The sequence below is a fragment of the Bufo gargarizans genome, chromosome 9 (genome assembly GCF_014858855.1).
Source record: "Bufo gargarizans isolate SCDJY-AF-19 chromosome 9, ASM1485885v1, whole genome shotgun sequence".
Classification (NCBI taxonomy): Eukaryota; Metazoa; Chordata; class Amphibia; order Anura; family Bufonidae; genus Bufo; species Bufo gargarizans.
In genome coordinates this window covers 104,602,364-104,742,410 of record NC_058088.1, presented here as the reverse complement: position 1 = coordinate 104,742,410, position 140,047 = coordinate 104,602,364, and the positions used below count along the sequence as shown (strand labels likewise).

Below are 140,047 nucleotides of genomic sequence, written 5' to 3'. Positions count from 1 at the left end.
AGCAGACCTGAGATTGTTGCAGAAGTGTTTGCCTGCCAAAATAAAGCTAATACCTGCTGATGACCAAGAAACCATTTGGAAACTGTTTGGATTACCGTTTAAAAGCAATTGTTCAACGTTACTACAATGTCTGGACTCCATTTATCCCACCTTCTATACCATCCAAGTTCAACTACCCTTTTTGCACTGCTTCGGACTAAACCACGTCTGGGATCCACCGATATCCAGGTAGGAGCACCGTGACACATGCATACAACACCTACAGAGACATTACACCACTCTTGCAATCCTACCTTGGGTACCATCAATACCATCTACAAAGGGGACTCTATGTTCCCGTTGCTTAACTGCAACTGGCGTCACGTTTACTTGCTCTATAAGAGGGACATATTTCGTAGAAACCTCCTAAGGGGCAAGGGATACCCCAGACGCTGGCACGAGGCCATTGCACTGTCCCCGACTCTTGTGCTAGCATACATCTCATGCTCTGGCTCTGTGCTGTGACTTGCAGATTACTACATAGCCCATGCTCTCTGAATTCAGCAGCTTATACTTGGTGGCTAGGTTCTTCAACCGGAGTTGACACCTCTAAATGATGTGGCACCCAGAGCTTCCATTTTCTGTACTGTGGTCATCAATTCCTGCAGACTGTTTGCAAACTAGGACAGTAATTAATTTTCTCTCTGTTACCAGCCAAACAACATCTTTCTATCCATAGCTACAGATGTTGTATAGCCATACACATCTTTCAGGACACAGAAAAACTGTTTGAATGTTTTTCTATGTCCTGAAGGATGCAGTAACACTGTGTTTCTTACTTTCCCTTCTAATGTGCTTAGGACCAGTTCAGCCTTCAAAAGTATAGTCACATTGCACAACTGGGCTGCCCCTTCTACTCTCTTTCTCTCTCTCAAATCTTCCAATAGCAGGTTAGATCCATTACATTTTGGCAAGTTGCTCCTTTTCTCATCATATTTGAATTCATCCTTTTGACTACACCAAATGTAAAGTTCAGGGCACGTGCTTAAAGGGGTTGGCCACTTTGTTAGCCCTTATTAAAACTGTAAAGAAAGTAGGAAGATGTTACACTTACTAATATATCTTCTTAAGCAGATGTGCCTGGTTTCCTTGCTATTGGAAGCTCCCTCCTGTCCTGCTCTCACAGAAGCCTTTCCAGTTGTTTTGTTTGCTTTGCAGTGTTCTGTTTCCCTCCCTTATCTTACCTACCGTGACATTATAACCCTCGATACCGTCATTTTTTTTCTCTTGCTATTTGCAAAATGGAAACTATTGATGCTTTGGTTGATCGCATGCAGGGATTGTCTTTGGAGGTAGCGGACCTCCGCAATTCGGTTGCACGGTGTCAGAGTACTTTGGCGTCTAGTGCGCCGGGGAAAACCAGGTCTGCCTGGAACCTAAGGTCGCTCTCCCTGATAGGTTTTCCGGGGGAAGTGTTCGGTTCAGGGAGTCCTGTAAATAGTTTTTTCGTCTGCGTCTGTTTTCCTCTAGAGACGAAAACCAAAGAGTAGGGATTATTATTTCTCTGCTAAAAGGTGACACTCAGTCTTGGGCTTTTTCTATGCCGACTGGTTCACAGTCCCTCCGGTCGGTGGATGAATTTTTCGGAGCCCTGGGCCTGATTTATGATGACCCAGACCGGGTCTCTATGGCTGAATCTAAGTTGCGCAGCTTGTGCCAGGGAGAACGTACTGCTGAGTCATATTGTTCTGAATTTAGAAGATGGGCAACTGACTCGGAGTGGAATGATCGTGCACTCCGTAGTCAGTTCTGTCAGGGGCTATCTGACAGATTGAAAGATGCCCTTGCATTTCATGAAAAACCTGATTCTTTGGAGGCGGCCATGTCTTTGGCTGTACGGATTGATAGACATCTTAGGGAGAGGTGCAAGGTTCCTCTCGGGCAGGGGGTTCTGTCTGGTGGGGAATCGGTCCCTCCTGTCCCTCGGGGTACTATGACACTTGAATTAGCTGCTGGAGAGGAGCCTATGCAATTGGTTCAGGTTACTTCTTGCTCTGGTAATAGGAATTTTAGGAAGCTGAATAGACTGTTACTTCTGTGGTAAAGAAGGTAAAGAAGTAGATTCACTTTAGATCTTATTTCCCAGAGATTCTGGTGTTCAAAGTGTTGAGGGTTATGTAGCAGCTTGCGAGACCTGTGCACGCGCGAAGGTGGCTCACACTCGGCCATCAGGATCTCTTCTTCCTTTGTCCATCCCATCTCATCCTTGGACGCATTTGTCCATGGACTTCATTACTGATTTGCCAAGTTCCTCTGGGAAAACTGTGATTTTGGTGGTAGTGGACCGCTTCAGCAAGATGGGTAACTTTGTACCATTATCAGGTTTGCCCAATGCGAAAACTCTCGCTCTGGTTTTTATTGATAACATTGTGAAATTACATGGCATTCCCTCTGATGTGGTGTCTGATAGAGGGACTCAATTTGTTTCCAGGTTTTGGAGGGCATTTTGTTCTCATCTGGGTATTCAGTTGTCTTTCTCTTTGGCTTTTCATCCTCAGTCGAATGGTCAAACTGAGCGCACTAACCAAAACCTGGAGACCTATTTGAGGTGTTTTGTTCCTGAGAATCAGGATGAGTGATCCTCGTTCTTGTCTTTAACTGAGTTTGCCTTGAATAACCATAGACAGAAGTCAACTGATAAGTCACCATTTTTTGGCGCATATGTTTTTCACCCTCAGTTTGGTACTTTTTCTGGGACCGAATCTTTTGGGATACCGGAAGAGGAGAGATTCTCATCCTCTTTGAAAAAAAAAATGGGTGAAATATATAAACGGATGGCTGACAAGAGACCTAGGACTGGTCCGGACTTGTGTGTGGGTGATTTGGTGTGGTTGTCCACTAAAAACATTAAGCTGAAGGTACCCTCTTGGAAATTGGGTCCAAGATTTTTTTGGCCCTTACAAAATCTCGGCCATTGTCAATCCGGTGGTGTTTCATCTGGAACTTCCGCAGGCCTGGAAGATCCATAATGTGTATTACAGGTTTTTGTTGAAGAAATATGTGGAACCTGCAGAACCATCTCCTTTGCCTCCTCCTCCTGTTTTGGTTGATGGTAATCTGGAGTTTCAGATCTCTAGAATTCTCAACTCACGTGTTCTTCGGGGTTCCCTTCAGTACCTGGTGCATTGGAGAGGATACAGTCCCAAGGAAAGAATGTGGGTTCCGGCTACCGATGTTAATGCTAGCCGCCTTGTGAATGCCTTTAACAGGGCACACCCGGATAAAGTTGGGCCTGGGTGTCCGGAGGTCAACCTTAGAAGGGAGGGGGGTACAGTCGCGCCCTGCCCTGTGGGTGTTCTGAGGAGATCTGTCAGAGTTGCTGCACATGACTCGATCTGACAGTTTGTTTTGTTGTGGGTTTGAACAGAATCCCACCTCCTCCCAGGTGTTGTTCTTTAGGTAATTGGTGAGGCTATTTATTCCTCCCTCTCCCTATAGCCTTTGCAGGTTATAGTTCTGCCTTGTGTGAGCTCTGGAAGTTTGGTGGATCATCTTCTCCAACACATCTCTAGATAAGTCCTTTTCCCTTTTTCTTTCTGTGTCTGTTTTTACTAGGCCTCTAGGGTGACGCTAGCTCCTTTGGTTGTTGAAGGAGCTGGGTGTCTCTTTCCCTCTTCTCTACAGCTGAGGGTTTGGTTCAGTGTGTTATAGTCTTAGGTATGTGGGCATGTGCATATCTACCATTGAGATATGCACATGGGCATAGCAGCTTAGGGAAAGTGTTTTAGGGATTGCTATGAGGTGACCCCAATGTTCCCTAGCATTTGGGGCCTAGTCAGTTGTTTTGTTTGCCTTGTCATGTTCTGTTTCCTTCCCTTATCTTACCTACCGTGACAGGTGATGACAAAAATGTGGGAGATACTGGGGGTAAAAAGGAAGCTACATATAGCTTATCGGACAGACTCTAGTGGTGGAGTAGAACACTACAACCAAACAATTGTCAACATTCTAAAGAAATTTGTCAATGAATCCGGTAGGGACTGGGACATGAAGTTGCCTTTGGTTCTCATGGCCATCAGGGCTACCCCAAGCACAGCAACCAAACTTTCTCCCTTTGAAATGATCACAGGCATGAAGATGGTGACCCCAGAATTTACTCTACTGCACAACAGACAAAAATTTGATAAATGCTTCCACAGCTCACCAATACATGGAGAATCTGCGCAAGCACCTTAGCATGCTTTAGCCTTTTCCCAGAAGAATCTGGAGAAAGCAGCCGTGAGTGCTAAAACCTACTATGATCTGAAGACTACTCAAAAGGAGTACTAGATTTGCGATCAGGTTTATCTCTATAACTTTGCCTGAGACCAGGTGAAAGAAAGGAAGTTCCTGCCTTCCTGGAAGGGACCCTATGTCGTCATTGACAAATTGTCACCTGTGGTCTACAAGATCAAAATTCCTAAGATGAATTTATAGAGAAATGGGTGCATATTAATCAATTGCGTGTTTGTCACAACTTCGCTAAATGGAAGGATTACTGGATGATGAGTAAAGAGATATCAAGGTTCCAGCTAAAGACGGAAACCCAGGATTGGTATATGTCACGGAAGGTGTACAGAAAACTAGGAGACACAAATTAAGATCCGACTGATTTGATCCAAAACTAAAAAACAGGAGCGTAAGCCCTGTAAGAGCCCTAGCTCTCTCCCTTACTGCTCAGCCTATGCAAAAATCTCAATGGTAGAAAATTGCATATCCTCGTTCCTCGACTGTTTGCACCTGAACACCCTATAATAGTGAGGGGACACGACCACCGGCTCCCTACACTTAATACGGAGGGAGTCAGGGTCACCTAGGATCAAGCCCACAGGCAAACAGAAATAAAGAAAACAGACTTATCTTGTGGATGCAGTAGTAACAGCTTCTAGCATTAGCACACTCCAGGAAGTTGTATAAACCGCAAAGTGATGCAGTATGGGAAGGGATTTAAAGGGATGCAATCAGTGCATGACATACATGACAGCTGAGAGAGGCTAACGAGATGAGAAAACGAAAGCAAAACAAAAGGAACCTCAAGCAGGAAGTTCTGAAGAACATCTGTCAGAGCTTCTCAGATGTCTGGTGGTGACAGTATAGTATGAATATACAGTACAAATGTACTAACCTATCTTCATGTATTTTCCTCTGTAACTAATTATCTCTTTTACTCACTTTTGAATCGAGGACTTGCTCTGTTAAAGAAAATAAACTATGCCAAATCAAAGATGTATGGTAGTATGAACTCTTTTCTTGCAGGAGTGATAAAAAAAGTGAATAATGTATGTACTTATATTTGTCATACAATATATTACAGGCGCAAGATGGCATCAAGGGTTGTTGCGGTTATCTACATCGTCCTGATCTTGGGGAAGGAGTTCCATGCCGAGCCGATCGCTGTACCAGGCGTTTCATCTGGGATCATGCTGCAGGATACCACAGGATTCATCTTGACGAATAAGAGGGTTCTATCCCAAAAGATCTATGTCAGTTTGGATTCACGCATCTTCGTCGAAAGACAGTTCAACATTAAAGATGTGGTATCAAATGCACATTGGCTATTCCCAAGAAAGGATTACACAGATCCTGGAACAGACAAGAAAAACCATGAACAGAGAAAAGTTTTCAACAATTCGACGACTGTTCATTTCTGCGATTACAGCCGCCTTAATCTTTAGTGTAGTGGGCACTGTCATTGCCACCTGTGTATCAGCTGTTAATTCCATCTCTATTAAGACATTGGAACTTGAGATCGGTTCACTGAAAACTAACCTGATGAGTATTCATGCAGAGATGGAAAATCAGAAGCAACATTTATCAAACCTATATTCCGTTGTGGAGGACACTATCGTCACCACCAACTTATACTCAAAGTTATTGACTCACTAAATTGACTCAATAAATCTTCATGAGAGTAACAAACAGTTTAAACAAGAACTAATGTCTCTGAAGGATTCGTATGAAAAGCCTTTTTGGACATTCCAACATAACCCAACTTATTGCAATAGATTATATTGTAATAAAGGGGTATTTGTTGTGCCTTTTCATGAATGTAAACATTTATATCTAGTTATTTTAATTATAATGGGTATTCATTGCCTTTAAGAGCAATCTTGATTTATATTCACTATTTTGTATGGATTTTCATGTATGCCGAAAAGCCGAATTAAGTCCATGGGAAGGTTACTGCGCTGTTCAAAGAGCTAGTGTTATTGTAACAATCTATTATACATTTAGACAGTTAGAAGATACAAGGCACCTGCAGATTTAGAGGCTTCATTGTATTTCTTATCTGAACATGAATTCCACCGTGTGAGAATTGTCTAGATGTTCCTCAAAGTATACATTCATGTATCAAAGATTGTCCCTCGGCTCTGAGACAACGCCTCCAGATGTCAGAGGTGTGTAGTATTGAAAATATCAGGCATGTATGAGTTAACCCTTAATGGTATGATGCTTATAGCTTATACAACAGTGCCACCTAGGTTAATACTACACCAGTAGCAAAAGTGCATTTTGGGTAGTGTTATTACGTCACATTCCTTATCAATGCACACGCCTCTCCAACAATGATTGGAAAGTTCCAAACTAGGAAGGTGTGATCATCTGATTAGTTTTGGGTTAAGAAACCAGATACCAAAAAGAGAAAAAACTAAGAAAGAGAAAAAAAAACTAAGAAAGAAAGGGAGATCTCGGGAGAAAGATTTGGATTATCGTAAAAACTCTTGATTGCTGACTGCCCCAAGACTCTGCACATCACTTGACCCTTGGGTAATGTATATTTTTGTTTTATGTGGTATTGATCTAAATTAATTGGCTTGATACTTAGCCAGATACTCGCTCATTTGCGGACGTGTAACGTTAGTTGCTACATCAATATCTTCGCTGATTACAGTTATGATGCATATAACTGAATAAAAGGGAAAATATTGGAGAAACTCTCTGTTGGGAATCTTTATATTCCCTAGTTTGATATCAAGCCAATCATTTATAAGTTTTGTTGCAATACTACCCCATATCTAAGATTGATAAATCAAAAAACTCCAGCAAGATAGCTTTGGTATTCTTGGTATTTATTGTAGTGCGGCAAAGTTACACTTTGTGTGACGTTTCGGCTGAAATAGCCTTTTTCAAACTGTGTAAGTACAGAAAAATACAATCAATAGATGTATAGTCAAATCAACAAAATGACATGGTAATAGACATCAAATATAAATATAAACATAAATACAGATAAGGTGGACATCAATCAGCATAGAGACAAAAGGTCTCTCAAGGTATTGATGAAGAGTCTGGAAGCATGTTGAGGAATCACATCTCATGGAACGTGGTTAAGGAAATGCATCTTATCTCACAAGTACATCACTAATTATAACAAAATAAAGCCAGGTAAGGAATACTGAAATAAAAAGTCCAAATGATAGAGAAAAGTCCAAGAGGAACACCCATACATATATCCCCCAATCTGGGAATCAGGGGTATCATCATGTAAGTGGTCAATCAGCAGGAAATGCAAATGGGGGCAAAAAGGGAAGAAGTCATGGGAAAGTATAATGAGACCTAGGAGCGGGACTTACCATCAGCCGCTCTTACCACTACGCCATTTCTGAGATTGGTCATCATTTTCAGCAGACCAAGGTCTCGTATCTGTCGATTTCTTGATTTTTTGCGCATAATCCATTGATTTTATATCTCTCACAATTTTAAAGCAGTATTGCATAATATTCTTGTGTTGGTTGAGAGGTTTTTTGTTGGCACCATATAGTGGTGAATTCTGGGTACTGCATATCTCTGTATATTATTGAAATTTACGAAACTTTACAAAACTATTGTATAATAAACCATTTTTATTTTTGCATAGACGTTTGTACCCTGTTTTACTGATTGCACAAAATAATTAGGTTCTCGATCAAACTCTTGGAGGTGTATATACAGTGGGATGCGAAAGTTTGGGCAACCTTGTTAATCGTCATGATTTTCCTGTGTAAATCGTTGGTTGTTACGATAAAAAATGTCAGTTAAATATATCATATATCAGACACACACAGTGATATTTGAGAAGTGAAATGAAGTTTATTGGATTTACAGAAAGTGTGCTATAAATGTTTAAACAAAATTAGGCAGGTGCATAAATTTGGGCACCACAAAAAATAAATGAGATTAATATTTCGTAGATCCTCCTTTTGCAGAAATTACAGCCTCTAAACGCTTCCTGTAGGTTCCAATGAAAATCTGGATTCTGGTTGAGGGTATTTTGGACCATTCCTCTTTACAAAGAATCTTTAGTTCATTCAGGTTTGATGGCTTCTGAGCATGGACAGCTCTCTTTAAGTCACACCACAGATTTTCAATTATATTCAGGTCTGGGGACTGAGATGGCCATTGCAGAACGTTGTACTTGTTCCTCTGCACAAATGCCTTAGTGGATTTTGAGCAGTGTTTAGGGTCATTGTCTTGTTGTCACTGATTCCTGGACATTGGTCTCCAGAATCTGCTGATACTGAGTGGAATCCATGCGTCCCTCAACTTTGACAAGATTCCCAGTCCCTGCACTGGCCCCACAGCCCCACAGCATGATGGAACCACCACCATATTTTACTGTAGGTAGCAGGTGTTTTTCTTGGAATGCTGCGTTCTTTTTCCTCCATGCATAACACCCCTTGTTATGGCCAAATAACTCAATTTTAGTTTCATCAGTCCCACAGCACCTTATTCCAAAATGAAGCTGGCCTGTCCAAATGTGCTTTAGTCCACCTCAAGCGGGACTTTTTGTGCTGTGGGCGGCTTCCTTTGCATCCCTCTTGCATACAGCATCTCCTTGTGTAAAGTGCGCCGAATGGTTGAACGATGCACAGTGACTCCATCTGCAGCAAGATGATGTTGTAGGTCTTTGGTGCTGGTCTGTGGGTTGACTCTGACTGTTCTCACCATTCGTCGCTTCTGTCTATCCGAGGTTTTTCTTGGTCTGCCACTTCGAGCCTTAACTTGAACTGAGCCTGTGGTCTTCCATTTCCTCAATATGTTCCTAACTGTGGAAACAGACAGCGGAAATCTCTGAAACAGCTTTCTGTATCCTTCCCCTAAACCATGATGGTGAACAATCTTTGTCTTCAGGTCATTTGAGAGTTGTTTTGAGACCCCCATGTTGCTACTCTTCAGAGAAAATTAAAAGAGGAGGGAAACTTACAATTGACCCCCTTAAATACTCTTTCTCATAATTGGATTCACCTGTGTATGTAGGTCAGGGGTCACTGATCTTACCAAGCCAATTTGAGTTCCAATAATTCGTTCTAAAGGTTTTGGAATCAATAAAATTATGCACCTGCCTAATTTTGTTTAAACAATTATAGCACACGTTCTGTAAATCCAATAAACTTCATTTCACGTCTCAAATATCACTGTGTGTGCCTCCTATATGATATATTTAACTGACATATTTTTTATCGTAACAACCAACGATTTATACAGGAAAATCATGACGATTAACAAGGTTGCCCAAATTTTCGCATCCCGCTGTATGTCCACCTTGCGAATCAATATCATTTGTACAATTTTTATTTTTCTAATAATAAAATATATATATGTTGGTAAGGCTGATTAGTCAGCCTGCATTTGTGGGAGGGGCGGAGGCTCTTCATATACGAGCCACACCCTCACTCACAGGTGTGTGTTTTCAGGTGCACAGCTGCTGCTGGGTGTCATTAGCAGACTAGCTTCTCTGGTGGTAGGAGTCTTTCTTTGCAGCATGGAGCCAGAAGAGAGCTTGTTATTTTGCTCTCTGCTACCGTAGCATGCACGCGTCATACTACGTAAGTAGGTTGGGCCGGGGCTGTCTCTCCAGGCCGGCGGATCCGACTTTGCTAGCGAACGGGAGGCTTCGCCTCAGAATCTGCTACCTCAGGTTTGCTCGTTTGGGCCTAAATACTTCCATTTGCTTTTCATTTTTGGTTGTTGGTAATAAGAGTTGGTTCCTATAAATCTTACAAGTTTCACTTTGCTTTGTTCGTCTCGTATGAAAAGTTTCTTTACAGCAATCCGGCTGAAGTAAGAGTTACCCGGGCTGCACCTGACGTCATGTTTGGAGATCGGACGCAGTGTTTATTGTTTAGGCCTTTTTCTGTAGCTGTTCCTTGCCATGTGTCTCCCCCCCCCCCCCTCTTTCCCCCCGCTACCACCATCTTTAAACTTCATGTATTTCACTTTCGTAAGCCGTGTACCGGGGTGGGCTCCCCAGGATACAGCAAAGTCACAGACATGGAAGCAACACTGACACCAGTTTTATATGCAAGAATATAAACTTTACTTTGGAAACAGTATTAACACAAGTACAAACAGTATAAGTAATACCCCAGGCCCACAGTCACTGTCCCTGTCCGAGGGACAGGCCTAGCCTGCTGGCGTACACAGCTGAGCCTACAAGTCGCACTGTGCCGCTATAGAAGACACACCTAACCGGTGGCAGACGCAGCAGAGCCTGCAAGTCAATTACTGCACTGCAGTCCAGTACAGTAAGGCCTAACAAAGCTATAACCCTATCTAACTAGCTAATACAAGGCCTAGGCTAGTCTCTCGTTACTTTAGGCGCCAAACAGTGAAGTACAATTGGTAATCAGGTGTACTGACCTGCATCCGTTCTGGGCCCTAGGATGCCGCTTACCCAGGATGGCCACCAAGCTCTCAGCAACCGTGCGGCCTTGCTTGATGCTAAGGTTTTCTGTCCATACACTGGAACTGGTCTTCCTGGGACAACCTCTCTTTCAAAGCGCTGGATCCTGACAGGGGACAGCAGATACTCTCCTTCCTTTGAGTGTCCATTCACTGCCGGACATCTGCAAGCCAGGATGGAATCGGATTCAGCCCCTCACAGCACAATCCTTCCACCATGTCAGATCAACACTTACTGGTTCACCCAGAAGCATGCTGACTGTGCTGCAAAACAGCGGCCTCTAGTGCCCGAAATGCCAAATGACAGCTCCAGTACAATTTAAACATACATATACAGGCAGAGCTTATCCACAATCTCATACTTTCATGCTCCGCTGTTATCCTGAGCGGCATTTACACTTTCGGCTTTTATTTAATGTCTTATGCTGCATCCGCACGTCTTCACTGTACTGCACTTTTCTACTCTTGGTTCGTATTCACTCAGATTGGTCTCACATTCAAGCTGCACTCAACTGTTGGCTGTTACATCTCATTCCGTCCCCAGCCGACAGCCGGATCCGTATTACATGCCTGTTATTACATGTTGTATACTCTGCTTACAGCCATAGCTGCTACTGTTACTCCGTTTTCATGCTCTGAACGCACCACCCTGGTGTTCCCACCTTGCTCCACTCACAACCAGAGCTGCGGTTATACCAATTTTCATGCTCTGCTTATACCCAAAGTTGTGTTCACACTTCTACTGCTACACCAGGTCGTATACCCCACTCACCAAAGCCGCTTTCCATGTCTGCGGTCACATCAAGTTAATATTTCGTTCACATCCAAAGCTGCGTCCGCATGTCTGCTTTTCACATCTTGTCCTATACTCCTTTCACTACTAGAGCTGCGTCCACATGTCTGCTTTCGCATTACGTCAATACTCTGCTCGCTTTCAGGTTGTATTTACACGTCTGCTTTATACCATGCTTTTCATGTGCTACCCATACTCAGAGCTGCGCCTATACCATGTTTTTAGGTACCACTCACATCCAAAGCTGCATTCACCCATTTGTTGTTACATCATGTGTTGTACTCTGCTCCCACTCAAAGCTGCATTCTCCTGTTTATTGCTACATCATGGTTTTGCTCAATCTCACCGGGGCAGTCTGCACCCACCGCTCTGGTACCTCTCTCCTGACAAACATAACTGCGTTCTTTTCAGGCTTACGTTCCCTTCCTCAGTGGTCTGTTACATTCCATAGGCCTAGTTTCTGTTTAATCCTGGTTCGTATTCACTCAGACTGGTCTCCTTTTACTTCTGGTTCGTATTCACTCAGATTGGTCTTCTGCCCCAGTTCACCAAACAGCTCCTCAGCGGAGGTCAGTGGGCCGATAGGAGTACGTTTCCTGCTATGTTTTCACAAGCTGTTCATTTGTTTGTCACGATATGAGACTTCTCTTAGCGAACTTGCAATGCCTCAGGCATTTCATGTTTACGTTTATGGTTCGCGGTGGTTAGTGTTTTATGTACGCACATGCTTCGGATTACTAATGTCTATATTTTTAACACCTGTCGGCAGTGATGTTCCTTAGGCCACCTTCTAGCCAATCCAATCATTCAAGTCGCTTCATATGCCATCAGGTCCGGCTTACGTTTTAATTACTTAATTTAATTGCTTCAGCCCCATGGCTTCAGGGGTCTGACCAATGGTTGTCTGTCCACCTGTGCAGCTATGCTTTTGAATGACTCATATCTTTACCTGCTTGCCAGCTTATGTTATTAATTTTAGTTAATGTCCGTTATTATCTCCATTTTCTGTCACGTTTCCCTTCGTCTTTTCAGGTCATGCAGTTGAACTATTGGGGTCACCTTCCACGTCGGTCAGGTCTCGTTCCTAACGATATTTCGCCTTGCATGTTATTCAGGCCACGTAGTTTATCTTGGGTATCGTCTGCCACATCGGTCAGGCTCATGGTTTAATTCACGTGGACCTTATTCATGTCACTTTTCATAGTTATAATTCTTAAAAAAAAAAAAAAAAAAATCGGCCCCGGGGGGCCGACGACTGCTTCAGCCCCATGGCTTCGGGGGCCCGACGACTGCTTCAGCCCCATGGCTTCGGGGGGGCCGACGTCTGCTTCGGCCCCTTGGCTTCGGGGGCCCGACGACTGTTTTCAATCCTGCTGGGCTGATTGCCTGGTTGGTTGTCCATCTGTGCATCTAGGCTGGCCCCTATGTATCGCATACATACCTGCTTCCCTAATTTCCTAATAATCCATGTTGATCACTCCATGTTGATCCATGGCTTCGGGAGCCCGACGACTGCTTCGACCCCATGGCTTCGGGGGCCCGACGACCTGCTTCGGCCCCATGGCTTCGGGGGCCCGACGACCTGCTTCGGCCCCATGGCTTCGGGGGCCCGACGACCTGCTTCGGCCCCATGGCTTCGGGGGCCCGACGACCTGCTTCGGCCCCATGGCTTCGGGGGCCCGACGACCTGCTTCGGCCCCATGGCTCCGGGGGACCGATGACCTGCTTCGGCCCCATGGCTCCGGGGGACCGACGACCTGCTTCGGCCCCATGGCTCCGGGGGACCGACGACCTGCTTCTGCCCCATGGCTCCGGGGGACCGACGACCTGCTTCTGCCCCATGGCTTCGGCGGCCCCACGACTGCTTCGGCCCCATGGCTTCGGGGCCCGACGACTGCTTCGGCCCCATGGCTTCGGGGGCCCCACGACTGCTTCGGCCCCATGGCTTCTAGGCTGATTTGGCCCCTATGTATCGCATACATACCTGCTTCCCTAATTTCCTAATAATCCATGTTGATCGCTCATTTTATGTTTTTACCGCAAACTGGTCCGGTTCGCCCTACAGCATTATTGTCATGTCTTACGCAGATATTTCGTCTTTCTTTAATTGTTCATGCTTTCGTTCAGGTCCTGCCAGAGGAAGAACAAGTAGGGCAATTCGCTCTAGCATTTTAGTCTCTGATTGTAGTCGATCATATCTTGTCAACCAGGTCCCCACGCAAAGTCTTTGCCTTTTTACCACGACCAGGAATTCATTTTCGCCAGTAGCTTCATTGCATTGCATTCCCTTACTCATGGGAGGGCATAGACAGAATCTTGTATATTATGGCTTCATAGCTTCTTGCCGCACTAACCTCCGACTCCCTACAACCACGTTGAATCGGATTTTGGACAAGGTCCAGCATTTTCTCATGGTAGAAGATTCAGATAGTAGGTCGGTCTTCACGTCTCAAGCGTAAAAACAATTCTCAGGGGCGTACAGTAGAACAAAGCGCGGATAGCTGTTGTCTGGGTAACTATTCAAGGATTCTCTTCCTATCTACATGGTTCTTTTTGGCCCTCATTCCTGCATAGTCTAGGCAGTTAGGTTTTGGTCCCACGATCTCCTGACGCTAGGGCATTGCCAGTACTCGCACTAGAACTAAACTTTACAAGTTTCAGTTGGTTTTTATGATCCATTTCACAACGTATTCTCGGTCCTCCATTCCGCTTTGGTGCAGTATCCGCAATATTGAGCATCATGTCTCTGGCCTTGTCATCCACAAGATGGGTTGTAGGTTTCTTACTGGTCTTGCCTCACATACCCCGAATTTTCGCTCTAGATCCCGGATGCCTTGCAGTTGGCTTGGGGATTAGTTTGTACATGCCATTCAAATTCCATTCCTACCCTACTTGGCTTGGTTTTTGCCCACTTATAGGCCTACCCACGATCATGGCTTAGGGCACACAACAAGCCATTTAGTCAGGTCAGCTAAGACACGCCTAGCTGGGTTAGGTTGTTCCTGTTGTTTTCTCCCTAGGGTTCTTCGGATACCTCTTGGCCGTAGCCATGACCACAAATATATATATAAATATATAAAGCATTTGCTTTATATACCTGACAAAATAAATAAAAATGGAACATTCATAAATACGAATATTTCGATATTCTAAATATTCGCGAAAATGTTGCTATACATGCTAAGCTCTTTGCCTCATTCTTCCGGTAGAAGTGGCGATATTTGCATCGCAAATATATTCACGTTACGAAGATTAGCGCTTCAATCACTTACTTATCAATGAAAGTAAGATTGGAGCCTTAGGACTTTTGGGACACTATCCAGAAACAGGGAGGGATGATGACATTATTTTACACAATACCGATCTTTGTAATGTGTACTGTGGAAAAAAAAACAAAAAAATGAATATTCGTAAATTCGAATATTTCGATATTCTAAATATTCGAGAAAATGTTGCTATACATGCTAAGCTCTTTGCCTCATTCTTCCGGTACAAGTGGCGATATTCGCATCATAAATATTTTCGCGTTACGATTCGCGCGTCAATCACTTACTCGTCAATGAAAGTAAGATTGAAGCCTTCGAACTTTTGGAACACAATCAAGAATATTTAATTAATGTGAACTGTGAATTTGTGTAATAAAAAAGGGGATACCACATCCAAGGGAGGTCAATGGCTGAAATGTGAATGAGCGGAAATGTGGGACAAGTTGTTAAAACGGAAGGATTATATGAAAGAAGGTGGTGCGCGTCAATTAAAGACGAATTTTAGAAATTGAAGTCCTTGTCACCTATCCAGAGCAGGGATTTTTCATTGGCAAAAATGGAACAGACGATTTTAAAAAATGTCGGGCCCTGTCAACTACGTAGAGCAGGGATTTATTCACAGCAAAACTGTGTTCATGTCACCCACCAATTGAACAGACGATTTTACAAAAATTAGGTCCCTGTCACCTATGCAGAGCAGGGGTTTGTATACGTCAAAATTGGCAAAATGTCACCTGACAATGTAACAGACGATTTATATCCCTGTCACCTATGCATAGCAGGGGTTTATTCACTGCAAAAATTGTAAAATGTAACAGACGGTTTTGCACCCTGCTCCCTCTTTTGCTGTGCTGGTGCCTCTTTGCGACCACGGCCTCTTCCTCCAAACTAGACAGCTCACTCGCATGACCTTGATTCCATGTGGGGTCTAGTATCTCCTCATCCTCTACATCATCTTCCACCCACTTTTTACCCCTCCCCTCCTTGTCGGTCTGCATACTGCAGAAAGCCGCAGCAGTTGGCACCTGTGTTTTGTCATCATCAGAGACATGCTGCAGTGGTCTTTCAATGTCCTCATCCTAAAACATAAGTGGTTGGTCATCAGTGCACTCAATCTCTTCCACTTCTGGTGCAGGGCTATGTGGATGGCCGATGGAAACCCTGCCAGCAGAGTCATCAAAAAGCATAACAGGCTGCTGCATGACTTGGGGCTCAGACTGCTTGCCTGATTTGCAAGGGGGTGAGGTGAAAGACTGATGGACATCGGCTGCAGGTGCCAACTCGGATATTTCAGCAGGGGACTGGGTGGGAGACAATGCGAAGGAACTGTACGCACTGTCAGCCCCCCAATCTACTATAGTCTGTACTTGTTCTGGCCTCACCTGATTCATACTGTCATAAATGCAGTGTAGGCCGCAAATGTACTTTCTAGCGCAAAAGATGAGATTTTGTCACCCAACAATGTAACAGACAAATTAGTGCAATGTATTTCCCTGTCCACTAGGTAGAGCAAGGGTATATCACAGCCCAAAATTGGTGAATTTCACCCAAGAATGTAACAGACAAATTATTGAAATGTATTTCCCTGTCTACTAGGTAGAGCAGGGGTATATCACAGCCAAAAATGTGTGATATGTAACCCAACAATGTAACAGACAAATTAGTGCAATGTATTTACCTGTCTACTAGGCAGAGCAGGGGTATATCACAGCCAAAAATTGGTGAATCTCACCCGACAATGTAACAGACAAATTAGTGAAATGTATTTCCCTGTCTACTAGGTAGAGCAGGGGAATATCACAGCCAAAAATTTGGGATATGTAATCTAACAATGTATCAGACAAATTAGTGAAATTTCTTAAAATAAAATAAAATACGTAAAAATTAAAAAAGATCATCTTGATCTATGAGGTAGAGGTAGCGGTGTAGGTGGAAGCGGCACTGGAGGAGGATGAGATGGCAAACACAGTTTTTTTAGTTTTTTTTTTATTTATTTACATTTTTTGTTTAAATTGGGGTACACCCCAAAAGAGTGGGAAATATCAAAAATACAACAATGAGCTATTGCACTGTAGTATAACAATGTCTGGGTAAGGCCGGTATACATGTCTATTCTGCACAAGGTATGGACAGGTCCTGTGGGATCCATGCCATTTTAATGAACGTGAGCTTGTCCACATTGGCTCTGGACAGGCAGCTGCGCTTGTCTGTGATAAAGCCCCCTGCCGTGCTAAACAGTAGTGTTGAGCGCGAATATTCGAATATTGATTTATTTATTTTTGCAAATATCGGCACTTCGCTTATTCGCAAATATTTCGAATATAGTGCTATAAAAAATTTTTTTTTATTGTTAGATTTTTTTCTTTCCCACTTCCCTAAAGTTGTTCTTAACTGTCCTTTGGATTCCTGGCTGCTCCAGTCAGTGCCCATTGCCTCTTCTGCCGACTTCCGTGCTCATGGAGCGTCCCCATCACCATGGGAACGTCTCCATATACTAGAATGTACTGTCGGATTTGAGAATTACGTTGAAATCGCAATTCGATTATTTCAAGTAATAATAATCTAATTGCGATTTCAACGTAATACTGCTATATTCCATATTAGTTAATTCTAACCTAATATGGAATATAGCAGTGCTAAGCTGAAATCGCAATTTGATTAATTCAAGTTATAATAATCGAATTGCGATTTCAACTTGGACCTGGTTTACTATGGTTGGCTTGGTAGAATTAGCGAATATGACGAATGTATTCATCATATTCCACAAAACGAAGATAACGAATGTATTCGTCATATTCCACAAAACGAATATAACAAATGTATTCGTCATATTCCACAAAACGAAGATAACGAAGTATTCTACATCTTCGTTTTAGCTACCTATTCATCAACTTCGCTAATTCTAGCAATCATATAGGAAAGTTTACTATAGGGACAACTAAGTTTAATTCGCTATGCGATTATATTACTTAGCTTTTTTTTTATAAATAGAATAATTATAATAATTATCAGGTATTATAATTATTCTATTTATTTTTAAAAAAAAGTATAGTAATATAATCGCATAGCGAATTAAACTTAGCTGTCTCTATAGTAAACTTTCCTATATGATTGCTAGAATTAGCGAAGTTGACGAATAGGTAGCTAAAACGAAGATGCAGAATACTTTGTTATCTTCGTTTTGTGGAATATATTCGTCATATTCGCTAATTCTACCAAGCCAACCATAGTAAACCAGGTCCAAGTTAAAATCGCAATTCGATTATTATAACTTGAATTAATCGAATTTCAATTTCAGCTTAGCACTGCTATATTCCATATTAGGCTAGAATTAACGAATATGGAATATAGCAGTGCTAAGTTGAAATCAAAATTCGATTATTATAACTTGAATTAATCGCATTGCTATTTCAATAGGAGAGTAGCCTTTAAGTTAAAATCGCAATGCGCGATTATTTAAATTGCATATTAATCGCGATAACTAGAATAATGACGAAATATTCGATTTCGACTACAGGGAGTGCAGAATTATTAGGCAAATGAGTATTTTGACCACATCATCCTCTTTATGCATGTTGTCTTACTCCAAGCTGTATAGGCTCGAAAGCCTACTACCAATTAAACATATTAGGTGATGTGCATCTCTGTAATGAGAAGGGGTGTGGTCTAATGACATCAACACCCTATATCAGGTGTGCATAATTATTAGGCAACTTCCTTTCCTTTGGCAAAATGGGTCAAAAGAAGGACTTGACAGGCTCAGAAAAGTCAAAAATAGTGAGATATCTTGCAGAGGGATGCAGCACTCTTAAAATTGCAAAGCTTCTGAAGCGTGATCATCGAACAATCAAGCGTTTCATTCAAAATAGTCAACAGGGTCGCAAGAAGCGTGTGGAAAAACCAAGGCGCAAAATAACTGCCCATGAACTGAGAAAAGTCAAGCGTGCAGCTGCCAAGATGCCACTTGCCACCAGTTTGGCCATATTTCAGAGCTGCAACATCACTGGAGTGCCCAAAAGCACAAGGTGTGCAATACTCAGAGACATGGCCAAGGTAAGAAAGGCTGAAAGACGACCACCACTGAACAAGACACACAAGCTGAAACGTCAAGACTGGGCCAAGAAATATCTCAAGACTGATTTTTCTAAGGTTTTATGGACTGATGAAATGAGAGTGAGTCTTGATGGGCCAGATGGATGGGCCCGTGGCTGGATTGGTAAAGGGCAGAGAGCTCCAGTCCGACTCAGACGCCAGCAAGGTGGAGGTGGAGTACTGGTTTGGGCTGGTATCATCAAAGATGAGCTTGTGGGGCCTTTTCGGGTTGAGGATGGAGTCAAGCTCAACTCCCAGTCCTACTGCCAGTTTCTGGAAGACACCTTCTTCAAGCAGTGGTACAGGAAGAAGTCTGCATCCTTCAAGAAAAACATGATTTTCATGCAGGACAATGCTCCATCACACGCGTCCAAGTACTCCACAGCGTGGCTGGCAAGAAAGGGTATAAAAGAAGAAAAACTAATGACATGGCCTCCTTGTTCACCTGATCTGAACCCCATTGAGAACCTGTGGTCCATCATCAAATGTGAGATTTACAAGGAGGGAAAACAGTACACCTCTCTGAACAGTGTCTGGGAGGCTGTGGTTGATGCTGCACGCAATGTTGATGGTGAACAGATCAAAACACTGACAGAATCCATGGATGGCAGGCTTTTGAGTGTCCTTGCAAAGAAAGGTGGCTATATTGGTCACTGATTTGTTTTTGTTTTGTTTTTGAATGTCAGAAATTTATATTTGTGAATGTTGAGATGTTATATTGGTTTCACTGGTAAAAATAAATAATTGAAATGGGTATATATTTGTTTTTTGTTAAGTTGCCTAATAATTATGCACAGTAATAGTCACCTGCACACACAGATATCCCCCTAAAATAGCTAAAACTAAAAACAAACTAAAAACTACTTCCAAAAATATTCAGCTTTGATATTAATGAGTTTTTTGGGTTCATTGAGAACATGGTTGTTGTTCAATAATAAAATTAATCCTCAAAAATACAACTTGCCTAATAATTCTGCACTCCCTGTATATCTGTTTCAGATTCAGTCACAAAGGGGATTTGCCGCCAAATCTGCGACTTTTCCCCATTCGTGCCAGGTCTAAAGAAGGGAGTGTGGCATAGGCGGGGAAGGGAATGGGCTGGCCGGCCCATAACATTTATAATTTTCTACTCTTGTTTTAAGCGTAGAAAATGATCGAAATCTCCGCCAGCAAGGTTGCTGGTGTACATTTAGACAGGTGATGGATGCGCCTGCGCCTTTACATGACTTCAGCATATCGACTGCCAGGTGTATTAACACTGGCATATAAAATGTTAATAAATGACCGCACAAATGTTTGAAATATTTGAATGTGTGGGTTTTAAGGCATACTGCAGGTTGTCAGATATACAGCATGGTCATAATGCCACTTTGTCTCTGCATTTGCCCTACAGCTTGTTATTTTCAAAGGGCTTAATGTATTTGATGCTATATACAGGCAACATCATATGGACAGAGATCCACTGTACTGTTTCTGCAAACAGCAAAAAGAATTCAGGAAGTTTGCTCTAACACCCCCACCTCTTCCTTCCTCCTCCCACCCCCTAACCAGTGACTGACAAGTATCTGCACGTACAGTTGCAAGAAAATGTTAACCCTTTGGAATGATATGGATTTCTGCACAAATTGGTCATAAAATGTGATCTGATCTTCATCTAAGTCACAACAATAGACAATCACAGTCTGCTTAAACTAATAACACACAAATCAGAATCAGAATTAGCTTTATTCGCCAAACACGACACAGTCGATCGTGCTCGGAATTGGGTTAGGCACAGGTACAGGCATAGTAACAAGGGGGTGGAAGGGGGGGTAGCAATGGGCACATTAGGGGCGAGGGAGGGATTATGGGCGGGAGATGGGGCGTGATGAGTTCAGCAGTCTGACGGCCGTTAGGAAGAAAGTGTTCGGCCTCCTCGATTTCCTTGCAGGGATGGCCTGATACCTGCGGCCGGACTTTAGACGTCTGAAGAGATGATGACCCGGATGGGAGTGGTCATTGAATATTTTCAGAGCCCTAGAGCGCAGTCTGTTGGAGAAGATAGAGTCAAGGGGTGATAGTGGCAGTCGAGTAGTTCTCTCCGCCGAGCTGATGACCCTTTGTAGTTTGCGCTTGTCACTGGCTGATGAGCCGGCATACCACACCAGAAGGGACGAGCACAATACCGACTCGATGGTACAGGAGTAGAAGGACTTCAGTAGGTCCTGAGCCATGCCGAACTTCCTCAGTTGTCGAAGGAAATAGAGCCGCTGGTGAGCCTTCTTAATGATGGACGAGATGTTGGGACGCCAGGATAGGTCTTCGGAGATTGTCGTGCCTAGGAGGCGGGCACTGGGTACCCTAGCGACTTCATATCCGTCTATATGGGTCGGGGGAGGGACTACCCTTCCCTTCCTGAAGTCGACGACCAGCTCGACCGTCTTTGTGGCGTTTAGGACCAGGTTGTGCGCGCCGCACCAGTTGCTGATCCTGTCAATTTCCTTACGGTAGGCCTGCTCATCGCTGTCGCTAATCAGGCCCACAAGTGATTAAATAATTAATTTAATTTAAATAATTAAATGTTACCATGTTTTTATTGAACACACTGTGTAAACATTCACAGTGTAGGTGGAAAAAGTATGTGAACCCTTGTATTTAATAACTGGTTGAACCTCCTCTGGCTGCAATAACTTCAACCAAACTTTTCCTGTAGTTGCAGATCAGATGTGAACAACGGTCAGGAGTGGTTCTTGACCATTACTCTAACAGAACTGTTTCAGTTCAGCAATATTCTTGGGATGTCTGGTGGGAATCGCTTTCTTGAGGTCATGCCACAGCATCTCAATCGGGTTGAGGTCAGGACTCTGATTGGGCCACTCCAGAAGGCGTATTTTCTTCTGTTTAAGTCATTCTGTTGTTGATTTAATTCTATGCTTTGGTTCGTTGTCCTGTTGCAACACCCATCTTCTGTTGAGCTTCAGCTGGTGGACAGATGGCCTTAAGTTCTCCTGCAAAATGTCTTGCTAAACTTGGGAATTCATTTTTCCTTCGATGATAGTAATCCGTCCAGGCCCTGACACGGCAAAGCAGCCCCAAACCATGATGCCCCCACCACCATACTTCACAGTTGGGATGAAGTTTTGATGTTGGTATGCTGTGCCTCTTTTTCTCCACACATAGTGTTGTGTGTTTCTTCCAAACAACTCAACTTTGGTTTCATCTGTCAACAGAATATTTTGCCAGTACTGCTGTGGAACATCCAGGTGCTCTTGTGCAAACTGCAAATGTGCAGCAATGGTTTTTTTGGACAGCAGTGACTTCCTCTGTGGTATCTTCCCATAAAATCCATTCTTGTTTAGTGTTTTACGTATCGTAGATTCGCTAACAGGGATTTTAGCATATGCCAGAGACTTATGTAAGTCTTTAGCTGACACTCTAGGATTCTTCTTCACCTCGTTGTGCAGTCTGCGCTGTGCTCTTGCAGTCATCTTTACAGGACGGCCACTCCTAGGGAAAGTAGCAGCAGTGCTGAACTTTCTCCATTTATAGACAATTTGTCTTACCGTGGACTGATGAACAGCAAGGCTTTTGGAGATACTTTCATAATCCTTTCCAGCATTATGCAAGTCAACAATTCTTAATCATAGGTCTTCTGAGAGTTCTTTTACACGAGGCATCATTCACATCAGGCAATGCTTCTTGTGAAAAGCAAACCCAAAACTAGTGTTTGTTTTTTATAGGGCAGGGCAGCTGTAACCAACACCTCCAATCTCATCTCATTGATTGGACTCCAGTTAGCTGACACCTCACTCGAATTAGCTCTTGGAGATGTCATTAGTCTAGGGGTTCACATACTTTTTCCACCTGCACTGTGAATGTTTACATGGTGTGCGCAATAAAAACATGGTAACATTTAATTATTTGTGTGTTATTAGTTTAAGCAGACTGTGATTGTCTATTGTTGTGACTTAGATGAAGATCAGATCACATTTTGTGACCAATTTGTGCAGAAATCCATATCATTCCAAAGGGTTCACATACTTTTTCTTGCAACTGTATACCGGTAGTGGATCGCTCTCCTCATAAAAAAAACCAAATGGTTTTCATCAAAATGCATAGGCCCACCACCGCAAAACAGAGCCTACAGGTGGTGAGACCCAACAGCCCAACAACGGACCGTACCGTCAGGCGAAGCCCCTCTCCAATGCATTGCAATACTTCTGTATTGTAATACATTGGCTGTAAGTGTATTACCAGTGTAATACACTTACAGCCTGCTTCCTGTGAGATCCAGGGGGCTGGATCTCACAGGCTTACAGGAAGGCAGCCACAATGCCTAAGGAAGGTATCAGGCTGCCTTCCCAGCCATCGGGTACCTGTCACAGCAGCGCTGGGAACCTGATGGCAGCTACCTCCCTCTACAGACATTGCGCGTGCCGCGGTCAGCACTGACCGCGGCACATCAATGGTTAATGCGCTGGCATCAGTGTTTTCACCAATGTCGGCGCATATAGCAGGGGTCTGGCTATTAGTGACTGCCAGACCCCTGCAGCTGATCGGGCTGGCACTGCTCGCCCGATCAGTGTATATTAAGGTTACTGAACCCTCTATGAGGTAATCCTGTAGGTTTTGTGTCTAGGGACTCTTAACAAAGAACCTAATGATATTTGTTGGAAGACCTATGATACGACTAGGGTGCTAATGACTCCAAAATCAATAAAGTTTTTGATGTTCCTTAGCTAGGTGGCTTCCTTCACACTCATATTTAGTAGGTAGCGGCCCTTCTCAAGAGAGGTTCACCAACAGGCATTGTTCCTTTGTGAGATATCAAATTCATCTCCATCCATATTAAATGCAGTTCGCGGAAAGTTATATTAGACAGTAAAAGCAGTATTATAGGATGATCACAGCAGGTAAGAGGTTCATTGGTAACTAAATCATCCCCTCTTCCAGAAAGGCCATCATGGCTGGTCGTGGATTTTCACTCGTCCCATTGGCTTTCTGATGGTCCACAGGATGCATTATTAACACATGATATACTGTAAAAGAACAAAAGATACATTTACATAGTGATGTTAACTGGAGGGGAACGAAAAGTAAAATAAGGGAGGAAGACATATTGACCTAGGTAGGAGTATGTGGAGTGGGAAGTAGCATCTTGTTCTATTACAGATAATCTATGCCTTTATTGCGTCTTAGACTAAATTTCCTCCATGTTTGGCTCATGTGCTCAGAAATCTACACATATACCTCTAACATGCCCATTAGGCAAACGTGACATAAGGGTGTCCTATTAGCATACACTTGGATAGTAAACATTGATGCACCTATGTCTTAACATAATTGAAAATACATATGTGAAAAAAGAAGAAAAATGTATATACTGTATGGTTTACATGTGATGTGAACGAAGCCTACTGGGAGTCAATGACATATATGTAACTGCATAGGAGTACCACCATGACTTCTGTTGATAAAACACAATACTTAAAAGCCATAGATACCTTTGGGTCAATTATTGTATTGTACTCATTTAGAGCTAAAAATCATTTTTATCAATTGGTCTTTATTAAATATGTTAAGACTCTTTTTCTGTATAGTCTTGAGATTCTCCAGTAGCATGCTCTCTGTTTTTACTGCGTTCTGTCAGGCAGCTCAGCTGATGGCTCCTTATCTCTGATCTCTGACCTTATAAACACATATTAAAGCTCAAGTCTTATTTTATTGATAATAATGTAGAGAAAGTTAATACAAGCCAGTTACTAAAATATTGTTATTATCCATATTGCTTCATTTGCTGACTGGATTCATTTTTCCATCACATTATACACTGCTCGTATCCATGATTACCACCACCCTGCAATCCATCAGTGGTGGTCATGCTTGCACACTATATGAAAAAGCACTAGCCTATGTGAGCTCCAACGGTCCCGGCCAGCAGAGAGGCAGGTGCTTTTTTCTATAGTGTGCAAGCACAGCCACCGCTTGTCAGCTTTCTTAGCTGAGCAGTGCAGGCAAAAGCAGGAGCCCACTCCGCTCAGCTAATCTTGGCATAGTAGATGGGTACAGGGTACTCATGTGCTATGCCAGCAGTTAGTAATACTCCAGGGAGCACGGGCAGGAGCAGCAATGAGCAATAACTATTATGCAGTTACGGATTATGCATATAGACAATTTTTGTGGGTCCACTATGGCAAGTAACCAGTTTGACTTTTTGGCCAAACCGTAAGGGCATTATTCTGGCGCCTCCCCAGTAGTCACCCTTTAACACCTATACAGGGATGTGACATCCCTGCAGGTTAGCAACCAGTCCACTACCTCCTAGAATGGTCCTGTAACGTGACAGCTGACCCTCAGACTCAGGAACTCTGATGACTTGGGCAATGACTAAAACAAGGACAGATTACAAACAGATCAAGGCAAAACATGGTACAACAGAAAAGAATGACATGAATGCAAAAGCTAGGCAGGTCATAACATTCAAGAGACAAATCCATCACTGACACAGAACTCGTGAATATAGCAGACTGAAACAAGCACATTAGTCAGACAGGTGCACATGAACATATTGTGCCTTGGAGCAGGGATATATTGAAAGATGTGCTGTCCTTTCCACAGCCCTGCAAAACGATAGAACATATCCTATTCTTGTCCATTTTATGGACAAGGATAGGACAGTTCAATAGGGGCCAGGACATTCCATTCCGCGAATTGCGGAACACTCACAGACAATATCCGTGTTTTGTGGATCCACAATTTATGGACTGAAATTGTCACAGGAAGTACGGGGAAGGAAAGAAAACCAAAGGTAACCACAACTAAACAACAACAGACTAGGCCCCAAACCTATGGAATAAAGAGGTCACCTCCTAGCATTCCCTGATACTCTCCCTAAGCTGCTAACAACATATGCAAATCTCAAAGGTAGAAATACACATGCACAGGAACCTGAGACTGCTGAAACACTGCACCAAATCCTCAGCTTAGGGAACAGAGAAAGAGGCAACCGGCTTCTTCTAAACTGAAGGAGCTAGTGTCTCCCTGAGGCCTAGTCAGACACAACAAGAAAAGAGAAAGGACTTAGCTTGAGATGTAACTGGAACAGGAGAAGCACCACACAAGCAGAGCACTCCACAGAAGAGCTATCAGCCGCAGGGAAACAAGTGAGAGGCGGAACATATAAAGAGCCAGTTGGCTGATGATAAGTAGCATCTGCGAAGGGGTGGAAACCTGTCAGCAACAATGAAAACAAGAGAGATCTGTCAGATAGACTCCTGAGTCTTCCGTCTATTTGAACTTCTAAGATCTCTCTCAGGGCCAACAGTGACAGAAATACATCCAACAGTCGTGTGCATGAGCCCTAAGTGTGAACATGAGTGTGGTTAATATGGTGCCCTTGACTAAGCTTTGATGAGACCTAGGTTGGGCAGAATATAGACTATTATGGATTTTATTGCCTTCCCGTTTCATCTTTGAGTCTGTGAATGTAATAAAACCTCAAGAAGAAGCATTGTGTAAATTGTGCTTGACTATCAACTTTTTTTTCTTTTTTCCACCGCTTGTCACTTTGTCAGCTCTCTTAGCTGGGCAGAATTTAACCCTTTATGACAACGCTGCTGAATATATTTAATAAAGACCAATTGATCTGGTGGCCTGGACCACGTGAGTGTGCATAGACCAGAACTTCTTTCTATAGTGTGCAAGCACGGCCACTGCTAAAGGATTGTAGGGTGGCCGTAACACCTGGATACAGGCAGTATATAATGTGATGGAAAAATGAATCAAGCCATCAAAGGAAGCAATATGGACATGGAAAAATGAATCAAGCCATCAAAGGAAGCAATATGGACAATCACAATACATTAAGAAGTGCCTTGTATTAACTTTGCCATTTGCACAAGTGACACGCCCATTTAAGGTTCATGCTTTCAATAGAAAATATTTTAAAAGACACCAAAGACATTTATATGATAGTTGAAGTATATGCATAAATGTCTGTAGATGGAGCTCCCACTTCTGAGGATAGGGGTCCTCTAATGTTTAATCCTTCTAGGAAAACAATCCCTCCCACGCATTTAGGCACAGATTGAGTTGGAGAAAGTTGCGTACATTCTGTGGATATGACATAAATGTCATTGGCGTCTTCTTCTCTAAATCTCCTTCCCTCCTCGACATCATCATGCCTTACATAGGCGAACATCTCCTTTATGTCTGTGACTGTGCCATCTGCACCCTTCTATGACCCGCAGTTTCATCCACTGAACTCCATATCCTTCCAGCACATGTGCAGTTCAGTGGATGAAGCCGCTGGCCACAGAAGGGTTCAGATGGCACAGGTGCAGATATAAAGGAGATGTTCAGCTGTGCAAGGCATGATGACATTGAAAAGGGTAGGAGATGTAGAGAAGAAGAGGAACGGAAGAGCGGGGCTCCGTTCCAATGGGTGCTGCTGGACTTCTTTGGTGATGTGTACAGCCACTTGGGCACATGTATCTTCATTTACATATAAAAAAAACATGTTTTTTCTGGCCCAAAAGAAGCGGTATCAGAACATAAAGGTACATTTGAAAATATTACGAGAGCTACAGTACGAGTACGATTAAGGCCTCATGCACAAGACCGTTCCTTTTTTTGCAGTCGGAACGGGCGGCCCATTGTAGAAATGCCTATTCTTGCCCGCAAAACGGACAAGAATAGGACATGTTATATTTTTTTTGCGGGGCCACGGAACGGAGCAACGGATGCGGACAGCACATGGAAGTGAGGACCAAAACAACGGTCGTGTGCATGAGCCCTAAAAATGAGCTTTGGATGTGACAGACTCCCTTTAATCTAGTAATATTGGGATCTCACAGGCACTGAACTGAGAGAACTTTGTTGAATATCAAGAGCCTTAAAGGCTGGATCTCAATACTTTTTAAGTGCATGTAATAAAAAATGTACAGTCGTGGCCAAAAGTTTTGAGAATTACATAAATATTGGAAATTGGAAAAGTTGCTGCCCAAGTTTTTATAATAGCAATTTGCATATACTCCAGAATGTTATGAAGAGTGATCAGATGAATTGCATAGTCCTTCTTTGCCATGAAAATTTACTTAATCCCAAAAAAACCTTTCCACTGCATTTCATTGCTGTCATTAAAGGACCTGCTGAGATCATTTCAGTAATCGTCTTGTTAACTCAGGTTTAAATGTTGACGAGCACAAGGCTGGAGATCATTATGTCAGGCTGATTGGGTAAAATGGCAGACTTGACCTGTTAAAAGGAGGGTGATGCTTGAAATCATTGTTCTTCCATTGTTAACCATGGTGACCTGCAAAGAAACGCGTGCAGCCATCATTGCGTTGCATAAAAATGGCTTCACAGGCAAGGACATTGTGGCTACTAAGATTGCACCTCAATCAACAATTTATAGGATCATCAAGAAATTCAAGGAAAGAGGTTCAATTCTTGTTAAGAAGGCTTCAGGGCATCCAAGAAAGTCCAGCAAGCGCCAGGATCGTCTCCTAAAGAGGATTCAGCTGCGGGATCGGAGTGCCACCAGTGCAGAGCTTGCTCAGGAATGGCAGCAGGCAGGTGTGAGCGCATCTGCACGCACAGTGAGGCAAAGACTTTTGGAAGATGGCCTGGTGTCAAGAAGGGCAGCAAAAAAGCCACTTCTCTAAAAAAAAAACCATCAGGGAGAGATTGATCTTCTGCAGAAAATATGGGGAATGGACTGCTGAGGACTGGGGCAAAGTCATATTCTCCGATGAAGCCTCTTTCCGATTGTTTGGGGCATCAGGAAAAAGGCTTGTCCGGAGAAGAAAAGGTGAGCGCTACCATCAGTCCTGTGTCATGCCAGCAGTAAAGCATCCTGACACCATTCATGTGTGGGATTGCTTCTCATCCAAGGGAGTGGGCTCACTCACAATTTTGCCCAAAAACACAGCCATGAATAAAGAATGGTACCAAAACACCCTCCAACAGCAACTTCTTCCAACAATCCAACAACAGTTTGGTGAAGAACAATGCATTTTCCAGCACGATGGAGCCATAAGGCAAAAGTGATAACTAAGTTGCTCGGGGACCAAAATGTTGACATTTTGGGTCCATGGCCTGGAAACTCCCCAGATCTTAATCCCATTGAGAACTTGTGGTCAATCCTCAAGAGGCGGGTGGACAAACAAAAACCCACTAATTCTGACAAACTCCAAGAAGTGATTATGAAAGAATGGGTTGCTATCAGTCAGGAATTGGCCCAGAAGTTGATTGAGAGCATGCCCAGTCGAATTGCAGAGATCCTGAAAAAGAAGGGCCAACACTGCAAATACTGACTCTTTGCATATATGTCATGTAATTTTCGATAAAAGCCTTTGAAACGGATGAAGTGCGTGTAATTATATTTCACTACATCACAGACACAACTGAAACAAAGATCTAAAAGCAGTTTAGCAGCAAACTTTGTGAAAACTAATATTTGTGTCATTCTCAAAACTTTTGGCCACGACTGTAGAATAGCCAGAGTTATACAATAAAATGTATCTGTAAAGTACCACCAGAGGTTTGTTTATTCTCTGTCCACCATGCTAAGGCAGACTGGGCGAACTGGGAACTTAAAGTGGCCCATGGACATTTTTATATCCAAAAGAAAAAATCTAAAAACAAGCAAAGGCAAAAAAAATAAAAAATACTACACCTATTACATAATCCCCTAAACCCCCACCCAATCCACAATGCGTTTGTATTTCTCTTCTTGCATTTCCCATGTTTCAATCGAAGAAGAAGATGTTGTCTCACTGGCCATCTACCAGAACACCTGCAAGGTCTGGGTATGTCTAGTGGATACATGAGCCCCATTTCCATACAACCCCAGAGTTTTTCTAACTTCTTTTTCTAAGTTATACCGGGGTGCTGGGGTAAAATTATTTTTAATGCATACACATAGGGGGGAATTTATCATGAGAGTAAAATGTGAAGTCAGTTTTGCTTGATGTGTTGGTGTACTTTATGCTACATTTATCAAATCTCTCATGTTACTTGATAAATGTGTCTTATCCTTAGGCCCCTTTCACACGGGCGAGTTTTCCATGCGGGTGCGATGCGTGCGGTGAACGCATTGCACCCGCACTGAATCCTGACCTATTCATTTCTATGGGGCTGTGCACATGAGCGTTGATTTTCACGCATCACTTGTGCGTTGAGTGAAAATCGCAGCATGCTCTATATTGTGCGATTTTCACGCGACGCAGGCCCCATAGAAGTGAATGGGGTGCGTGAAAATCGCATAGCATCCGCAAGCAAGTGCGGATGCGGTGCGATTTTCATGCATGGTTGCTAGGTGACAGTCTATTCACTGTATTATTTTCCCTTATAACATGGTTATAAGGGAAAATAATAGCATTCTGAATACAGAATGCAAAGTATAATAGTGCTGGAGGGGTTAAAAAAATAAAATAAAAATTTAACTCACCTTAGTCCACTTGATCGCGAAGCCCGGCATCTCCTTCTGTATCCTTTGTTGAGCAGGACCTGTGGTGAGCATTAATTACAGGTAAAGGACCTTTGATGACGTCAGATCACATGCTCCATCACCACGGTGATGGACCATGTGATTGGAGCATGTGATCTGACGTCACCACAGGTCATTTAGCCCACAGCTAGTAAAGAAGAGACCGGGAACTACGCGATCAAGAGGATAAGGTGAGTTAACTTTTTTTATATATTTTTTTAACCCCTCCAGCACTATTGTACTATGCATTATGTATTCAGAATGCTATTATCTTCCCTTATAACCATGTTATAAGGGAAAATAATACAATCTTCAGAACATCAATCCCAAGCCCAAACTTCTGTGAAGAAGTTCGGGTTTGGGTACCAAACATGCGCGATTTTTCTCACGCGAGTGCAAAACGCATGACAATGTTTTGCACTCACGCAGAAAAATCGCGCATTTTCCCGCAACGCACCCGCCTATTATCCGGGCCAAAAATATGACGCCCATGTGAAAGAGGCCTTAGACCTAACACTTTTGTCTAGAGAAGCTACTCAAGTTTTCCTACTCCACCCTTCTTCTGGAGTGAGATTGTGACTTAAAAAAAAAAAGTCTTAATGATAAAACTGGAGTGAAACTCATTAACATAGCTAACCACGCCCACTTTCCCACCCACATTACAAAAGTGAGTGATGTAAAATTGCAAAAAGTCGCAAAAGAAGTCTCAATTTTGTGCAATCGCGAAACTTTTTGTGCGAGTGCAAAAAGTCACAAAAGCCCTATTTTTGCGACGTTTTGATGCCAGATTTTTGGAGTGAAGGTATGATAAATCAAGGCCATAGCGTGAGCTATTTAAAAGGGTAAAATGTCCCTTTAAAAGTGACAGTATTAAGTGCATCATTTCTTCCAAGAAGCACTGGTAAAAAAAGCTGGCCTGGTCCACCACTTCTGGTCTGGATATTAAATGGGCATTCACACCCTTATCTGACTGAAACAAACAATAAAAGTAAAGAAGAGCCTTCATAAATGTTACTCCATTAAGCACCATTTTTAATGCAATTAATAAATCTGATAAGATTGCACTTTCAAAATTTTTATGTGTTGGGCCATAGCTGAAGAGCCTCCACTCTTCATATACATGGAAGTGCTCAGCTTGGCATTCATGCCATTTCAATAATGGGAGGAGATAAGCAGCTGCCCTTTATTTGAGGGCAACAAACCAAAGTCCAACCAGTTAGATCCTTGTTTACTTTGATTTTAGGAGAACCCTTTGGAGGGTCACCCCCTTCGGGCTGTATTACACCAACAGATTATCTGACCAATTTCTGTCCAATCAGACCAATAGTTGGTGTGTATAACAAAAGATCTGTGTGTGTAAACGGCCATCTGGCCAATGATTGGTCAGAAAATCTGTCCAATAATCTGTTGGTGTAATATAACCCTAAGGCCATGTTCACATGAACATATGTCACGTCTGTGTGCTGTCCATTTTAACGACCAGCACAGAACCATGTGTCCATTGTGAGAAACTCATTGAATGCCTTTTCTGGTCCATTTTAGTGAACTGAACTTGCACAGCACATGGATGTCACGCGTGTGCTACCCTTAAAGGGAACCTGTCACCTGGATTTTGTGTATAGAGCTGAGGACATGGGTTGCTAGATGGCCGCTAGCACATCCGCAATACCCAGTCCCCATAGCTCTGTGTGCTTTTATTGTGTAAAAAAAAACTATTTGATACATATGCGAATTAACCTGAGATGAGTCCGAGCTTGAAAATATAACTCTTCTCTGGTCACACAAGTAAGATATGACTCTTTTATGTTAATTTGCATATGTATCAAATCTTTTTTTTTACACAATAAAAGCACACGGAGCTATGGGGACTGGGTATTGCGGATGTGCTAGCGGCCATCTAGCAGCCCATGTTCCCAGCTCTATATCCAAAATCCCAGTGACAGGTTCCCTTTAAGTCATGCGTTCATTGCTAAGCGATGGTAAAAAATAGAAAAAAAATAACACCTGGAAATTTTAATATGAATGAGAAAACCAGATGACAAATGAATGTAGAAAATGGACCTATGAAACCCACACGGACACAACATGAACATTCATGTGTGCAAAACAATCAGATTATACATCTATGTGAATAAGGCGTTATGCATTAGCTTTTCGCCTGTATGGTGAAGGATACCTCACACACTGCACCTGTATGGTGAAGGATACCTCACATCCTGCACCTGTATGGTGAAGGATACCTCACACACTGCACCTGTATGGTGAAGGATACCTCACACACTGCACCTGTATGGTGAAGGATACCTCACACACTGCACCTGTATGGTGAAGGATACCTCACACACTGCACCTGTATGGTGAAGGATACCTCACATCCTGCACCTGTATGGTGAAGGATACCTCACACACTGCACCTGTATGGTGAAGGATACCTCACACCCTGCACCTGTATGGTGAAGGATACCTCACACAATACACCTGTATGGTGAAGGATACCTCACACACTGCACCTGTATGGTGAAGGATACCTCACATCCTGCACCTGTATGGTGAAGGATACCTCACACACTGCACCTGTATGGTGAAGGATACCTCACACCCTGCACCTGTATGGTGAAGGATACCTCACACAATACACCTGTATGGTGAAGGATACCTCACACAATGCATCTGTATGGTGAAGGATACCTCACACAATGCATCTGTATGGTGAAGTATACCTCACACAATGCATCTGTATGGTGAAGGATACCTCACACACTGCACCTGTATGGTGAAGGATACCTCACATCCTGCACCTGTATGGTGAAGGATACCTCACACACTGCACCTGTATGGTGAAGGATACCTCACACCCTGCACCTGTATGGTGAAGGATACCTCACACAATACACCTGTATGGTGAAGGATACCTCACACAATGCATCTGTATGGTGAAGGATACCTCACACAATGCATCTGTATGGTGAAGTATACCTCATACAATGCATCTGTATGGTGAAGGATACCTCACACACTGCACCTGTATGGTGAAGGATACCTAACACCCTGTGCCTGTATGGTGAAGGATACCTCACACACTGCACCTGTATGGTGAAGGATACCTCACACAATGCACCTGTATGGTGAAGGATACCTCACACACTGCACCTGTATGGTGAAGGATACCTCACACACTGCACCTGTATGGTGAAGGATACCTCACACAATACACCTGTATGGTGAAGGATACCTCACACACTGCACCTGTATGGTGAAGGATACCTCACACCCTGCACCTGTATGGTGAAGGATACCTCACACAATACACCTGTATGGTGAAGGATACCTCACACAATGCATCTGTATGGTGAAGGATACCTCACACAATGCATCTGTATGGTGAAGTATACCTCACACAATGCACCTGTATGGTGAAGGATACCTCACATCCTGCACCTGTATGGTGAAGGATACCTCACACACTGCACCTGTATGGTGAAGGATACCTCACACCCTGCACCTGTATGGTGAAGGATACCTCACACAATACACCTGTATGGTGAAGGATACCTCACACAATGCATCTGTATGGTGAAGGATACCTCACACAATGCATCTGTATGGTGAAGTATACCTCACACAATGCATCTGTATGGTGAAGGATACCTCACACACTGCACCTGTATGGTGAAGGATACCTAACACCCTGTGCCTGTATGGTGAAGGATACCTCACACACTGCACCTGTATGGTGAAGGATACCTCACACAATGCACCTGTATGGTGAAGGATACCTCACACACTGCACCTGTATGGTGAAGGATACCTCACACACTGCACCTGTATGGTGAAGGATACCGCACACAATACACCTGTATGGTGAAGGATACCTCACACACTGCACCTGTATGGTGAAGGATACCTCACACCCTGCACCTGTATGGTGAAGGATACCTCACACAATACACCTGAATGGTGAAGGATACCTCACACAATGCATCTGTATGGTGAAGGATACCTCACACAATGCATCTGTATGGTGAAGTATACCTCACACAATGCACCTGTATGGTGAAGGATACCTCACATCCTGCACCTGTATGGTGAAGGATACCTCACACACTGCACCTGTATGGTGAAGGATACCTCACACCCTGCACCTGTATGGTGAAGGATACCTCACACAATACACCTGTATGGTGAAGGATACCTCACACAATGCATCTGTATGGTGAAGGATACCTCACACAATGCATCTGTATGGTGAAGTATACCTCACACAATGCATCTGTATGGTGAAGGATACCTCACACACTGCACCTGTATGGTGAAGGATACCTAACACCCTGTGCCTGTATGGTGAAGGATACCTCACACACTGCACCTGTATGGTGAAGGATACCTCACACAATGCACCTGTATGGTGAAGGATACCTCACACACTGCACCTGTATGGTGAAGGATACCTCACACACTGCACCTGTATGGTGAAGGATACCGCACACAATACACCTGTATGGTGAAGGATACCTCACACACTGCACCTGTATGGTGAAGGATACCTCACACCCTGCACCTGTATGGTGAAGGATACCTCACACAATACACCTGAATGGTGAAGGATACCTCACACAATGCATCTGTATGGTGAAGGATACCTCACACAATGCATCTGTATGGTGAAGTATACCTCACACAATGCATCTGTATGGTGAAGGATACCTCACACACTGCACCTGTATGGTGAAGGATACCTAACACCCTGTGCCTGTATGGTGAAGGATACCTCACACACTGCACCTGTATGGTGAAGGATACCTCACACAATGCACCTGTATGGTGAAGGATACCTCACACACTGCACCTGTATGGTGAAGGATACCTCACACACTGCACCTGTATGTTGAAGGATACCTCACACACTGCACCTGTATGGTGAAGGATACCTCACACACTGCACCTGTATGGTGAAGGATACCTCACACACTGCACCTGTATGGTGAAGGATACCTCACACACTGCACCTGTATGGTGAAGGATACCTCACACACTGCACCTGTATGGTGAAGGATACCTCACACACTGCACCTGTATGGTGAAGGATACCTCACACTCTGCACCTGTTTGGTGAAGGATACCTCACACTCTGCACCTGTATGGTGAAGGATACCTCACACTCTGCACCTGTATGGTGAAGGATACCTCACACACTGCACCTGTATGGTGAAGGATACCTCACACACTGCACCTGTATGGTGAAGGATACCTCACACACTGCACCTGTATGGTGAAGGATACCTCACACACTGCACCTGTATGGTGAAGGATACCTCACACACTGCACCTGTATGGTGAAGGATACCTCACACACTGCACCTGTATGGTGAAGGATACCTCACACACTGCACCTGTATGGTGAAGGATACCTCACACACTGCACCTGTATGGTGTGGCCAGAGTGCGAGGGACTTGGAGGAAAGAAAAAGTTCCTGCACTGTGCTATAATTGTTTCTGCTCCCTCATCTGCTTCTCATTGTCACCCAATGCCACCCTACCCGGGAAGGGATACCGTGCGGCCTGGTGAGTCACAATACACATATGCCAACTCACTTGGCCCTGGTCTGTGTCACTGAGCAATCGGAGAAATGAATGGGGAGATCATTGAATTCATGTGAGGTACAGGGCTGGTTCTAGCTTTGTTAGAAAGAGATTATGTATTATATGATGTCTGATTTTAATTTTTTATATTATTCATGGGCCATCCTCTTTATTGTGCCTAAAAGCAGAGATCCACTTTAATAACTACCTTAGTATATTCTTCTTTATGTCGTGGCAGCTTCTCTTGGTAATCCAGCTCATCATGGTACTGTAAGTATCTCAGAAGTACATCAGGGACTTCTAGCCGACCAATGAGACCAAGTTTCCCCACTTGTTTCATCAACCTTCTTATAGTGATACGACACTGAGACATCAGGGATCTTGGATGAACTGTAGAAGATAAAACCATAGTACAGATAAGGATGAGATTGTAGGGTGAAACTACTGTTCAGTAATACAATCTATAAAAATAGAAACTAGCCCAAAGAAGAAAATATAACTAAAAGTTACTTAAAGGGGCCATCACATTTTCACCCAGGCAGCCCCCCTAATATGAGCATCGGAGCATTTCATGCTCCGATGCTCTCCTTTGCCTTGCACTGAATCGCGCAGGCATTTTATGGTAATCTGGTGATCTCAAGATCTCGCGCCTGCGCCGTAACGGTATTCAGTCGGCACAGGCGCACTGAGAGGAGGACGCTCGCTCGGCCGCTCCTTCCTCAGTGCGCCTGCGCTGGGTGTAAATGTGACGTCATCGGCGCAGGCGCATTGAGGATGGAGCGACCGAGCGAGCGTCCTCCTCTCAGTGCGCCTGCGCCGACTGAATACCGTTACGGCGCAGGCACGAGATCTTGATAGCAGAATGGGCCAGCCAGAAGACGATCGCATTCGCTAGCCTTGTCAATCAACATGCAGAGGGGGCGTCTTTATGATAGGAGGATGCGGCTGCTACCAGCAAGTAGCCGCCCTACTTGCTGGTAGACAGGTTATTTGCATATTATAAAAGTACGTTTTATTAATTATCTACTGAACCAAAATGACTAATAACATTATGTATTCATATATCGCAGTATAAGGATTATAAGAAGCCCAAAAAAAAAAAAATGTTTAGTGGGGTGACAGAAGCCCTTTAATATTTCATATGATGTAGTGGGGAGCTGGAAAAAATCCAAATGGGGTAGAATTGGAAAAAAAATCTTTAAATAAAAGTTTTATGTTTTTTTTTTTGTTTATTTTTTACAGCGTTCCCTATGCAGTAAAATTGACCTTACTTTTATTCTCCAGGTCAGTACAATTGCTACGATACCACACTAGTATAGTTTTGCTTTTAAATGCTGAAAAAAAAGATAAAAACTTTGAAAAAAAATACTTTTTTCTTTTCATCGCCACATTCTGATCCCTATAACTTTTTTGTAGTTATGTGTACAGAGCTTTATGACGGGTAATTTTTTGGTGGGGCGATCTGTACTTTTCAATGATACTATTTTGAAGTGTGTGTGATTTTTTGATCTTTTTAACATTTTTCTGGGAGGGCGTGACAAAAAAATGCAAATTGTCCATTTAAATTTTTTTCGGTTATGCCATTCACTGTATAGAATAAATATTGTTATATATTAATAGTTCGGGCATTTTTGGATGTGGTGATCCCTATAATTTTTTTTTATTGTGTTTTTTTATTTTGGAATGTAGGGTAATTAAAACTTTCATATTTTTTCTTATATATTTAAAAACTTGTTTTTACTTTTTTTGTCACTTTTTTAAGTCACCCATGGTGACTATAACTAGCAATCATTAGATTGCCAATTGTGTTCTGTGATGGGTATATATATCCATCACAGAACGCCATTCACTGTATTCCAATACAGTGCTGCCACCTGCTGGCCTCTATAGTCAAGTGATGGTTATTGTAGCCTACTTGAGACTTCGGGCCATCACTGGAGTACTCCAGCTTCCTCCATCTCAGCCAGGGAACGCTGTTACTGGCTCAGGACTGCGCGGCTCCCGCGTCTGCACCGCTCAGATCCTGAGGTCACATTTGACCATGGTGTCTGAGGGGTTAAATGTATGCGATCAGCCTTATGGTTTGGTTTGAAACAGCAGAAACCCGGTAACTATCGCGCCCGCTGCATGCGTGAGCGGGTGCCATCTTTAAAATGCCGACTTCCACCGTACATGTTTGGTGGAGGTCGCAGAAGAGATAATAATTGAAGCAAACTATGTAAAATTTATAGTCGAGGTAATGTTCCTGTCTCCTGTGGTTGGTAAAATAGCGCGGCAGGGCTCGGATGAAGTTGGTCACCTTCACACAGTCTAATATACAGAGAAATAGAGTCCACGCTGCTTTCAGGAAGAAAATGCTATGGACGGCCCCACACTTCTACTTTTCTCCTAGTCTCTCCCTTCATAGTAAATAAAGGAAAAAAAGTTGATAGTCAAGCACAATTTACACAATGCTTCTTCTTGTAGTTTTATTACATTCACAGACTCAAAGATGAAATGGGCAAGTCAATAAAATCCATAATAGTCTATATTCTGCCCAACCTAGGTCTCCCCAAAGCTTTGTCAGGGGCACCATATTAACCACACTCATGTTAACACTAAGGCCTCTTTCAAACGGGCGTTGCGGGAAAAGGTGCGGGTGCATTGCGGCAACACGCGCGATTTTTCCGCTCGAGTGCAAAACATTGTAATGTGTTTTGCACTCGCGTGAGAAAAATCGGCATGTTTGGTACCCAAACCCGAACTTCTTCACAGAAGTACGGGCTTGGGATCGGTGTTCTGTAGATTGTATTATTTTCCCTTATAACATGGTTATAAGGGAAAATAATAGCCATCCTGAATACAGAATGTATAGTAAAAAAGCGCTGGAGGGGTTAAAATAAATAAATAAAAATAATTTAACTCACCTTAATCCACTTGATCGCGCAGCCGGCATCTCTTCTGTCTGTCTTCTGTGCTGTGTGCAGGAACAGGACCTGTGATGACATCACTCCGGTCGTCACATGGTCCATCACATGATACATCACCACAGGTCCTGTTCCTGCACAAAGCAAAGAAAGAGACAGAAGCGATGCCGGCTGCGTGATCAAGTGGATTAAGGTGAGTTAAATTATTATTATTTTTTAACCCCTCCAGCGCTATTTTACTATGCATTCTGTTATAAGGGTAAATAATAATGATCGGGTCTCCATCCCGATCGTCTCCTAGCAACCATGCGTGAAAATCGCACCGCATCCGCACTTGCTTGCGGATGCTTGCGATTTTCACGCAACCCCATTCATTTCTATGGGGCCTGCGTTACGTGAAAAACGCACAAAATAGAGCATGATGCGATTTTCACGCAACGCACAAGTGATGCGTGAAAATCACCGCTCATGTGAACAGCCCCATAGAAATGAATGGGTCGGGATTCAGTGCAGGTGCAATGCGTTCAACTCATGCATCGCATCTGCGCAGAATACTCGCCCGTGTGAAAGGGGCCTAAGGGCTCATGCACACGACTGTTGGATGTATTGCAGTCTGCAAATTGTGGCTCCACAAAACACAGATATCGGCCGTGAGTGTTGTGCAATTCGCGGAACGGAATTTCCTGGCCCCTATTGAACTGTCCTATCCTTGTCCATAAAATGGACAAGAATAGGATATGTTCTATGGTTTTGCAGGGCCGCGAAACGGACAGCACATCTCTCAAACTATCCCTGCTCTAAGGCACAATATGTTCATGTGCACCTGTCTGAGGAATGTGCTTGTTTCTGTGTCAGTGATGGATTTGTCTCTTGAATGTTATGACCTGCCTAGCGTTTGCATTCATGCCATTCTTGTCTGTTGTACCGTGATCTGTTTGTAATCCATGTCCTTGTCTTAGTCATTGCCCAAGTCACCAGAGTTCCTGAGTCTGAGGGTCAGCTGTCACGTTACAGGACCATTCTAGGAGGTAGTGGACTGGTGGCTAACCTGCAGGGATGTCACATCCCTGTATAGGTGGTAAAGGGTGAATACTGGGGAGGCGCCAGAATAATGCCCTTACGGTTTGGCCAAAAAGTCAAACTTGTTAGGGTGGGTTCACATCAGCGTTATGTATTCCGTTATGGCGATCCGTTATAACATGGCTATAACTGAAAATAACGGAATCCATAAGACGGAAGTCAAAACGGAAGCCTTTAAGAGGCATTCCGTTTTGATCTGTCATAATAGAAGTCTATGGGAATCATAACGGACCTGTCTGGTTCCCGGTATGCAAGACAGAAAACAAAGTCCTTTCGACAGGACTTTTTTGTCTGTTCTGCATAACGGGAACCAGATGGATCCATTATGATTCCCGTAGACCTCTATTATGACGGAAAGCAAAACGGAATGCCTTTTAAAGGCTTCCGTTTTGCATTCCGTCATAATACAAGTCTATGGGCAGCATAACGGATCTGTCCTGGTTTCCGTTATGCAGGATTAGACTCCTCCATAATGGATCCATTATGCTGCCCATAGACTTGTATTATGAAGGATCAAAATGTAATGCCTCTTAAGAGCTTCCGTTTTGACTTCTGTCTTAGGGTACTATCACACTAGCTTTTTTCTTTTCCGGCATAGAGTTCCGTCACAGGGGCTCTATACCGGAAAAGAACGGATCATGCATTCTGAATGGAGAGTAATCTGTTCAGGAGGCATCAGGATGTCTTCAGTTCAGTCATTTTGACTGATCAGGCAAAAGTTAATACCGTAGCATGCTACGGTTTTATCTCCGGCGAAAAAAACTGAAGACTTGCCGGAATGCCGGATCCGGCATTTTTCCCCATAGGAATGTATTAGTGCCGGATCCGGCATTCAAAATACCAGAATGCCGGATCCATCAGACCGGTAAAAATTTGAAAAAAGATACAAGACGGATCCGTCTGTCCGCATGACAAGCTGAGAGACGGATCCATTCTTGCAATGCATTTGTGAGACGGATGCTCACAAATGCTTTCAGTCAGATGCAGATCGACGGAACTACCCACCGGATCACACTGCCGCAAGTGTGAAAGTAGCCTTAAGGATTTCGTTATTTTCCGTTATAACCATGTTATAACGGAAAGCCATAACGGAATACATAACGCTGATGTGAACCCACCCTTACTTGGCATAGTGGACCCACAAAAATTGTCTATATGCATAATCCGAAACTGCATAAGGCCCCTTTCACACGGGCGAGTATTCCGCGCGGATGCGATGCGTGAGTTGAACGCATTGCACCCGCACTGAATACCGACCCATTCATTTCTATGGGGCTGTTCACATGAGCGGTGATTTTCACGCATCACTTATGCGTTGCGTGAAAATAGCAGCATTCTCCTCTTTGTGCATTGCGGTGCGATAATCCACGCAACGCAGGCCCCATAGAAGTGAATGGGGATGAGTGAAAATCGCAAGCATCTGCAAGCAAGTGCGGATGCGGTGCGATTTTTACGCACAGTTGCTAGGACATGATCGAGATGGAGACCCGATCATTATTATTTTCCCTTATAACATGGTTATAAGGGAAAATAATAGCATTCTGAATACAGAATGCATAGTAAAATAGCGCTGTAGGGGTTAAAAATAAAAATAAAAATTATTTAACTCACCTTAGTCCACTTGTTGGCGTAGCCGGCATCTCCTTCTGTCTCCTTTGCTGAACAGGACCTGGGGTGAGCATTAATTACATGAACAGAACCTGTAATGACGTCACTCCGGTCATCACATGTTCCATCACATGATCCATCACCATGGTAAAAGATCATGTGACGGACCATGTGATGACCGGAGTGACGTCACCACAGGTCCTGTTCATGTAATGAATGCTCACCCCAGGTCCTGTTCAGCAAAGGAGACAGAAGGAGATGCCGGGCTACGCTAACAAGTGGACTAAGGTGAGTTAAAATATTTTTTTTTTATTTTTTTAACCCCTCCAGTGCTGTTTGACTATGCATTCTGTATTCAGAATGCTATTATTTTCCCTTTTAACCATGTTATAAGGGAAAATAATACAATCTACAGAACACCGATCCCAAGCCCGAACTTCTGTGAAGAAGTTCGGGCTTGGGTACCAAACATGCGCGATTTTTTTCATGCGAGTGCAAAACACATTACAATGTTTTGCATTTGCGCAGAAAAATCGCGGGTGTTCCCGTAACGCACCTGCACATTTTCCCGCAACGCCCATGTGAAAGAGGCCTAAGGCCTCTTTCACACGGGCGTCATGTTTTTTGCCCGGATAAGAGCCGGGTGCGTTGCGGGAAAATGGGCAAGAAGTTCGGGCTTGGGATGGATGTTCTGAAGATTGTATTATTTTCCCTTATAACATGGTGCTGGAAGGGTTAAAAAAATAAAAAAGTTAACTCACCTTATCCTCTTGTTTGGGTAGTTCGTTCCCGGTCTGTTCTTTGCTAGCTGTGGGCTTGGGCTGAATGACCTGTGGTGACGTCAGATCACATGCTCCAATCACATGGTCCATCACCATGGTGATGGAGCATGTGATCTGACGTCATCAAAGGTCCTTTAGCCCAAGCCCACAGCTAGCAAAGAACAGACCGGGAACGAACTACCCGAACAAGAGGATAAGGTGAGTTAACTTTTTTATTTTTTTAACCCTTCCAGCACTATTATACTCTGCATTCTGTAGTCAGAAAGCTATTATTTTCCTTTATAACCATGTTATAAGGGAAAATAATACAATCTTCAGAACATCAATCCCAAGCCCGAACTTCTGTGAAGAAGTTCGGGTTTGGGTACCAAACATGCGCGATTTTTCTCACGCGAGTGCAAAACGCATGACAATGTTTTGCACTCGCGCAGGAAAATTGCGCATTTTCCCGCAACGCACCCGGCTCTTATCCGGGCAAAAAACATGACGCCCATGTGAAAGAGGCCTAAGAGTTACGACGATAGCCAAACACTTCAGATAGCAGTCAGTCAAATGCTTGTTTGACCAGCAGCTATTCTTCCTGGCCCCCAAACATAGCAACATTCAAGTTAGCTGAGTGTGCATGTGTTTTCATGAGGAGAGCAGAAAGCCATTACCAGACACTTTAAATCTCATGATCAATACTTGTTTACTGCAACATCTGCTGGGGACAATGGGGAGCACCCAACATAAATCAGAGCGGTGGCCTGATCTACCACAATCACCCAACATTCATCTAATGTATTGGAACCTTAAAGGGATTGTGTCACTTTGGAAAATAACATTTATCATGCAGAGAAAGTTAATACAAGGCACTTCCTAATGTATTGTGCTTGTCCATATTGCTTCCTTGATTCATTTTTCCTTTACATTATGCACTGCTCGTTTCCATGGTTACGACCACCCCGCTTGCACACTATAGGAAGAAATGCTGGCCTCTTTGGTGACCGGGACCGTGGGAGCGCACATAGGCTGGTGCTTTTTCCTAAATTGTGCAAGCACGACCACCGCTGCTGGATTACAGGGTGGTCTTAACCATGGAAATGAGACATGTATAATGGGATGGAAAAATGAATCCAGACAGCAAAGGAAGCAATATGGACAATCACAATACATTAGTAAGTGCCTTGTATTAACTTTCTCTACATGATAAATGCTATTTGCTGAAGTGACACAACCCATTTAAGTGCAGAAAAATAAAGGAGTTTGCAGAGGCTGTTCTTAGAGAAAAGGATGAATTTTGAATTGCATTAATTTAGAGACTGGTGGTAAGAATAGATGAATGAGTTGTGAAGCAGAGTAGAAGATACATGAACCTGAACTAACATACTGAATGCATCTTCTGCAGACTGGAATATTGTAGAGTGATAATGTAGAAGGTGAAGATATTTATAGGAAATAAATACAGGACTTCACATTTTCAATGCTCAGAAGAAGGAGATGTCTTTACCCATTTCTCTGTCCAGAAGTTTTGCTGCATCATTATCAACTTGTATCCGGGTTTTCTGTATATCAGGTAAGTACATATTAGCCCCAAACTGAATGAGCAGCTCCACAAATTGGACCTCATAGCTGTTGGCAAGACACATCCCTAATATTGACGAAACATCTGGAGCACTGCTTAAGAATTCAGGGTGTGAACAGTTGTAATCTGGGTCAGCGCCATAAAGTAGTAACATTCGAAAACAAGGCAGATCTGCAAAACGTGCTGCAAAGTATAAAGGTTCATAAGAACTTGGGCCTTGGTCAGAATCAGGATTTGCTCCATACTCCAACAGCAGCCTGAGGATCCTGACATCTTCTCCATATATAATGGCGCGGGTAACCGGGGTACATTCACCCACGTTACATGGGTTGGCCCCGGCTTTTAATAATTCTTCAATACATTCGCAATGTCTGTGACCTATAGCATCAACGAGACAGTAGGACAGCACATTCCCACCAGTTCTCCTGATAAGTTTCTGAGCTTTGCTCTCAGACAATAACATACGGAGTTCTTCTGGCTTATTTGCTCTCATAGCATCTCGGGCTTTACCATGTAGCTCATTCTCATTTTCAGATCTAAGAATACCCGACATGGTGACGCTTTATATGGCGGCAGAGTGTATATGACCAAATATTATATAAGTAGGATACAAAATACCGCAGATTACAAGTCTGTGTGCTCGTCAGATGAATGTAGTCTCCTTCTTTCCTTCCAGCAATCCTCTGAGTCATTTCCTGAGTGTTTACCCTGCGCTGTCTGATTCTTAGAGCTGAAAGGGCCTTAGGTGACATCACAGCCACGTGACAGACACAAACTAATGGGCTGGGCAGAAGCCAAAGAGCAGAAGTAGAAGCAGCTGCTGTCTATGGCCTTGGAATTTATTTGGAATGAAATAGATCAAATATCTGTAATATTTCAATTTGAGAGGTAGGAAAGCTATATGAAGAAAACTTCAGAGAGTCTAAACCTCATTCATGTCATGAATGTAATAATCTGAATAAAGCAATGCAATATGAAAGTAAACACATAAAGAAGTTATATTTCATGCAGTAAGGCTAGGTCTACACGACGACATTTGTCGCGCGACATTTTGTGCACTAATGTCGCGCGACAATTTTTATAATGGAAGTCTATGGTGTCGCACTGCAACATGCAACATGCTGCGACTGCGACGCGACAGTCGCAGAAAATCCATTCGAGATGAATTTTTCTGCGACTGTCGCGTCGCAGTCGCAGCATGTCGCATGTTGCAGTGCGACACCATAGACTGCCATTATAAAAATTGTCGCGCGACATTAGTGCAACAAAATGTCGCGCGTCAAATGTTGCGCCCTATCTGTCGCGCGACTTTTTGTCACGCAACAAATGTCGTCGTGTAGACCTAGCCTTAGGCTACTTTCACACCTGCGTTTAGGTGCGGATCCGTCTGGTGTCTGCACAGACGGATCCGCACCTATAATGCAAACGCTTAGATCCGTTCAGAACGGATCCATTTGCATTACCATGAGCAATAGTGCAAACGGATCAGTCTTGACTTTACATTGAAAGTCAATGGGGGACGGATCCGTTTGAAAATTGAGCCACAGTGTGTCAACTTCAAACAGATCCGTCCCCATTGACTTCCATTGTAAGTCTGGACGGATCCGTTTGCCTCCGCACGGCCAGGCGGACACCCGAACGCTGCAAGCAGCGTTCAGGTGTCCGCCTGCTGAGCGGAGCGGAGGACAAACAGTGCCAGACTGATGCATTCTGAGCGGATCCGCATCCACTCAGAATGCATTAGGGCTGGACGGATGCGTTCGGGGCCGCTTGTGAGAGCCTTCAAACGGAACTCACAAGCGGAGCCCCGAATGCAAGTGTGAAAGTAGCCTAAGTAAACTGATCTGAGAGCGAAAAAATAACGTCAACCTCAAACTTGCCAGACTTGAAACTTCTTAATACCCAGACAATTTTCGGCAATCCTTTTCCATATGTTCCATTAGGACATATGGTATCATTATCATTGGGACATATGAGCAGGCAAATATGCTGATAACTGCTCGCTCATCAGTAAAGGTAAAGATCTGTATTTACACACTGCAATCCCTCCACTATACGGGGAGAAGTGGTGGCTACCTCTGTTGTAGTGTCTTCACTGCAAGTCGGTAAAGTGTTAATGTACTGTATTTTATGCACTGTGTTTGTACCATAAGGTTGTATATGGATTGAGAGGCCCATAGTGACTAGGCAGGACTGGCTCCATATGTTTTACAGTATATTGGTGTTTATGATGGAATATTATGATGGCAAGGACACAATGATAAGAAAAATAGACTTTAACCAGCATTGACAATTAGAGATGGCATTGCGGTTCTCCCGGCGGTCGTATTTCGGCGAACTTTGCTCATTCGCGATTTGCCAAACATGCGAACATATGGTGATGTTCGCATGCACTGTATTTTTTTGCACTGCACTGAACTTTGACCCATGACACATCCATCAGGTGGGACAGGATAGCCAATTCAGATGTTTCAGCAAATGGACATACCCCCACCGTATAACAGAACCTGATCTGGCGGCCATTTTACATTCAGTCTTTTGCCAGTGTAGGGAGAGGTTGCTGTGTGGAGCAGGAACAGACTGTTAGGGACACCAAACGCTAGCTAATAGGGCCACAAAAGTCCTTTTAAGGAATGGTATAGGTGTACTATCGATAGGTCTGATATACTGAGGGGTCTGATATACTTATAATATACTTTCTAACATAGAAAGTATATTATAGTGCATTTGTATAGTGCAGCAGTTGTGTGTGGTTCTGCTGCTAAACCGCAGAAATATATAGGGACAAACACAAACACTATTGGAATAACTAATTGCAACTGGTGTGATATACCTGTTGCCCCCCAAAAAACTGATTGAGGGGTGTGATATACCTATAATATACTTTCTAACATAGAAATCATATAGTGCATTAGTATTGTGCAGCAGTTGTGTGCGGTTCTGCTGCGAAACCGCAGGTATATAGAGGGACAAGCGTTATTGGAACAACTATTTGCAATGGTTGTGATATCCCTGTTGCCCCAAAAAAACGGATTGCGGGGTGCAATATACCTGCTTCCACAAAATACTGATTAAGGGGTTTGATACACCTGCTTCCACAAAATACTGATTTAGGGGTACGATCTACCTGCTTCCACAAAATATTGATTGAGGCCTGCGATATACCTGCTTCCAAAAAATAATGATTGAGGGGTGCGATATACCTGCTTCCACAAAATACTAATTAAGGGTACTTTCACACTAGCGTTTTTCTTTTCCGGCATAGAGTTCCGTCACAGGAGCTCTATACCGGAAAATAACTGATCAGTTTTATCCCCATGCATTCTGAATGGAGAGTAATCCATTCAGTTTGCATCAGGATGTCTTCAGTTCAGTCGTTTTGACTGATCAGGCAAAAGAGAAAACCGCAGCATGCTACAGTTTTCTCTCCGGCAAAAAAAAAAACTGAAGACTTGCCTGAATGCCGGATCTGGCATTTTTTCCCATAGGAATGTATTAGCGCCGGATCCGGCATTCAGAATACCGGAATGCCGAATCCGTCCTTCCGGCCTGCGCATGCGCAGACCGGTAAAAATGTCCAAGACGGATCGGTCTGTCTGCATGACAAGCGGAGAGACGGATCCGTACTTGCAATGCATTTGTGAGACGTTCAGTCAGCGGCAGTTCGGCGGATCCGGCGGCCAGTTCTGACAACGGAACTGCCCGCCGGATCACACTGCCGCAAGTGTGAAAGTAGCCTTAGGGGACTTATATACCAGCTTCAACCAAATATTGATTGAGGGGTACGATCTACCTGCTTCCACAAAATATTGATTGAGGCCTGCGATATACCTGCTTCCAAAAAATAATGATTGAGGGGTGCGATGGGGACAAAGCGGCGGTCCGGCGGCACAAAATAGCAGCAGGACAGATCCGACATGGTGAACAGCCTGTTGGATCCGTCCTGCCGCAAGTGTAAAAGTAGCCTAAGGGGATTGATATACCAGCTTCCACAAAATATTGTTTACGGGGTTTTATACACCTGTTTCCACAAAATATTGATTAAGGGGTGCGATATACATGCTTTCACCAAATATTGATTAAGAGGTTCTATATACTTGCTGCCACAAAATACTGAATGAGGGGTGCGATATACCTGCTTCCTCAAAATACTGATTAAGGAGATTGCTATACCTTCTTCCACCAAATATTGATTGAGGCCTGTGATAAACCTGCTTCAACAAAATACAGATTGAGGGGTGCGATATACCTGCTTCCACAAAATACTGATTAAGGGGTTTTTATATACCTGCTTCCTCAAAATACTGATTAAGGGGATTGATATCCTTACTTCCACAAAATACTAATTAAGGGTTTTGATATACCTGCTTCCCAAAAATACTGATTAAGGGGTTTTTATATACCTGCTTCCTCAAAATACTGTTTGAAGGGTGCGATATACCTGCTTCCACCAAATATTGATTAAGGGGTTTCATATACAGCTTCCACAAATTACAGATTGGGGGTTGAGATATACCTGCTTCCACCAAATATTGATTAAGGGGTTCTATATACCTGCTTCCACAAAATACAGATTAAGGGGATTGATATACCTGCTTCCACCAAATATTGATTGAGGCATGCTATACACCTGTTTCCACAAAATATTGATTGAGGGGTGTGATATACCTGCTTCCACGAAATACTGACTAAGGGGATTAATATACCTGCTTCCACCAAATATTGATTGAGGCCTGCGATACAACTGCTTCCACAAAATACTGATTAAGGGGATTGATATACTTGCTTCCAATAAATATTGATTGAGGCATGCGATACACCTGCTTCCACAAAATACTGATTGAGGCCTGCGATACATTTGCTTCCACAAAATACTGATTGAGGGGTGCGATATACCTGCTTCCACCAAATATTGATTGAGGCCTGTGATGCACCTGCTTCCACAAAATACTGATTAAGGGGATTGATATACCTGCTTCCACAAAATATTGATTGAGGCCTGCGATACACCTGCTTCAACAAAATACTGATTGAGGGGTGTGATATACCTGCTTCCACAAAATACTGATTAAAGGTTTTTTATAAACCTGCTTCCTCAAAATACCGATTGAAGGGTGCGATATACCTGCTTCCACCAAATATTGATTAAGGGGTTTCATATACCTGCTTCCACAAATTACAGATTGGGGGTTGCGATATACCTGCCTCCACCAAATTTTGATTAAGGGGTTCTATATACCTGCTTCCACAAAATACTGATTAAGGGGATTGATATACCTGCGTCCACCAAATATTGATTGAGGCATGCGATACACCTGCTTCAACAAAATACTGATTTAGGGGTGCGATATACTTGCTTCCAATAAATATTGATTGAGGCATGCGATACACCTGCTTCCACAAAATACTGATTGAGGCCTGCGATACACCTGCTTCCACAAAATACTGATTGAGGGGTGCAATATACCTGCTTCGAAAAATACTGATTAAGGGGTTTGATATACCTGCTTCCACAAAATATTGATTGAGGGGTGCGATATACCTGCTTCCTCAAAATACTGATTAAGAGGTTTGATATGCCTGCTTCCACAAAATACAGATTGAGGGGTGCGATATACCTGCTTCCACAAAATATTGATTAAAGGTTTCTCTATACCTGCTTCCAGAAAATACTGATTGAGGGGTGCGATATACAAACCGGATTCCAAAAAAGTTGGGACACTATACAAATCGTGAATAAAAACTGAATGCAATGATGTGGCGGTGCCAACTTCTAATATTTTGTTCAGAATAGAACATAAATCACGGAACAAAAGTTTAAACTGAGAAAATGTACCATTTTAAGGGAAAAATATGTTGAATCAGAATTTCATGGTGTCAACAAATACCCAAAAAGTTGGGACAAGGCCATTTTCACCACTGTGTGGCATCTCCCCTTCTTCTTACAACACTCAACAGACGTCTGGGGACCGAGGAGACCAGTTTCTCAAGTTTAGAAATAGGAATGCTCTCCCATTCTTGTCTAATATAGGCCTCTAACTGTTCAATCGTCTTGGGCCTTCTTTGTTGCACCTTCCTCTTTATGATGCGCCAAATGTTCTCTATAGGTGAAAGATCTGTACTGCAGACTGGCCATTTCAGTACCCGGATCCTTCTCCTACGCAGCCATGATGTTGTGATTGATGCAGAATGTGGTCTGGCATTATCTTGTTGAAAAATGCGGGGTCTTCCCTGAAAGAGATGACATCTGGATGGGAGCATATGTTGTTCTAGAACCTGAATATATTTTTCTGCATTGATGGTTCCTTTCCAGACATGCAAGTTGCCCATGCCACACGCACTCATGCAACCCCATACCATCAGAGATGCAGGCTTCTGAACTGAGCGTTGATAACAACTTGGGTTGTCCTTGTCCTCTTTGGTCCGGATGACATGGCGTCCCAGATTTCCAAAAAGAACTTCGAATCGTGACTCGTCTGACCACAGAACAGTCTTCCATTTTGCCACACTCCATTTTAAATGATCCATGGCCCAGTGAAAACACCTGAGCTTGTGGATCTTGCTTAGAAATGGCTTCTTCTTTGCACTGTAGAGTTTCAGCTGGCAAGGGCAGATGGCACGGTGGATTGTGTTCACTGACAATGGTTTCTGGAAGTATTCCTGAGCCCATTCTGTGATTTCCTTTACAGTAGCATTCCTGTTTGTGGTGCAGTGTCGTTTAAGGGCCCGGAGATCACAGGCATCCAGTATGGTTTTACGGCCTTGACCCTTACGCACAGAGATTGTTCCAGAGTCTCTGAATCTTCGGATGATGTTATGCACAGTTGATGATGATAGATGCAAAGTCTTTGCAATTTTTCGCTGGGTAACACCTTTCTGATATTACTCCACTATCTTTCTGCGCAACATTGTGGGAATTGGTGATCCTCTACCCATCTTGGCTTCTGAGAGACACTGCCACTCTGAGAAGCTCTTTTTATACCCAATCATGTTGCCAATTGACCTAATTAGTGTTAATTGGTCTTCCAGCTCTTCGTTATGCTCAAATTTACTTTTTCCAGCCTCTTATTGCTACTTGTCCCAACTTTTTGGGGATTTGTTGATACCGTGAAAATTTGAATCAACGTATTTTTCCTTTAAAATGATACATTTACTCGGATTAAACGTTTGATCTGTCATCTACGTTCTATTTAAAAAATATTGACATTTGCCATCTCCACATCATTGCATTCAGTTTTTATTCACAATTTGTTTAGTGTCCCAACTTTTTGGGAATCTGGTTTGTACCTGCTTCCACAAAATACTGACTAAGGGTTTCTATATACCTGCTTCCACAAAATATTGATTGAGGGGTGCGATATACCTGCTTCCACAAAATACTGACTAAGGTAATTGATATACCTGCTTCCACCAATTATTGATTGAGGTCTGCGATACAACTGCTTCCACAAAATACTGATTAAGGGGATTGATATACCTGCTTCCAACAAATATTGATTGAGGCATGCGATACACCTGCCTTTTCTGTCTGTTGAATGCCTAATGTTTTGTAATATGGTACAATGTATTGGTGTCAGTATGGTACAATGTACAGGTGTTAATATGGTACAATGTACAGGTGTCAGTATGGTACAATGCATAGGTGTCAGTATGGTACAATGTATAAGTGTCATTATGGTACAATGCACAGGTGTTAATATGGTACAATGTATAATGAATTAAAATGTAGAACGATTAGTGGCTCACCAGGGATTGAAACAAGGACTACGTGGGTGCTCTAGCTGGGGGCTGGCTATCCATCAAGACAAAAAGATGAAAATCAAATATAAACTATACAGCTGGCACTCACACTTGATAAACCGCTCTTATCTACAGTATATCTTCTCTTCATTATTGAGCTGCAGAGCACCATCATTCCCTAATTTAATAGAATCCAGTACAAAACAACGTTTAATGCATAAAATATAATGAAACACTTTTTAACTGTGAAAAACAAGATTCAGTAGAAGTTTTAATTATTTCACGTAAATAATTGAAGAGAAGGGGATTTAGTAACAGATTGAGGCTACTAAAGTAAGCAATATAAAAGGTCTGCTCATCTGAAGAGGTGGAATTTGGGTTGTTTAGAGCCTCATGCACACTAAAGTATTTTCGTTCCATGTCCGTTCCTTTTTCTTTGTGAACCATATGTGGAACTAATCATTTCAATGGGTCCACAAAAAAATACTGAAGTTACTCTGTGTTCATTCCATATGTCCGTATTTCCATTCCACAAAAAAATAGAACATGTTCTTTTAATGTCCGCATTACGGACAAGGATAGCACTGCTCTATTAGGGGCCATCTGTTCCATTCCGCAAAATACGGAATGCACAAAGACCTACAAATGTCACCAAACACTTAATACAGCATTAAAGGGGTTGTCCAGGTTCAGAGCTGAACCTGGACATACCTCCATTTTCACCCAGGCAGCCCCCCTGACATGAGCATCGGAACAGTTCATGCTCCGATGCTCTCCTTTGCCCTGCGCTAAATTGCACAGGGCAAAGGCATTTTTTTGAGTTCCGGTGACGTACCGGGGTTCTCTATGGAGCTGACAGGAACCCCGGTGACGTCACCGGAACTGATGGGCGGGATTTGGCTCTGCCCTAGCCAGTAAAACGGCTAGGGCAGAGCTAAAGCCCGCCCCTCAGAGCCGGTGACGTCACCGAACACACCGCTGAGCGGAAGTTACCGCCCGGCAGTGTGTTATTGAAAACAAAAGAGCCCATGCCCTGCGCGATTTAGCGCAGGGCACTGGAGCGCATTGGAGCATGAGATGCTCCGATGCTGGGCTCAGGGGGGCTGCCGGGGTGAAAATAAGGGTATGTCCGGGTTCAGCTCTGAACCCGGACAACCCCTTTAAGCCAGATGCTTGTTTGGCAGACAGCGATCCCTCACTAACCCCCCTTCCCCCACAGATAGCAACACTCAAGTTGGCTGAGCATGCATGTGTTTTCATGGGTAGAGCAGAAAGCCACTTCCCCTTCTGCTGAGGAAAAATGGGCAGCACCCACACACAAATTAGATGGGTAGCCTGATCTGCCGAAATCACCCAACGCTCATCTTATGTGTATTGGCACCTTAAGGCCCCTTTCACATGAGCGAGTTTTCCGCGCGGGTGCAATGCCTGAAGTGAACACATAGCACCAGCACTAAATCCTGACCTATTCATTTCAATGCATCAGTTCTGCATTGCATGAAAAAACGCAGCATGTTCCATATTTCAAGTTTTTTTCACGCAGCCCTGGCCCCATAGAAGTGAATGGGGCTTCAGTAAATAAACGCATTGCATCTGGCATTGCATTTTTCACAGAAGGTTGCTAGTAGATGTTGTTTGTAAATCTTCCATTTTTTTTCACGCAATTGAAAAACACATCATAACTGATTGCACCCACACGGAAAAACCTGAACACAATCGTAGACTGTAATGAACTTGCTTGCAAAATAGTGCGAGTTTCACTGAACGCATCCGGAGCCAATCCATATTGTTCGTGTGTAAAGGGGCTAAGAGTATAAAAATTAAGGAGTTTACAGAGGCTGTGCTTAACATGTTGCCGACCTAGGACGAGAATGCTCGCCATAACTGTCTGGTACTTAACGCACTAGGACGAGCATTCAGCACACTAAGACGAGCATTCTCAGCCTAGGGTTAACAGACTGCCCCACACGCACTGCTGCGATCAGCAGCAGGGCCCCGGCTGATACTGCCAGTTGGGCCCCTTGCCGTATCTGCCAGCTTAGGTGAAAACTGACCGCGGCATACAGGGGGTTTGCGGCAGCTTGGTGACGGGTACCCGATGGTTGTTATGGCAGACCCGATGCCTTGAACAGGCATCATGACTGCCAGCTACGGAAGCCCAGGAGATCCAGCCCCAGAGCTGGGTCTCCTAGGCAACTGTTATCGTCTTACAGTCTGACAGTTCAATACAGCACAATATAAATGTATTGTGCTGTATTGAAATAGGGATCAGACCCTGAAATGTTGAAGTCCCAAAGTGGGAAAAAAATTAAAGTAAAAAAGTTAAGAAAAAAAAATAAAAAAAATAAAAAGTTTTGAGTAAAAATAAAAGTGCCCTTTTCCCAAAAGAAAGTTAAAATATGTGTAAAAAATAGGGAAAAAAGGAGACATATTAGGTATATCTGCATCCGTATCGACCGGCTTTATAAAAATATCACATGACCTAACCCCTTAGGTGAACACCGTAAAAAAAACATTTTTGGTCACCTTAGATCACTAAAAGTGCAACACCAAGCGATCAAAAAGGCGTATGCCCCCCAAAATAGTACCAATCTAACTATCACCTCATCCCGCAAAAAATGAGCCCCTACCTATGACAATTGCCCAGAAAATAAAAAAAAAATTATGTCTCTCAGACTACGGAGACCCTAAAACATGATTTTTTTTTGTTTCAAAAATGCTTTTATTGTGTTAAATAAATAAAAAAGTAGACATACGTCCGTAACAACTTGCTCTATAAAAATACCACATGACCTAACCCCTCAGGTGAACACCGTAAAATTTTTAAAATAAAAACGGTGTAAAAAAAGCTATTTTTTTGTCACCTTACATCATAAAAAGTGTAATAGCAAGCTATCAATAAGTCATACGCACCCCAAAATAGTGCCAATCAAACCGTCATCTCATCCCGCAAAAATAATATCCTAACTAAGAAAATCACCCAAAAAAAAAACAACTATGGCTCTCAGACTATGGAGACACTAAAACATGATTATTATATTTTTTTTTTTCAAAAATTATATCATTGTGTAAAACTAAATAAATAAATAAAAAGTATACATATGAGGAATTTCCACAATTATAATGACCTGCTATATAAAAAATATCACATGACATAACCCCTCAGGTGAACACATTAGAAAAATAAAATAAAAACAGTGTCAAAGCCATTTTTGGTCACCTTACATCACAAAAAGTGTAATAGTAAGAGACCAAAAAGTCATATGCACCCCAAAATAGTGTCAATCAAACCGTCATCTCATCCTGCAAAAATGATATCCTACCTAAGACAATCACCCAAAAAATAAAAAAAACTATGGCTATCAGACTATGGAGACACTAAAACATGATTTTTTTTTGTTTCAAAAACGATATTATTGTGTAAAACTTAAATAAATAAAAACAAATATATATTAGGTATTTCGTTACGACCTGGTCTATAAAAATATCACATGATCTAACCCCTCAGGTGAACACCATAAAAAATAAATAAATAAAACCAATTCTCAAAGAGGCAATTTTTTTGTCACCTTACATCACAAAAAGTGTAATGGCAAGCGATTAAAAAGTCATAAGCACCCCAAATAAGCATCATACCAATCAAACCGTCATCTTATCCCACAAAAAATGAGACCCTTACTAAAAAAACTAATGCACTCAGAATATGGAGACACTAAAACATGTTTTTTTTAGTTTCAAAAATTTTGTTATTGTGTAAAATGTAAAGAAATAAAAAGTATACATATTAGGTTTCGCCATATCCGTAAGTACCTGCTTTATAAAAACTAACTAAAAGTGTGTCAAAAAAGCTATTTTTTGTCACCTTACATCACAAAAAGTGTAATAGCAAGCGAAAAAGTCATCTGCACCCTAAAATAGTACCAATCAAACCATCATCTCATACTGAAAAAAAATGAGCCCCTACACAAGACAGTCGACCAAAAATATGGAGAAACCCCCAAAATTTTTTTTTCAAAAATGCTTTATTGTGTAAAACTAAAACAAACAACCACATTTTTTTTGGTATTGTTAAACCAATATTTGGTATTGTTGCATGCGTAACAACCTGCTATATAAAAATAGCTCATGATCTAACCTGTCAGATTAACATTGTAAATAACAAAAAATAAAAACGGTGCCAAAACTGCTATTTTTTGTTACCTTGCGTCACAAAAAGTGTAATATAGAGCAACCAAAAACTATATGTACCCTTAAATAGTACCAACAAAACTGCCACCTTATCCGGTAGTTTCCAAAATGGGGTCTTTTTTTGAGTTTCTACTCTAAGGGTCTAGGGGTCTTCAAATGTGATATAGCAACTTAAAATTATACCAGTGAAATCTGCCTTCCAAAAACCATATGGCATTCCTTTCCTTCTGCGTCCTGCCATGTGCCCCGTACAGCATTTTACAACCACATATGGGGTGTTTCTGTAAACTACAGAATCAGGATAAAGCCTCTTTCACACTACAGTATGTCCATTTCAGTGTTTTGCGGTCCATTTATTTGCTTCCGTTGTTCCGTTTTTTTGCTTCCGTTGTGGTTCCGTTTCCGTTCCGTTTTTCCGTATGGCATATACAGTATACAGTAATTACATAAAAAAAATTGGGCTGGGCATAACATTTTCAATAGATGGTTCCGCAAAAAACGGAACGGATACGGAAGACATACGGATGCATTTCCGGACCGTGATTTGCGGCCAAATATAGGACATGTTCTATCTTTCAACGGAACGGAAAAATGGAAATCCGGAAACGGAATGCATACGGAACACATTCCGTTTTTTTTGCGGAACCATTGAAATGAATGGTTCCGTATACGGACCGTATACGGAACGCAAAAAACGGACCGCAAAACGGAAAAAAAACGGTAGTGTGAAAGAGGCCTAATAAATATTGAGTTTTGCTTGGCTGTTAACCCTTGCTTTGTTACTGGAAAAAGTGGATTAAAATGGAAAATCTGCCAAAAAAGTGAAATTCTGAAATTATATCTCCATTTTCCATTAATTCTTGTGGAACAGCTAAAGGGTTAACAAAGTTTGTAAAATCAGTTTTGAATCCCTTGAGAGGTGTAGTTTCGAAAATAGGGTAATTTTTGGGTGTTTTCTATTATGTAAGTCTCACAAAGTGACTTCAGACCTGAACTGATCCATAAAAAGTGGTTTTTGTAAATTTTCTGAAAATTTTTAAAATTTGCTTCTAAACTTCTAATACTTCTAACGTCCCCAAAAAATAAAATGGCATTCACAAAATAATCCAAACATGAAGTAGACATATGGGGAATGTAAAGTAATAACTATTTTGGAGGTATTACTATCTATTAGAAAAGTAGAGAAATTTTTTGAATCAATTTTACCACTGTCATGAAGTACAATATGTGATCAGTAAACAATTTCAGAATGGCCTGGATATGTAAAAGCGTTTTAACCACTTAAGGACCACAGGTTTATACCCCCCTAGTGACCAGGCCCTTTTTTACAAATCGGCACTCCACAACTTTAGCGGTTTATTGCTCGGTCATGCAACTTACCACCCAAATGAATTTTACCTCCTTTTCTTCTCACTAATAGAGCTTTCATTTGGTGGTATTTAATTGCCGCTGACATTTTTACTTTTTTTGTTATTAATCAAAATTTAACGATTTTTTTGCAAAAAAAATGACATTTTTCACTTTCAGCTGTAAAATTTTGCAAAAAAAACGACATCCATATATACATTTTTCGCCAAATTTATTGTTCTACATGTCTTTGATAAAAAAAAAATGTTTGGGCAAAAAAAAAATGGTTTGGGTAAAAGTTATAGCATTTACAAACTATGGTACAAAAATGTGAATTTCCGCTTTTTGAAACAGCTCTGACTTTCTGAGCACCTGTCATGATTCCTGAGGTTCTACAATGCCCAAACAGTAGAAAACCCCCACAAATGACCCCATTTCGGAAAGTAGACACCCTAAGGTATTCGCTGATGGGCATAGTGAGTTCATAGAACTTTTTATTTTTTGTCACAAGTTAGCGGAAAATGATGATGATTTTATTTTTTTTATTTTTTCTTACAAAGTCTCATATTCCACTAACTTGCGACAAAAAATAAAAAATTCTAAAAACTTGCCATGCCCCTCATGGAATACCTTGGGGTGTCTTCTTTCCAAAATGGGGTCACTTGTGGGGTAGTTATACTGCCCTGGCAATTTAGGGGCCCAAATGTGTGAGAAGAACTTTGCAATCAAAATGTGTAAAAAATGACCGGTGAAATCCAAAAGGTGCACTTTGGAATATGTGCCCCTTTGCCCACCTTGGCAGCAAAAAAGTGTGACACATCTGGTATCGCCGTACTCAGGAGAAGTTGGGGAATGTGTTTTGGGGTGTCATTTTACATATACCCATGCTGGGTGAGAAAAATATCTTGGTCAAATGCCAACTTTGTATAAAAAAATGGGAAAAGTTGTCTTTTGCCAAGATATTTCTCTCACCCAGCATGGGTATATGTAAAATGACACCTCAAAACACATTTCCCAACTTCTCCTGAGTACGGCGATACCAGATGTGTGACACTTTTTTGCAGCCAAGGTGGGCAAAGGGGCACATATTCCAAAGTGCACCTTTTGGATTTCACCGGTCATTTTTTACACATTTTGATTGCAAGGTACTTCTTACACATTTGGGCCCCTAAATTGCCAGGGCAGTATAACTACGCCACAAGTGACCCCATTTTGGAAAGAAGACACCCCAAGGTATTCCGTGAGGGGCATGGCGAGTTCCTAGAATTTTTTATTTTTTGTCGCAAGTTAGTGGGATATGAGACTTTGTAAGGAAAAAAGAAAAAAAAAGAAAAATCATCATTTTCCGCTAACTTGTGACAAAAAATAAAAAATTCTAGGAACTCGCCGTGCCCCTCACGGAATACCTTGGGGTGTCTTCTTTCCAAAATGGGGTCACTTGTGGCGTAGTTATACTGCCCTGGCAATTTAGGGGCCCAAATGTGTAAGAAGTACCTTGCAATCAAAATGTGTAAAAAATGGCCTGCGAAATCCGAAAGGTGCACTTTGGAATATGTGCCCCTTTGCCCACCTTGGCTGCAAAAAAGTGTCACACATCTGGTATCGCCGTACTCAGGAGAAGTTGGGCAATGTGTTTTGGGGTGTCATTTTACATATAACCATGCTGGGTGAGAGAAATATCTTGGCAAAAGACAACTTTTCCCATTTTTTTTATACAAAGTTGGCATTTGACCAAGATATTTTTCTCACCCAGCATGGGTATATGTAAAATGACACCCCAAAACACATTCCCCAACTTCTCCTGAGTACGGCGATACCACATGTGTGACACTTTTTTGCAGCCTAGATGCGCAAAGGGGCCCAAATTCCTTTTAGGAGGGCATTTTTAGACATTTGGATCCCAGACTTCTTCTCACACTTTCGGGCCCCTAAAAAGCCAGGGCAGTATAAATACCCCACATGTGACCCCACTTTGGAAAGAAGACACCCCAAGGTATTCAATGAGGGGCATGGCGAGTTCCTAGAATTTTTTATTTTTTTTGCATAAGTTAGCGGATATTGATTTTTTTTTTTGTTTTTTTTCTCACAAAGTCTCACTTTCCGCTAACTTAGGACAAAAATTTCAATCTTTCATGGACTCAATATGCCCCTCACGGAATACCTTGGGGTGTCTTCTTTCCGAAATGGGGTCACATGTGGGGTATTTATACTGCCCTGGCTTTTTAGGGGCCCTAAAGCGTGAGAAGAAGTCTGGAATATAAATGTCTAAAAATGTTTACGCATTTGGATTCCGTGAGGGGTATGGTGCGTCCATGTGAGATTTTATTTTTTGACACAAGTTAGTGGAATATGAGACTTAGTAAGAAAAAACAAAAACAAACAAAAAATTTCTGCTAACTTGTGCCAAAAAAAATGTCTGAATGGAGCCTTACCAGGGGGGGGGGGGTGATCAATGACAGGGGGGTGATCAATGACAGGGGGGTGATCACCCATATAGACTCCCTGATCACCCCCCTGTCATTGATCACCCCCCCTGTAAGGCTCCATTCAGACATCCGCATGATTTTTTACGGATCCATGGATACATGTATCGGATCCACAGAACGCATGCGGACGTCTGAATGGAGCCTTACAGGGGGGTTATCAATGACAGGGGGTGATCAGGGTAATCAGGGTGATCACCCCCCTGTCACTGATCACCCCCCCTGTAAGGCTCCATTCAGACATCCGCATGATTTTTTACGGATCCATGGATACATGTATCGGATCCACAGAACGCATGCGGACGTCTGAATGGAGCCTTACAGGGGGGTTATCAATGACAGGGGGTGATCAGGGTAATCAGGGTGATCACCCCCCCTGTCACTGATCACCCCCCCTGTAAGGCTCCATTCAGACATCCGCATGATTCGGATCGCCGCTGGCATGCTGGAGATCCACTCGCTTACCTTCCGTTCCTGTGAGCGCGCGCGCCTGTGTGCGCGCGTTCACAGGAAATCTCGCGTCTCGCGAGATGACGCCTATTGGCGTTAGTGTGACCTGGGAGAGCCGCCGCGATGACGCCTTTCGGCGTTAGCGTGGCGGCAAGCGGTTAAAGTTATCACCACATAAAGTGACACATGTCAGATTTGCAAAAAATGGCCTGACCCTTAAAGGGGTTCTGCAGTTTGTTTAGGGTACTTTGACACTTGCGGCAGGACGGATCCGACAGGCTGCTCACTATGTCGGATCCGTCCTGCCGCTATTTTGCCGTGCCGCCGGACCGTCCCTCCGTCCCCAATGACTATAATGGGGACGGGGGCGGAGGTCCGGTGCAGCACGGCGAAAGCCGTCGGACTAAAAAGTCGGACATGCAGGACTTTTTAGTCCGGCGGCTTTCGCCATGCACTGCCGTGCTGCGCCGGAGCTCTGCCCCGTCCCTATTATAGTCAATGAGGACGGAGCGGCGGCACGGCGAAATAGCGGCAGGACGGATCCGACATGGTGAACAGCCTGTCGGATCTGTCCTGCCGCAAGTGTGAAAGTACCCTTAAACTGATAATCTATCCTCTGGATAGATCATCAGCATCTGATCGGCAGGGGTCCGACCCCCAGGACTCCGGCCGATAAGCAGTTTGAAAAGGCCTTCTCACTGTTTACCGCAGTCCCAGTGACGTCACAACTAGTATCAACTGGCTGGGGGCGGCTAATGTCCATTCGAGTGAACAGAGCTTAGCCGCGCCCAGGCCAGTTGATACTAGTCGTGACGTCATTGGGCCTGCGGTAAACAGTGAGACGGCCGAGGCGCTACTCAACTTCTCAAATAGCTGATCGGCAAGGGGTGTCGGGTGTCGGACCCCCGCCGATCAGATGTTGATGATCTATCCAGAGGATAGTGTCACCGCCAGTTCTGTGAGAAGGTCTGGCAGACATTCTTCTCTACCTCTTGTATGACGTTCTTTGTTTTGGTTTCACTTTGTCATCTCCTTTCCTTCTGCCAGGTGTCACTTATTTAGACTAATCGTCTTCCTTTGTTTTCCCTCCCATACTGCCTCACTTTGCGGTTTATACTACTTCCTGGATAAAGTGTTCACTGCTGGAGGCTGCTGCTGCTGTTTGCACAGATAAGTCTTTTCCTTTATTGTGTTTCCTTGCTGGCTTTATTCTAGGTGACCCTGACTCCGTCCGCATTAAGTGCAGGGAGCCGGTGGTCGTGTCCCCTCACTATCATAGTGTTTTCAGGTGTCACACAGTCTTAGGTACGTGGGCATGCAATCGTCTACCATTGAGACCCTTGCATGTGCATAGCAGTCAGGGAGAGCTCTTAGGGTTTTAAAGGTATCACCTATATGCTCCTTATTTTGGGATCAAGCCAGTCGGTCGTTTATTTATACGTTCCAGCTATCTGCAACTTCATCCGTGACAGATAGATCATCAGTTTAAACCAATTGCAGAACCCCTTTAAGGTGAAATATGGCTGGATCGTTAAGGGGTTAATGTACACCATATTGTTTTTATGTAGAAAATATAAATAAATAGTGTATTACATCTGTAGTTCTGTTTCTGAATATATTTGTCTCCACCACTAGTGGGCGCTAACTGTATATGGATTCAATAGGCACTCAATAGGAATTGTGTAAACTGTATGCAACTAGTTTCCCCCTAGTAATGGCCGTAGGTAGCCTGGATGACCATGGCAAGCAGGTTTCACCAAGGATTTCTACCGTGTGCCACGCCTATGCAGGTATGCTACTGCCAGAGACTATAAAATGAAATATCAGTAGGGATGAGCAAACCCGAACTGTATAGTTCGGGTTCGTACCGAATTTTGGGGTGTCCGTGACACGGACCCGAACCCGAACATTTTCGTAAAAGTCCGGGTTCGGGTTCGGTGTTCGCTTTCTTGGCGCTTTTTGAAAGGCTGCAAAGCAGCCAATCAACAAGCGTCATACTACTTGCCCCAAGAGGCCGTCACAGCCATGCCTACTATTGGCATGGCTGTGATTTGCCAGTGCAGCATGTGACCCAGCCTCTATTTAAGCTGGAGTCACGTAGCGCTGCACGTCACTCTGCTCTGAACAGTGTAGGGAGAGATTGCAGCTGCGACTGTTAGGGCGAGATTAGGCAGTGATTAACTCCTCCAAAACACTTAAGTCAGTGATCGATCTACAGCTGTGGATCATTGAACTGCTGCTATTCAATTGCTCACTGTTTTTAGGCTGCCCAGAGCGTTTTTCAGTTACTTTTTTCTGGGGTGATCGGCGGCCATTTTGTGTCTTGTGGTGCGCCAGCACAAGCTGCCACCAAGTTCATTTAACCATCAATAGTGTGGTTATTTTTTGGCTATATCCTACATCAGTGGCAAGCTGTCACCAAGTCCATTTAACCATCAATAGTGTGGTTATTTTTTGGCTATATCCTACATCAGGGGCAAGCTGTCACCAAGTCCATTTAACCATCAATAGTGTGGTTATTTTTTGGCTATATCCTACATCAGGGGCAAGCTGTCACCAAGTCCATTTAACCATCAATAGTGTGGTTATTTTTTGGCTATATCCTACATCAGGTGCAAGCTGTCACCAAGTCCATTTAGCCATCAATAGTGTGGTTATTTTTTGGCTATATCCTACATCAGGGGCAAGCTGTCACCAAGTCCATTTAACCATCAATAGTGTGGTTATTTTTTGGCTATATCCTACATCAGGGGCAAGCTGTCACCAAGTCCATTTAACCATCAATAGTGTGGTTATTTTTTGGCTATATCCTACATCAGGGGCAAGCTGTCACCAAGTCCATTTAACCATCAATAGTGTGGTTATTTTTTGGCTATATCCTACATCAGGGGCAAGCTGTCACCAAGTCCATTTAACCATCAATAGTGTGGTTATTTTTTGGCTATATCCTACATCAGGGGGCAAGCTGTCACCAAGTCCATTTAACCATCAATAGTGTGGTTATTTTTGGGCTATATCCTACATCAGGGGCTTGGCTGTGCTTGCTATTTTATTGAGGGGTGAAATACAATTGCCAAAATAGCAGTACCCTAAATCTGGTGTTTCAGCTGTGGCCAGCCAATTGTAATACTGTCTGCTGTCTGGCAAAGGATATATTTTTGTTCTGGGTTGAAATACAATTCCCAACTTAGCAATTTCCTAAATTAGTGGTTTTTGCTGTATCAGGGCTACTTTAAATCTATTCATTAAAAGGGTATATTAGATTCAAGGTGCTGATAGGGTCATTCTCAATAACTTCACACACATGCTACTGTGCATTTCCAAGTCTAATTCTGTCTGCAAACTTATACCTGTCACCCAGCGCCTAAATAATAGGCCTCAAATTTATAGTCAGCTAAATCTGTGGTTATTGCTGAGGCTGGTCAAGTTATTTTGTGTCCGTCAAAGCACAGTTTTTGTTCTGGGTTGAAATACAATTCCCAACTTAGCAATTCTCTAAATTAGTGGTTTCTGCTGTATCAGGCCTACTTTAAATCTATCCCTAAAAGGGTATATTAGATTCAAGGTGCTGATAGGGTCATTCTCAATAACTTCACACACACGCTACTGTGCAATTCCAATTATAATTCTGTCTGTAAACGTATACCTGTCACCCAGCGCCTAAATAATAGCCCTCAAATTTATATTCAGCTAAATCTGTGGTTATTGCTGTAGCTGGTCAAGTTATTTTGTGTCCGTCAAAGCACACTTTTTGTTCTGGGTTAAAATACAATTCCCAACTTAGCAATTCTCTAAATTAGTGGTTTCTGCTGTATCAGGCCTACTTTAAATCTATCCCTAAAAGGGTATTTTAGATTCAAGGTGCTGATAGGGTCATTCTCAATAACTTCACACACACGCTACAGTGCATTTCCAAGTCTAATTCTGTCCGACAGTCCGTAAACGCATACCTGTCACCCAGCGCCTAAATAATAGGCCTCAAATTTATATTCAGCTAAATCTGTGGTTATTGCTGTAGCTGGTCAAGTTATTTTGTGTCCGTCAAAGCACACTTTTTGTTCTGGGTTGAAATACAATTCCCAACTTAGCAATTCTCTAAATTAGTGGTTTCTGCTGTATCAGGCCTACTTTAAATCTATCCCTAAAAGGGTATTTTAGATTCAAGGTGCTGATAGGGTCATTCTCAATAACTTCACACACACGCTACAGTGCATTTCCAAGTCTAATTCTGTCCGTAAAGAAATACCTGTCACCCAGCGCCTAAATAATAGGCCTCAAATTTATATTCAGCTAAATCTGTCATTACTGCTGTGCCTGTATTAGTGTAATACGGTACCTAAATAGATAGCCAGATAGTGTTAGGTGTCTGTAAAAAAAGGCCTGAATTTGAATTCAATACATTGGGCCAAATAATATGTTTGTTATTGTGGTGAACGGTAACAATGAGGAAAACATCTAGTAAGGGACGCGGACATGGTCGTGGTGGTGTTAGTGGACCCTCTGGTGCTGGGAGAGGACGTGGCCGTTCTGCCACAGCCACACGTCCTAGTGTACCAACTACCTCAGGTCCCAGTAGCCGCCAGAATTCACTGCGATATTTGGTGGGGCCCAATGCCGTTCTAAGGATGGTAAGGCCTGAGCAGGTACAGGCATTAGTCAATTGGGTGGCCGACAGTGCATCCAGCACGTTCACATTATCTCCCACCCAGTCTTCTGCAGAAAGCGCACAGATGGTGCCTGAAAACCAAGCCCATCAGTCTGTCACATCACCCCCATGCATATCAGGGAAACTGTCTGAGCCTCAAGTTATGCAGCAGTCTTTTATGCTGTTTGAAGACTCTGCTGGCAGGGTTTCCCAAGGGTTACACCTAGCCCTTCCCCAGTGGTGGAAGACATAGAATGCACTGACGCACAACCACTTATGTTTCCTGATGATGAGGACATGGGAATACCACCTCAGCACGTCTCTGATGATGACGAAACACAGGTGCCAACTGCTGCTTCTTTCTGCAGTGTGCAGACTGAACAGGAGGTCAGGGAGGAAGACTGGGTGGAAGACGATGCAGGGGACGATGAGGTCCTAGACCCCACATGGAATGAAGGTCGTGCCACTGACTTTCACAGTTCGGAGGAAGAGGCAGTGGTGAGACCGAGCCAACAGTGTAGCAAAAGAGGGAGCAGTGGGCAAAAGCAGAACACCCGCCGCCAAGAGACTCCGCCTGCTACTGACCGCCGCCATCTGGGACCGAGCACCCCAAAGGCAGCTTCAAGGAGTTCCCTGGCATGGCACTTCTTTAAACAATGTGCTGACGACAAGACCCGAGTGGTTTGCACGCTGTGCCATCAGAGCCTGAAGCGAGGCATTAACGTTCTGAAACTTAGCACAACCTGCATGACCAGGCACCTGCATGCAAAGCATGAACTGCAGCGGAGTAAACACCTTAAAAACAAGTCACTCAGGCTCCCCCTGCTACCTCTTCTGCTGCCGCCGCCTCGGCCTCTTCTGCTGCTGCCGCCTCGGCCTCTTCCTCCGCCTCTGGAGGAACGTCGGCACCTGCCGCCCAGCAAACAGGGGATGTACCACCAACACCACCACCTCCGTCACCAAGCATCTCAACCATGTCACACGCCAGCGTTCAGCTCTCCATCTCACAAACATTTGAGAGAAAGCGTAAATTTCCACCTAGCCATCCTCGATCCCTGGCCCCGAATGCCAGCATTTCTAAACTACTGGCCTATGAAATGCTGTCATTTAGGCTGGTGGACACAGACAGCTTCAAACAGCTCATGTCGCTTGCTGTCCCACAGTATGTTGTTCCCAGCCGGCACTACTTCTCCAAGAGAGCCGTGCCTTCCCTGCACAACCAAGTATCCGATAAAATCAAGTGTGCACTGCGCAACGCCATCTGTGGCAAGGTCCACCTAACCACAGATACGTGGACCAGTAAGCACGGCCAGGGACGCTATATCTCCCTAACTGCACACTGGGTAAATGTAGTGGCGGCTGGGCCCCAGGCGGAAAGCTGTTTGGCGCACGTCCTTCCGCCGCCAAGGATGGCAGGGCAACATTCTTTGCCTCCTGTTGCCTCCTACTCGGCTTCCTCCTCCTCTTCTTCCACCTGCTCATCCAGTCAGCCACACACCTTCACCACCACACACAGCCCGGGGTAAACGTCAGCAGGCCATTCTGAAACTCATATGTTTGGGGACAGGCCCCACACCGCACAGGAGTTGTGGCGGGGTATAGAACAACAGACCGACGAGTGGTTGCTGCCGGTGAGCCTCAAGCCCGGCCTGGTGGTGTGCGATAATGGGCGAAATCTCGTTGCAGCTCTGGGACTAGCCGGTTTGACGCACATCCCTTGCCTGGCGCATGTGCTGAATTTGGTGGTGCAGAAGTTCATTCACAACTACCCCGACATGTCAGAGCTGCTGCATAAAGTGTGGGCTGTCTGTTCGCAGCTTCCGGCGTTCACATCCTGCCGCTGCTCGCCTGTCTGCGCTACAGCGTAACTTCGGCCTTCCCGCTCACCGCCTCATATGCGACGTGCCCACCAGGTGGAACTCCACCTTGCACATGCTGGACAGACTGTGCGAGCAGCAGCAGGCCATAGTGGAGTTTTAGCTGCAGCACGCACGGGTCAGTCACACTGCGGAACAGCACCACTTCACCACCAATGACTGTGCCTCCATGCGAGACCTGTGTGCCCTGTTGCGCTGTTTCGAGTACTCCACCAACATGGCCAGTGGCGATGACGCCGTTATCAGCGTTACAATACCACTTCTATGTCTCCTTGAGAAAACACTTAGGGCGATGATGGAAGAGGAGGTGGCCCAGGAGGAGGAGGAGGAGGAGGAAGAGGGGTCATTTTTAGCACTTTCAGGCCAGTCTCTTTGAAGTGACTCAGAGGGAGGTTTTTTGCAACAGCAGAGGCCAGGTACAAATGTGGCCAGCCAGGGCACACTACTGGAGGACAAGGAGGATGAGGAGGAGGGGGAGGAGGATGAGGATGAAGCATGGTCACAGCGGGGTGGCACCCAACGCAGCTCGGGCCCATCACTGGTGCATGGCTGGGGGGAAACGCAGGATGATGACTATACTACGCCTCCCACAGAGGACAGCTTGTCCTTACCTCTGGGCAGCCTGGCACACATGAGCGACTACATGCTGCAGTGCCTGCGCAACGACGGCAGAGTTGCCCACATTTTAACGTGTGCGGACTACTGGGTTGCCACCCTGCTGGATCCACGGTACAAAGACAATGTGCCCACCTTACTTCCTGCACTGGAGCGTGATAGGAAGATGCGCGAGTACAAGCGCACGTTGGTAGACGCGCTACTGAGAGCATTCCCAAATGTCACAGGGGAACAAGTGGAAGCCCAAGGCGAAGGCAGAGGAGGAGCAAGAGGTCGCCAACACAGCTGTGTCACGGCCAGCTCCTCTGAGGGCAGGGTTAGCATGGCAGAGATGTGGAAAAGTTTTGTCAACACGCCACAGCTAAGTGCACCACCACCTGATACGGAACGTGTTAGCAGGAGGCAACATTTCACTAACATGGTGGAACAGTACGTGTGCACACCCCTCCACGTACTGACTGATGGTTCGGCCCCATTCAACTTCTGGGTCTCTAAATTGTCCACGTGGCCAGAGCTAGCCTTTTATGCCTTGGAGATGCTGGCCTGCCCGGCAGCCAGCGTTTTGTCTGAACGTGTATTCAGCACGGCAGGGGGCGTCATTACAGACAAACGCAGCCGCCTGTCTACAGCCAATGTGGACAAGCTGACGTTCATAAAAATCCACAGGACCTGTCCATCCCTTGTGCAGATTAAACATTAACTATCTCCCCTTAACCATATATTATTGTACTCCAGGGCACTTCCTCATTCAATCCTATTTTTATTTTCATTTTACCATTATATTGCGGGGCAACCCAAAGTTGAATGAACCTCTCCTCTGCCTGGGTGCCGGGGCCTAAATATATGACAATGGACTGTTCCAGTGTTGGGTGACGTGAAGCCTGATTCTCTGCTATGACATGAAGACTGATTCTCTGCTGACATGAAGCCAGATTCTCTGTTATGGGATCTCTCTCCTCTGCCTGGGTGCCGGGGCCTAAATATATGACAATGGAGTGTTCCAGTGGTGGCTGACGTGAAGCCTGATTCTCTGCTATGACATGAAGACTGATTCTCTGCTGACATGAAACCAGATTCTCTGTTATGGGACCTCTCTCCTCAGTCTGGGTGCCGGGGCCTAAATATCTGACAATGGACTGTTACAGTGGTGTGTGATGTGAAGCATGATTCTCTGCTATGACATGAAGACTGATTCTCTGCTGACATGAAGCCTGAATCTCTGTTATGGGACCTCTCTCCTCTGCCTGGGTGCCGGGGCCTAAATATCTGACAATTGACTGTTACAGTGGTGGGTGAAGTGAAGCATGATTCTCTGCTATGACATGAAGACTGATTCTCTGCTGACATGAAGCCTGAATCTCTGTTATGGGACCTCTCTCCTCTGCCTGGGTGCCGGGGCCTAAATATCTGACAATTTACTGTTACAGTGGTGGGTGACGTGAAGCATGATTCTCTGCTATGACATGAAGACTGATTCTCTGCTGACATGAAGCCTGAATCTCTGTTATGGGACCTCTCTCCTCTGCCTGGGTGCCAGGGCCTAAATATCTGACAATGGACTGTTACAGTGGTTGGTGATGCGAAGCATGATTCTCTGCTATGACATGAAGACTGATTCTCTGCTGACATGAAGCCAGATTCTCTTCTATGGGACCTTTCTCCAATTGATATTGGTTAATTTTTATTTATTTTATTTTTATTCATTTCCCTATCCACATTTGTTTGCAGGGGATTTAACTACATTTTGCTGCCTTTTTCTGCCCTCTAGCCCTTTCCTGTGCTGTTTTACAGCCTTTTTAGTGCCGAAAAGTTTGGGCCCCCATTGACTTCAATGGGGGTCGGGTTCGGATCCCGAACCCGAACATTTCCGGGAAGTTCGGCCGAACTTCTCGAACCCGAACATCCAGGTGTTTGCTCAACTCTAAATATCAGTAATATATTAAAACACATAATACGTCTGCTCTCCATCTGCCCTAGAATTGACTCTTTGGTGGATAACCTCATATACATAACATGCAGCCTCTTTGAAGACCACTAAGCAGTTTTATGTAATGTCAAGTTTCATGTTAATCTTAGTTATGGCTGCTGTACGGTCTCCAAAAGTCAAGGTTTTCTTCCTGCAGCTTTATCCTCTGATTATGTCTCATGCAGGAGATATCTGATCATTGTCTGAGGGATCTCTAACTGGTGGAGATGTTGCATCTTTCTCACTTGTCTCAACAGCTTCAGGATGGTTAGACGACACTGGGACATCAGAGACTTTGGATGTACTGTGAAGTGACAGCAGAGATGAATACGTTACCAATACATAAATATCATTACTGTATCATTCCCATTTTTTTTTTTTATTAACCACTTCACATTCGGGCCATTTCCCCCTTCTTGACAGAGCCATTTTTTGCAAATCTAACATGTGTCACTTTATGTGGTAATAACTTTTAAACGCTTTTACTTATCCAAGTCATTCTGAAATTGTTTTCTCGTCACATATTGTACTTCATGACAGTGGTAAAAAAAATTCATTTTTAATTATAAAAAAATAGTAAACTTACCAGAAATTTTCAAAAATTAGCAAATTTCCAAAATAAAATTTCTCTGTTTTTATAATAGATAGTAATACCACCAAAAATAATTATTACTTTCCCCATATGTCTACTTCATGTTTGGATCATTTTGTGAATGTCATTTTATTTTTTGGGGACGTTAGAAGGCTTAGAAGTTTAGAAGTAAATCTTGAAATTTTTCTGAAAATTTCCCAAACACTCTTTTTAACCCCTTAAGGACCGGGCCATTTATCACCTTAAGGACCGGACTGATTTTTGCAAATCTGACATGTGTCCCTTTGTGTGGTAATAACTTAAAACGCTTTTACTTATCCAAACCATTCTGAGATTGTTTTCTTGTCACATATTGCACTTTATGACACTGGTAAAATGGAGTAAAAAAAAACATTTTTATTTATAAAAAAAATACCAAATTTACCAAAAATTGGGAAAAATGTGCAAATTTCCAAATTTCAATTTCTCTACTTCTATAATACATAGTAATACCTCCAAAAATAGTTATTAATTTACATTTCCCATATGTCTACTTCATGTTTGGATCATTTTGGGAATGCCATTTTCTTTGGGGGGGATGTTACAAGGCTTAGAAGTTTAGAAGCAATTCTTGAAATTTTTCAGACCAGTTCAGGTCTGAAGTCACTTTGTGAGGCTTACATAATATAAACCACCCAAAAATGACCCCATTTTTGAAATTACACCCCTCAAGGTATTCAAAACTGATTTTACAAACGTTGTTAACCCTTTAGGTGTTCCACAAGAATTAATGGAAAATGGAAATTAAATTTTAGAATTTCACTTTTTTGCCAGATTTTCCATTTTAGTCCATTTTTTCCAGTAATAAAGCAAGGGTTAACAGCCAAACAAAACTCAATATTTATTGCCATGATTCTGTAGTTTACAGAAACACCCCATATGTGGTCGTAAACTGCTGTACAGTGCACACGGCAGGGCGCAGAAGGAAAGGAATGCCATATGGTTTTTGGAAGGCAGATTTTGCTGGACTGTTTTTTTTACACCATTTTGGAAACTACGGGATAAGGTGGCAGTTTTGTTGGTACTATTTTATGGTACATATGATTTTTGGTTGTTCTATATTACACTTTTTGCGAGGCAAGGTAACAAAAAATAGCTGTTTTGGCACAGTATTTATATTTTGTTATTTACAATGTTCATCTGACAGGTTAGATTATGTGATACTTTTATATAGCAGGTTCTTACTGACGTGGCGATACCTAATATCTATACTTTTTTTTCAATTAAGTTTTACACAATAATATTTTTGAAGCCCAAAAAAATCATTTTAGTGTCTCCATAGTCTGAGAGCCATAGTTTTTTTTTATTTTCTTGGCGATTGTCTTAGGTAGGGTATCATTTGTGCGGGGTGAGATGACTGTTTGATTGGTACTATATTGGGGTGCATATGACTTTTTGATCGCTTGCTAGTACACTTTTTGTAATGTAAGGTGACAAAAAATAGCTTTTTTACAGTTTTTATTTTTTATTTATTACGGTGTTCACCTGAAAGGTTAGTTCATGTGATATTTTTATAGAGCAGGTTCTTACGGATGCGGTGATACCTAATATCTATACTTTTTTATTTACTTAAGTTTTACACAATAACAGAATTTTTTACACAAAAAAAATGATATTTTAGTGTCTCCATATTCTGAGTGCCATTTTTGGGGCGATTGTCTTAGGTAGGGCTCATTTCGTGTGGAATGAGGTGACTGTTAGATTGGTACTATTTTCAGGGGCATACGCCTTTTTGATCGCTTGGTGTTGCACTTTTAGTGATGTAAGGTGACAAAAAAAGTGGGTGTTTTTAGCACAGTTTTTTTTTTTTTTTTTTTACGGTGTTCACCTGAGGGGTTAGGTCATGTGATATGTCTATTTTATTTATTTCTTCCTATTTTTAATATTTTTTTATTACTTGATTGGGGATTTTTTTTTTACATGTGAAACCTTTTTTTATTTTTTTTTAGAAAACACTTTATTTTATTTTTTACACTTTGTGTTCCTCATAAGGTCATATAAGACCTCTGGGGGACATTTAACTTCACTTTTTTTTCCCCCACTATTGATTTCTCCTGTAAATGGGGCTGACATAGCCCCAGTTATAGGGGAAATAGAAACATAGAATGTATCGGCAGAACCATATGGCCCATCTAGTCTGCTCAATATACTGGCCCTATCTTATATGAAGGATGGCCTTATGCCTATTCCATGCATGCTTAAACTCCTTCACTGTATTTGCAGCTACCACTTCTGCAGTAGGCTATTCCATGCATCCACTACTCTCTCAGTAAAGTAATTCTTCCTGATTTTACTTTTAAACCTTTGCCCCTCTAATTTAAAACGATGTCCTCTTGTAGCAGTTTTTCTTCTTTTAAATATTCTCTCCTCTTTTACCGTGTTGATTCCCTTTATGTATTTAAAAGTTTCTATCATATCCCCTCTGTCTCGTCTTTCTTCCAAGCTATACATGTTAAGGTCCTTTAAACTTTCTTGGCAAGTTTTATCCTGCAATCTATGTACCAGTTTAGTAGCTCTTTTCTGAACTCTCTCCAAAGTATCAATATCCTTCTGGAGATATGGTCTCCAGTACTGTGCACAATACAAATGAGGTCTCAATAGTGTTCTGTAGAGCGGCATGAGCACCTCCCTCTTTCTACTGGTAATGCCTCTCCCTACACACCCAAGCATTCTGCTAGCATTTCCTGCTGCTCTATGAGACTGTCGGCCTACTTTTAAGTCTTCTGAAATAATGACCCCTAAATCCCTTTCCTCAGATACTGAGGTTAGGACTGTATCACTGATTTTATATTTTGCTCCTGGGTTTTTACGCCCCAGGTGCATTATCTTGCACTTATCAACATTAAATTTGCCAGATTTTTGACCATTCCTCTAGTTTTCCTAAGTCCTTTTCCATTTGGTGTATCCCTTCATGAACATCAACCCTGTCACAAATCTCTGTGTCATCAGCAAAAAGACACACCTTACCATCGAGGCCTTCTGCAATTTCGCTGATAAAAATATTAAACAATATGGGTCCCAGAACAGATCCCTGAGGTACCCCACTGGTAACAACACCATGGTCTGAATATACTCCATTGACTACAACCCTCTGTTGTCTGTCCCTCAGCCACTGCCTAATCCATTCAACAATATGGGAGTCCAAGCTCAAAGACTGCAGTTTATTGATAAGACTTCTATGTGGGACAGTATCAAAAGCCTTACTAAAGTCTAGATAAGCGATGTCTACTGCACCTCCATCTATTATTTTAGTCACTCAATCAAAAAAAATCAATAAGATTAGTTTGACATGATCTCCCTGAAGTAAACCCATGCTGTTTTTTATCTTTCAATCCATGGGATTTTTGATGTTCCACAATCCTTTCCTTAAGTATGGTTTCTATTAATTTCCCCACTATTGATGTCAGGCTTACTGGCCTATAGTTGCCCGATTCCTCCCTACTACCTTTCTTGTGAATGGGCACAACATTTGCTAATTTCCAATCTTCTGGGACGACTCCTGTTGCCAGTGATTGGTCAAATAAACCGGTAATGGTTTTGCTAGTTCACCGCTGAGCTCTTTTAATAGCTTTGGGTGTATCCCATCAGGCCCCTGTGACTTATTTCTAGAAATTTTAGACAGCTGACTTATAACCTTTTCCTCTGTAAAGACACATGCAATTAGTCTTCCTCCCTAACTTTTACTTCATTTTCTTTTGTAAAATCTGAACAGAAGTATTCATTGAGGCAGTCAGCTACTTCTGTATCTTCTTCCATATACCTTCCTTCTTTTGTTTTTATTTTCGTAATTCCTTGTTTTAATTTCCTTTTTTCATTTATGTATCTGAAGAATGTCTTATCACCTTTTATCACTGACTGAGCTAATTTCTCTTCTCCCTGTGCTTTAGAAGCTCTTATAACTTCCTTGGCCTCTCTCTGCCTAATCTTATAAATTTCCCTGTCATCTTCGTTTTTTTTTTATTTTGGCCACTTCTGCTGAGTACCACAGTGGTCTCTTTTTTTTTTTTTGCTTTTACTGACAAGCCTAATGCAATTATCTGTTGCCTTCAAAAGTGCCACTTTTAAGTAGTCCCATTTCTCCAGGACTCCATTTAAACGGTTCCACTAATCTAATTTTAGAAAAGTCTGTTTTTCTAAAATCTAAAACTTTTGTTTTTGTGTGGTGTGACTCAGTCACTGTACTTACAGTAAACCACACTGATTGGTGATCACTAGATCCCAAGCTTTCCCCTTCAGTAATATCAGATACCAAATTCCCATTTGTGAATACTAAATCTAAATTGGCCTCCTTCCGGATTGGCTCCTAAACTTCTTGCTGTAGAGATAATCCCAGTAGGGAATTTAGAATATCTGTACTCCTGGCAGAAATACACCCCCCAGAGAGGCTGTACAGCATTATACTACGCTGTACAGCCTCAGTGCAGGGCTGATCGAGATCTGTAAAAGACCCGACAGCTCCTGCACTCTCCCGGCCCCTGACCACTTGGCAGGGACAGGAAGCGCATAGCTCGGTAAGCGCTGTGTATGCAGCGATCTAAAAGGCAGGGAAACCTGGGAACTGTCCCTGCCTTCCCTCTGGGTTGCCCTGCTGTCACTGACAGCGGGCAACCTGCTCTGCATCTGCACGATTAGCGTGCAGCTGCGATCTCTGAATGGACGTTCCAGAACATCCATTCAGAGTTAAACATCCACCCATAGGACGTTAATATCCTATGGGTGGATGTGAGGTGGTTAAAGGGGTTTTCCAAGACTGATGGGTGGGGGGTCCAACACCCGGGACCCCCATTGATCCGCCGTTTGAGATCACACTGGCAGGGTTTTCTTGCTGCTTTCCCTAGGCCGTGGGATGTCACGATTATTAGTCACATGGGCTAGGTGCAGCTCAGACCAATTGAAGTGAATGGGGCTGAGCTGCAATACCAAGCACAGCCATTATCAAATGGTTGGCACTGTGCTTGGCAGGATGAGAGAAGGCCACGGCACTCACAGGAGCGCCGGTGCCTTCTCAGGGGGACCCGGATGTCAGTCCCTGACCGATCAGATACTGATGACCTATCCAGAGTATAGGCCATCAGAAGAAAAGTCTCAGAAAACCCTTTTAAATAGGTAAAAAAAAAAACTGCTGCAAATGTTCTAAAACAAAAAAAAGTAAATAGTACTATCTCTGCTTTACCCTGGTGATCCAGTGCTGGTGCTCTGTTGGTCCTTCAAATCTGTGTTTGCAGCATGTGACTGCTGCAGCCAATCAGCTGCTGCAGCGATCACATGCTCACCACTCAGCACTGCGCCCAGATGCCAGCACTACAGCCATCGATTGGCTGCAGCAGTCACATGCTGATTACTTGTAAAGAAAGACAGGGAAGACCATGGACAGCACTACACACAGCCCATAGCAGATGCAAATATACCATATGAGCAGCCACACAAGGGGCCCAAACGCCTGTAAGTGACTGAACTAATGAATCTCATGGCTTCCAGCTGTTACTGGATTGTTGGAGATATATAAGGGGGCAGCACTTATTATTGGTGAGCAAAGGGGCACTTTGCTGTCTGTGACCACCATTGCCCCATAGACAAGTCTGGAAGAAATGACCCCTTATACTCCTTCTATTCCTACCACAAACCCTGAATTGGTGCATGCCTAAATTGGATTTGTCATCATACTATGCTGCTCGAATATGTAAGGGGCGCATATAATGGGCACAGGTCTACTCGCCTAATAGTCCAAATAGCACAAAAAATACTTAGTCATTTGGCTAGTAAGAACAATCAAATATTATATAGTTTAGGTGTGCGTTGTATTCGAGAGGGGAACACTCCCCCTACCTCCCCTCGCTCCTCTCATCGGTGATTGATTTCTGGCTTTTGTATATCTGTGTCCAGGAATGAGTACACTGAATGGAGAGCTGACTGATCGTCTTTAACCCCTTAAGGACCGGGCTCATTTTCACCTAAAGGACCAGGCCATTTTTTGCAAATCTGACTAGTTTTACTTTATGTGTGAATAACTTTAAAACGCTTTTACTTATCCAGGCCATTATGAGATTGTTTTTTCATCACATATTGTACTTTATGACACTGGTAAAATGGAGTAAAAAAAAAATGTGTTTTTATTTATTAAGAAAATACCAAATTTACAAAAAATGTGGAGACATTTGCATTACGTAGTAATACCTCCAAAAATAGTTATTAACTTACATTCCCCATATGTCTACTTCGTGTTTGGGTAAACAAACACAGTCAGCAGCACTACATACCCTGCCATAGGGCAAACTATTCGGTACTAAAATTTGTGGTCCAAGTGTGGTGCTTGCAGATTGGGGTCCAGGCTAAGGGTCACTTGATGCAATAGTAGTTTATAGAGATCCACAGCACTCTTCCATTATCAAAATCCTTTTCTTTCTTTAGACAAGCAGCATACAATTACAGTGACGTTTTGACTTAAACAAGTCTTGTTTAAGTGGAAACGTCGCTGTAATTGTATGCTGCTTGTCTAAAGAAAGAAAAGGATTATGATAATGGAAGAGTGCTGTGGATCTCTATAAACTACTATTACTTCATGTTTGGATCATGTTTGTGAGGCATACATAATAGAAACAACCCAAAAATTACCCCATTTTAGAAACTACACCCTTAAGGTATTCAAAACTGAGTTTACAAACTTTGTTTACCTTTTAGCTGTTCCATAAGAGTTATTGGCAAATGGAGATAACATTTTATGATTTTGAACTTTTTGGTAAATTTCCATTTTAATCCATTTTTTCCAGTGAGAAAGCAAGGGTTAACAGCCAAACAAAACTCAATATTTATTGCCCTGATTCTGTAGTTTATAGAAACACCCCATATGTGGTCGTAAACTACTGTACGGGCACACTGCAGGACACAGAAGGAAAGGAACACCATTTGGTTTTGGGAAAGCAGATTTTGCTGGACTGGTTTATTTACACCATGTCCCATTTGAAGCCCCCCTGATGCTCCCCTAGAGTAGAAACTCCAAAAAAGTGACCCCATTTTGGAAACTATGGGATACGGTGGCAGTTTTGTTGGGACTATTTTTAGGGTACATATGATTTATGGCTGCTCTATATCACATTTTTGTGAGGCAAGGATTAGACTATGACCAGTCACACTGTGGGTATATATATATATATATATAGAAAAAGAAAGTCCAGCGGGAGCACCAGCCTGAAGGGTGGGTGCAAAATCCAGGGGGGATGACGGCAGTCCCCAATATGTAAGAGAAGAAATAGGACTGCACTCCGGATATTCATGAAAAAAATCAAGTGGTTTTATTCACCCATATTTGGCAAATCTTGCAAGATTTGCCAAATATGGGTGAATAAAACCACTTGATTTTTTTCATGAATATCCGGAGTGCAGTCCTATTTCTTCTCTTATATATATATATATATATATTTATATATATATATATATATATATAGTCTTTAAAAATTTTCTTTTTAACGAAAAAAGTTTTTAACAAATCCTATGACCCCACTACTACCAGTTTCCTATCTATTACAACTGTTATGGACCCAAGTGGTCCTTCGCACACATGTCCATATATATGTCCATATATATTGTGTTTATGCTTATATATATATATATATATATATATATGCACTTTTGATAGGGTATTCTATAATATGTACAGTGCTTTCTGGTGGATATGTAACCCTCTATATATGTATTTTGTCACATATTTTAACTTGTTTTTATTTAACTTTTTTAATTTTGAGGTACATATGGTTTTATGATCGATTTTTATTCTATTTTGGAAGGCAGATGATCAAAAAAAAAATTTTTCTGTGGGTGAGTACAAATATGCACAATAATATAACTTTTTATGTCGCCATATTCTGAGATCTATGATATTTTTATTTTTCTATTTAAGCAGTAAGTAGTGTTCTGAAGTAAATACAGTATATGCTTTTAAGGGGTCCAAAACGTACGCCTTAATTGTGGTTTCTAGAGGTTATGGCATTATGTGTGGAAAAAACACTTTAAAGGGGTTTTCAGAGTTATATTAAAAAAATCCCCCCATCCAGCAATTGTCATAAAATAATAAAAGAATGTATATTGACTGATTTTATCCTCAGATCTGACGTTCCAATGCTCCCTGCCGGGCTTTGTTGGTTAGGCTGCAGAGATGACGTTCCTGTATACTCTATGTGAATGCTGAGGCCAGTGATTGGCTGCAGTGTATATGGGCATGTCATTGCTGCAGCCAAGAAGATAGGTTCGGAGCATTGGCAGCGGAAGTGGCAGCAGATGAAGTAGGTAGGTAGACGTTACTGACTGGGGGGTGGATTTTTTAAATAAGGCCCCTTTCTGTGTCTGCTGTGTTTGCCCAACGTTTCCATCAGGAGAATTTCCTGACCAAAACTTCAGACACATGCATTTAACGGATTCCACAGTATATTGAATACCCAGTGAATACATTAATCGTACACTATATACACAATGTGAAAACAGCCCGTCAGTCAACCCATTTAAAGGGCATCTGCTGTCAGCAGATTTCTATCTATGAAAATTGATGACCTGTTACATGGGAACTTGGCAGCTGAAGGCATCTGTGTTGATCCCATGTTCATATGTGTCTGCATTGCTGAGAAAAGTGTGTTTTAATATATGCAAATAAGAGCAGTTTAAGCCTGTTTAAAGGTCAACCATTGACTTAGGATAGGATAGCTACCTTACATCTGGTGACACCAGAGACAGAGCTTTCTTTTCTCTTTGGAAAGAGAGCTAATTTGTGTAGCATTGCACATGGACAGTTATATAGGTTTCCAGATATAAATACGTAGCACTTCCGAGATTCTTTACCTCAACTTCAACAATTACCTTTTTCTGTTGCCAGAAGTTCCATTGCCTCATGATTGGGGAATGACTTAGAAGTATGGATATCAGGCAAATAGACATTGGCTCCAAAATCAACAAGTAATTTCACAAATGATGTCCTACATCCATGCTTGAGGCACACATCTAGTACTGTTTTAGGGCATTTTATCCTTTTCAGAAGTTTCTCATCAGTGCAGTTGTAGTCTGGGTCAGCCCCATAAAGAAGCAGGATTCTAAAACACTCCAATTGCCCATAGACAGCTGAGAGGTACAATGGTCCTGTAGTTGTTGCAATATTTGTAGTCCAGTTGGGTAACTTGCATTTGACATTTGTTTCTGCGCCATAATCTAACAGTTCTCGTAAGATACTAGTATTGCCTTCCCTGGCAGCATTCAGTACTGGAGTACAGTTGTTATAAATGCTTCCTGAAGGACAAGCTCCAGCTTTGAGTAATTCTCTGACACAGTCAAAATGGCCACCACTAACTGCAGTGAATAATGGGGTTTGGGCTTTCAGATCCAAGATGTCCACATCTACCCCATTAGCAAGGAGAATCTTTAAGCATTCTAGAGAGCCTTTGGAGGCAGCCAAGTGAAGAGGGGTCACTGGAACACACCAACCACTGTTGACCAATTTCTTATATTTGTCTTCTGAAAGTAGACTTGATAAATATTCAGGGTTATCCATTGTCACCGCCAGATGTATTTCACGGCGCTCTTCAGCTGCCCCCTCATCTTCTTCTCTTTTTCTTAGGATAGAAAACATCTTTGTGATAGTCATGACATTCTTCATACATCGGCATCTGTTTGCCATTTTCAGCACAAACCAATCTTAGATGTTAAAGCTGTAAAAGCAGAGCAGAAACAGAATGTGAATATTTGGAGCTAAATTACTCAACATTACAGTTTTTCAGGATATCATGTTTTCATTCACTACACATATAAAAGTTGTATTCCCATTCTATCAACAGGATATACCGAAATTGTCTCATAGATGAGGGTCCCACCTTGTACCCCATCCTGCCTGTTGAATGTGCCACTGTGAATGAAGAGGTGGTTGCACTTTAATGGCTCTCTACATTCACTTCTATGGGACTCAGTAAGTGCAACCAGCTCTGTATTCAGAGTGGTGAATTCAACAGGCTTGATGGGGTCCGAGAACCCCTTCTCTGGAGACAAATGCTAGTGCCAGAAATCAGAGCCCGCGCACCCCATCAAGGTATCTCAGTTGGCACGGGACCTACTGCTAAACCTACCTATAGTGTGTGAACAGTCTAATAGGTGCTAAAGTCCGACTCACAGCCACACTTCCACAAACCTCCAAAGTGAGATCACAAATACAATAGTAAGAGGGAGGAGGCTGTGAGATCCACCTATGACGGACTAGTGTGACACAGGCTAACAGGTGCACCAGAATGTTACCAAATATTAAAAAAATGGTACATTCCATATATATAGAGAGACAAATCACTGAATAAAGTGCTCCCCCGGTCATAAATACGCTACAGTATTTGTGGTTCTGAGCATTTCCTCCCATTTAGGCCACTTTATTGAGTGATATGTCTTTCTATATATATATGCAATGTGTCATTTTTTATCTTTGGTAACATGCTGGTGCACCTGGTAGCCTATGTCACACTAGCCTGTTATAGGTGGGGTTCGCAGCCTCCTCCCTCCTCTCATTGTATTTGTGATGTCACTTTAGAGGTTTGTGAAAGCTTTGCTGTGAGTCGGACCTTAGCACCTATCAGACAGTGTTCACACACTATAGGTAGGTTTAGTGGTAAGTCCTGCGCCAACTGAGATACCTTGACGGGGTTTGCGGGCTCCGATATGTTCTTGAACTGAATATATGGCTAAAGTCTCATCTTAACATGTAGCTTGAGGGTTTAGCCTTGTATTTTTTCATTTGCATATATTGTAGTGCACCTTTGCAGTGATTTATTTATTCTTATTGTCTAATCCACACATGATTCCATCTTGTATAGGATTCTTTGAGTCACATGTGGTCTGCTGCCGGTTTTCTCCATTGTATTCATTTTTTGCTGGGGATTGCCGTCTGCAGCAGATCACATGTGGAGGTTTTGTTCCTCCTGTCATAAATACGCTACAGAATTTGGGGTTCTGAGCATTTCCTCCCGTTTAGGCCACTTTATTCAGTGATTTGAATAATGCAGTAACAAGTTAATGAAGCAATAGTCAACTCAGCTACAAAGTGCAGGGTTCCAACAACATTGCCTTCATAGTGTAGGATTTAACAACAAAGAAGGAAGGACCACCAGCAATCCAAGTCAAATCGGTCACAGCAACACAATCAAATGAGTCTCCAAAATATACTACGAGGACAGTAAGAGAACTCTACAAGTCTCAGTTATTTTTCACGGTGCTCATATCTGATGACCTTAAACATTCATATTCTAAATTCAGTGATAAAATCTGTAAGATCCATTGGGACCTATTTGGGACAAATACAGTGCTGTGTCCCTCCAGTGAACTTCTGATGTGTTATACAGGGAGTGCAGAATTATTAGGCAAGTTGTATTTTTGAGGATTAATTTTATTATTGAACAACAACCATGTTCTCAATGAACCCAAAAAACTCATTAATATCAAAGCTGAATATTTTTGGAAGTAGTTTTTAGTTTGTTTTTAGTTTTAGCTATTTTAGGGGGATATCTGTGTGTGCATGTGACTATTACTGTGCATAATTATTAGGCAACGTAACAAAAAACAAATATATACCCATTTCAATTATTTATTTTTACCAGTGAAACCAATATAACATCTCAACATTCACAAATATACATTTCTGACATTCAAAAACAAAACAAAAACAAATCAGTGACCAATATAGCCACCTTTCTTTGCAAGGACACTCAAAAGCCTGCCATCCATGGATTCTGTCAGTGTTTTGATCTGTTCACCATCAACATTGCGTGCAGCAGCAACCACAGCCTCCCAGACACTGTTCAGAGAGGTGTACTGTTTTCCCTCCTTGTAAATCTCACATTTGATGATGGACCACAGGTTCTCAATGGGGATCAGGTGAACAAGGAGGCCATGTCATTAGATTTTCTTCTTTTATACCCTTTCTTGCCAGCCACGCTGTGGAGTACTTGGACGCGTGTGATGGAGCATTGTCCTGCATGAAAATCATGTTTTTCTTGAAGGATGCAGACTTCTTCCTGTACCACTGCTTGAAGAAGGTGTCTTCCAGAAACTGGCAGTAGGACTGGGAGTTGAGCTTGACTCCATCCTCAACCCGAAAAGGCCCCACAAGCTCATCTTTGATGATACCAGCCCAAACCAGTACTCCACCTCCACCTTGCTGGCGTCTGAGTCGGACTGGAGCTCTCTGCCCTTTACCAATCCAGCCACGGGCCCATCCATCTGGCCCATCAAGACTCACTCTCATTTCATCAGTCCATAAAACCTTAGAAAAATCAGTCTTGAGATATTTCTTGGCCCAGTCTTGACGTTTCAGCTTGTGTGTCTTGTTCAGTGGTGGTCGTCTTTCAGCCTTTCTTACCTTGGCCATGTCTCTGAGTATTGCACACCTTGTGCTTTTGGGCACTCCAGTGATGTTGCAGCTCTGAAATATGGCCAAACTGGTGGCAAGTGGCATCTTGGCAGCTGCACGCTTGACTTTTCTCAGTTCATGGGCAGTTATTTTGCGCCTTGGTTTTTCCACACGCTTCTTGCGACCCTGTTGACTATTTTGAATGAAACGCTTGATTGTTCGATGATCACGCTTCAGGAGCTTTGCAATTTTAAGAGTGCTGCATCCCTCTGCAAGATATCTCACTATTTTTGACTTTTCAGAGCCTGTCAAGTCCTTCTTTTGACCCATTTTGCCAAAGGAAAGGAAGTTGCCTAATAATTATGCACACCTGATATAGGGTGTTGATGTCATTAGACCACAACCCTTCTCATTACAGAGATGCACATCACCTAATATGCTTAATTGGTAGTAGGCTTTCGAGCCTATACAGCTTGGAGTAAGACAACATGCATAAAGAGGATAATGTGGTCAAAATACTCATTTGCCTAATAATTCTGCACTCCCTGTAGAGACATGTCAGAAGTTCTCAACTGTAAAAGTCGGTGGTGTGTGTCCACTCATCTCGCATGACTCTTGGGGGTTTGATGCTCTACAGCAGGCATCCTCAAACTGAGGCCCTCCAGCTGTTGTTAAACTACAACTCCCACAATGCCCTGCTGTACGCTGATACCTGTAGGCTGTTCGGGCATGCTGGGAGTTGTAGTTTTGCAACAGCTGGTCGGAGGCAGTTTGAGGATGCCTGCTCTACGGTGTGCAGCAGCCTCTCCCTTCTAGCTGTCAGTGGGGGGTCTTTATATCTGGGTGGATTCTAGAAATGGCCATTACATAAATGTTGGAAGATCCTGTTGATAACATTGGGATCTGCCAAAACACTGAAGTATATAGGGGAATCCATCACTTGCAGTTAGAGGAAACAAGGATGGATTGGATTTCACCATACCCAAGCACTGGAAAAACTCGCTACCACTGGTGTTTGGCTACAGCGTATCCCCCTTTTATCATGCTTATCAGATCCTAACTATTTTATATCTATGATCAGCTAAAATTCTCCCAGAGACTCGGCAACTATTGTTTTCCTATCTTTGGATTTGCTACATGCATGAGGCAATCATGTCTAATATATAAAGTATTGCTTGACCGTTGTCTTGCCACATTGTCTGTTACACTCCACTCATTTTACCTTGAGAAGAAGACTGAACAATCAGACTGGTGTCTAGGGATGTGCTGCTTGTGGTTGTGAGGCAGTTTATCCGTAGTAACTATTCTGTCTTGTGAGAGTCAGCAGATGACTTCATAATAGATTGGAACTTTGCTGATAAGAAAGGAGAAGGAGAATCTGCTTGGAAGGAGCCTCTTGCCATTCTCCGCCAAAGCTTGAATTGTTAATCTAAGGGAATATGTAGGTGAATGTGCAGGAAACTCTTCATGGTTCATATTAGTAGGCCATTCACACCCTAGTCTGTTAAATTAAAGGGACTGTCTCATAAACTCTGTCCATATGTCCTATTAGAAGTATGCCCTGCCCATAAGTCCTATTAGAACCTCAACCCCAATGGCAGCTATTTCTCCTGCCAGAAATTTGCACACTCAGTGCATGCTTATTTCAACACGGAAAATAGAACAAGAAGCTGCCAGATATCTTTATAACTCCTGCAGGAAACAAAAGATTGAACATGTTGGAACCGAACATGCCCAATCCTTGTTTCCCCCAAGATCTACCCCCTACACATTAGTAAGTCGGCCAATTCTGACAAAATCTTGAGGTTTAACCAACTTTTATCTCATGGGTATGTCCAGCTTTAGTCAAGAGTAGTTATTACATATTTTTAGAAAGAAGTAGTCCATAAAGGAAACACATTTCTCTACTAATTAATAACAGTGCTGAAACTATTATACCTGTATTTATTGATGTCTTCTACTGACAGTCTAATGGACAGTTATAAAGCCATCTGATATTATATACAGTATTTTTCAAAGTGGGGGGAAAATGCCCCTGCGTCTTATGGGGTGAATACTAATGAAGCTCTTCCATTATGGAAGCGCTTCATTAGTACCAGAGGGCCAGGAAGTGGTGAAGGCTCTGTACTCACCGCTTCCTGGTCCTCGGCCTGGCTATCGGCTATGCAGGGCTGCGCACAGCGTGAGGGCGCTCTGTGACCTCACACTGTGCGCCGCGATACACAACCGACAGCAGGATGAAGAGGATCGCGATGGTGAGGAGCGGTGGTGTCCAGGATCAGGAGAGGAAAGTGAGTTTTTTTCTTTTATTTGCACTGGGGGCTGCTGGATATATCGGGCTGATGGCTGAAGTATATGGGGCTGATGGCTGAATATATGGGGCTAATGCCTGACATATGGGGGCTGATGGCTGACATATGGAGGCTGCTGGATGACATATTGGGGCTGCTGGCTGACATATGGGGGCTGCTGGCTGACATATGGGGGCTTATGGCTAACATATGGGGGCTGATAAATAGCTGAAGGTTGGGGGGCATTAGGGGTCTAATCTGAGATCTGATTGACATTGGGGGTCTGATCTGAGGTCTGATTGGCATTAGGGGTCTGATTGGGGCTGTAAGCAGAGGACTGATTAACCTTGGGGGTCTGATTGCTGGTCTGACCTGAGGTGCAATGGAAAATATATTTTTCTTATTGTTCTCCTCTAAAACCTAGGTGCGTCTTATGGGCCGGTGCGTCTTATAGGGCGAAAAATACGGTTTTATCAAGACCTATTAATGGCTTGTTATAATGAAAAATATATTAAAAAAATCCTAGCTCATGACATCTAATGATACTAACAAAGCAGAGGTAAAGTTGGAGGGTTTTTCTGTATTTAGCTAAGGAAGATTATAGGAAGATATGTTACGTCTTATACTTCTATATACAATCTTGGATCGCTTCTATTGATCTTCACGGTTAGTGAAGCTAATTCGTTTGTTAATATGTTACTGTCACGGCTTATGTGTGTTTTGTGACACTTTCCTTCACTTGGTTGCCCGTAGCAACGTGTGGTGTTGTGTGCATGTGGTGGCAGTGTCACAGCCCTATGGCTGATCCCCAGGACATGATTGCCACGCATGCCGTTGCCCGCAGAAACAGGTGAAGTGTATGTTTATGTGTGTACTTCCCCCTTAAGTGTCCGTCTTCCTTTGCCTGGTGTTGGAAGGGTTAAATCCCTTCTTTGTGTGTGAACACTGGGTGTGTCTGTTGGGTGTGGCTACTTGGGCCTATAAAGCCTCAGTGTATATCTCTAGTCTGAGGGGTACTTTAGCCATGGTTAGCTGGAGCAGCCTCGTGTAATTCCATCTGCCAGTGGGGGCCACCCTTGTGGTCATAAGTTTGTATGGTAGTTAGAAGATGTTTGTTTGGTCTATTTATTATTGCAGCATATGGTTTCCTGGGTTCCCGTGTGATGTCTGTTGTGTGCTGTGTCCTTTGTGTTTGTTGTGGACAGCAGCACTTGCACGTGGGTTCCAGGTTGTGTGTCTGTGGCAGGTAAGTGTGGTACTAGTCTCACTTACCTGTCATTGCCATATGTCTGTTCATGTTCCCCTTTCTATGTAGCTTGGCCAGTGAGACTCCTGTTCGTCCGTTTCTAGGAGGAACAGGTCGTCTTACCCTGCTCCTAGTCCAGGGCCACCCTGAGGGCTAGCAGAAATATCATGTTCCGGAGTATGAGCCCTCCTACCTTCAGGGTTGGCTCATACGGATAGGAGACAGGGTCAGAATTAGGGATGTGTAGGAGGTGACCTGCTCCCTGATTCCTGTCCTGGCCTGGCATTGACCATCCGCCTTCTGATACCGCACGGCTGAGGGTTTTCCCCATCCTCAGCCGTGACAGTATGACCACAATGGCTCCTCATGTGGCACCTCCCTCGAAAGAGGGGGCAGAATGTACCGCCATCTGCGGATGGGGTGCATGCGCGTTCTCCGGAGGGAGAGCGTTGTGGGGGTTTCACAGTTTACGGCATGGTGAGTGGCATTCCCCGTCATTCCTTTCTCACCGTTGTCCGTGTTGGTGTCCCGTTGTTTGTCATTCCCCTCCCCCCCTCCCATTGTTTTTTATGCCTCACCAACTTTCCCCTTTTGTTGTTGGGAGGGGCTTTGAGGGGTGGGAGTATCCCGCCTTCGGAAGAGGGCGCAGCATGTGGTGCCTGCCACTTTCTGGCACACATGCTTATCCTCCGGAGGGAGGGTGAAAGGGGAACCCTGATACTGTGCAGTTCTCTGTGGCTGTTGCTGCAGTGTCTGTGAACTGACACTAGTGGTTGGGTCTCTCCTCGTCCACGTCTCAGTGGTTCTCTCACCTGTGTCGGTGTGGCTGGCTGCAGGCCTCGTTGGACTGGCTTTAGTGTGTGCTGGGAGAGGATGCATGCTGGCAGCGACTTTGTGGGAACCATTTGCTGAGAGTGGATGCAGTGTTCAGTGCAGTCTCTCCGGGCTGGCATCAGTCCTGAGGAGACTCGCTGACACTGATCCTGCTATTTTTTCCCTTCCCCCTTCCATGTTTTGGGTCCCACACTTGTTTTTCCTTTTGTGTGGGTGAGGGGGCTTTGAGGGGTGAGAGTGTCACGGCTTATGTGTGTTTTGTGACACTTTCCTTCACTTGGTTGCCCGTGGCAACGTGTGGTGTTGTGTGCATGTGGTGGCAGTGTCACAGCCCTATGGCTGATCCCCAGGACATGATTGCCACGCATGCCATTGCCCGCAGAAACAGGTGAAGTGTATGTTTATGTATGTACTTCCCCCTTAAGTGTCCGTCTTCCCTTGCCTGGTGTTGGAAGGGTTAAATCCCTTCTGTGTGTGTGAACACTGGGTGTGTCTGTTGGGTGTGGCTACTTGGGCCTATAAAGCCTCAGTGTATATCTCTAGTCTGAGGGGTACTTCAGCCATGGTTAGCTGGAGCAGCCTCCTGTGTAATTCCATCTGTGGGGGCCACCCTTGTGGTCATAAGTTTGTATGGTAGTTAGAAGATGTTTGTTTGGTCTATTTATTATTGCGGCATATGGTTTCCTGGGTTCCCGTGTGATGTCTGTTGTGTGCTGTGTCTTTTGTGTTTGTTGTGGACAGCAGCACTTGCACGTGGGTTCCAGGTTGTGTGTCTGTGGCAGGTAAGTGTGGTACTAGTCTCACTTACCTGTCATTTCCATATGTCTGTTCATGTTCCCCTTTCTATGTAGCTTGGCCAATGAGACTCCTGTTCTTCCGTTTCTAGGAGGAACAGGTCGTCTTACCCTGCTCCTAGTCCAGGGACACCCTGAGGGCTAGCAGGAATATCAGGTTCCGGAGTATGAACCCTCCTACCTTCAGGGTTGGCTCATACGGATAGGAGACAGGGTCAGAATTAGGGATGTGTAGGAGGTGACCTGCTCCCTGATTCCTGTCCTGGCCTGGCATTGACCATCCGCCATCTGATACTGCACGGCTGAGGGTTTTCCCCATCCTCAGCCGTGACAGTTACATGGTTAAAATGTAACACAGGTTATTATTATTTTTACTATTATTATTACACTTGCACAATTACAACTAATTCTTAAATACTACAGCATTGTAATTACAATTTAATTGATAAGTCTTTCGATAGTCCTAGAAATAAGAAACATATACATTTTGGTTGCCAGTGCCAGTCTATACAGTAATGTTCTAGTGACCTGTAGAATAAAATACATGGGGCTGATTACATTTCATTTAAGCCACTGGATAGAAATAGAAAGTTCTTACAGGTCTCTCAGACAAAGATGCGATGAAACCCTCAAGGTAACCACTTGGTGGTCATTGTATCTTACCTTTATGAGCCAAGACAACATATAATTTATATAGTTATAATTCTCAACAGAAACTTATTCACAAAACTGCCCCTGCTGTACCTCTAAGATCCTTTCATGTGCCAATCCTAGGTATAGCTTATAGAGCTACAGGTTGTATTAGCCTTTGATATCCCATTTTTATTTAGCCATCTTTGTTCTTTGTCACTGGTGATGGACGAACATCGGCCAGGACGGTTCATGAACGCAATCAAATGTTCGCGAACTGCAAGTTTGTGGTGGGCACCATTCGCTTTAATGGCAGGCGAACCTGAAAAACTTTCAGCTCATATTTGCAGCCACCAAATACTTAGTAGAAGTGCACAAATAGTCCTACAACATGCACATGACATACTAGAGGGGAATCAATGACAAACATTCCAACAAAAAATATGTGTCTTAATCAGGGGACATTTTTATGCATCTTAAAGGGAAATTCTCTGAAATGTGCCCTGACGGAGCCTAGAAATTTTTTATTTTAGGCCACAGGAGTACAGGCTTTAAAAATTAGGCATTCACCTGACATAAAATAAATTCTGATTATGTGGCTCGGGGTACATTATGCAGTCAATGGATGAAAATTTTACTGTAGGCCACTGGACTACAGGCCCCAAACATTAGGCATTCACCGGAGAGAATAGATCAAGTGATTATGTGGCCGGAGGTATATTACACTGTCAATGAATATCAATTTTACTGCAGGCCAGTACAAATACAGGTCAAATACATATGTGTAAAAGAACTAAAAAAATAAAATTGGATTAAAAACATGTATGTGGCTGGAGGTAGATTACACAGTCATTGGATATCAATTTTACAGCAGGCCAGTGGACTACAGGCCCCAAAAATTATGCATTGACTGTACAGAAACGATCAAGTGAATATGTGGCTGAAGGTCTATTAGACGGTCAATGGATATCAATTGTAGATGTTTAAAACAACAAAAAAAAAATATTGGATTAAAAACATGGCTAACGAAATCACCCCTCTTAAAAAAAAAAAACTAACGATAATAGTAGAAACACGTGGTCGTCACAGGTGTTGAATTCCTCCGAGGCCCAAAATATTAGGCATTCAACGGACAGAAAAGGCATTTTATGCCGCTGTATTTACCTAAGACAGGGACTATTATTTGTTCTGGGTAGTGGCGGATATTTGTGGGCTGTCATGAGGAAATTCAATTAAACATGGTTGACTCGTCACATGTGTTGAATTCCTCCAAGAGCCATGCTTCATTCATTTTTAGAAATGTGAGGTAGTCCACATTGTTGTGAGCTAGGCGAGTGCACTTATTGGTCACGATCCCCACTGCTGCGCTGAACATCCTTTCAGACAGAACACTGGACGAGGGGCAAGCCAGGAGTTCCATGGCAAATTGTGCCAGCTCTGGCCATGGATCAAGCCTGCACTCCCAGTAGTCCAGGGGTTCCTGTCGGTCTAGGCATTCCCTGAGGCTGGATCCGGAGGGCAGCTGTCAATGGGTTGGCTTCAAGAATGATCTCATATCCGAAGTTGCCAACACATCTTCAAACCGCCCTCTTCTTGCATGCGTTGTTGGATTGGTACCCGCAACTATTCCTCTGTGAGTAGAAATTCCTCTGCCAGCGCCTGCAAAAGCAGAATGCAGCATTTCTCGAAGCAAGGCCTGGAAGTGCTGCATTCTGACAGCCCTCTGTGATGCTGGTAACATGTCTGCCATTTTGTGTTTGTACCGTGGGTCTAAGTAAGTTGCCACCCAGAACTGGCCCTTGCCCTTTATGCTTTTTATACGAGGGTCCCTCTTCAAACACTGGAGCATGAAGGCCCCCATTTGCACTAAACTGGAAGTGGTGGAGTGGCCTGGCTCCAGCAAATCGTCCAGGATAATGTCATCCTCGGTCTCCTCCCCCCAGCCACGGACAAAACTAGAAAAGTTTAAAGCATGCTCTTTTTGCTCCTCCCTCTCCCCAACACCATCCTCCTCTGACTCCTCTTCAGACTCCTGTTGACTTATCTCAGATGGAGTAGCCCCCCCTGGGAATTCATCCAGCATTGCGACTTCCTCTTCTTCCTGCTCCTGCTCCTCGGAAGGCTTGATCAATGACACAACGCAATGCACGCTCCAGAAAGAAGGTGTAAGGTATGATGTCACAGATGGAGCCCTGGCTGCGACTGACCAGTTTGGCGATCTCATCAAATGGCCGCAGAAGTCTGCATGCATCGCGCATTAGCAGCCACTGGTGCAGTTAAAAAAACCAAGCTCCCCAGAACCTGTCCTGCCGCAGAGTTCGAACAGGTAGTCATTAACTGCACGTTTCTGATGGAGCAGCCTATCAAGCATAAACTGTGTGTTGGGCTGTCACAAATCAGACGTCTGATGGGCAGGTGGTGTCGCCGCTGAACGTCAGCAAGGCGAGCAATGGGCCATGTAAGAGCTTCTAAAATGGCCAGAGATTTTCCTGGCCTGCCGCAAGACGTCCTGGACAGCGGAGCATTTGGCAACGAATCGCTGCACGACTAAGTTCAGGACGTGTGCCATGCATGGCACGTGTGCCATTTTGCCCTATTTCAGCACGCTCAGCAGATTGGCACTGTTGTCGCATACCAAATTGAGTGGGGTTAGCCGCTGATCAGCCTGTGACCGCAAAGCTGAAATGAGTGTAGGACCGGTGTGGCTCTTGGCTCCCAGGCACAACAGCTGCAGCACAGCATGGCATCGTCTCACCTGTCACGTCGAATAGGTTCTGGGGAGCTTGGGGGGTGCAGCGGAAGAGGCGGTAGCAGTGAAAAAGGAGGAGTCAGCTGAGGAGGAGACGGAGGATCGAGTAGGAAGAGAAGAGGCAGGCCTGCATGCAATCCGCAGCGGTAACACCAAGTCCACACGGGTGCCACAGGTTGCATGCCTGACGGCCGTCAGAAGGTACCTTCCCTGCCCGTGTTTGCTAGACCACGTGTCTGTGGTCAGATGTATCTTGGCATCTACACTGTGTACCAGAGATACATTTACGTGGCCATATAGCTCCGGGATGCCCTTCTGGGATAAATATTTCCTTCCGTGGGACCTTCCATTGCGGTGTGCCAATGGCCACAAATTTTCTAAAGGCCTCCGAGTCCTCCAGTTTATATGGCAGTAGTTGGCAGGCTAGCAGTTCCGACAAGCCAGCGGTCAGCCGTTGGGCAAGAGGGTTTTCCAGGGTCATCATCTTTTTCACTGGAACATTTGGGGCAAGGAAGCCTGCCTTTTGCAAGATGAATGCGACGACGGAACGGTGGATAGAGATGTCACGAACATAAAAAAAAATTGCGAACAGCGAACGCGAGTTTTTGCAAATGTTCGCGAACGGGCGAACCGGGCAAACCGCCATAGACTTCAATAGGCTGGCAAATTTTAAAACCCACAGGGCCTCTTTCTAGCCACAATAGTGATGGAAAAGTTGTTTCAAGGCGACTAACACCTGGACTGTGGCATGCCGGAGGGGGATCCATGGCAAAACTCCCATGGAAAATTGCGTAGTTGACGCAGAGTCTGGTTTTAATCCATAAAGGGCATAAATCACCTAACATTCCTAAATTGTTTGGAATAACGTGCTTTAAAACATCCAGTGTTTGTATACGATCAGGTCTGATGTTGTATCGATCAGGTAGTGTAAGGGTTACGCCCGCTTCACAGTGACAGACCAAACTCTGACAGACCAAACTCCCCGTTTAACGCACCGCAAACAACCGCAAACAGTCCATTTGCACAACCGCGAACTCCCCATTTGCACAAGGTTGGATACCAAGCTAGCCATGTCCCGTTCCTTGTCCTCACTGACGTCATTGAAGGTCTCTTCCTCCACCCAGCCACGTACAACACCAAGGGTCCCCGAAAGGTGACAACAAGCTCCCTGGGACGCCTGCTGTGGTTGGTCTTCCACCTCCTCGAAGCCACATTCCTCCTCTGACTCCTCTTCTTCAGACTCCTCTCTCTGCATTGACGCAGGTCCAGCAATCGACGACGACAAGGCTGCTTCTGGTGGTGATGGTGACCACAACTCTTCCTCTTCATGCTCATCTACGGCCTGATCCAGCACTCTTTGCAGGGCACGCTCCAGAAAAAACGCATATGGGATGGATGAGGCCGATGGGTTTGGGTTTGTTTGACCAGAAAACAAATGGGATGATGTCGCTGATGGTGCCCTCGGTGCGACTGACTAGGTTTGTCACCTCCTCAAAAGGACGCATGAGCCTACAGGCATTGCGCATGAGCGTCCAGTAATGTGGTAAAAAAAAGACCCAAGTCCGCAGAGGCTGTCTTAGCACCCCGGTCATACAAATACTCGTTGACGGCTTTTTCTTGTTGGAGCAGGAGGTCGAACATTAGGAGTGTTGAATTCCAAAGTGTCGGGCTGTCGCAAATCAAGCGCCTCACTGGCATGTTGTTTCGCCACTGAATATCTGAAAAGTGCGCCATGGCCGTGTAGGAAGGCCTGAAATGGCCACACACCTTCCTGGCCTGCTTGAGGACGTCCTGTAAGCCTGGGTACTTATGCACAAAGCGTTGTACGATCAGATTCAACACATGTGCCATGCATGTCAACTTGCCCAAATTCAATGCCGCCAACGAATTGCTTTCATTGTCACACACCACTTTGCCGATCTCCAGTTGGTGCGGAGTCGGCCACTGATCCACCTGTGCGTTCAGGGCGGACAGGAGTGCTGGTCCGGTGTGACTCTCTGCTTTCAGGCAAGTCAACCCCAAGACGGCATGAAGCAGCTGTGGTGCTAGTGTTGGTGGTGGCGGCAGGCAGGCGAGTGGTAACTTGAGAGGTGCCCGAAGCTGAGCTGGAGGAGAATGGTGCGTCAAGGTTCTGAGCGGAAGCTGTAGAAGATTGGGTGTCCTGTGTTAGCCAGTCAACTATGTCCTCTTTCGAACTTTTCGAGTTCAGGGTACGTGGCCTCTGAACACTGGGCATTATTCTAGAGCCAAAGGAAATCACAGCACCACGACCACGACAGCCCCTGCGGGGTGGCCTGCCTCTGCCTGTCATTTTTTTTCTGATTAGTTGTACTATGCGTACAAGCTACTGTGACACCAGATATGAGTGGTGGCACTGGCAGTAGTGGGCACAGTACACGCTGTAGGCCTGACACACACGCTTGCAGGCAACTGCAATTATATGACAGTGAAAAAAAGTGTTGTTTTTTTTAAATGCAAGCTACTGTGACACCAGATATGAGTGGTGGCACTGGGCACTGGCAGTAGTGGGCACAGTACACGCTGTAGGCCTGACACACACGCTTGCAGGCAACTGCAATTATATTACAGTGAAACAATTATTAATATTTTTTAAATGCAAGCTACTGTGACACCAGATATGAGTGATGCAACTGGGCACGGCAGTAGTGGGCACAGTATACGCTGTGGGCCTGACACACATGCTGGCAGGCAACTGCAAATAGATTACAGAGAAAAAATAAAATAAAAGAAGCAGACTGATGTACTAGCCCTAAAAAGGGCTTTTTGGGGTGCTGTCAGGACGCTGTCCTTACAGCAGATCAGAGTCTTTCAGGACTGGAGTGGATACTGAATACACTGGCCTAGCTATCGATTTCCTTATTAAATCAGCATCAGCTGCACTGTCCCTGCTCTCACTAACACTGCAGCTTCCGAATTAATCTAAGATGGATGCTGTCCTTGCTTTTTGTTAGGAGGTGGGAGGGTATGCTGCTGATTGGCTGGAATGTGTCTGCTGACTGTGAGGTAAAGGGTCAAAGTTTGCTCAATGATGACAAATAGGGGGCGGACCGAACATCACATATGTTCGCCCGCCGCGGCGAACTCAAACAAGCGATGTTCGCCGGGAACTGTTCTCCGGCAAATAGTTCGGGACATCTCTTACAGTGGAAGGTGGAGTGGAGGATAACTGGGAGGAGAGAGGAGATGGAGAAGGAAAAGAGGAAGGACGGTGAGCGCGGAAGTGTGGCTTTGTGGGTTCTGACGGTGTTGCTCCCACTGCGCTCGGTGATGGGAGGCCAGGTGCCTTCTTAAGGCGGTCGTCCCTAGGTTAATGTTAGGCTTACCGCGACTTATGTGTTGACAGCACAGGCTGCAGATGGCAACACTATTGTGAGCATCGGACACATAAAAAAAAGCCTACACTGCAGAACCATGTGCCAGTGTTTTGGGAGTGCCAGATGTGACCGTGCATGGTGGATGTTTCGTTCCAGATACATTAGCAGTCTGCTTTTTGCCTCCTGTGCACTGTAAGTTCTGTCTGCTTCTCCTCCCTATCTGCTGCTCTGTGTCTCCCTCTGAACTCCACTTCTCTTACTCTCTTGTGGACAACCAAGTGACGTCCATCGACACGTTATCATCGGATTCCCCACATTCACCACCACTGACATTAGAGATCTCGGAGTAGGCAGCAACAGCCCCTCCTTGGGCTGATCTGGGTACTGTTGTCAGACTGCTGGGTGGCGACCGTTGATACCTCCTCTTCCTAATCCGATGCCAAGAATGGCTTCACATGGGTAAGGTATGTATGTGAAAATAATTCCTCTGACTCGAGCGGAGGGGATATGGTGGTGGTGGTGTGTTTGGGGGTGGACACAGCAGAGAGTGAAGAGGGTGCAGATAGAGAGGATGAGGAGGGTGCAGAAGCGAAAGGCTGAGTGAGCCACTCAACCAAGTCTGGTGCATCCTTTGACGCAATCGCACGCACCTTCTGCAACTTCCCACTTAGGCTCCGGCCTAGTGCTCTTGCCCGACCCCTATCACCCCTGCGGAATAGCCTGCCTCTTCCTCTGCTTGTCATTTTCAAAATGACCCTGTGACAACGGTCCCTATAGAAGAAAACAACAACCCAAAGAGTATGTATAATTCTGTATAAATATATTTGATTGAAGGTTAAAAAAGTGTACAAAACACTATATTAATTAATACTAGAAGTATCCAATGTTAGAATATGGCATCTATGACGTCCAGTAAACTATGTAATCAATCCACATTCATGATCAATGTATGGAAAGAACACAAACAGCCTAACTATATCATCAGCAGGATGTAAGACTTCCTACTAGTAACACTTGCGTATGTGTCCCTTTACCTAACACCTGATATATAAAAGGTGACTAGTGCACAATAAAGGACAAAGTATGGAATAGGTAACTACCTGTGTGATTGCCGTATGGACGTAAGATGCTGCTCCTCGACGCGCGTTTCGTCGTAAATGACTTCCTCAGGAGGAGTGAGCCCTTTTATAAAAAATGGGCAATTCATATAAAAAGTAGATATAAAACCTCCCCAATTGGTTGATGAATATTCCACAGGGACAATTCCAACGAATAAAACGTAACTGTACAGTGGAAGAACATTTTGAGAAGCAGGCGACAACAATGACAGAAGCCTTTAGGGAAAAGGAATATCCGGAACATTTAATCAAAAGATCCCTCGATAAAGTAAGAGGAATGCATAGGAAAGATTTTTTTGAAAATAAAAAAGGGGAAGATATAGAGGCGAAAAAGGAACAAATAAGAATTATACTTCCATTCAACAATGAGTATAGAAAAATTAAGGGAATTATACGCAAACACTGGGATATATTAAAAAAAGAAAAAATAATAGGTCCCTTAATTCCACCTAACCCGTGCATCACCTTTACTAAAGCGCGTAATTTGGCAAATATTGTAGCACCAACAATAAAAAGGCAGAAAGAACACACACTGTCTGTACAAAATTGGATACACATGGAGGGATTCTATAGATGCGGGCAATGTAGAAACTGCAAAGTCACTGTATTCCCACGGAAGACAGGAGAAGTAATATCATTAGTGAATCAACATAAACATGTGATAAAAGAATTCCTATCTTGCAGTTCCGAAAACGTGATATATGTGATAGAATGCCCATGTGGGAAACAGTATATAGGGAGGACGAAGAGAACTCTAAAAAAGCGCATTTCCGAGCATATAGCTAACATCAAAAAAGGTTTGGAAACACATGTCTTGTCCAAACACTTTAAGATGCTACACAATCAGGATCCATCAGGTCTTAAATTTGCCGCAATAGATAAGGTAAATAAAGAATGGAGGGGGGGAGACCACATCAGTAAGATGTCCAGATTGGAGACGCAGAGAATATATGAATTTAATACACTTGTACCGGGAGGACTGAATGCGGAGTTCGAGCTCTTCGGATTCCTGTGAGATGGGTGGGGGCCCGCCGCGGGGGAGAGAATCCTTCCCAGTGAATTTATTTCTGGGGGGGTCCGGTCCTTCGCGGCGGACTTCCACCGGTCCATCAGTCCTTTACCCGGTTAATTCATATAGGACCTGCAGATCCGCACCTTCTTCAATACCTTTTAAATATAGCACAATTAGGAAATTCTATATATAATATTTTTTATTCATATGTTTTCTTATTTACATTTTATTGAAATAAAAACCTTAAGTCTATTATGTACCCTTATAATGAAATGTAATAATATTTACTGAATGATTTTTTATACGCACACTGGTATTTTATTCTATTCTATATGATATATGTCTTTTTATAGTGTTTAAACCTGTGTTGTTCATTTATTACATATGTATGTAATTTAACAAAAGAAGTAAAATTGACGAAACATCTGGGGTAGGTCAATGTATATGGGGAGATGTATCTATTGCACCAATAATGAACTAAAATAAAACCGCTTGATTGCCGCAGGAAACAGCTAGCGGTTGGTTTTAAAGTTCAGATGCAACATGTTAAAAAGGATACACTTGCAACCATATGTATTAAAATGAACCGCTACAAAACCAATACATTGAAATGAAATGTAGTATGATTACAATTGATAATGAATACGATCTCTGTGCAGTAAACTAATGGAGAAGATCCACTTCACATACAAAAGAGTTTAATGGGGTAAATAAAGAGAGAAAACACGGAAAAATGGGCGTTCTGAAATCCACACCAAGTTTTGCTAAGCAAGCCCAAACCACACAGGAGATGTCAATAATTTAATCACTAACAACTATAAAAAGAAAGTCAGAAGGGGGCCTCACTACCACTGAGGAAGGGGTGATAAGGGACCCCGAAACGCGTTTGGTGCAAAGAACCCCCCTATGGACATTGAACTTGCCAGCCAAAAGGACCACGTACACCCCAAGTTAACCCTGTCAAAATCGGAGATCCAAGGCGCATCCGACATAGATTCACCAGAGGGACGTATGACGCTCGTCCAGCGCTGAAAAAGGAGCCTATGAACGTAATAAGCGCCGGAGCTCACATCTATAGAGCGGCGTTTTAAAAGACAGTGTGGGGAAAGGACCGAAGGAAATACCGATCCTATCTACAACTCCTAAAGGCTTTGGCATAGCAGCAGAATCCTGTATAGCAACGTAACAGTGAGTAACAGCGGGACGCCGCACGTATCAATCACTGCTATTCACCAGCTGCTTTTCTGTCTCCTGCTTGAAGGATAATATTACTGTGGATTTCGTTTTCCTGCAAAGACTGTATAGATTTTAACCATCAAAGTGGAATGGACATCTATATCTAGCAATTTCATCCCCATAGATTGGAGCATATCAATACCCAGGGCTCTTGATATATTTTTTATAACTCATTTATATTTTATCGAATTTTTTTTATATATATTTTTATCTATATGTTTTATCAATTATTATAAGATCATGTGTGTTTTATGAATTGTTTGCTTCTAATTTTCAATACACTGTGAGGTACATATATTTGGAGAGTGCCCAGTATTTTATTCATATATCATTTACTTTTAAAAGGAAGGGTGATTCCTTTTTTACTGAGAGCACCTCCTCCTTTGTTTGCACCATTCCTGTGCGTCACTTTCTGCACGCAGATATAAAAAGGATTATATATAAAAATATAAAAGTATATATAAGAGCTCATACATAAATATATAAATATATAACATACTCTGTAGAAAATATATACATATATACACATCTATACAGAATAAGCGTGGAACATATCGTTGTGAAACGCATTTCTCGACTTATCTCAATCTCTTTCTACGTACTCAACAGAAATAACTATTATCGGAACAATGAATGGCACTGAGGTGGGGGAGGGGAGGTATAAAAATTTGATTAATGCTTGGTGGTGAGTCTGAAATTATGAAGGGGGAGAGAGGGGGGGTGTGAGCGGAAATGGATTTGTCCCATGACTAATGTGTGTTTATATCTTTTTTCATCTGTCCGCTTTACAGATTTTAAAGGCCTCATTTAGCCCATAAGGATTAAGGCTATTAAGTTTAAAAATCCAATACATCTCACGACATCTGATGTATTGGACGTCTTTTTGGAGATTAATTGGAATATGTTCAATGGATGTTACAGAAAACCCGACAATATTGCCTTCATGATGTTCGGCCGCGTGTCTGGACACACTATGTTTGATGTATTTCTTTTTGATATTTGAGCGATGTTTGTTGAATCGGTTGCACAGAGTCTGGATGGTACGACCTACATATTGTAGATGGCATGGGCACTCGAGCAGATATATTACATAATTCGAATTACAGGTTAAGTGATGTTGAATTAAAAAGGAATCTCCAGTAATTCGGCTCTGGAAAGATGATCTTTGGTGGATACTGGTGCAACACAGACATCTTTGGTGGCCACATTTAAAACTGCCTTTGGGGGTCCTAGTGTCCTTGTTCTGATCATTAAAAGGATGTGTGGCTGATCTTAATTTACTGGGCGCCAGAATATTTTTCAGAGTTTTCGCTCTACTATAAGTGAAACAGGGGATCGCTGGAATGATTTGGCTAAGTATAGGATCTCTTTTCAGGATATGCCAATATTTACCTAGTGTAGCTTTTATAGCATTATGGTTCTGTCTGTATGTTGTTACAAAATTGTAGCAATAGGAACTGATATTAGTGTTCCCCCCTTTTTTCTGTACTGGGACTAAACATTCTAGATGTGTTAGTTTGTTAGCTTTTTCTCTGGCGCCCATAATGATGTTACTTGGGTACCCATTCTGATTGAACCTAGATGTAAGGATATCAGATTGTGAAGTGAAGTCTGTATCCAGTTTCCAATTTCGCCGGATTCGTTTAAACTAGATAAACGGAACGTTTGACTTCCATCTTCTATAGTGTGTACTGCCAAAGTCAAGATAGCTGTTGCTATCAACCTTTTTAAAGAAAGTTTGGGTTTTTATTTCGTTATTCTGGATGAAGATCTCTAAGTCTAGGAATTCTGTTTTCTTCTTGTCATATGTTCCTTTAAATGAGATGCCCCAGTTGTTAGTGTTAAGATGAGAGATAAACTCCTCTATTGTTGACTGCTCACCATTCCAAATCAAGATAAGAGCATCAATATATCTTTTAAAATAGATGATGTTTTTGGACCAGAACTTTGTTTGATATATAAAGGATTCTTCAAACACATTTCAGCCCTAAATCATGAGATATATTCGTGTATAGGGCTGATACATCTAAGGTAAGCCAATAGTAGCTTTCTTTCCATTTTATATCTTTTATAGATGTTATTAGGGATGTGGAGTCTTTTAAGTGTGATTTTAAATTAAGAACATATTTTTGGAGGTGTACGTCAATATAATGGGAGAGATTCCTGGTGAGGGAGGATACTCCAGAGATAATGGGTCTACCAGGGGTATTTTTTAAGTGCTTGTGAATTTTAGGAAGATGATAAAAAGTAGCAAGAGTTGTTTCTTTCACTAGGATATATTCTTTCTCCTTTTTATCTAGGACTGTTTCTGCTGATTTTATTAGTCTCTCAAACTCGTCTTTATATTGAGTTGACGGGTCGTTATAAAGCGGTTTATAGTAATTTGTATCTGAAAGTATATTGAGAGCTTCCTTTATATACTCCTCTCTATTTTGAATTACGATCCCACCTCCTTTTGTCCGCATTTCTTATTATTATACTTATTTTTGATTGTAAGTTTTTGAGGGCTACTCTCTCAAATGGTTTGAGATTATGTTTCTTATGGGAGGGTGCAATGGCTTCTTGATTTATTTGTATCTAAGAAATTACCCTTATGGTGGATGGGATAGAAGCTAGACGGTGGTTTAAGACCTGATGGAATAGCTTTCATTTCCTCTCCCTCAGATGTTAAGATGGTATTCATTGTTGTTTGTCGTTTTCTTACTGAATTCTCTAACATTTTGAAATGTAGTTTTAGAGTACGTTTTTTGATGAACCGGTTTAGATCTAAAAACAGGTCAAATTCATTCATTTTGCTTGTTGGGCAAAATGACAGACCTTTAGATAGCACTGCAATTTCTGCTTTCTTCAGGGTATATGACGATAGATTAAAGATACCCAACGCTTATTCTGTATAGATGTGTGTCTACATATATATATATATATATATATATCTACTAGTGAACACTTGGACAAATCATATAATGATAATCGTGAACCCAATCCTATGGGCTGTGCCTCCCGATTATTAGCATCTCCGTTGCCATGACAATGGATCATGTGACCGCACAGATGCGATCACATGATATCCTACGTCACTTACTGCAGCCGCTGGCCCTGAACAGACGATGGAGCATGCGCCCATTCACAAGTAAAGTATCGTGGTGCCTGGCTTCTCCCCCTGTCATTTTTTTACATAGGAGGACGGCGATCACTAGAGGATGCTCCTGCTTCCGGTTCCCCGAGTCATGTGACCTCTTATTCTTGCGATCACATGACCGGGAGTTTCATACATAATTAAGAAGATACTATTTGTAATAATGCTTGTTTTTGAATAAATCCAGAAGCGATCTTGTGTCCAAGTGATAAGAATTGTTATACATTTATAATATTGTTTGGTTTGAAGAACTCAGGCTGCAATCTGGATGACACCTAAGGGTGGCCCCTCCTCTAGGGGGCGTCACCCAGGTGCATCCTTTTTGGTGTTTTTTTTGTTGTATGTTTTGTCTATAAATACTTATTTAGATACTATATTTATTGTATCATTGTGAAACCTGATGAAGGGGAGATTCTGATCCCCGAAACACATTGTTTCTATTAAACAAGAATTCATCCATTAAGACCATCTTCACCAGTGATTTCGTGCCGAAGCAGAGCCTCTTTTCTTCCACTACAAATACCTTTTGGGGGACTGGACATCCCATCAAAAAGAATATACAGTGTGTGGCTGCAGTCCTGGTATAAAGGTCTTATCTTTACTAAGTCTACAGTAGAGTTGTGCCTACATGAGCACAACTCCACAAGGTGAGCTTGGATATTTCTCACTGTACAAATTTATTTGTTTGAACTACCTTATTGTGCGCCCTCTTTTTCCTTTCACTATTTCCCTCACCTTGGAGGGGAATCTAGATTTGTCCATGTTATAAGATTTCAATCAGGTTTTTGGGGGGGGCAACTGGTAAATCACACCAATAGAAATTATTTGTTCCAATAGCGTTTGGCACTCTGTGTGGCTGCTATATCACAGCAGAACTGCACACAACTGCTGCACAATACAATTGCACTATGATATACTTTCTATGTTAGAAAATATATTATAAGTATATCGCACCACTCAGTTTATCGATAGCACACCTATACCAGTCCTTAAAAGGACTTTTGTGGCCCTATTAGCTAGCGTTTGGTGTCCCTAACAGTTTGTCCCTGCTCCACACAGCAACCTTTCCCTACACTGGAAAAAGACTGAATGTGAAATGGCGCCCAGATCAGGTTTATTTATAAGGTAGGGGGTGTGTCCATTTGCTGAAACGTCTCAATTGGCTGTCCTGTACCACCTGATAGATGTGTCATGGGTCAAAGTTCTTCACAATGTAAAATAATATAGCTTGCGCGAATATGGCTATATATTCGCATGTTCAGCGAGTCGCGAACGCTCAAAGTTCGCTGCGAAACGACCGCCGGGCAAACTGCAAAGCCATCTCTAGTTGGCACCTGTGTTTCGTCATCATCCGAGACGTGCTGTGGTGGTCCTCCCATGTACTTATCCTTAAACATAAGTGGTTGGGCATCTGTGCACTCAATCTCCTCCACTTCTGGGGCAGGGCCATGTGGATGGCCCTGGGAAACCCTGCTAGCAGAATCATAAAAAAGCAGAAGAGACTGCTCCATGACTTGGGGCTCAGACTGCTTGGCTGATTTGCAAGGGGGTGAGGTGAAGGACTGATGGACATGGGCTGCAGGTGTCAACTCTGATCTTTCAGCAGGAGACTGAGTGGGAGACAATCTCATGGAACTGGAGGCACTTTTAGCCACCCAATCTACTATCGCCTGTACTTGTTCTGGCCTCACCATTTGTAGAGTCGCATTCGGCCCTACCAAATACCGCTGCAGGTTCTGTCGCCTACTTGCACCTGAGGAAGGTGTTTCACTTGTGCGTGTAGCTGGCACAGATCGACCACGTCCTCTCCCTGCAACAGGAGCTCCACCAGCAGCACCACGACCGGGGCCATGTCCCTTATTTGATGCTCTCCTCATTCTTTGCGTTCACCCACCAAACTAACAGATGTTTTTTGTCAGGCGACAATGTAACTGCCAATAGTCAACAATTAAATTCACTGAGAGTAAGGCAGTGCCGGTGTCAGAAAGAGGAAACATTTCTTGAGGTCACACAACAGTGTAACAGGCGAATTTTATACAATTACTACACGTTCCAAAAAAATAATAATTTGTCAACCAACAATGTAACTGCAGTATTGACTGGTTGTATTTGACTGTGACAAATGCAGCAAAGGCCCCAGATGTAGGGTCTTGTTGCCAAAAAAAAATTTTTTTTTTAAACCAAGAATATAACAGCATTATTTAAAGTTTGTATTTGACTGTCACAAATGCAACAAAGGCCACAAATGTATTATCTTTACCAAAATTGGTGTTTTTTTAATACCAGAATATAACAGCGGTATATCACGCTTGTATTGGACTGTCAGAAATGCAGCAAAGGACGCAGATGTAGAGTATTGCAAAAAAATTGTGTTTTTTTTAAACCCAGAATATAATAGCAGCATTTCAAGCTTGTATTTCACTGTGACAAATGCAAATAAGGCCCCAGATGTAGTGTATTGCAAAAAAATAGGTGTTTTTTTTAACTTAGAATATAATTGCAGTATTTCAAGCTTGTATTTCACTGTGACAAATGCAGCAAAGGCACCAAATGTAGGGTATTGCTAAAAATGGGTGTTTTTTTTAACCCAGAAAATAATTGCAGTATTTCAAGCTTGTATTTCACTGTGACAGATGCAGCAAAGGCCGCCAATTAGTATCTTGCCCAAAATGGGTGTTTTTTTAATAGAATATAACAGCACTATCTAACGCTTGTATTTCACTGTGACAAATGCAGCAAAGGCCCCACATGTAGGGTATTGCAAAACATTTTTTTGTTTTTTTAACCAGAATATAATTGCAGTATTTCAAGCTTGTATTTCACTGTGACAAATGCAGCAAAGGCACCAGATGTAGGGTATTTCAATTTTATTTAGCTTTTTTTAAAACCAGAATATAATTTCAGCCCTTTAAGCTTGTATTTCACTGTGGTAAATGCAGCAAAGGCCGCAAATTTAGTATCTTGCCCAAAATGGGTGTTTTTCTTATAACAGAATATAACAGCACTATCTAACGCTTGTATTTCACTGTGACAAATGCAGCAAAGGTCCCACATATAGGGTATTGCAAAAAATTTGTGTTTTTTTTTAAACCAAAATATAATTGCAGTATTTCAAGCTTGTATTTCACTGTGGCAAATGCAGCAAAGGCCGCAAATGTATTATCTTGCCTAAAATTTGTGTTTTTTTAATACCAGAATATAACAGCACTATCTAACGCTTGTATTTCACTGTGACAAATGCAGCAAAGGCCCCACATGTAGGGTATTGCAAAAAATGGGTATTTTTTTTAAACCCAGAATATAATTGCAGTATTTCAAGCTTGTATTTCACTGTGACAAATGCAGCAAAGGCACCAGATGTAGAGTATTGCAAAAAAAATGGGTGTTTTTTTAATAACAGAATATAACAGCACTATCCAAAGCTTGTATTTCACTGTGACAAATGCAGCAAAGGCTGTAAATGTATTATCTTGCCTAAAATGGGTGTTTTTTTTAATACCAGAATATAACAGCAGTATCTAACGCTTGTATTTCACAGTGACAAATGCAACAAAGGCCCCACATGTAGGGTATTGCAAAAGATGGAGGTTTTTTTTAAACCCAGAATACTATTGCAGTATTTCAAGCTTGTATTTCACTGTGAAAAATGCAGCAAAGGCCCCCGATGTAGGGTATTGCTAAAAATTAGTGTTTTTTTAAACCCAGAATATTATTGCAGTATTTCAATCTTGTATTTCACAGTGACAAATGCAGCAAAGGCCCCAGATTAGAGTATTGCCAAAAATGTGTTTGTTTTTTTACCCAGAATATTATTGCAGTATTTGAAGCTTTAATTTTACATTGACAAATGCAGGAAAGGCCCCAGATGTAGGGTATTGCCAAAATGGGAATTTTTTTAAACCCAGAATATAATTTCTGTATTTCAAGCTTGTATTTAACTTTGACAAATGCAGCAAAGCTGCAAATTTAGTATCTTGCCCAAAATGGGTGTTTTTTTAATAACAGAATATAACAGCACTATCCAATGCTTGTATTTCACTGTGACAAATGCAGCAAAGGCCCTACTTGTAGGGTATTGCAAAAAATGGGTGTTTTTATAAAACCAGAATATAATTTCAGTATTTAAAGCTTGTATTTCACTGTGACAAATGCAGCAAAGGCACCAGATGTAGGGTATTGCCAAAAATGGGTGTTTTTTTTAACCCAGAATATTATTGCAGTATTTCAAGCTTGTATCTCACAGTGACAAATGCAGCAAAGGACCCATATATAGGGTCTTGCAAAAAATGGGTGATTTTTTCAAACCCACAATATAATTGCAGTATTTCAAGCTTGTACTTGACTGTCACAAATGCACATATGATGTGCTGGTGCACTGAACTTGCATAAAATGGCCGCCGACGCCCACCTAACTAACAGACGGATAAAAGTTATTTTTCTGTGTCATTGGGCTCAGGGCAGGGTAAAAAAATTGTGCACTGCATCCACAAAACAAAATCGCTTTAGATTGCTGAGTTAACAAGCACTTCTTCAGATAACTGATTCTTTCCTATTCTCTCCCTCACAGCAGCAGCATCCTATCCCTACACTAGTAAGAGCAGAGTGACGTGCAGCACTACGTGACTCCAGCTTATACCTTTTTGATCTGAGGTATAGATTTGCATTATTACATTTACAATATTGATCCAGAAAGTGTTTGCTTGGTTCCTATCTGTATATTAAAGCACACCTTGTATATTGTTTAATTTTAGCAATTTGGATTTTAGAAATTTCTATATTCAGAAAAATAAAATAAACTATTGAAGTGTATAAGCATGCAGGACATAGGCGTGTGCACGGGGAGTGACCAGGTGTGCCTGGGCACACCCTAATCAAGCCTGCTGGCCGGCAAATACTAATGAAGCGCTTCCATTTTGGCTGTCGGCTGTGCAGGGCTGCGCACAGCGAGAGGCACTTTGTTACGTCACGCTGTGCGTGCCAGTTCAGAGTGCACAGCCGAGAGCCAACATCAGGAGGAAGAAAATTGTGGGCGGCGGGGAGTGGCGGCTTCCAGGAGCAGAAAGTTAAGTGTTTTTTTTATTTTATAAAAAATGCGGCTGCTGGGGGCATAATGGGGGCTAATGAGAGGCATAATGGGGCTAATGAGAGGCATAATGGGGCTAATGAGAGGCATAATGTGGGCTAATGAGGCATAAGGGCTGATGATGGGAGCTAATGAGGCATAATGGGGGCTAATGAGAGGCATAATGGGGGCTAATGAGGCATAAGGACTGCTAATGGGGACTAATGGCATAAAGGCTATATACATATATATATATATATATATTTACATACATACACACGTGCACGCATGCCTATGCAATACGCTGCGCATGCCTATGATGCAGGGAAAATGGATCTTTCACACAATGAACTCAAAGTGTCCCTTTTTGAAAAAGTTGGGAAGTAGGCAGTTGCTCATGCAGCTCTGTCTGTACCACTCTATTTTGTTCAAAGATGGCTGAAACACTTTAGAAAACAACCAATCTTACCTTTTGTGTCACTTTAACCAGCAATAGTCTGTTTATTTTTTGGCCATATACTACATCAGGGGCAAGCTGTCACCAAGTGCACTTAACCCTCAATGGTGTGGTTGTTTTTTGGCTAAATCCTACATCAGGGTGAAGCTATCACACCAAGTCCATTTAACCAGCAATAGTCTGTTTATTTTTTGGCCATATACTACATCAGGGGCAAGCTGCGCCTGTCACCAAGTGCATTTAACCCTCAGTAGTGTGGTTGGTCAAGCTGTCACACCAAGTGCATTTAACCAGCAATAGTCTGTTTATTTTTTGGCCATATACTACATCAGGGGCAAGCTGCGCCTGTCACCAAGTGCATTTAACCCTCAGTAGTGTGGTTGGTCAAGCTGTCACACCAAGTGCATTTAACCATCAATAGTGTGGTTATTTTTTGTCCATATCCCAGTGTAATTCTGTCAGTAAACGTATACCTGTCACCCAGCGCCTAAATACTAGGCCTCAAGTTTATATCCTGCTAAATCTGTCTTTAATGCTGTACTGTTGTGGCTGGGCAAGTTATTTAGTGTCCGTCAAAGCACATTTTTTGTTCTGGGTTGAAATACAATTCCCAATTTAGCAATTTCCTAATTTAGTGGTTTCTGCTGTATCAGGCCTACTTTAAATACATCCCTAAAAGGGTATATCAGATTCAAGGTGCACATAGGGTCATTCTGAATAACTTCACACACACGCTACTGTGCATTTCCAAGTCTAATTCTGTCAGTAAACCTATACCTGTCACCCAGCGCCTAAATACTAGGCCTCAAATTTATATCCAGCTAAATCTGTCGTTACTGCTGTACTGTTGTGGCTGGGCAAGTTATTTAGTGTCCGTCAAAGCACATTTTTTGTTCTGGGTTGAAATACAATTCCCAATTTAGCAATTTCCTAATTTAGTGGTTTCTGCTGTATCAGGCCTACTTTAAATACATCCCTAAAAGGGTATATCAGAATCAAGGTGCTGATAGGGTCATTCTCAATAACTTCACACACACGCTACTGTGCATATCCCAGTCTAATTCTGTCCGTAAAACGTATACCTGTCACCCAGCGCCTAAATACTAGGCCTCAAATTTATATCCTGCTAAATCTGTCGTTACTGCTGTACTGTTGTGGCTGGGCAAGTTATTTAGTGTCCGTCAAAGCACAGTTTTTGTTCTGGGTTGAAATACAATTCCCAATTTAGCAATTTCATAATTTAGTGGTTTCTGCTGTATCAGAGCTATTTGAAATCTATCCCTAAAAGGGTATATCAGATTCAAGGTGCACATAGGGTCATTCTGAATAACTTCACACACACGCTACTGTGCATTTCCAAGTCTAATTCTGTCAGTAAACCTATACCTGTCACCCAGCGCCTAAATACTAGGCCTCAAATTTATATCCTGCTAAATCTGTCGTTACTGCTGTACTGTTGTGGCTGGGCAAGTTATTTAGTGTCCGTCAAAGCACAGTTTTTGTTCTGGGTTGAAATACAATTCCCAATTTAGCAATTTCCTAATTTAGTGGTTTCTGCTGTATCAGGCCTACTTTAAATTTATCCCTAAAAGGGTATATAATATTCAAGGTGCTGATAGGGTCATTCTGAATAACTTCACACACGCTACTGTGCATTTCCAAGTCTAATTCTGTCAGTAAACCTATACCTGTCACCCAGTGCCTAAATACTAGGCCTCAAATTTATATCCTGCTAAATCTGTTGTTACTGCTGTACTGTTGTGGCTGGGCAAGTTATTTAGTGTCCGTCAAAGCACAGTTTTTGTTCTGGGTTGAAATACAATTCCCAATTTAGCAATTTCATAATTTAGTGGTTTCTGCTGTATCAGAGCTATTTGAAATCTATCCCTAAAAGGGTATATCAGATTCAAGGTGCACATAGGGTCATTCTGAATAACTTCACACACACGCTACTGTGCATTTCCAAGTCTAATTCTGTCAGTAAACCTATACCTGTCACCCAGCGCCTAAATACTAGGCCTCAAATTTATATCCTGCTAAATCTGTCGTTACTGCTGTACTGTTGTGGCTGGGCAAGTTATTTAGTGTCCGTCAAAGCACAGTTTTTGTTCTGGGTTGAAATACAATTCCCAATTTAGCAATTTCCTAATTTAGTGGTTTCTGCTGTATCAGGCCTACTTTAAATTTATCCCTAAAAGGGTATATAATATTCAAGGTGCTGATAGGGTCATTCTGAATAACTTCACACACACGCTACTGTGCATTTCCAAGTCTAATTCTGTCAGTAAACCTATACCTGTCACCCAGCGCCTAAATACTAGGCCTCAAATTTATATCCTGCTCAATCTGTCGTTACTGCTGTACTGTTGTGGCTGGGCAAGTTATTTAGTGTCCATCAAAGCACAGTTTTTGTTCTGGGTTGAAATACAATTCCCAATTTAGCAATTTCCTAATTTATTGGTTTCTGCTGTATCAGAGCTATTTGAAATCTATCCCTAAAAGGGTATATCAGATTTAAGGTGCACATACAGTCATGTGAAAAAATTAGGACACCCTTTGAAAGCATGTGGTTTTTTGTAACATTTTTAATAAAAGGTTATTTCATCTCCGTTTCAACAATACAGAGAGATTAAAGTAATCCGACTAAACAAAGAAAACTGAAGAAAAGTCTTTTCAAGATCTTCTGTAAATGTCATTCTACAAAAATGCCTATTCTAACTGAGGAAAAAGATAGGACACCCTTGCCCCTAATAGCGAGTGTTACCTCCTTTGGCTGAAATAACTGCAGTGAGACGGTTCTTGTAGCCATCTACCAGTCTTCGACATCGGTCTGAGGAAATTTTACCCCACTCCTCAATGCAGAACTTTTTCAGCTGTGAGATGTTTTAGGGGTTTCTTGCACGTACAGCCCTTTTCAAGTCACCCCACAGCATCTCAATGGGATTCAAATCTGGACTTTGACTTGGCCATTCCAGGACTCTCCATTTCTTCTTTTTCAGCCAATCTTTGGTTGATTTACTAGTATGTTTTGGGTCATTGTCATGTTGCATGGTCCAGTTCCGCTTCAGCTTTAATTTTCTAACTGATGGTCTCACATGTTCTTCAAGCACCTTCTGATACACAGTAGAATTCATCGTGGATTCTATGATGGTGAGCTGACCAGGTCCTGCTGCAGCAAAGCAGCCCCAAACCATGACACTTCCACCTCCATGCTTCACAGTTGGTATGAGGTTCTTTTCTTGGAATGCTGTGTTTGGTTTACGCCAAACATGTCCTCTGCTGTTGTGTCCAAATAATTCAATTTTGGACTCATCTGTCCAAAGAACATTATTCCAGAAGTCCTGGTCTTTGTCAACTTTATCTCTGGCAAATGTCAGTCTGGCCTCGATGTTTCTCTTGGAAAGCACCTCCCATGCAAGTTAAACTTGTACAGTCTCTTTCTGATTGTAGAGGCATGTACTTCTACATCAACAGTAGCCAGAGCCTGCTGTAGTTCTCGAGATGACACTTTAGGGTTTTTGGAGACCTCTTTTAGCATCTTGCGGTCTGCTCTTGGGGTGAACTTGCTGGGGCGACCAGTCCTGGGCATGTTGGCAGTTGTTTTGAAAGCCCTCCACTTGCAGACTATCTTCCGGACAGTGGAATGGCTGATTTCAAAATCTTTTGAGATCTTTTTAAATCCCTTCCCAGACTCATAGGCTGCTACAATCTTTTTTCTGAAGTCCTCTGACAGCTCTTTTGCTCTCACCATGGTGCTCACTCTCACTTCAACAGTCAGGAGCACACCAAACTAAATGTCTGAGGTTTAAATAGGGCAAGCCTCATTCAACATGCAGAGTAACGATCTACTAATTATGTGCACCTGGTGTGATATACCTGTGTGAGATCTGAGCCAATTTAAGAGGGAATACATGTGAGGGTGTCCTATCTTTTTCCTCAGTTAGAATAGGCATTTTTGTAGAATGACATTTACAGAAGATCTTGAAAAGACTTTTCTTCAGTTTTCTTTGTTTAGTCGGATTACTTTAATCTCTCTGTATTGTTGAAACGGAGATGAAATAACCTTTTATTAAAAATGTTACAAAAAACCACATGCTTTCAAAGGGTGTCCTAATTTTTTCACATGACTGTAGGGTCATTCTGAATAACTTCACACACACGCTACTGTGCATTTCCAAGTCTAATTCTGTCAGTAAACCTATACCTGTCACCCAGCGCCTAAATACTAGGCCTCAAATTTATATCCAGCTAAATCTGTCGTTACTGCTGTACTGTTGTGGCTGGGCAAGTTATTTAGTGTCCATCAAAGCACAGTTTTTGTTCTGGGTTGAAATACAATTCCCAATTTAGCAATTTCCTAATTTATTGGTTTCTGCTGTATCAGAGCTATTTGAAATCTATCCCTAAAAGGGTATATCAGATTCAAGGTGCACATACAGTCATGTGAAAAAATTAGGACACCCTTTGAAAGCATGTGGTTTTTTGTAACATTTTTAATAAAAGGTTATTTCATCTCCGTTTCAACAATACAGAGAGATTAAAGTAATCCAACTAAACAAAGAAAACTGAAGAAAAGTCTTTTCAAGATCTTCTGTAAATGTCATTCTACAAAAATGCCTATTCTAACTGAGGAAAAAGATAGGACACCCTCACATGTATTCCCTCTTAAATTGGCTCAGATCTCACACAGGTATATCACACCAGGTGCACATAATTAGTAGATCGTTACTCTGCATGTTGAATGAGGCTTGCCCTATTTAAACCTCAGACATTTAGTTTGGTGTGCTCCTGACTGTTGAAGTGAGAGTGAGCACCATGGTGAGAGCAAAAGAGCTGTCAGAGGACTTCAGAAAAAAGATTGTAGCAGCCTATGAGTCTGGGAAGGGATTTAAAAAGATCTCAAAAGATTTTGAAATCAGCCATTCCACTGTCCGGAAGATAGTCTGCAAGTGGAGGGCTTTCAAAACAACTGCCAACATGCCCAGGACTGGTCGCCCCAGCAAGTTCACCCCAAGAGCAGACCGCAAGATGCTAAAAGAGGTCTCCAAAAACCCTAAAGTGTCATCTCGAGAACTACAGCAGGCTCTGGCTACTGTTGATGTAGAAGTACATGCCTCTACAATCAGAAAGAGACTGTACAAGTTTAACTTGCATGGGAGGTGCTTTCCAAGAGAAACATCGAGGCCAGACTGACATTTGCCAGAGATAAAGTTGACAAAGACCAGGACTTCTGGAATAATGTTCTTTGGACAGATGAGTCCAAAATTGAATTATTTGGACACAACAGCAGAGGACATGTTTGGCGTAAACCAAACACAGCATTCCAAGAAAAGAACCTCATACCAACTGTGAAGCATGGAGGTGGAAGTGTCATGGTTTGGGGCTGCTTTGCTGCAGCAGGACCTGGTCAGCTCACCATCATAGAATCCACGATGAATTCTACTGTGTATCAGAAGGTGCTTGAAGAACATGTGAGACCATCAGTTAGAAAATTAAAGCTGAAGCGGAACTGGACCATGCAACATGACAATGACCCAAAACATACTAGTAAATCAACCAAAGATTGGCTGAAAAAGAAGAAATGGAGAGTCCTGGAATGGCCAAGTCAAAGTCCAGATTTGAATCCCATTGAGATGCTGTGGGGTGACTTGAAAAGGGCTGTACGTGCAAGAAACCCCTAAAACATCTCACAGCTGAAAAAGTTCTGCATTGAGGAGTGGGGTAAAATTTCCTCAGACCGATGTCGAAGACTGGTAGATGGCTACAAGAACCGTCTCACTGCAGTTATTTCAGCCAAAGGAGGTAACACTCGCTATTAGGGGCAAGGGTGTCCTATCTTTTTCCTCAGTTAGAATAGGCATTTTTGTAGAATGACATTTACAGAAGATCTTGAAAAGACTTTTCTTCAGTTTTCTTTGTTTAGTTGGATTACTTTAATCTCTCTGTATTGTTGAAACGGAGATGAAATAACCTTTTATTAAAAATGTTACAAAAAACCACATGCTTTCAAAGGGTGTCCTAATTTTTTCACATGACTGTAGGGTCATTCTGAATAACTTCACACACACGCTACTGTGCATTTCCAAGTCTAATTCTGTCAGTAAACCTATACCTGTCACCCAGCGCCTAAATACTAGGCCTCAAATTTATATCCAGCTAAATCTGTCGTTACTGCTGTACTGTTGTGGCTGGGCAAGTTATTTAGTGTCCGTCAAAGCACAGTTTTTGTTCTGGGTTGAAATACAATTCCCAATTTAGCAATTTCCTAATTTAGTGGTTTCTGCTGTATCAGGCCTACTTTAAATACATCCCTAAAAGGGTATATCAGAATCAAGGTGCTGATAGGGTCATTCTCAATAACTTCACACACACGCTACTGTGCATATCCCAGTCTAATTCTGTCCGTAAAACGTATACCTGTCACCCAGCGCCTAAATACTAGGCCTCAAATTCATAGTCAGCTAAATCTGTGGTTACTGCTGTGCCTGTATTAGTGTAATACGGTACCTAAATAGATAGCCAGATAGTGTTAGGTGTCTGTAAAAAAAGGCCTGAATTCAATACATTGGGCCAAATAATATTTTTGTTGTTGTGGTGAACGATAACAATGAGGAAAACATCTAGTAAGGGACGCGGACGTGGACATGGTCGTGGTGGTGTTAGTGGACCCTCTGGTGCTGGGAGAGGACGTGGCCGTTCTGCCACATCCACACGTCCTAGTGTACCAACTACCTCAGGTCCCAGTAGCCGCCAGAATTTACAGCGATATATGGTAGGGCCCAATGCCGTTCTAAGGATGGTAAGGCCTAAGCAGGTACAGGCATTAGTCAATTGGGTGGCCGACAGTGGATCCAGCACGTTCACATTATCTCCCACCCAGTCTTCTGCAGAAAGCGCACAGATGGCGCCTGAAAACCAACCCCATCAGTCTGTCACATCACCCCCATGCATATCAGGGAAACTGTCTGAGCCTCAAGTTATGCAGCAGTCTTTTATGCTGTTTGAAGACTCTGCTGGCAGGGTTTCCCAAGGGCATCCACCTAGCCCTTCCCCAGCGGTGGAAGACATAGAATGCACTGACGCACAACCACTTATGTTTCCTGATGATGAGGACATGGGAATACCACCTCAGCAAGTCTCTGATGATGACGAAACACAGGTGCCAACTGCTGCGTCTTTCTGCAGTGTGCAGACTGAACAGGAGGTCAGGGATCAAGACTGGGTGGAAGACGATGCAGGGGACGATGAGGTCCTAGACCCCACATGGAATGAAGGTCGTGCCACTGACTTTCACAGTTCGGAGGAAGAGGCAGTGGTGAGACCGAGCCAACAGCGTAGCAAAAGAGGGAGCAGTGGGCAAAAGCAGAACACCCGCCGCCAAGAGACTCCGCCTGCTACTGACCACCGCCATCTGGGACCGAGCACCCCAAAGGCAGCTTCAAGGAGTTCCCTGGCATGGCACTTCTTCAAACAATGTGCTGACGACAAGACCCGAGTGGTGTGCACGCTGTGCCATCAGAGCCTGAAGCGAGGCATTAACGTTCTGAACCTTAGCACAACCTGCATGACCAGGCACCTGCATGCAAAGCATGAACTGCAGTGGAGTAAACACCTTAAAAACAAGGAAGTCACTCAGGCTACCCCTGCTACCTCTTCTGCTGCTGCCGCCTCGGCCTCTTCTGCTGCTGCCGCCTCGGCCTCTTCCTCCGCCTCTGGAGGAACGTTGGCACCTGCCGCCCAGCAAACAGGGGATGTACCACCAACACCACCACCACCTCCATCACCAAGCATCTCAACCATGTCACACGGCAGCGTTCAGCTCTCCATCTCACAAACATTTGAGAGAAAGCGTAAATTCCCACCTAGCCACCCTCGATCCCTGGCCCTGAATGCCAGCATTTCTAAACTACTGGCTTATGAAATGCTGTCATTTAGGCTGGTGGACACAGCTTCAAACAGCTCATGTCGCTTGCTGTCCCACAGTATGTTGTTCCCAGCCGCCACTACTTCTCCAAGAGAGCCGTGCCTTCCCTGCACAACCAAGTATCCGTGCGATAATGGGCGAAATCTCGTTGCAGCTCTGGGACTAGCCGGTTTGATGCACATCCCTTGCCTGGCGCATGTGCTGAATTTGGTGGTACAGAAGTTCATTCACAACTACCCCGACATGTCAGAGCTGCTGCATAAAGTGCGGGCCGTCTGTTCGCGCTTCCGGCGTTCACATCCTGCCGCTGCTCGCCTGTCACCGCCTCATATGCGACGTGCCCACCAGGTGGAACTCCACCTTGCACATGCTGGACAGACTGTGCGAGCAGCAGCAGGCCATAGTGGAGTTTCAGCTGCAGCACGCACGGGTCAGTCGCACTGCGGAACAGCACCACTTCACCACCAATGACTGGGCCTCCATGCGAGATCTGTGTGCCCTGTTGTGCTGTTTCGAGTACTCCACCAACATGGCCAGTGGCGATGACGCCGTTATCAGCGTTACAATACCACTTCTATGTCTCCTTGAGAAAACACTTAGGGCGATGATGGAAGAGGAGGTGGCCCAAGAGGAGGAGGAGGAGGAGGAGGAAGAGGGGTCATTTTTAGCACTTTCAGGCCAGTCTCTTCGAAGTGACTCAGAGGGAGGTTTTTTGCAACAGCAGAGGCCAGGTACAAATGTGGCCAGCCAGGGCCCACTACTTGAGGACGAGGAGGACGAGGATGAGGAGGAGGTGGAGGAGGATGAGGATGAAGCATGGTCACAGCGGGCTGGCACCCAACGCAGCTCGGGCCCATCACTGGTGCGTGGCTGGGGGGAAAGGCAGGACAATGACGATATGCCTCCCACAGAGGACAGCTTGTCCTTACCCCTGGGCAGCCTGGCACACATGAGCGACTACATGCTGCAGTGCCTGCGCAACGACAGCAGAGTTGCCTACATTTTAACGTGTGTGGACTACTGGGTTGCCACCCTGCTGGATCCACGGTACAAAGACAATGTGCCCACCTTACTTCCTGCACTGGAGCGTGATAGGAAGATGCGCGAGTACAAGCGCACGTTGGTAGACGCGCTACTGAGAGCATTCCCAAATGTCACAGGGGAACAAGTGGAAGCCCAAGGCCAAGGCAGAGGAGGAGCAAGAGGTCGCCAAGGCAGCTGTGTCACGGCCAGCTCCTCTGAGGGCAGGGTTAGCATGGCAGAGATGTGTAAAACTTTTGTCAACACGCCACAGCTAACTGCACCACCACCTGATACGCAACGTGTTAGCAGGAGGCAACATTTCACTAACATGGTGGAACAGTACGTGTGCACACCCCTCCACGTACTGACTGATGGTTCGGCCCCATTCAACTTCTGGGTCTCTAAATTGTCCACGTGGCCAGAGATAGCCTTTTATGCCTTGGAGGTGCTGGCCTGCCCGGCGGCCAGCGTTTTGTCTGAACGTGTATTCAGCACGGCAGGGGGCGTCATTACAGACAAACGCAGCCGCCTGTCTACAGCCAATGTGGACAAGCTGACGTTCATAAAAATGAACCAGGCATGGATCCCACAGGACCTGTCCGTCCCTTGTCCAGATTAGACATTAACTACCTCCCCTTAACCATATATTATTGGACTCCAGGGCACTTCCTCATTCAATCCTATTTTTATTTTCATTTTACCATTATATTGCGAGGCTACCCAAAGTTGAATGAACCTCTCCTCTGTCTGGGTGCCGGGGCCTAAATATATGCCAATGGACTGTTCCAATGTTGGGTGACGTGAAGCCTGATTCTCTGCTATGACATGCAGACTAATTCTCTGCTGACATGAAGCCAGATTCTCTGTTACGGGACCTCTCTCCTCTGCCTGTGTGCTGGGCCTAAATATATGCCAATGGACTGTTGCAGTGGTGGCTGACGTGAAGCCTGATTCTCTGCTATGACATGCAGACTAATTCTCTGCTGACATGAAGCCAGATTCTCTGTTACGGGACCTCTCTCCTCTGCCTGGGTGCTGGGCCTAAATATATGACAATGGACTGTTGCAGTGGTGGCTGACGTGAAGCCTGATTCTCTGCTATGACATGCAGACTGATTCTCTGCTGACATGAAGCCAGATCCTCTGTTACGGGACCTCTCTCCTCTGCCTGTGTACTGGGCCTAAATATATGCCAATGGACTGTTGCAGTGGTGGCTGACGTGAAGCCTGATTCTCTGCTATGACATGCAGACTAATTCTCTGCTGACATGAAGACAGATTCTCTGTTACGGGACCTCTCTCCTCTGCCTGGGTGCTGGGCCTAAATATATGCCAATGGACTGTTGCAGTGGTGGCTGACGTGAAGCCTGATTCTCTGCTATGACATGCAGACTGATTCTCTGCTGACATGAAGCCAGATCCTCTGTTACGGGACCTCTCTCCTCTGCCTGGGTGCTGGGCCTAAATATATGACAATGGACTGTTGCACTGGTGGCTGACGTGAAGCCTGATTCTCTGCTATGACATGCAGACTGATTCTCTGCTGACATGAAGCCAGATCCTCTGTTACGGGACCTCTCTCCTCTGCCTGGGTGCTGGGCCTAAATATATGCCAATGGACTGTTGCAGTGGTGGCTGACGTGAAGCCTCATTCTCTGCTATGACATGCAGACTGATTCTCTGCTGACATGAAGCCAGATCCTCTGTTACGGGACCTCTCTCCTCTGCCTGGGTGCTGGGCCTAAATATATGACAATGGACTGTTACAGTGGTGGCTGACGTGAAGCCTGATTCTCTGCTATGACATGCAGACTGATTCTCTGCTGACATGAAGCCAGATTCTCTGTTACGGGACCTCTCTCCTCTGGCTGGGTGCCTGGGCCTAAATATATGACAATGGACTGTTACAGTGGTGGCTGACGTGAAGCCTGATTCTCTATGACATGCAGACTGATTCTCTGCTGACATGAAGCCAGATTCTCTGTTACGGGACCTCTCTCCTCTGCCTGGGTGCCTGGGCCTAAATATATGACAATGGACTGTTACAGTGGTGGCTGACGTGAAGCCTGATTCTCTGCTATTACATGCAGACTGATTCTCTGCTGACATGAAGCCAGATTCTCTGTTACAGGACCTCTCTCCTCTGCCTGGGTGCCTGGGCCTAAATATATGACAATGGACTGTTACAGTGGTGGCTGACGTGAAGCCTGATTCTCTGCTATGACATGCAGACTGATTCTCTGCTGACATGGAGCCAGATTGTCTGTTACGGGACCTCTCTCCTCTGCCTGGGTGCTGGGCCTAAATATATGCCAATGGACTGTTGCACTGGTGGCTGACGTGAAGCCTGATTCTCTGCTATGATATGAAGACTGATTCTCTGCTGACATGAAGCCAGATTGTCTGTTACGGGACCTCTCTCCTCTGCCTGGGTGCTGGGCCTAAATATATGCCAATGGACTGTTGCAGTGGTGGCTGACGTGAAGCCAGATTCTCTGCTATGGGACCTCTCTCCAATTGATATTGGTTAATTTTTATTTATTTTATTTTTATTTTAATTCATTTCCCTATCCACATTTGTTTGCATGAGATTTACCTACATGTTGCTGCCTTTTGCAGCCCTCTAGCCCTTTCCTGGGCTGTTTTACAGCCTTTTTAGTGCCGAAAAGTTCGAGTCCCCATTGACTTCAATGGGGTTCGGGACGAAGTTCGGATCGGGTTCGGATCCCGAACCCGAACATTTCCGGGAAGTTCGGCCGAACTTCTCGAACCCGAACATCCAGGTGTCCGCTCTACTCTACTCAGGACACCAATTCAAGTCTTCACTAAGTTCCCCAGCAAGAAATCAGACTTTTATTACAATCATCTGTATACCTGATTATCATATTTCATAGGATAACACCTTTACAACTCATTTGCCTTTGCTGTTAGAAATATCATGAACGTCTACTGGGGTAAAGACCCTAGGACCCCATTCAATCACATAAACACGCTGGTGTTGTTCATAACCCACAGTAGATAGTTGGACACATATTTAAGGTTTCTCTACATTTACATTGATGTGTTAATGTTCACCATATTGTTTTTATGTAGAAAATATAAATAAATAGTGTATTACATCTGTGAAATACTAAAATTGTCACAGTGGCTCTACCAACCCAAATCTATAGTTTAGGTGCACTCTCCACAACACACCCACTGTCGGTTCAATAGCAAGAATTATGAAATATAGAATTGTGTGTACCATATCGTATCATAATGGTGTGTACCATATCGGCAGTGAACACGAGAGCGGCTAGTAATTGACTGCAGTCTTCCATACTATTGGTATCGAACATTTGCCTCCATACAATTGACTACTTCAGCGCAATAGGAGCAATTTATACCATCTATGTACACGCTCGTCTCCTGTGGCTAAGTACTTAACCAAGGTGCATAAACGCCGGTTCTCCGCGGTCGATCAAAGCCACAGCTTCCGAACACGTGGGACGCCACTCCCATACAGCTCTACTCCGGCAGCAGAGGCGGTTCACAACTACAAGGATCGGTAACGTAAACTGTAAGTTTGTTACAACTGCATAGTAATTAATGTTCTTTTTGAACATCTGCTATAAATATATAAAGAATACTATGTTGTTGCCACAGAAGAGACTAATTGTCCCTAACATAGTATTGATATATCTACCAGTGGAACTATAAATTTTAACAGGTGTCATAAGCGCCAAATTGGACAACCGTTCACAGAAGAGCTATTAATTATCTCTGACACATTATCCATAGATATATATTAGTGGGACTACAAATTCCACAAAAGGTGTCATTAGCGCAATATCGGACATTTGTTCATCATTACTACTATCAGCTCGTCAAACATCAATTGAAGTGTTTTATTTATTTGATATCCACAACCATTATATTATGAAATACAATTATAATTATATTCATTTTTAATGTGTTGTTTGAATAATCATGGGCATTTGATTTTTCTGAAATATATTGCAGGTTTGCACCCTCACAGAATCATTGCTTTATTAATATGAAGCAGCAAATCATATGATCTATGGACATAATCAATTAATTACTGTGACAATCATGCTATACTGATTTAACTCTATTGTTATGGTTACATTAAGATAGATTTCATATTATATGTATTTTTAGGATTTTCTATCTTAATTTTGAAATTTTGGGATTTTTTCTATGTGTTAATCTTGGAATAAATTATTTATGCATGATCACATATTGGATGATTCTGTGCAACATCAGATAATTGAGTGCCCTCCAAATTCTATCTCTTATATATATATAAAAATGAGTTTCTGTCTGTCTGTCTAGACGTCTGTCTGTCTAGATGTTCTTTATGCGCGACCAAACGACTGGACCGATCTTCACCAAATTTGGCACATAGGTACATCAGGTGTCCAGGAATCTCAGCTCTCTAGGACTCACCGTTCCTGAAATATTCCCAAAATATGACCTGCATTAGCCAATAGAAGCCAGCAAGCCTTTCACTTAAATCCGAACTGCCATTTACACGGTCACATGTCCCTTATTAGCCAATAGAAGCTCGCAGGTCCTACTCCAGGTTGCCATAAAAACTGATCACAGGTTTTAGCAGTTCGCAGATCCTTAAATATTCAGTCATATGACGTATGACGGCACAACTACATTGCTACATGCATGGGGGGCAGGGGCCACGATTAAACGGACGGGCGCTATGGTGTTAAAAGGGACGGGCACTGTGGAGGTCATTGTTAAAGGGGCAGGCACTGCGGAGGTCTCTGTTAAAGCAGCGGGCACTGTGGAAGTCACTATTAAATGGGCGGGCACTGTGGAAGTCACTTTTAAAGGGACGGGCACTGTGGAGGTCACTGTTAAAGGGGTGGTCATTGTTAAAGGGGCAGGCACTGTAGAGGTCATTGGTAAAGGGGCAGGCACTGTGGAGGTCACTGTTAAAGTGGTGGGCACTGTGGAGGTCAATGTTAAAGGGTCAGACACTGTGGAGGTCACTGTTAAAGAAGCGGACACTTTGGAGGTCACTGTTAAAGGGTCGGGCACTGTAAAATGGGCGGGCAATGTGGAGGTCACTTTTAAAGGGGTGGGCACTGTGGAGGTCACTGTTAAAGGGGCAGGCAGTGCAGAGGTCACTGTTAAAGGGGCGGGCAGTGTGGAGGTCACTGTTAAAGGGGCGGGCACTGTGGAGGTCACTGTTAAAGGAGCGGGCACTGTGGAAATCACTGTTAAAGGGGCAGGCACAGTGAAGGTCACTGTTAAAAGAGTTGTCAATGTTAAAGGGGTGGGCACTGAGGAGGTCACTGCTAAAGGGGCAGGCACTGTTAAAGGGGCGAGCATTGTGGAGGTCACTGATAAAGGGTAGGTCACTGTTAAAGGGGCGGGCACTGTGGAGGTCACTGTTAAAAGGGCGGGTACTGTGAAGGTCAATGTTAAAAGGGGCAGTCACTGTTGAAGGGGCGGGCACTGTGAAGGTCACTGTTAAAGGGGCGGGCACTGTGGGGGTCAATGTCAATGGTGCGGCCACTGTGAAGGTCACTGTTAAAGGGGCAGACACTATGGAGGTCATTGTTAAAGGGGCGGGTACTGTAGAGGTAACTGTTAAAGGGGCAGGCACTGTGGAGGTCACTGTTAAAGGGGCAGGCACTGTGCAGGTCACTGTTAAAGATGCAGTCATTGTTAAAGGGGTGGGCACTGTGGAGGTCACTGCTAAAGGGGTGGGCACTGTGGAGGCCAATGTTACTGGGCCCGCCACTGTGAAGGTCAATGTTAAAGGGGCGGCCACTGTGGAGCTCACTGTTAAAGGGGTGGGCACTGTGGAGATTAATATTAAAGGGGCGGGCACTGTGGAGGTCATTGTTAAAGAGGCGGGCACTGTGGAGGTCATTGTTAAAGGGGCGGGTACTGTAGAGGTCACTGTTATGGGGATACTGTTGATATCTTTTTATGACACGCGGAAACATGAAATTAAATATCTGAAATGTACCCGTGCAAGGTTGGGTCTTGTCACGGCCTATGGTGTGCATAGTGACATTTTCCTTCACTTGGTTGCCCGTGACGACGTTTGGTGTTGTATGCATGTGGTGGCAGTGTCTCGGCCTTCTGGCTGATCCCCAGGACATGGTTGCCACGCATGCCGTTGCCCGCGGCAACAGGTGAAGTGTGTGTTTATGTGTGTACTTCCCCTTTAAGTGGCCGTCTTCCCTTGCCTTGTGTTGGAAGGGTTAACTTCCTTCCTAGTGTGTGTGCACTGGGTGTGTCTGTGTGTGGGTGTGGCTACATGGGCTATAAAGCCTCAGTTAAGATTAGTAGTCTGGGGGATACTCCAGCCTTGTTTGTTAGCTGGAGGCACCCTCCTGGTCCCTTATACCATCTGGGGCACCCTTGTGCTCATAAATGTTTATATGTGATGTTAAGTTGATGTTGTTTTCCTTTCATGTTAAATGCAGGAATGGATCTGGGTTCCTGTGTGTGTATGTGTGTTTGCTGTGTCCATTTATGTTTGGTCTGGACATCAGCTTGTGAGCACGGGATCCAGTCAGCAAGGCTGTGGCAGGTAGGTGTGAACAAGAGTAGTTCTCCTGTCATATCCATACGTCTGTTTATGTACCCCATCTCCTTGCAGCTTGGCCCGTGAGACTCCTGTTCCTCTGTGTCCAGAAGGAACAGGTCGTCTTACCCTGCTCCTTGTTCCAGGGCAATCCTGAGGGTGAGTAGGAATATTAGGTTCCGGTGTATGAGCCCTCCCACCATCAGGGTTGGCTCATATGGTTAGGAGTCAGGGTCAGGTTAGGGACGCGATAGGAGGTGACCTGCTCCCTAATTCTGTCGTCCTGGCCGAGCAGCCAATAACATCTTCTGGCATCGCACAGCTGAGGGTTTTCCCCATCCTCAGCCGTGACAGGTCTTTCTGCTAGTATTTTATAATTCTTGTATTATATCTGTAGCTCTGTTTCTTTATAAATCTGTATCCACCACTAGTGGCGCTAACTGTATATGGATTCAATAGGCACTCAATAGGAATTGTGTAAATTGTATGCAACTAGTTTCCCCCTAGTAATGGCTGTAGGTAGCCGGGATGACAGTGCCATGGCAAGCAGGGTACACCAAGGATTTGTACCGTGTGCCACGCCTATGCAGGTATGCTACTGCCAGAGACTATAAAACAAAATATCAGTAATATATTAAAACACATAATACGTCTGCTCTCCATCTACCCTAGAATTGACTCTTTGGTGGATAACCTCATATAAATAACATGCAGCCTCTTTGAAGACCACTAAGCAGTTTTATGTAATGCCAAGTTTCATGCTAATCTTAGTTATGGCTGCTGTACGGTCTCCAAAAGTCAAGGTTTTCGTCCTGCAGCTTTATCCTCTGATTATGTCTCATGCAGGAGATATCTGATCATTGTCTGAGGGATCTCTAACTGCTGGAGATGTTGCATCTTTTCCACTTGTCTCAACAGCTTCAAGATGGTTAGACGACACTGGGACATCAGAGACTTTGGATGTACTGTGAAGTGACAGCAGAGATAAATACGTTACCAGAAATATCATTACTGTATCATTCAAAAAATAGTTTTTGGTAAGATAAAAATTAAAGAGGTTTTCCAAGACTGATGGGTGGGGGTCTAACACCCAGGACCCCCCATTGATCAGCTGTTTGAGATCACACTGGCTCTCACAGTAGTGCCGCGGTTTTCTTGCAGCTTTCCCTAGGCCGTGGGATGTCACGATTATTAGTCACATGGGCTAGGTGCAGCTCAGCCCAACTGAAGTAAATGGGGCTGAGCTGCAATACCAAGCACAGCCGTTATCAAATGGTTGGCGCTGTGCTTGGCAGGATGAGAGCCGGTGCCTTCTCAGGGGGACCCGGATGTCAGGCCCTGATCGATCAGATACTGATGACCTATCCAGAGGATAGGCCATCAGAAGAAAAGTCTCAGAAGTTAATAGTACTACCTCTGCTTTGCCTGGTGATCCAGTGCTGGTGCTCTGTTGGTCTTCAAGTCTGTGTTTGCAGCATGTGACTGCTTCAGCCAATCAGCTGCTGCAGCGATCGCATGCTCACCACTCAGCACTGCGCCGAGATGCCAGCACTACAGCCATCGATTGGCTGCAGCAGTCACATGCTGATTACTTGTAAACAAGGACTGGGAAGACCATGATGCCATGGACAGCACTATGTGAAGTTCAAGGGTCTCTAGGACCCGAACGTGGCTTTTTGTACACCTCTCTGACTATTTTTTATATAAAACACAAATTTTATTGATTACTCTTTAAAAACTTCCTTGGAACTCTTGACCAAATAAGATAACAATTCCTCAGAGTTAGAGAGGTAGGGATGTGTATTTTTCATTTCAGTTGTATCAGTATTTCCGATACACTCTATTCTGGCGGGGTGCCTGATGATTTCTCAGGTCATTTCCCCTTTTCCTTTCGGTAGTTTCTATCTATACACCAGCTGTGTATTTAGCTGTGTATTAGCTTCCCTTCTAGGGTCCTTGCCTCTCCAATTCTGAACTAAAAACTATGCCTGCATCCCTACATGTTTCGCCGTGGTATCGGCGTCTTCAGGGGATGGCGTGCAGGTTGTAAGGACACACAGCCCATAGCCGGGGCAAATATACTATATGAGCAGCCGCACAAGGGGCCCAAACGCATGTAAGTGACTGAACTAATGAATCTCATGGCTTCCAGCTGTTGCTGGATTGTTGGAGAGATATAAGGGGGCAGCACTTATCATTGGTGATCAAAGGGGCACTTTGCTGTCTGTGACCGCCATTGCCCCATAGACAAATCTGGAAGAAATTACCCCTTATACTCCTTCTATTCCTACCACAAACCCTGAATTGGTGCATGCCTAAATTGGATTTGTCATCATACTATGCTGCTCGAATATGTAAGGGGCGCATATAATGGGATCAGGTCTACTCGCCTAATAGTCCAAATAGCACAAAAAATACTTAGTCATTCTGCTAGAAAGAACAATCAAAGAATATATAGTTTAGGTGTGCGTTGTATTCGAGAGGGGAACACTCCCCCTACCTCCCCTCGCTCCTCTCATCGGTGATTGATATCTGGCTTTTGTATATCTGTGTCCACAGCAGTCCAGGATGAGTACACTGAATGGGGAGCTGACTGATCCTCTTTAAAGGGCACTTGTCCCTAATTTGTACCTATGAAACTGGCTGCCACACCTTCTCCACTTTGATTGACAAGGCCAGGCAGTGAAATATCATCATATATGGTCCTTTCCATGAAAGTAATAGCGTGTGGCTATTGCAGTGAGAGCAGAGCCTCTAGGTGTAATGGAAACGCCCCCACTGCTCTTAAAGGCTTATTTGCATATATTAAAACACACTTTTCTCAGCAATGCAGGCACATATGAACATGGGATCAACACAGATGCCTGCAGCTGCCAAGTGCCCATGTAACAGGTCATCAATTTTCATAGATAGAAATCTGCTGACAGATGCCCTTTAAATGGGTTGACTGACGGGCTGTTTTCACATTGTGTATGTAGTGTACAATTAATGTATTCACCGGGTATTCAATATACTGTGGAATCCGTTAAATGCATGTGTCTGAGGTTTTGGTCAGGAAATTCTCCTGATGGAAACGTTGGGCAAACACAGCAGACACAGAAAGGGGCCTTATTTAAAAAATCCACCCCCAGTCAGTAACGTCTACCTACCTAGTACATCTGCTGCCACTTCCGCTGCCAATGCTCCGAACCTATCTTCTTGGCTGCAGCAATGACATGCCCATATACACTGCAGCCAATCACTGGCCTCAGCATTCACATAGAGTATACAGGAACGTCATCTCTGCAGCCTAACCAACAAAGCCCGGCAGGGAGCATTGGAACGTCAGATCTGAGGATAAAATCAGTCAATATACATTCTTTTATTATTTTATGACAATTGCTGGATGGGGGGATTTTTTTATATAACTCTAAAAACCCCTTTAAAGTGTTTTTTCCACACATAATGCCATAACCTCTAGAAACCACAATTATGGCATACGTTCTGGACCCCTTAAAAGCATATACTGTATTTACTTCAGAACACTACTTACTGCTTAAATAGAAAAATAAAAATATCATAGATCTCAGAATATGGCGACATAAAAAGTTCTATTATTGTGCATATTTGTACTCATCCACAAAATAACGTTGTGTATGTCAAACTACAAAAAAAATGTATATGGTCACCCGCCTTCCAAAAATCATAATGCCATATGTACCTCAAAATTAAAAGGGAAAAATTAGTGTTATGGGTTTTTGATTGTGGTGACACAAAAAACTGAACATATTTTTTATTCTGCAATTGTTGTAAAACCTTAAAAAAGCTTGGCATCACCAAAATCATACTGACCCAGAGAATAAATGATTTAGGGTATAGTGCACAGAGAATGCCGTAAAAAAAATTGCAGAATTTCTCTTGTTTTCTAACCCCTCGCAAAAAATAAAAAATAAATAAGATCTATATGTACCCAAGATTGTTCCCTTAACCTTTTCCCAACTGCCCAAAGTAAATTTACATCAGGGGTTTGGGTATTTAAATATGGGGCTGGCTCCCAACCGCAGTTGGCGCCAATCTAAAGCCTGGCCTTACTACATGACAAACTACTATAAGGTTTTTCTGACACAGTTTATCATTCAGCTTTATACCTGAGTAGTTAAAGTCCTTGCCTCTAATGTAGAAGGTTGTGAATTCAAATCCCAGTAGAAACTATTCAGAAATAGAGGGTAAATTGGATTTAAATACACTGACTCCAGCATCGCACACAAGGTATTTGGCCAAACACTGCGATGTGCCGAGCATGCTCGCTCAACACTAATAACCACCTTTCTATTGAAATTGGTGTAAGTTCTCCCCAACCTTCACCAATCTCACTTTTACGACATGTCTGACTGCAATTATATCTGCATTTATTTATATCCGCATTGTATATAATTCGGGGGGGGGGGTTACTATCCTTATGGAGAACACCTACTAGAAGGCATAAGAAGTCTTATAGGCCACGCAATGCTCCTTCGGATTCTGGGAAGATATGCAAATTTGCTCCCCAACATCTGGTGGCATCTTTCTTTTCTTTTTGGAAAGAGAGCTAATGTTTATATCTTTTTTTTTCTCCAATAATACAGAGGAGCACTGCATGGCCTATAAGATTACACCCATCACATAGAGAAATAGTATCCTTGAATCCTGAAAAAGACCTCTTAACCAGTTAAGCCAGTTCTCTGCTCTGCACTGATGAGGGGCAATCACCTCGAAACAGCTGTCTGCAGATGAGGTACTGGCTTAGCTATCATCAAAGTTCTATATCAAAGCCTGTTTAAAAGGTCAATCATTGGATAGGATAGCTACCTTAAATCTGGTGACATCATAGACTGAGCTTTCTTTTCTTTTTGGAGAGAAGGCTAATTTGTGTAGCATTGCACACGGACAGTTATACTGTATATGTTTCCAGATAAAATTGATATAAATATGTAACAGTTCCGAGATTCTTTACCTCAACTTCAACAATTACCTTTATTTCTTGCCAGAAGTTCCATTGCCTCATGATTGGGGAATGACTTAGAAATATGGATATCAGGCAAATAGACATTGGCTCCAAAATCAACAAGTAATTTCACAAATGATGTCCTACATCCATGCTTGAGGCACACATCTAGTACTGTTTTAGGGCATTTTATCCTTTTCAGAAGTTTCTCATCAGTGCAGTTGTAGTCTGGGTCAGCCCCATAAAGAAGCAGGATTCTAAAACACTCCAAGTGCCCATAGACAGCTGAGAGGTACAATGGTCCTGTAGTTGTTGCAATATTTGTAGTCAGGTTGGGTAACTTGCATTTCACATTAGGTTCTGCGCCATAATCTAACAGTTCTCGTAAGATACTAGTATTGCCTTCCCTGGCAGCATTCAGTACTGGAGTACAGTTGTTATAAATGCTTCCTGAAGGACAAGCTCCAGCTTTGAGTAATTCTCTGACACAGTCAAAATGGCCACCACTAACTGCAGTGAATAATGGGGTTTGGGCTTTCACATCCAAGATGTCCACTTCTGCCCCATTAGCCAGAAGAATCTTTAAGCATTCTAAAGAGCCTTTGGAGGCAGCCAAGCGAAGAGGGGTCACTGGAACACCCCAACCACTCTGACTGTTGACCAATTTCTTATATTTGTCTTCTGAAAGTAGACTTGATAAATATTCAGGGTTATCCATTGTAACTGCCATATGTAGTTCACGGTGCTCTACAGCTGCCCCCTCATCTTCTTCTCCTTTTCTTAGGAGAGAAAACATCTTTGTGATATCCATGACACTCATCTTCAGACATCTGCAGATTACCATTTTCAGTGCAAACCAATCTTAGATGTTAAAGCTGTAAAAGCAGAGCAGAAACAGAATGTGAATATTTGGAGCTAAATTTCTCAACATTACAGTTTTTCAGGATATCATGTTTTCATTCACTACACATATTAAAGTGGTATTCCCATTCTATCAACAGGATATACCGAAATTGTCTAATAGATGCGGGTCCCACCTTGTACCCCATCCTGCCTGTTGAATGTGCCACTGTGAATGAAGGGGTGGTTGCACTTGCATGACTCTCTACATTCACTTCTATGGGACTCAGGAAGTGTAACCACCTCTGCATTCAGAGTGGTGAATGCAACAGGCTTGATGGGGGTCGGAGAGCCCCTTCTCTGGAGACAAGTGCTAGTGCCAGAGATGGGAATAACGCAGTAGCAAGTTAATGAAGCAATAGTCAGCTCAGCTTTAAAGTGCAGGGTTCCAACAACATAGCCTTCATAGTGTAGGATTTAACAACAAGAAAGGAAGGACCACCAGCAATCCAGGTAAAATCGGCCACTGCAACACAATCAAATCTGTCTCCAAAATATACTACGAGGACAGTAAGAGAACTCTACAAGTCTCAGTCATTTTTCACGGTGCTCATATCTGATAACCTTAAAGAGGACCTTTCACTAGAATAAAAAATATAAACTAACTATACAGACATGGAGAGCGGCGCAAAGGGATCTCCCTGCACCTACTGTTATACCTGGGTGCCGCTCCGTTCTCCCGGTATAGCCTCCGGTATCTTCATATGTTAGGCTCCACCCAGTGGAACCTGCCAGCGTCTCCTTCTCCCAGGCTGTAGCGCTGGCCAATCGCAAACTCTCAGGCTTTGAGCTGAGCGCTGCGATTGGCCAGCGCTACAGCCTGGGAGAAGGAGACGCCGGCAGGTTCCACTGAGTGGAGCCTAACTATGAAGATACCGGAGGCTATACCGGGAGAACGGAGCGGCATCCAGGTATAACAGTAAGTGCAGGGAGATCCCTGGGCGCCGCTCTACATGCCTGTATAGTTAGTTTAGATTTTTTATTATAGTGAAAGGTCCTCTTTAAACATTCATATTCTAAATTCAGTGATACAATCTATAAGATCCATTGGGACGTATTTGGGACAAATACAGTGCTGTGTCCCTCCAGTGAACTTATGATGTCTCATAGAGACATGTTAGAAGTTCTCAACTGTAAAAGTCGGTGGTGTGTGTCCACCCCTCTCCCATGACTCTTGGGCAGTGTGATGCTCTACGGTGTGCAGCAGCCTCTCCCTTCTAGCTGTCAGTGGGGGGTCTTTATAGCTGGGTGGATTCTAGAAATGGCCATTACATACATTTTGGCAGATCCTGTTGCTAAACACTGAAGTATATAGGGGAATCCATCACTGGCTGTTGGAGGAAACAAGGATGGATTGGATTTCACCATACCCAAGCACTGGAGAAACTCGCTACCACTGGTGTTTGGCTACAGCGTATCCCCCTTTTATCATGTTTATCAGATCCTAACTATTTTATATCTATGATCAGCTAAAATTCTCTAGATCCCAGAGACTGGGCAACTATTGTTTTCCTATCTTTGGATTTGCTACATGCATGAGCAATCATGTCTAATATATAAAGTATTGCTTGACCAGTGTCTTGCCACATTGTCTGTTACACTCCACTCATTTTACCTTGAGAAGAAGACTTGAACAATCAGACTGGTGTCTAGGGATGTGCTGCTTGTGGTTGTGAGGCAGTTTATCCGTAGTAACTATTCTGTCTTGTGAGAGTCAGCAGATGACTTCATAATAGATTGGAACTTTGCTGATAACAGAGAGAAGGAGAATCTGCTTGGAAGGAGCCTCTTGCCATTCTCCGCCAAAGCTTGAATTGTTAATCTAAGGGAATATGTAGGTGAATGTGCAGGAAACTCTTCATGGTTCATGTTACTAGGCCATTCACACCCTAGTCTGTTAAATTAAAGGGACTGTCTCATAAACTCTGTTTATATGTCCTTTTAGAAGTATGCCCTGCCCATAAGTCCTATTAGAACCTCAACCCCAATGGCAGCTATTTCTCCTGCCAGACATTTGCACACTCAGTGCATGTTTATTTAAACACGGAAAATAGAACAAGAAGCTGCCAGATATCTCTATAACTCCTGCAGGAAGCAAAAGATTGAACATGTTGGAACCCAACATGCCCAATCCTTGTTTCCCCCAACATCTACCCCCTACAAATTAGTAAGTCGGCCAATTCTGCCAAAATCTTAAGGTTTAACCAACTTTTATCTCATGGGTATGTCCAACTTTAGTCAAGAGTAGTCATTACATATTTTTAGAAAGACGTAGTCAATAAAGGAAACACATTTCTCTACTAATTAATAACAGTGCTGAAACTATTATACCTGTATTTATTGATGTCTTCTACTGACAGTCTAATGGACAGTTATAAAGCCATCTGATATTATATAATACCAAGACCTATTGATGGGTTGTTAGAATGAAAAATATATTTAAAAAATCCTAGCTCATGACATCTAATGATACTAACAAAGCAGAGGTAAAGTTGGAGGGTTTTTCTGTAGTTAGCTAAGAACGATTATAGGAAGATATGTTACGTCTTATACTTCTATATACAATCTTGGATCGCCTCTATTGATCTTCATGGTTAGTGAAGCTAATTAGTTCAATAGGTTACATAGTTAAAATGTAACACAGGTTATTATTATTTTTACTATTATTATTACACTTGCACAATTACAACTCATTCTCAAATACTACAGCATTGTAATTACAATATAATTAATAAGTCTTTCAATAATTCTAGAAATATGAAACATATACATTTTGGTTGCCAGTGCCAGTCTATACAGTACTGCTCTAGTGACCTGTAGAATAAAATACATGGCGCTGATTACATTTCATTTAAGCCACTAGATAGATATAGAACGTTCTCACAGGTCTCTCAGACAAAGATGCGATGAAACCCTCAAGGTGACCATCTGGTGATCATTGTATCTTACCTTTATAAGCCGTGGAATGACTCAATACAATTCTCCCGGCTGATTTAACATCATGATGCCAACTATACGTGTTCTCCTATTACTAAGAAGGACCCAACAATTACCCAAGCAAGTGTGGGACTGTGACTGGGAGTGATTAAAATACACTTTCAACAAATGGATAAGGACTGAGCTAAAAATACCACTAGAGAGGCTCTGCTTGCCATGTCCATTCTTGGAGAGCTGACCTCCCTGGATGGGTAAATATAGAGAGGGGCTTGGCAGGTGCTCATTTGTTTTAGTGCTAGGATCTACACGGGGAGACCAGGGGCAGGGTGACAGGCATTGTTGTAAACCCCTTCTCTTACACACAGCTGATTTCACCTACATTGCAGTACACAGACCTAATGTATAAGCTTTCACAGATGCTATGCTGTTGTGAGATGGCACTGGTACAGTATTCAGATGTACGGCACAACAAGAACCATACAAGTGCGAGCAGTCAGTGATGGACTGGGGTACATGGGGCCCACTAGAGGGACCCCGCTCTAAACGGAACATGTACATTACATGTGCACTGTAAACTCTGCTGTTGTCCTGGCACACAGAGGACTTTTCATCACAATCGGATTGGTATCTTGTAAAATAACCCAAAAAAGTGTTATAATTCTCAACAGCAACTTATTCACAAAACTGTCCCTCTAAGATCCTTTCATGTGCCAATCCTAGGTACAGCTACTGGTTGTATTAGCCTTTGATATCCCATTTTTATCCATCCATCTTTGTTCCTTGTCACTTCTTTGGTGTTTGCTCTAATGATATACTTAATGCATTGTTATTTATTATACTCACTTATATAGTGCTGCTACACTCCACAACACTTTACAGACATTAGTATTACGCTGTCCCCAATGGGGTTCACCATCTAAGTTCCCTATCAGTATGTCTTTGGAGTATGGGAGGAAACCGGAGGACCCGGTGGAAACCCACGCAAACACGAGGAGAACATACAAACTCCATGCAGATGTTGTCCTTGGTCGGATTCAAACCCAGGACCCCAGTGCTGCAAAGCACCAGTTCTAACCATTGAGCCACCCAGATATGTGTGTATTCTATCACTTTAAAGTTTGATTTGCGCAAAAATTGCGCTTAGAAGTTTGTTCAGGAAAGGTCCGGAGTGCTGGGTAGTCTGCAGATTTCATTTCTTCACAAAGCACTATCTTTTGTATGTAGCAGACACAGCGATCGCGCCGCCTCCTTCATTGATCCCGCTCAGATGCCACATTCATCACTGATTGAGGTATCTGATGTTACAATTGAGGTATTTCACCTTATCCATTTGCTTGCAGAGAGGCCGTCGCAGCCATCCTGATTGAAGACACTGCGTGAAATCTTGCGCAGCGACATGACGTCATCACGCTGGCTGGACACAGTGACATCATAACGCTGGCGCGGTGACATTATGCGATTTCTCGCAGTATCTTTAATCAAGATGGCAGCGACGGCCTATCCATAAGCAAATGGATGAGGTAAGTATGTATTTTTTTTGTACTGCCATTTCAATAAAAATAGATTCATTACCATAAAACACAAGGAAATTCGGTTTTGTGGTGAATCAAATTTTTTCTGAAACTCGGATCGAAGTTAATTCGTTTGGCTTCGCTTTGCTCAACATCCCGTTCATCAGTCACGTGGCCTGGGCGCAGCTCAGTCCTATTCAAGTGAACGGGGCTGAACTGCAATATCAAGCACGGTCACTATACAATGTACTGCTCCGAGATTGGTAAGCTGCGAGGAGGTATTGCGCCGCTCACCGGAGCTCCGGTAAGTGCCACTTCTTCATCAAATAGCTGATCGGTGGGGGTCCCAGGTGTCGGACCCCCACTAATCAGATACTGATGACCTATCCTGAGGATTGGTCATCTGTTAAAAAAGTCGTAACACCATGAAGAGATTATTACCCCTGGCCCAAATGCGTCCTCAGAGTAACTGCTGAACTTTGGTCATATTTACTCGACATAAGTAGATTATTACGGTTGCTCATTATTGGTGCATTGGACACAAAAGTGGCTGTTGTAACCATAACGTTTATTTGCTGTAAGATATCATTTATAATATTATTATATGGCAAATAAGGAAACGGACCATTATCTGGATACGGTAATACTGGGCACTATGCCCTTAGGCCAGGCCATGTTGTATCTGCTGCTGCCACCTGTGAGGTTTGTCGGGAACAGCAGAGCGGCTTCTGTGACTGCTGAATGTCACTTGGAAAGATCTGATAGCCAGAGAGGGACACAGCTGTTATCTTCTTCAGCTAGCCTGGGACACGGACAATTGTCACTGTGACCAAACTGGTTCTGCATACCAAGCACTTTACAAATTGTGATAACAGAGTCTTGTAATATATCAGTTGGTCTTATTTATAGGACATTTCTAGCTTTAAGTATTTGTGCAGACACCATGTTTTGCCGTCAGTTGGCAGTATCTAGATGTATACTGCACAGTCTCCATAGACTTCTATGGCGCAGACACAGGGGTTGGACTGGTCATTGACTCTACAGCAACAAGTATAGGGTGCTATGTACTACTATAGGACTGTAGGTGTAAGAATAGTCTTCCATATCTCACTATAGGACTTTCTCTATACATAGTTATGTATAGAGAAAGCCCTATAGTTTAATATGGAAGACTATGGATTTTCCTACTATATATGAAGTGACTGGGCTCCATATAACATGGCAGTGCTATAGAGTGGAGTTATAAGGGATGAGCAGCTCCATCCTATTGTCCTAAAGGGGTATTCCAATGTGACCAGGGCTGTTTGTTGACTCCACCTATACTTGTGCTAGCCCTACCTGCTGTCAATTCAGACCCACCTAAAATGTGAGGACACTAGTGATGAGCGAACTTCTGTTTTCAAGTTCGGCGTACAAAGTTCGGGTTATCTAAGAATTCTGTTATGGATTCCACTACCACGGATCATAACCTATAATGGAATTCTTAGATAACCCGAATACGCTTGTACGCTGAACAAGAAGTTTGCTCATCGCCAGAGGCCACTTTATTGTTTTTTCTCCAGAAGTTCCCAATCTAGCCCTGGGCAGACATATGCCAAATCCGCATCCTTTTTGCATATGTCTGGCTGTTTTTTTCTACTGTAATGAAAAACATGGGCTACAGAACTTTTATACAGTATATGCTTGGATCCATCTGAAAAGAACACAACAGCTGCCACATGCACAGTATAGCGGCGGCGCAGTGTAATTACAGCTTCCTCGCCCACTGACTTGTGTACTGGGGGAAGGCTACAGGAACAGCTAACGGGCCTACAGCTTATTACAGGACACACCGAGAAGACTCCTTTATATATTTCTCAGTTTTAATTGTAATACGAGATAAAATAGGACAAAGGAAAGGATTTATCTAGCATTCATTTCTAGGTTTAGTGTTCCTTTAACCACTTCAACCCTGCTAGCTAAAACCCCCTTAATGACCAGGCCACTTTTTACACTTCTGCACTACACTACTTTCACCGTTTATTGCTCGGTCACACAACTTACCACCCAAATTAATTTTACCTCCTTTTCTTCTCACTAATAGAGCTTTCATTTGGTGGTATTTCATTGCTGCTGACATTTTTACTTTTTTTGTTATTAATCGAAATTTAACGATTTTTTTGCAATAAAATTACATTTTTCACTTTAAGTTGTAAAATTTTGCAAAAAAAACGACATCCATATATAAATTTTTCGCTAAATTTATTGTTATACATGTCTTTGATTAAAAAAAAAAATGTTTGGGTAAAAAAAAAAATGGTTTGGGTAAAAGTTATAGCGTTTACAAACTATGGTACAAAAATGTGAATTTCCGCTTTTTGAAACAGCTCTGACTTTCTGAGCACCTGTCATGTTTCCCGAGGTTCTACAATGCCCAGACAGTAGAAACACCCCACAAATGACCCCATTTCAGAAAGTAGACACCCTAAGGTATTCACTGATGGGCATAGTGAGTTCATAGAACTTTTTATTTTTTGTCACAAGTTAGCGGAAAATGATGATTTATTTTTTATTTTATTTTTTTCTTACAAAGTCTCATATTCCACTAACTTGTGACAAAAAATAAAAAATTCTAGGAACTCGCCATGCCCCTCACGGAATACCCTGAGGTGTGTTCTTTCCAAAATGGGGTCACTTGTGGGGTAGTTATACTGCCCTGGCATTTTAGGGGCCCATATGCGTGAGAAGTAGTTTGAAATCAAAATCTGTAAAAAATGGCTGGTGAAATCCTAAAGGTGCTCTTTGGAATGTGTGCCCCTTTGCCCACCTAGGCTGCAAAAAAGTGTCACACATCTGGTATCGCCGTACTCAGGAGAAGTTGGGGAATGTGTTTTGGGGTGTCATTTTACATATACCCATGCTGGGTGAGATAAATATCTTGGTCAAATGCCAACTTTGTATAAAAAAATGGGAAATGTTGTCTTTTGCCAAGATATTTCTCTCACCCAGCATGGGTATATGTAAAATGACACCCCAAAACACATTCCCCAACTTCTCCTAAGTACGGCGATACCAGATGTCTGACACTTTTTTGCAGCCTAGGTGGGCAAAGGGGCACACATTCCAAAGAGCACCTTTAGGATTTCACCAGCCATTTTTTACAGATTTTGATTTCAAACTACTTCTCACGCATATGGGCCCCTAAATTGCCAGGGCAGTATAACTACCCCACAAGTGACCCCATTTTGGAAAGAAGACACCCCAAGGTATTCCGTGAGGGTCATGGCGAGTTCCTAGAATTTTTTATTTTTATGTCACAAGTAAGTGGAATATGAGACTTCGTAAGAAAAAAAAAAAATTAATAATCATTTTCCGCTAACTTGTGACAAAAAATAAAAAATTCTAGGAACTCGCCATGCCCCTCATGGGATACCTTGGGGTGTCTTCTTTCCAAAATGGGGTCACTTGTGGGGTAGTTATACTGCCCTGGCATTTTAGGGGCCCATATGCGTGAGAAGTAGTTTGAAATCAAAATCTGTAAAAAATGGCTGGTGAAATCCTAAAGGTGCTCTTTGGAATGTGTGCCCCTTTGCCCACCTAGGCTGCAAAAAAGTGTCAGACATCTGGTATCGCCGTACTTAGGAGAAGTTGGGGAATGTGTTTTGGGGTGTCATTTTACATATACCCATGCTGGGTGAGAGAAATATCTTGGCAAAAGACAACATTTCCCATTTTTTTATACAAAGTTGGCATTTGACCAAGATATTTATCTCACCCAGCATGGGTATATGTAAAATGACACCCCAAAACACATTGCCCAACTTCCCCTGAGTACGGCGATACCAGATGTGTGACCCTTTTTTGCAGCCTAGATGCGCAAAGCGGCCCAAATTCCTTTTAGGAGGGCATTTTTAGACATTTGGATCTAAGACTTCTTCTCATGCTTTCGGGCCCCTAAAATGCCAGGGCAGTATAAATACCCCACATGTGACCCCATTTTGGAAAGAAGACACCCCAAGGTATTCAATGAGGGGCATGGCGAGTTCATAGAAATATTTTTTTTTTGGCACAAGTTAGCGGAAATTGATTTTTTATTTTTTTTTCTCACAAAGTCTCCCTTTCCGCTAACTTGGGACAAAAATTTCTATCTTTCATGGACTCAATATGCCCCTCACGGAATACCTTGGGGTGTCTTCTTTCCGAAATGGGGTCACATGTGGGGTATTTATACTGCCCTGGCATTTTAGGGGCCCGAAAGCGTGAGAAGAAGTCTGGAATATAAATGTCTAAAAAATTTTATGCATTTGGATTCCGTGAGGGGTATGGTGAGTTCATGTGAGATTTTATTTTTTGACACAAGTTAGTGGAATATGAGACTTTGTAAGAAAAATAAAATAAAAATAAAATATCTATTTCCGCTAACTTGTGCCAAAAAAAATGTCTAAATGGAGCCTGACAGGGGGGTGATCAGGGAGTCTATATGGGGTGATCACCCCCCTGTCATTGATCACCCCCCTGTAAGGCTCCATTCAGACGTCCGTATGTGTTTTGCAGATCCGATCCATGTATCTGTGGATCCGTAAAAATCATACGGACGGCTGAACGGAGCCTGGCGGGGGGTGATCAATGACAGGGGGGTGATTAGGGAGTGTATATGAGGTGATCACCCCCCTGTCATTGATCACCCCCCTGTCCATTCAGTCGTCCGTATGATTTTTACGGATCCACGGATACATGGATCGGATCCGCAAAACACATACGGACGTCTGAATGGAGCCTTACAGGGGGGGTGATCAATGACAGGGGGGTGATCAGGGAATCTATATGGGTGATCACCCCCCTGTAAGGCTCCATTCAGACGTGTTTAATTGTTTTGCGGATCCGATCCATGTATCCGTGGATCCGTAAAAATCATACGGACGTCTGAACGGAGCCTGACAGGGGGGGGGTGATCAATGACAGGGGGGTGATCAGGGAATCAATATGGGTGATCACCCGCCTGTCATTGATCACCCCCCTGTAAGGCTCCATTCAGACGTCCGTATGTGTTTTGTGGATCCGATCCATGTATCCGTAAAAATCATACGGGCGTCTGAACGGAGCCTGACAGGGGGGTGATCAGGGAGTCTATATGGGGTGATCAGGGGTTCATAAGGGGTTAATAAGTGACGGGGGGGTAGTGTAGTGGTGTTTTGTGGTACTTTACACAGCTACCTGTGTCCTCTGGTGGTCGATCCAAACAAAAGGGACCACCAGAGGACCAGGTAGCAGGTATATTAGATGCTATCAAAACAGCGTCTAATATACCTGTTAGGGGTTAAAAAAATCGCATCTCCAGCCTGCCAGCGAACGATCGCCGCTGGCAGGCTGGAGATCCTGTCTCTTACCTTCCGTTCCTGTGTGCGCGCGTTCACAGGAAGTCACGGCTCTCGCGAGATGACGCGTATATGCGTCACTCTGCGCAGAGCTGCCGCCTCCGGACCGCAGATCTGCGTTAGGCGGTTAAAGTGTAAAGGCCTCTTTACACTGCCTGAACATTGGGCAGATCATTGCTAACAAGCATTCCTAGCGACGCTCGTGAGCAATGATCTACCTGTTGAAAGATGCCATTCATTGGGTAATTGGAACTTTATGAGGTCCCCGAACTCATCCTTTGCTGTCGGCAAACATTCGTTCTGTATTGGGATGAGCGATGGCGTTAGTAATCCCTTCTCCCCATACAATGGAGGAGATCGCTGCATATAAATGCTTTTCTCTCCTCCAGGGATGAGCTGGCAATTGGCAGGAAGGAACACAGTGTAATGGGCTTTAATTATCGTTTTAAGTTATTTTTAATACAGTGTAGGGACAGGGATGTTCTCGTAATATACTTATTTAGGGAAAGATGTTTCTTTGTACTAGAAAACAGGGTGTAAAGAGTCTCCCGAGTGCTAAGGAGAGTCTGTCTTTGGTGTTCTACTGAGCGCTAAAGATGCCTGTGTGTAGCATACAGAGGCTTCCAGTCCCTGCCTTCCTATATATGCCTATCCCTGCCTAACCTCTGCCCAGTCTTTTCCTTGTGCCTCTCTCTTAGCGGAGGGAAGTGAGCTGGGATTATGACGGTAAGTGTACAGTAAGGCCCCATTCAAACGTCCGCAAAAGGGTCTGCACCTGTTCCGCAATTTTGCAGAACGGGTGCGGACCCATTCTATGGGCCCGGACGTGAAGCAGAGGGCACACTATGTGCTCTCAGCTTCCGCATTTGCAGAGCCCGGCCCCGAACTTCAGGTCCGCAGCTCCGAAAAAGATAGAACATGTCCTATTCTTGTCCGCAGCTGCGGACAATAGGCATTTCTATAGGGGGTGCCGGCCCGGTGTGTTGCGGATCCGCAATTTGTGGGTCCGCAACACACCACGGACGTGTGAATGGACCCTAAGACAACACTTTAATAGTCAGTGCAGAACACTGCCGCCCTGCTGCTCTCCCTATTTTCTCAGGGTGTCTCTTAGCAGACAAGTGTGCTGCGCTGCTGTACACTTACTGTCAATGCTAAGGGCTGGCAGTCCCAGTCCCCACTCTGTTCCCTAGTTAAACCAGCAGAGCTGCAAGAGGTTAGCGCTGGCAGAAAGTCAGGCAGGGACACAGCAGAAATAGTGCACATATAGAATGGAGCAGTATCTAGAGCTCCCAATTTTCCAGTCTGTTGTTCTATAACTGTCAACAATTACTGTACCTTTTAACAGAATGAAGCGGGCTCCCTTGCATGTAGTTCTGACAGTGTTCCTTCTCGCCTGCTTGTCAGTGAAGGAGACTGGTACATTTATATGCAGCGATCTCCTCCACAGTATGGGGAGCAGTGATCACTATGCCATCGCTCCTCCCCATACATAATCATTGTTGCTGGCAGAATTATGCTGTTTAGCACGATCTGCTGCTGGCTAACGATGATTTAGGTGACGGCATGAAAGATCCAATTCATCGGGTATTCGGCGGAACCTTTACACCGGCAGATCATTGCTAACGAGCGTTCCTACAAATGATTGCTGGCGATGATCTGCCCTATATACCCTTTAGGGTATATAAACTATTGACAGATCTAACACTGGAGACATTTTAGTAAATCACCCCAAAAGAAATCACAAGTTTATTTTTAAAAGTGCCAAAAATGTATTTTTGCTAAGAAAGGACAGACAACTGAATGCATTTAGGATCGCACAGTGGAGGATCAGAACAGACGTCCAGCACAATGCATTTACAGCAGACAAACTTCATGTATAGACATCAAAGAAGCAAACATTTATCTAGGATCAGCTTTTAGGATTTTGAAAACCTCTAATCTACTAGAGATAGGACACGCACCAAGACAACAGAGTCCCTCTCTTTTTATTGACTCAATAACATTTGTATAACAAGCACAGGGCACTGATATCCTTACTTAATGGACCTGAACTTCATTGTATTACGGTCCCTTCCTTGATATACTCTTAGGCTACTTTCACACTGGCGTTTCTGGGTCCGCTTGTGAGATCCGTTTCAGGGCTCCCAAAACGGATCAGTTCAGCCCCAATGCATTCTGAATGGATGAGGATCCGTTCAGAATGCATCAGTTTGGCTGCGTTTGGTCTCTGTTGCGTTTTTTAGACTGTCACTAGAAGTTTCACTGACACAATATGGTGCAATTAAAAACGGATCCATCCCCCATTGACTTTCAATGTAAGTCAAGACGGATCCGTTTTGACTTAGACTTTTTTTTTTTTGAATGAATAATGCAAACGGATCCGTTATGAACGGATACAAGCGTTTGCATTATTGGTGCGGATCTGTCTGTGCAGATACAAGACGGATCCGCACCAAACGCGAGTGTGAAAGTAGCCTTAGCAGTACTGTAGAGTAGTCCAGCCAATACGTATTTATACAGGGCGGCAATTAACCCCTTAATGCTTTGCTATGATTGAGTTTGGCAAAGTAGTGCTTAGTGCCTTCTGCCCTGCTACGGGGTCCACTTCTGCAAACGCTCCTTAGTGGGCATAGACAAGTAACAAGAGGCCTATATGGATGGTTGCATGTTATCCACAGATACTTGAGAGATCTGTAGTTAAAACATTTGTGCGTCGCAATTTCCAGTGAGGTTTCTGCAACAGACCAATTCTGGCTGAAATTGGTATAAAAGGGCTGTAAGATATTACAATGTTTCCCAGAAGCAGCGCCACACCTGTAATACCAAGCACAGCCTATACAGAAGAG

At 43.2% G+C, this 140,047-nt stretch overlaps 2 protein-coding genes across 2 annotated transcripts; both read right to left on the bottom strand.

Annotated features, from left to right (window-relative positions):
- Positions 1-23,864: 23,864 nt before the first annotated feature.
- On the bottom strand, positions 23,865-100,052 carry LOC122919795 (ankyrin repeat and SOCS box protein 12-like). The gene is made up of 4 exons (XM_044268982.1): positions 99,959-100,052; positions 78,608-79,435; positions 36,090-36,271; positions 23,865-26,040 (listed from the first exon to the last, which is right to left on the bottom strand). The coding sequence occupies exons 1-4, from the start codon at positions 100,050-100,052 to the stop codon at positions 25,891-25,893; spliced, it is 1,254 nt and encodes a 417-aa protein (XP_044124917.1). The 3' UTR covers positions 23,865-25,890.
- Positions 100,053-121,771: 21,719 nt separating this feature from the next.
- ASB12 (ankyrin repeat and SOCS box containing 12) lies at positions 121,772-130,466 on the bottom strand. Its single transcript, XM_044268387.1, has 3 exons — positions 130,346-130,466; positions 126,524-127,371; positions 121,772-122,498 (listed from the first exon to the last, which is right to left on the bottom strand). The coding sequence occupies exons 2-3, from the start codon at positions 127,338-127,340 to the stop codon at positions 122,365-122,367; spliced, it is 951 nt and encodes a 316-aa protein (XP_044124322.1). The 5' UTR covers positions 127,341-127,371; positions 130,346-130,466; the 3' UTR covers positions 121,772-122,364.
- Positions 130,467-140,047: the final 9,581 nt, after the last annotated feature.

Bases quoted from the DNA above. Each gene is read 5' to 3' on its own strand.
- ASB12 (XM_044268387.1), bottom strand. From the start codon at position 127,340: ATGGTAATCTGCAGATGTCTGAAGATGAGTGTCATGGATATCACAAAG. The intron at 122,499-126,523 runs GTAATTGTTGAA...GTCACTTCACAG, and splicing joins ACTTCTGGCAAGAAATAAAG to TACATCCAAAGTCTCTGATG.
- LOC122919795 (XM_044268982.1), bottom strand. From the start codon at position 100,052: ATGAATACCATCTTAACATCTGAGGGAGAGGAAATGAAAGCTATTCCA. The intron at 79,436-99,958 runs GTAATTTCTTAG...TTAACATCTAAG, and splicing joins CTATCCCATCCACCATAAGG to ATTGGTTTGTGCTGAAAATG. The intron at 36,272-78,607 runs GTAATTGTTGAA...TATCTTCTACAG, and splicing joins ACTTCTGGCAACAGAAAAAG to TTCATCCAAGATCCCTGATG.